Source organism: Medicago sativa, chromosome 1 (assembly GCF_051527215.1).
Source record: "Medicago sativa cultivar Bolivia chromosome 1, Bolivia_mono, whole genome shotgun sequence".
NCBI lineage: Eukaryota > Viridiplantae > Streptophyta > Magnoliopsida > Fabales > Fabaceae > Medicago > Medicago sativa.
Window position 1 is genome coordinate 52,791,597 of NC_140749.1, and position 117,832 is coordinate 52,909,428.

General features: G+C 34.7%; 10 protein-coding genes, 2 long non-coding RNA genes, 1 other non-coding gene and 1 pseudogene across 15 annotated transcripts; 6 read left to right on the forward strand and 8 right to left on the reverse strand.

Annotated features, from left to right (window-relative positions):
• Nucleotides 1-5,544: 5,544 nt before the first annotated feature.
• Nucleotides 5,545-8,400, reverse strand: LOC146955294 (uncharacterized). Its single transcript, XM_085720996.1, has 3 exons — nt 7,450-8,400; nt 6,063-6,142; nt 5,545-5,980 (listed from the first exon to the last, which is right to left on the reverse strand). The coding sequence occupies exons 1-3, from the start codon at nt 8,308-8,310 to the stop codon at nt 5,887-5,889; spliced, it is 1,035 nt and encodes a 344-aa protein (XP_085577122.1). The 5' UTR covers nt 8,311-8,400; the 3' UTR covers nt 5,545-5,886.
• A 6,217-nt stretch (nt 8,401-14,617) lies between these two features.
• LOC146955295 (E3 ubiquitin-protein ligase SINAT2-like) lies at nt 14,618-18,826 on the forward strand. The gene is made up of 4 exons (XM_085721000.1): nt 14,618-14,749; nt 15,656-15,962; nt 17,513-17,899; nt 18,286-18,826. Exons 2-4 carry the CDS (start codon nt 15,741-15,743, stop codon nt 18,604-18,606), a joined length of 930 nt encoding a protein of 309 aa, XP_085577126.1. The 5' UTR covers nt 14,618-14,749; nt 15,656-15,740; the 3' UTR covers nt 18,607-18,826.
• Nucleotides 18,827-21,439: 2,613 nt separating this feature from the next.
• Nucleotides 21,440-26,391, forward strand: LOC146955296 (protein CYTOSOLIC ABA RECEPTOR KINASE 4-like). Its single transcript, XM_085721005.1, has 8 exons — nt 21,440-21,593; nt 22,047-22,182; nt 23,723-23,982; nt 24,149-24,275; nt 24,368-24,641; nt 25,325-25,457; nt 25,565-25,651; nt 26,021-26,391. The coding sequence occupies exons 2-8, from the start codon at nt 22,077-22,079 to the stop codon at nt 26,144-26,146; spliced, it is 1,113 nt and encodes a 370-aa protein (XP_085577131.1). The 5' UTR covers nt 21,440-21,593; nt 22,047-22,076; the 3' UTR covers nt 26,147-26,391.
• Nucleotides 26,392-28,362: 1,971 nt separating this feature from the next.
• Nucleotides 28,363-32,346, reverse strand: LOC146955297 (uncharacterized). The gene is made up of 3 exons (XR_015016573.1): nt 31,887-32,346; nt 30,008-30,136; nt 28,363-28,615 (listed from the first exon to the last, which is right to left on the reverse strand). It is a non-coding gene; the product is annotated as an uncharacterized LOC146955297 (long non-coding RNA).
• Nucleotides 32,347-32,430: 84 nt separating this feature from the next.
• Nucleotides 32,431-35,933, forward strand: LOC146955298 (uncharacterized). 2 transcript variants are annotated; one of them, XM_085721012.1, is made up of 9 exons: nt 32,431-32,832; nt 32,922-33,113; nt 33,200-33,751; nt 34,281-34,493; nt 34,584-34,781; nt 34,901-35,041; nt 35,318-35,434; nt 35,508-35,674; nt 35,870-35,933. In XM_085721012.1, exons 1-8 carry the CDS (start codon nt 32,431-32,433, stop codon nt 35,649-35,651), a joined length of 1,959 nt encoding a protein of 652 aa, XP_085577138.1. In that variant the 3' UTR covers nt 35,652-35,674; nt 35,870-35,933. The 2 variants fall into 2 exon arrangements, with proteins under 2 accessions (XP_085577138.1, XP_085577134.1); XM_085721008.1 differs by lacking the exon at nt 35,870-35,933 and having other exon boundaries at nt 35,508-35,855.
• Nucleotides 35,934-37,133: 1,200 nt separating this feature from the next.
• Nucleotides 37,134-38,199, reverse strand: LOC146955299 (uncharacterized). Its single transcript, XR_015016574.1, has 2 exons — nt 38,056-38,199; nt 37,134-37,551 (listed from the first exon to the last, which is right to left on the reverse strand). It is a non-coding gene; the product is annotated as an uncharacterized LOC146955299 (long non-coding RNA).
• A 2,601-nt stretch (nt 38,200-40,800) lies between these two features.
• On the forward strand, nt 40,801-42,848 carry LOC146955300 (uncharacterized). Its single transcript, XM_085721023.1, has 6 exons — nt 40,801-41,331; nt 41,428-41,729; nt 41,828-41,948; nt 42,033-42,209; nt 42,301-42,369; nt 42,470-42,848. The coding sequence occupies exons 2-6, from the start codon at nt 41,707-41,709 to the stop codon at nt 42,668-42,670; spliced, it is 591 nt and encodes a 196-aa protein (XP_085577149.1). The 5' UTR covers nt 40,801-41,331; nt 41,428-41,706; the 3' UTR covers nt 42,671-42,848.
• A 6,058-nt stretch (nt 42,849-48,906) lies between these two features.
• On the forward strand, nt 48,907-56,281 carry LOC146955301 (uncharacterized). The gene is made up of 8 exons (XM_085721068.1): nt 48,907-49,199; nt 49,856-50,224; nt 50,310-50,569; nt 51,766-51,907; nt 52,019-52,390; nt 52,518-52,649; nt 53,426-53,554; nt 53,669-56,281. The coding sequence occupies exons 1-8, from the start codon at nt 49,119-49,121 to the stop codon at nt 55,910-55,912; spliced, it is 3,729 nt and encodes a 1,242-aa protein (XP_085577194.1). The 5' UTR covers nt 48,907-49,118; the 3' UTR covers nt 55,913-56,281.
• Nucleotides 56,282-58,106: 1,825 nt separating this feature from the next.
• On the reverse strand, nt 58,107-61,068 carry LOC146955302 (uncharacterized). Of its 2 annotated transcripts, none has more exons than XM_085721031.1 (2): nt 60,949-61,068; nt 58,107-59,375 (listed from the first exon to the last, which is right to left on the reverse strand). In XM_085721031.1, the coding sequence occupies exon 2, from the start codon at nt 59,359-59,361 to the stop codon at nt 58,402-58,404; it is 960 nt and encodes a 319-aa protein (XP_085577157.1). In that variant the 5' UTR covers nt 59,362-59,375; nt 60,949-61,068; the 3' UTR covers nt 58,107-58,401. The 2 variants fall into 2 exon arrangements, with proteins under 2 accessions (XP_085577157.1, XP_085577152.1); XM_085721026.1 differs by lacking the exon at nt 60,949-61,068 and adding an exon at nt 59,913-60,251.
• A 785-nt stretch (nt 61,069-61,853) lies between these two features.
• On the reverse strand, nt 61,854-62,474 carry LOC146955303 (uncharacterized). The gene has a single exon (XM_085748149.1). The coding sequence runs from the start codon at nt 62,472-62,474 to the stop codon at nt 61,854-61,856; it is 621 nt and encodes a 206-aa protein (XP_085604275.1).
• Nucleotides 62,475-72,441: 9,967 nt separating this feature from the next.
• Nucleotides 72,442-72,548, forward strand: LOC146955304 (small nucleolar RNA R71). The gene has a single exon (XR_015025155.1). It is a non-coding gene; the product is annotated as a small nucleolar RNA R71 (small nucleolar RNA).
• A 5,454-nt stretch (nt 72,549-78,002) lies between these two features.
• On the reverse strand, nt 78,003-80,041 carry LOC146955305 (uncharacterized). The gene is made up of 2 exons (XM_085708525.1): nt 79,932-80,041; nt 78,003-78,751 (listed from the first exon to the last, which is right to left on the reverse strand). Exon 2 carries the CDS (start codon nt 78,744-78,746, stop codon nt 78,168-78,170), a length of 579 nt encoding a protein of 192 aa, XP_085564651.1. The 5' UTR covers nt 78,747-78,751; nt 79,932-80,041; the 3' UTR covers nt 78,003-78,167.
• Nucleotides 80,042-107,929: 27,888 nt separating this feature from the next.
• On the reverse strand, nt 107,930-108,661 carry LOC146955306 (secreted RxLR effector protein 161 pseudogene; annotated as a pseudogene).
• A 2,249-nt stretch (nt 108,662-110,910) lies between these two features.
• Nucleotides 110,911-112,746, reverse strand: LOC146955307 (uncharacterized). The gene has a single exon (XM_085748159.1). It carries the CDS (start codon nt 112,744-112,746, stop codon nt 110,911-110,913), a length of 1,836 nt encoding a protein of 611 aa, XP_085604285.1.
• Nucleotides 112,747-117,832: the final 5,086 nt, after the last annotated feature.

The following is a 117,832-nucleotide window of genomic DNA, read 5'->3' on the forward strand; positions in this document are numbered from 1 at the left end:
TTTGTTTATGTTTTTGTAGGATAATAAGAGGGGAGCAGTTGAGTAAAAGTTAGTAAATGAGGCGCATGACTTAAATGTCTCGGATGCATCAATTCCATATCCACCAGGTGCCTCCGCCTAAGCAACATTGAAACATGTGAGCTTTGCTACCCCTTTTGTGTTGCTTTATTTGAATCATTGAGGACAATGCCTAGTCTAAGCATGAGGGTAAAATTATCTTGTGTCTTTAAGTATCTTATGTTTTAATTGTCTTGTTTTTTGAATTCCTCTTGTTTGAATTTCTGTTTGTGTCAAGCTGAAAAGTGATGTAGCAACTTTTTAGTAGTGTATTGAAAAGAAAAAAAAAATAAAGGCTTAGTTTTATGATGAATTTGTGCATGTAAACAAAACTTTTTGCTTTAAGTGTTTCACTGAACCCACATTAGTTTTATTGTGAACCCCTCTCTTTTAGAGATTCAAAAAGTCGCAGACTTTGAATAAGTGTGTATATTGGCATTTTAAGGAACCATAAGAACTTTAGCAGTAACCATAACTTTAAAATTTCACAAAAAAAAAAAAAGTAGTATAGGTTAGTGTGGGAAACAAAAAAAATCGTAAAAGGTGTAAAAAGAAGAAAAAGAAAAAAAGAGGGGGGGGGGGGGGGGGGGTAAGGGATCAGAGCACAAGGAAAATAATAAATAGGATCGCTGTGAAATATAGTGTAGGTGGTCCTAAAAATAAAGAGAAAGTGATAATAGTGTCTTTCTTTAATAAAAAGTGACTGAGTTTTCCCATGAAAAATAAACACCAAGTTCCCAAAAAAAACTTTCACCTAGGTTATATGAAATGATTGTGAAATTTTACTCGTATGTTTACTATCAAGGTTAGGATTTTTTCTTATAATGTTATTTACACAGGAGCAATAAAAAGATGGATTACACACACACTCACATGAAATAGTTGTTGGGTTGAAAAGTACAGGTGTTGTGATAAGTGTACCCTGAGAACAAAGTCTTTGAAAAAAAAAATTTGTACATATTAAAATTATGATGTTGATTTTCTTTGCCTTTTGCTGGAGGACAGACAAAGATTCAAGCATGGGGAATTTTGATAAGTTGTAATTTATGGTGTTTTTAGCATTTAAATGAAATTCAATAAAAATTAGTTTGTTTTAGTCTTGTTTTAGAGTTATTGTACTACAAAATACTAGTTTCATTTTCAGAACCAAATAATGAAAAAAATGAAGAATTTTCAAATGCTGAAAAAAAAAAAGTACGACCGTGCACCCAAGGAGCACGACTGTACGTCCTGTTTGAAGAAAAACCAGGCAAAATCTCGAAAGTTGAGCACGGTTTGTCTGCCTATCTAGCACAACTGCGCGCCCTTCCCAGTCTGCAGAATTTCAATAGTTTTTAAGGCAAGAAAGATTGTGCACCACACAAGCACGACCGTGCGGTTATGCATTTAGAAAAAATGTCAGAAACTCAGAATTTTCTAATTATTGGCTTGTACCTTGAATTTAATGAATTGCTCGAGGTTTTAGGCTATAAATAGACCTCATTTATGACGAAAAAGACATTTTGAAATGCTTGTAAACTTACTCTATATTGGAATCAAAGTTTTACATTGTTCTAAGCTTATTGTTCTTATTTTTTATGCATTTTACATTTCTTGCTCTTTACTTTTCTGCATTTTATTTTCCAGCACTTTACATTTCTAGTTGTTTATTTTCATGCCTTTATATTCCATGTCTTTATATTTTAATCTCTTATCTACTATGATCATAAGTGGGTAGACTTTTCTAGTTTTGGGATTGTTGGACTAATCTAATGGTCGAATCCTATTCAACCCAAGTCTAGAATCTATTTTATTTAAATTCTTTTTCTAATCTAATCTCATCATTTTTAAGTTTGATAACAAATATCAAACGAATCACCGAAATGTGAAGTTTGATATTGTTATTTATCATATCTCAAATATCAAGTGAAGGACAAAAATGTGAAGTTTGATATTGGATTAAATATGATTAGACAAGATAAATAAAATATGAGAATAGTTTTGTGAGTCTTGGGATGAAAAGGTTGCACTTAAGAGGTCTCAATGATAATCAACCATGAGAATAAGTTTGATTATTATTGAGATACATTTATGTATTGTGAAAGGAAGCATAAAATATCAAAGAACACCTTATCCTTTGAATTGAATTTAACATAAAATAGAGAGGGAATATTTATGATTTAGCATTATGATGAAAACAACAATCCCATGACACATTTTAAATCTGAATTTTAAACTAAACAAATATACTCACAAAAACTTATTCATTTTCAGCTAATCAAAACTGAGAATTAGATTGGTAATCACATAAACTTCATGTGGATAGATAGTTTACTACTCTATAGAACCGTATAGTTGCGAATTCGTATCAATAATTGCGCCAACAAGGATGAATCCATAGACACAAATGATAATAATAGCATTCCAAAGACAGAAAGTTGCCAATTCTCAACCTACTATAAGCAAAGTTGTGCATGAAGATCTTACCGTGTGGTCCAGAAAATGTTGGAGGCTAAGGTTGTTGGTAATGAATTCGCACCTTACATGATGAAGAGTAGAGGAAAAATATTAATTATAGAAGTGCCAATCAAATACAACGCCCACTGCGCCATTTCTCATCATTCCAAAAGATGTCGGTTTTTCTAGCTTTTTCTTTAGTGTTTCTCTTTCTTTTTTGTTTTTTTTTTATTATTTTCCTTTCTTTTATTTATCTTTTTCTTTTTTTTCTCTTTTTTATTTTATTATTTTTTGGGTAAAAAGGTTTGGTCCCGTTATTTTTTTCGTTTTGTTGTTAATATATTATGAGTATGCATGCCGTTGATTCTTGATTTATAAAAATGTCAACCTTGTTGGAATGTCTATCAAACATTTCAATGTATGTTTATATTGTCACCTTAGGTAACAAAAAAAATGTAAAATTTGGTGTTAATTATAAAGAAAAAAATCTATTAAATCTCCATGATAAAATATCATACGCCTATATATATAAAAACCAAAAGAAATGAATTTGAAGTCTGTTATCATTGTGAAAACCACTCCAAGTAACAGACTTGTTGCCAACATTTTTTAAACGTGGGATTGAAAAGGGAGAGAGAAAATTTACGTTAGAAGCAACAGATTTAGCGATACACTTTCTAGGCAAAGGCTCGCATCTTATCAAGTTCAATTTCCAAACACTGTAATTCATGTACTAAGACAACAAATCAGAAGATTTTGTCCCAGGAATGAACACATTACACATATGCTGCTTTCGTAGCAAAGAAGATGTTGCTCAGTTTGATTATGTTTTGGGGAAGATGTGAAATCATTAAAGGTGAAAAATATAGTAATGGTAACAGTTAGGCTTAATTGATCATTTGGTCTTTTAACTTATTTCTTTGTTTTGAATTGGTCCGATAACTATTAAACTTTTTAGTTTGGTCCCTTACTTCGCTTCCATCTATCGATTTTGTTCTATTTCGTTAATTTTAGGCTTAATTAATGATGGGGTCTTTAAGTTATTTGTTGGTTACATTTTAGTCTCATAAGTTATTAATGTTACAATTTGGTTCCTTTTCCGTCAACCAAATAGATTCCCACCGTCGAAACCGTTAAGCCAATGTTTTAAGGTGGATACATGTTGCAAGTTGTCACGTTACTGTTCACATGTGCCTATTTAACGTTTTAGCAAAAGACTGATAGTGAGGATTTATTTGGCTAACAGATACTAACTTAAGGGACCAAATTGTAACGTTAATAACTTATGAGACAAAAATGTAACCAACAAATAACTTAAGGGACCAAATCATTATTTAAGCCTTAATTTTAACTCATATGTCTGAAGTGGACCAATATTATAGGTGATGATCATAAACCTCGTTAATTTATTTAATTTTAATATTTTGATCATTTTCTAAAAAACGAGATCATAGAATAAAGGAGGTCCATCAAATCTAGCAATGTATCACCACCATCTAATTTATCTTACATTTCTTCATCTTCTTCCCTAATATCTTCATAGAATCTTCATCAACCTTCATCGAATTCATTAAAAAAACAAAAAAAACAAATAAAAAAAATCATAGTTTCAACTTCAAACATTCATCCAGAAATAAACCACGTAATCAAACTTTTAAACCCAAAATTAACCCAGAACTCATAATTAAATCTTTTTAATTAAGCCAAAATGAATTAAACTTTCACCACCATCGCATGAAGATTTGGTGAAACCCAGAAATGTGTATTCTCAACATCATCTTGCTCATAAACCACATAATCAAACCTTTAAACCCAAAGTTAAACCAAAAATCTCTCTCCTTTTAAACCTATGACTTTTCAAATGATTTGGTGATTGAACAAAAGTGAGTGAATCGAAGGATTTGGATTGAAGAAGAATCGAACAAAAGCGTGTTTATAGGCATGGAGGATTTGAGTGTTTCTGGGCATTAAAGTTATGTTTTTGATTGCATATTGTTTCTGGGCATTAAAACGATTATTACCCAGAATTTCTTTAGAAAAATTATAATAAAAAATATCACATTTTTTCTCGTTTTTTGTGTGTATAGAAATTGAAGGAGTTACGTTACTTTGATGAAAGATTGAAAATTAAAGCTGAATTTAAAAACATGTGAGTTAGAATGAAAATGGGTTGAATTAAACATGTTTAGAAATTTGAGTCCGAAACAAGCAAAAACAACACCTAATATTTGAATTTCTTTTTCAGGGTTTTTTTAATGAAGATTGGTGAGAAAAACATAATTTGAGTTTTAAATTTTTTATTTTCTGAGTTGAGTTTTTAATTTTTCTGATGAAAATGATATAAAGATGAAGAAGAATACACGAGAAGAAGATGAAAAAATAATTATGTGTTAGTCGTTCACAGTTACATGCAATCAAATGGCTTAATTTATATCAGAATTATTAGACATTAAAAAACTAACGTAAAGGACCATTAAAGAATATCACATGAGATAAGATATAACGAAACAATTGTGTATAAGCAAGTGAGAGTGGTCCTCACCTCGCAAGCAGTTTTGAAAGTTGTCTTACGTCCAACTACGCTTTGTAAGTGTTTATAAGTGGGACAATCTTCAACTCACAAGTCAGTTTTAAGGAGTTGTGTTAAGCCCAAACACATTGATTTTGTGGAATTATGTTCGGATCACAATTTTTAGGATGATATCATAATCTCCTCTAGTCGACCTACTATCAAGTTTCCGCTATCGAACCGCCCACCGTTAATATCCATGCACCAATAATACGGGACTTTAGGGGCATGCCAAAGAGTCACATCGAAAGATGGCCTGAATAACTGGGAGGCAACTCACCACCCAAGCAGGTTTGGTGAAATTGGGTTAGACCAAACCACAATTTCTAAGATAAGATCATCATAATGTTGGGATGACCCTATCAAGGACAGTAGCAACCTTACTCCTAACAAGTTTAATATATCAGGATGCCCTATTTCTTCAATAAATATAAAGACGGCCAGTAAAAATATCCATAATCTGAAAATCCATTTTTAATAACTTTATAAAGACAGGTGCAGTTCATTGCAAATTGAAATTTCAACTGTTTTCAATTGTATAACACGAGTTAATTCTGTAACCAAGGAACACTTAGAAAGACAAAGATGACACTTAAAAAGACAAAGATGACAAATCAAATCTTAAATTAGACGTACAACGAGCAAGGATCATCCATGGTAATAAACAAGATAGAGTTTCTGAAACCAGAAATAAGTAGCAGCAGAAATCATTGCAAAAGACACTTCGTCTTTCACAATAAGATGATCCAATGCCAATCCAATGATCTAACCATATAAAAAGAAAACAAAAATCGAATTCTACAACACATACTTTCAATGAAATCTCACATTCCAAAACCAAACACAGATCGAATCCTCTGGAATATGAGATCCCTCCACCCCCTCTCTGTATTCTCCACCACAGTCGCATTCCCGAATCTGCATTTGAACACAACAAGTTCAATAACTCAATTCTCCGACACAAAATTATCCATCAAAACCAAAATAATTAAACACTTACCTGTCTTCCTCAGGCACATCAGTGTGTGTTAGCTTCACAACCGTAACTCCAGATTCAGGCTCCTCAAACACAATTCTCACCTACAAAATTCACAGCCATTCAGAAACAAATATTCAAATCACGTTCCGAAAAAGGTTTTGAACAAAAGTATACAGCCACAGCTAAGCTCGCAACATCATAGTTTTTTATATTTCTACGACTGCGATTGAGACCAGAATTCTAAATTACCTAATGCTTACAATCAAATGCAGCTGATGCAGCTTCAATTGCAATTATATTGGTTTTACCGAAAAAGTTAAACACTGATTTAGACTGCATTGTCCGTATTTAACCACAAATATCCGCAATATTACAACGCCGTTTGGATACAACCTAATTAAGAGCTTATATCATTGGCTTTAAAAAACAAAACCAAACTATTGTAAAAATTATATATTATTGGCTTAATTGCAATTTTGGTTCCCCTATTTTCATCATTTTGCATAATTAGTCCCCTTATTTTAAAATTTAACAGTTTGAGTCCTCTATTTTAAAATTTAACAATGGCTAATGTTAACTTGTGCCCTCAAGGCACATGTTAAGATACTCATTATAGAAATACACATATCAAAAGGCGTGCATTCAACTTCTTAAAAGTTGTTATATTGTGTTTTCCAATGTAAAATTGTTCTATTTAGGTTGCTTAACATGTGCCCTAAGGGCACAAGTTAACAAGACCCTTTAACAATTTGGATCCCTCCTCTATCAAATATTTGATCTAAAATGCATAATTGGCTCCCCAATTTTAAAATTTGACAGTTTGGGTTTGATCTAAAATATGGTGATATGACATGTTTTAAACGATGTTTTTAAGGGAATTTTTGTACAGTTTCATCGATGTTAATCATTTTCCATCGTCATATCATAAATCACATCATTTAGATTATATCACATCACCAATTTTTAGTTCAAAAATAGGACAAATGACCAAAACTTTTAGATTTTAAAATACGGCGACCAAATCTGCAAAATAATGAAAATAGGGGGTTCAAAATTGAAAATTAAGCCTAAATTATTTTGATAAGCTATCCATCCTAAAAGTTTATAGAAATAAGTTGAAAACCAATTATTAACATGTCATCAACTATTTTACTAGTTCACTCGGTCAGTCTCAAGAGTGTTTATGCCTAATATACAAGTGTCACACAAGTGTTTATGCCTAGTCCATATACTCGAATAAGTCAATTCAAACAGAAAACACAAACAAACAAGTATTTATGCCTAGTCCATAAACTCGAATAAGTCAATCCAAACAGGCCCTATATACCGCAACACAACCGTAATCTAAAACCTTGCAAAATAGAAAAACCCTTAATTCAAACATAAACAAAAATCAAACAACACTAACCATTGATTGCATTCCATCAGGCCAACTTCCAAATCTCCATCTCTGAACAATCAACTTCCCTTCTTCCAACTCCAAATTCGTCCCTGTAACAGACCCATCAAAAATACTAAACTCACCCCCAACCTCTTTACTAATCCTAGCATTACTCTGCGTAAAACCCTTCCATCTATTCTCATCCATCATAATCTCAAACAAATCCTTCGCCCTACAATTAAACTTCTCATTCAAACTAATCACTTTACACCCTTTCTTCCCCTTCTCCTTCGCAACCGGAACAACTTCCTCCTCCTTTTTCTTCTCCACCGCAACCGAATTCTTCGGCAAAACCTTCTTACTCTCAAGATCATCCTTAACAGGCCCCCCTTTCGACATACTCTCAACCCAAATCCTAACCTTCTCCAAAATCAACCCTTTCCCTTTCAAATTCATCACATCCCTCAAACTATTCGCAATTTTTCCTTCTTCTTTAACACTAACCCTAATTTCAGGATCTTCATCAGCATTCTCATCAGAGATATACGGAATTTCAACACTTCCCTTAACCTTCTGCAAAACCTTTCCTTCAGAGTCACGCGATTCACCTTCCCAGGTAAGGTTAACGCTGATTTCGTAACCAGGGATGATTTTACCTTTCCGGACATTAACGTAGGCTTCGCCGGAAAGCTTTTCGACTTTTTTGACAGTGATTTGAAGATTATTTTCGTGGTCATCGATGATTTTGAGATTGGTGAAGAGATTGTTGAAGAAGGTTTTAGACCATTCTAAACAATTGGTTTCGGACCAGTGCCAGTTGTGGACGTTTGTTCCGTCTGGTCTGTCTTCTACGATCCAACGTTTGTCTCCTTCGCCGTATTTTGCCATGAAATTGGGTTTGGTAGCGAATTTTAAGGAAACAAAAACAAACGGTGGTGGTTGTTTGAGGTTAATTGCTATGATGATAATGTTGGGTTTGGGATTGAGATTTGAGTTTGGTGTGTTATATAGGAATGTGGTGTTTGGAAGAGTCTAGAGAATGAAGAAAAGAAACCCTGGTTTGGTTTCAGCTCCAACAAGTGAGGCGGAGGAAGGATCTAGAAGCTGGCTAAACTTGGATTAGATTTTGTTTAGGGTCTAAAATAAATTTATAGTAAGTATAGGGTGCTTGAATCATAAAATAGTGTAAATTACATTTGCAATCTCATAACTTAATTTTAGATAACAATTTAGAATTTAGATATATCTTTCTTGACGAGACCTACATCACTCTTTGAGGGTAATTTACATTTAATGATAAGTAGGATTCGATTCTAATATGAACGAGATAAAGAAGTTTGATATTCTTAAGATGAAAATGGTAAATTACCCTCAATTCATTGAAAGATAACATAGAAAAAAATCATCTTGATTTCACTCGAATTTTGCCTTTTTGGTTGATTTGCATTTTCAAGTTTGAAATCTAATATTGTTAGTGGAAACAAAAATGAAAGACCATACATTTGAATTTTTTTAGCATTGTATATTGAAATATTGATAGGTTATAAGAAAAGAAAAAAAATCATAAATTTGAAGATTAAATTAAAAGCGCAAAATTTTATACACAAGTAAATCAAAGAGCAAAAATACAATGAATAAAAGTACCAAATCATGGCCTTAAATTAAATTAAGAGACACACAATTACATATTATTTTGTCGATCTCTAGTTATAAATACTGATTCTATTTTTTATAGAGAATAAACACTCATTCTTTTAAATTACTAGATATATTTATCTATTATTGTTAGTGAAATATATTCCTAAAATATGTTTTAAGGGTATACCCTTAAAATATATCCACCTTTTTATTGTATTTCAATGAATACATATTTGATCATATAATCTAATTTAATTTTTTTTATAATATTTATATTATTTGTTTTATTTAAATTTTACTCAAGTTTCAATATTTATTTTATATGTTTTTAAAATTTGAATTGAATCTGCAGAGTTAATTTGAGATGCAGTTTTGCTGGCCCTAGTTTTTTAGTGAGAGAAATTTCACTTTCTCTCTAAGTTTTCTTCCTCCTTCATTCATCGAAGATGAGTGGTTTTAGGTCATTTTTTGACTCAGAATCATCTTTCTACATCTTTTTTCTTCTTTCTTTCAATCTAAATAAGTGGTTTTCACATATATCAAGTTTTTCCTTTTGTTTTTATTTAATTCGTCGTCTAAGTGCGGCGTTGTGTTGTTCGTCGTCTTGTGTGGCGTATGATTTTATGTCTTGTTGCGGTGTTCGTTTAGTTCATATTGAAAGATCGACTTTAGTCAATTACAAATTCAATCGATGATTTGGCCGTTAACGTTGCAGATCTGGAAGCATGGGTATTTCGGTGACTTAGATTTTATCATATTATTTGTCGGGATTTTGTCGTTGTATGCTATTAACTTGGGTGTTGTAAGTTTGTTAATAGATTCATCCTTTACGTTTTTAGTAATGTTTGTATCTGATGTACTCTATAAATTTGAATTAATGAATATCGTTTTGTTTTTGTAAAAAAATTGAATTGAAAAAAGTTGTATAAAAAATAAATCAACTAAAATTGCTAGTTAGTTTTCAATTTTTTTTATAGTTATGGTGTAGATTTGAATTTGAAAAAAGAATGTAGTTGTTATGGATAAATTTGTAAAAAAAAAGTTGGACTGAAAAATGGTTAGGTCCGTTCCATTCCATTCCATTTCGTTCATTTAAATTCCGCTCTCTTCCATCAATCTAAACAAAGCCTTAGAGTTACCTTTATAAAACCATAGCGACTTATCAACGATAAAAAAGTTGCATTTCTTACCATTTTTAAAACATAACTTTAGTAAAATTGCTACTTTGTGTTTGGTAAATAAACAAGATAACATATGCGCGCAACTAAAAAAACTAATTCTTCAAGCTAGATAGAACCACAATGGATGTACAAACTCCCCTATAAATAAACTTAAAATAATTTTGTAATTTTAGAAAAATTTAAAAATGGATGATTTATTTGTCGAATGTATTGTACTCGATAATAATTTCATAACATAATATTAACTTCAACTTTGTTGCGGCCGTACACCACCTTTTGTTCCCTCCTTCAATCTAAAATGGGGTTGTTAAGCAGTTGATGGGGTAGAGCTTTGGTCATGCATTACTATGTTACTCACACACAACCAGGGTGCGATTTCCTTTGTGTTATTGTGTTGGTGTGTTCGTCGATCTGTTTTTGAGGTAAACGAAAGTTGTTGGCTTCACTATGTTAATGGAATGGTGTCGTTCGTTCTTCGTTCATATGTTTCTGGTTTATGTTTTATCTGGGTTCGTTACTTTGTTATTTTATTGCTTTTGTTGATCTTGTTCTGATTGATTGGGCTAAATTTATCGTAGGTTTTCGGTGGGCTTCGTTGTGCCTTTGTCGTGCTTCAGGTGCAATTGTTTTGGAGAAGGATCATTGTCTTTAGTCAGAACATCGTCGTTCGATGGTGTGGTGTTTGCGGGGGTTACCATTTTGGTTTTGTTTGGCTATGGGGGGGGTTGTTTTGGTCGTGATTGTCGTGGCGAGGTATGGCGTTTGTGATTGTTAGAGGATTTGACATTTTAAGGTGGTGACGGAGTTTGAGTGAAATGAATTTTGTCGGGAAGATTGTCATGTATCGATTTATAGTCGGATGAGGTGCAACCGTTGCAAGTGCTTTCAGTTTTTGTCTCTTTGTTTTGGCTTTTGTCAATGGCATGATGTATGATGTTAGGCTTTTGTTTGGTTTCAGGGTGGTTGTTGGGAGGTCTCGTGTTGGAATTTGAAAGTTTGTTTTGTATGGAATGGGTGGTGACATATTGGATATATTCGATACTTATTATATTCTAGATTCAAGAAATATAAATATTGAAACTTTAAAAGAGTGACACAATCTATGCCTTAATTTCAAAATAGTTTCAAGGACAAAGATGTAATTATACACATTATAGTTATCATAGAAATATTTTGTCAGATCATGTAAGTTTTTCTTCACTTGGGTGGCAGCGACGTATTGCTAGATGTTTATCGTTGGTCCTCGTGAGCTTAGCTCAGTTGGTAGGGACAATGCATAATATATGCAATGTCTGGAGTTCGAACTCGGGACACCACAAAAAAAATGCTTATCGTTGTTTATAATATTATATATATATGATTTAACATTATTATCAATATTACTAGAACTTACATAGTCACACACATGACAAAGCCATCAAGCTAGCTTATAGCTAATTAGACCATCCTATAAGCTTTGGTAACAAGCTTCTCTCACTAGTTTATACATTTTTTTTGAGATGCTATTTTCACTAGCTTTTAAGCTTGTAGCTTATAGCTTTTCACATTTTCTTCCATTTATAACTTCGTGTGCAGGTTACACGGTTCGTGGTGCCTACCAGCTTCTCACATCTCGAGATGCCCCTCAGGGTGAATAGGTGGCAAATTTGATTTGGCATAAACAAGTTCCTTTGAAGGTGTCCATTTTTGCTTGGTGGTTATTGCGAAATTGGTTGCCTACAAGGTCAAATCTTCTGGATCGCGGTATTATCTCTGACGTTGATGCGGGTTGTGTAGCAGGGTGTGCACACATGGAGATATCTCAACATTTATTCTTATCTTGTGATTTTTACGGTTTGTTATGGCATGCGGTGCGGTCTTGGCTTGGTGTGTCGAGACCAGATCCTTTCAGTATCTCATACCACTTGTATTAGTTTACTCACTTCGCGAGCGGTTCGAGCGCAAAGTGTTCTTTCATGCAGCTTGTTTGGTTACTTTGCGCCTGAACTATATGGAATGATCGTAACTATAGATTGTTTACTAATGTCGAAAGTTCCATAGATAAGTTGTTAGATAAAGTAAAACACTATTCTTCATGGTGGCTGAAGGCTAGTAACACAAACTTTGTTTTTGGCTTTACTTCGTGGTGGTCAAGCCCTTTGTTATGTTTGGTCATTGGCTAACTGTTGTGTAACATTGTTTGAATGTTTCTCGAGGAGTTTCATAGGCACACCTTGTGCTTCAGAGATTTCCTAATTTTGTTTATATATACCATTTTTGTATATTAAAAAAAAATTGTTATTAATAAAAACTACCCACTAATGAGAAAAAAACTTCCCACGTTTTTTTTTACAAAAAAGTAACTTCCCACATTATGTTGCTTTCTATTGATTTTTTTTTTTTATTGTTTCAATTGGTTGAAATATTGTTCTTAGATTTGATTTTTTTTTATACGGGCTTTCTTTTTTTATTTATTTTGTTCTTTGAACATATTTACAAATTTAAATAAAAAGAGATAATTATATTTAGAAAAAATATATATATATAATAAAAGAAGTCAAACAAAATTTATTAACGATAATCTCAATTAAATCATATATCACATTTATCATTTTAAAGATAAAAAAATACTTTTAAATACATTCAAATTATTAAGATAATATATTAGTTAAAAAAAATTATAAATATAATTTTAAATTTCTCAGACATTTTAAATTTCTCAAACATTTCAAAAGCTAATTGTACCAACCCCTTTAATTTCAATCAGCTAGTTTTTTTAGTTATAGACTTTCGGCTATAATTTTACCAAATACACCATGGATGAGAGAAATTAATAACAAATATTTGATATTGAAATTGTTTGAAAATAAATATTTTATTTATATTGGATTTAAATAAAATCAAATAAATAATTTTGAAATTGTTTGAAAAAAAAGATATATTTTAAATTCAAATAAAATCAAAGATATGCTTTTGAAATTGTTTCAAATGATATATTTTGGATTTAAATAAAATCAAATATATGTTTTTGAAATTGTTTCAAAAGATATATATTTTATTTAAAAATAGTTAAGAGGTGCACATACGTGAGTCTATAAATAGAACTTACAGGACGTTGAATATCATATCGCTTTTCAGAAACTCTAGTTTCTCTAAAGCTCTGATTGACTTGGCTTGCACTGATCACTTTAGAAGGTCCGTTCGTGTGGATTAAAGCATCACTACTTTGTTTTGCTCGTGATCGAATGTGTTTTCACAACAAAGATTTTGCAATTCAAAAGGTAACATTCCTATCACTAATTCATGACAAATCCGTATTAATCCAGGATGAGAAATAAATTTTAATTATCCACTACGTTTTATATATCAATTTCCCTTCACTTAAAACCTTAACTTTTTTTGTCTCCTCTCTCTAGGTTCTATTTTTGTGTGATGAAAATGCTTTTAAAAGTCTAATATTTATATGAAAAACACACTTGATTTGAATCATACTACATTATGATTCAAATCATCTAAAATATCAACATCATTCAAATCACCTCGGACTCGATTCGAATCAACCCTATAGAAACAAAAAACACATTAATTTTAAAGCACAATCCGCTATAAATTATTTGGGTGTCAATATTATAGATTCGGAGTCCCGAGTATCTCACTCTTTTTGATTATATAATATTTGTAGGTTTTTTGTCGTTTATGCCAAAGCGACGTATCATTTGTGAAAGTGGAAATAGTAACTAAAGTGACAAATTTCATATATTTATTATCTTAACAATAGTATATTGAGTAAACCACCAATTTGGTGCATGTCTTTGGAAGTCAATCTCAAATTAGTCCATAACTTTATTAATATCATTTTAAAATAGTCCTTGTATTTGTCAGAAGTTTCTCAATTAGATTTATGTCTCTATGTTTTTGTAACACGACAAGACACTTAATTGAGAAACTTTTGACAAAGAAATAGATTATTTTCAAATATTATCAAAAGTTTCTCAATTAAATCTCTCTCTATGTTTTTGTCGCATGACGAGAGACTTAATTAAAAAACTTTTGACAAAGACAAGTTTTTTGAAATATTAATAGAGATATCGACTAATTTGAAAGTGATTTACAAAGACAAAGATCAATTTAGTGGTTTACTCGTAGAGTTATTTAAATTAAATTGATGAGATAATAATATTTCAAGAATTGTTAAATTGAGTATTGATTACAGAGAAAGTTGTAGGTGGCAATGGCATATGGAAGTAGTATCACTGGTCCATCCACCCTTGTTAGTTAGGAATGTGTACTTACGTAACGACAGACAAAACCAAAATATTTTACTAATTTTCCCCAAACTAAATTAAATTGCTGTCAGAAATTATTAATTAATAAATAAATTATTAACAACAAAAAACAGGGCACAATACAAGGAACGAAAACAAATCCTGCGATTTCGAAACAACGTTAGAAGAAAAATAGAAGAACAAGACAACCATGTTTCTCAGCATTCACACATAATCAACCACCGACACCTTAAGAATCTCGTGGTACAATTTTTCATCGTTTTTTGCTCCATTTTAAATAATTTTTTGTTTTTTTTTTAAGTTTTTGGGTATTTTTTTATTGTGATTAAAAAATGTATAAGTTGTTTTTGATTAAAAAAAAATGTGGGTTTGTTAGTTTATTTAATAAAGTTTGATTTTTTAAAATTGGGTTGCAATTTATTTTACATCTTGTGAATTTGTTTTGGATGCTAGTTTTGAGGTTTGTGTTCATTTTGCATGTGATGTTATGTGTTTAGTTTTTGTTGCATTGTTGCTGTTGAAGGAATTTAATGTTGTTTTGCTTGTGATGAATTGTTGGATGGATGATTTTGTTTTTGATGTTAAAATTTGAAGATTTGATTATGTTGGTTGATTGAATTTATGAGTTGTTGTTATGATCTTTGTAACATAAGATTTTCCGTGATTTCCAATATTTTTCTTGAAATTGGGGATTTAGAGTAGGAGGTGTTTCTGGGATGAAATTGTTGTTCAATGTGGTGGTTTTTTGTTATGAGTTGTGACTGTGTTGTTCTTCATCCTTAAATCGAAGTACTTCAAAAATTTTGGATGTTAATTTTCACATTTTCGTTATAGTTTTGAAGTATGAAGAACATCTTTTGGTAAAAAAAAAAAAACATTTTATTCTTGTTTCCTGACAAACATGTAGTCAAACAGATTGAATGCTAATACATTAATATTTGATGCGTATTGTGTAATTTGTCCTTGTTTTGGTAGTGAGCGATTCAGTTTACGGAGTGCATTTTAGAGAGCTATGTTGTGTGATGTTGTTGTTATAAATATTTTCTTTTATTGAGTTCATGAACTTTGAATAAATGAAGGATAATGTTTTAAAAGAGTATCATTTTTCTGAGTATGTTTTTCAGCATTGACCTCTTTATTTCGTTACAGATGTGCGGTGCTTGTAGAAAGATATGAAAGCAGAAATCTGAGTCAAAGTCATTGAGAAAGTATTTCTATAGATCTGAATTTTTCAATGGATCTAGGAGGCAGTTCCTTCAAAGAAGTTCTTGAACCACACCTGATATTTTCAGATTTTGAGACAGCTAAGTCTAAATCTGAGGCTAATTCCAATAGTTCATTCACAAAATCAAGGACTTGTTTGGATGGAAAGAATGGAAATCATTCAAAGAATGGTGTGTATGACCTACTTGAGTGCCCTGTTTGCAAGAATTTGATGTATCCCCCAATTCATCAGGTTCGTACTTGTAATTTCGTTTCAATTTGAAATTCACTTTTATTTCCTTCAACTTGAAATTTAGTAGCATGTGTTTTTGTGTGTTTGGTAGCACATTCAAAAAGCTTATATTTTATACTCCATGATTTAAACATAAAAAAATATATGGTCCTGTTTGGGTAAACATCTTGATTAAGTGCTTATCATATAAGTGGTTAGGTAATGTATAAACTATTTCTATTTCAAAAGATAAAACAAAGTCGTACGATTTTCATGTAAGTTATAAGCTATCATCGAGAGCTTATGGAAATAAGCTGAAAACAACATACAACTATGTCATGATTTGTTTTCAAAAGCTCTCCGAAACAGCGACACAGGTGCTTACACCAATAGATAAGTTCAAATAAGTCAATCTAAGAACGCCTATAAGCATACATAAAGTGGCACTGATAATCTCTATTTCCATGTTCATTCATGTAGCGTGATTTCTTTTCCACATAGCACTTTTATTGCTTATTCCTCTACTACAAAGTCTGCACAATTCACCCCGTGCCAACGAGTATTAGACTTCAATTCTATACCCTAATGAATTGCTGAACTGTAAATAAATAGCTTTTCTATTTATCTTGAATGAGAGGGATGGATTGAGAAATGTAGGGAGTGTAACTAACAAATTCAGCGGCTTCAATCCTTGGGACCAATGTCTATTAAATTTATTTTTAAAGGTTGTAATCATGATAGGTTTTTGCCTTTGAGAAATTTGTCATGAACCTTCTCTTGATGTATACTGCTACATCAATTAATATTTTTGGTTATATCAAGCAATAACAAGCAGATGAGAAGTTTGGTATATAATTTGTCGATATTTTTCTAATGTAATTTTCACTATGATATCATGCACATCCTGTGAACGAAAGGCCGGGAATAAATGAAATGTGCGTACACTGATCCTACAAACGATGGTGATCGTATCTTTGTATAATGTTTGAAGTGGGGCTCATGGGTTGTGCTTTAACTGGCCTGATCCCAGCCCCCAAACATTATGAGGCCAAAATTTTGGGCCTGGTCATAGTAAGACTTAGGCAAAGCAGGCCCTATCATATTCTGGTCTGCTGTGGTTTTCGTTGGCCTTTGTTGGGTGGGGCCAAACAGAAGCTTGCTAATGAGTAGTCTCCAACCTAGGAAGCATGAGAAATAATAGTAATTACCTTGGGCCTGGTCCTTTCAAATGTTTTCATGGGCCGGATGGTCTCATTGCTGCCCCAATCCCAGCCTGAAAAACACCAGGCCTAACATTTGGCTCAATCCTGATCGAATTTTCAGCTGAAACTTGGCCTTACCTGCCCAAATAGCTCTAATTGCCGAGTTTTTGTGACCGTCAGGGTCATGAGCTCCCTTAAATGTTAGCTAATTTTTTGTGTACTGTCTGTATAACTATTTAGTTAGTTGATCACAGTTCATGTGGTTATTTTCATTTAAGTGAATCCCTAATACTTATTTTAATAGATGTTCATTTCTGATATTCGTCTAAATTTAATGTTTTTCCTTGATAACTGAATTATTTGTTCCAGTGCCCAAATGGCCACACATTATGTTCAAATTGTAAGATTACGGTGCATAACCGTTGCCCAACATGTCACCGTGATCTTGGGAATATAAGGTGTTTGGCTTTGGAGAAAGTGGCGGAATCAATGGAGCTTCCTTGCAGATATCAGAATCTAGGTTGTCATGATATATTCCCATACCACTCTAAGCTAAAGCATGAGCAAAATTGTCGATTTCGTCCATACAGTTGCCCCTATGCTGGATCAGAGTGCTCTATGATGTGTGATATTCAAGCTCTTATGAACCATCTCAAGGATGATCACAAGGTCGACGTACATGATGGATTCACCTTTAACCATCGTTATGTCAAATCAAATCCACATGAAGTTGAAAATGCCACATGGATGCTAACTGTAAGTTGTTTTTTACAGATTCAACAGATGGTTTATTTTACTCTATAACTTGATGTATCATTTCTCCTAGATTTGTATCAGCAAAATTGTTATAGGCTTACTTTTTGAAATGTAACATTTTCATATCATATTTTGAAGAGTCTGTATTTGCAGATTTGTTAACATCAGGTTTCAAACTTAGCATAGTTACACATCTAATAACTTTATATGAATCTAGTTGATTTGTTAAATTGTACTCTATACAAAATTATTGGAGGTGTGACTATGCTAAGTTTATGATTAATCTATTAAATGATTTCAATTGCAGAGTGTAATGTTTTCTCTCCCTTGATTTACTTTGAAACAGTTGAAAACATGTCATCATTCTAATCTACATATCTTTGCAGGTTTTCAATTGTTTTGGAAAGCATTTTTGCTTGCACTTTGAGGCGTTTCTACTTGGCACAGCTCCAGTTTACATGGCGTTTTTACGATTTTTGGGTGATGAGAAAGAAGCAAAGAAATTTAGGTATAGCTTAGAAGTTGGTGCAAATAGCCGCAAACTTATATGGCAAGGAATTCCAAGGAGCATTCGCGAGAGTCATAGAAAAGTTCGTGACAGCCAAGATGGACTCATCATTCAGAGAAACCTAGCTCTTTATTTTTCCGGTGGTGATAAACAACAATTAAAGTTGAGGGTCACTGGTCGTATATGGAAAGAAGAATGAAAATATGTAATTATTTTAGGGATGTCACACGATGATTCTGTATTCTGAAACATTTTAAAGATTTTGGTCTCTGCAGAGAATGAAGCTTTTATTTGTCTTCATAGACTCTCATAGACATTAGAGGTAACATTCAAGCTGGGCTTGAGCTTTATGTTCTTTTGTTTTTTTATTTATTAAAATGGCATTAATACTAATAAATGCTGTGCTTTTGAATGTGAAATATCTGCCATTTTGACTGCTATCTTTTTATTTTACTTGTTTAAAAATATTCAAAAAATAGGAAATGGAATTAAAGAGTATGAAAAATAAATAATATAGTAAAACAATAAAAAGTATAAAAATAAAAAATAGAAAATTCTATATTTTTGTTTATTTATTCTTTTATTTATCTCTTTACAAGTTTCCATGTCTAAATGTTAGAGAAAAAAGACGGAAAAATATAATGAAAGCTAGTGCTAAATTAACTTGAGAAATGCTCTTCTCCCAACAAAAATTGCTCGCTCCCAACCAAACTTCTAAAAATACCATGCGTGAGTTAACCCACACATGTGTTATACCCAATGTAAGTTAACTCACGCTGCGTGAGTTAACTCACATTGGTGTTATACCCCGAGCGAGTTAACTCACGCTAGTTTTAAAACTTAAACCAATGTAATTTTTCTACTCCACGGAAGCAAGCAACTATTATTGAGGATCTTCATTCTTTTCTTTTAGTTACAAACTCTCTTTTCTAATTACAAACAAAGTTTTCTTTCTCTCACAATCACATAGGAAGTTGTATAAATAATCTAGGATTGAATTAGTGTAAAAGGCTACGCATCAAAGTTACTTATAGCTTTATCAACATGCATCAAATTAGATTCTGTTAACAAATTAGATTGTGTTAACAAAAGGCTATGCATCAAAGGCTAACTACCCGCTGCAACCAAATTAGCGTGGAGTAGAAAAAATTACATTAAGTTTTAAAAATAGCGTGAGTTAATTCACGCGGAATATAACATCTGCGTGAGTTAACTCACGTTTTACTTTTTGATGGAAAGAAAATTAACCCTTAACTCTACGATTGGAAGTAACTCCATTAAAAGTGATTAGTCAGATTTCTTGTGAATATTAGTCAACAATAAAATAAAGTCAGTGAATTCTTCATATACCAATGTCATATTTAAAAAAAGAAAAAAGAAAGTTTGATCAGAGTTCAAACCAACAAAACTTCTCAGTTTTATTTTAGAGAAATGATATTTGTACAACTATTTTGTGACAACTTTTAGACAAATTTCTCTCTCATACTCACATTATATTCTTACTCTCTCTCTTCCTTTTTCTCTCTCCATTGTTTTTGACCAATGAGAAAAGAGAAAATGAAAGTTGTCAAAAAGGTTGTACAAAATAGTTGTTCAAATATCATTGCTCTTTATTTTAATTGGTTAAACCATGATTTAAAATAGAGAAATGCTAACGAATGTTCTTCGGGCATTCTTTAAAGACTTTAGATAGTAAATTTTTTATGGAAACTTGTATATTCAATGCATCAGAAATAAGACCCATGATCGGGCATTAGACTTTTTCAATGAATATTTTCTTACTTTAGAATCCTTAAAGAGCGTCCTTAGGGCATTCGTTAGTAAGGCCCATTAAAATAAGATGACAAATAAATAAATAAAAATATAAAAATATTAGTAAGTAAAGTATAAAAATAGAAACATAAGTCCTAGCTCAACTGGCAAAATGCCGAAATTGTTAGGCCAGACGCCATGATCGGGGTTCAAACCTCGGTACCTCCACTTGTGTGTGTGAGTTTATAAAGGCTTTGCCATTTCATCTATCTACCAAAAAAAAAGAAAGTAACAATGGTTTGCTTAACGGTAACCACGATGTAAACTGGTTTATTCAATTTCAATTAGACTATGGTTAAAATGGTGATAAACCAAGCCATAAGCCGATGAAGATATAATCAAGTGACTGAATTCAAGTGATTAATGACCTTAGGGTGAATCATTCAGGAGAACTTGAGTTCGATTCTTGGTGGAAACAATTTTTTGTCCGACTTTACTTACCTACTGGTCGAAACTCCGAATTACTAAGACTCTTTTCTCCTATGAACCGGATGATTAACACACAAAATGTTGATGATTCAAATTAAATTATTTCTCCTTTAACTAAGCATATCATATTTTTATGGGAGCTTCTATGGGACATTCGTAAATTGAAATATACCGGTGTATTTGATTAATAAATAGCTATTCATATTTTTATGAATTAAATAACTATTTGTCAATTTTTGTATTTTGGAAGGATCATTTCGTAAGAAAAAAAATGTCATTTCATTGTTTACAAGAATCATACTAATTTATTTTAACATTTTATTGGAAAAAATGAGTAATAAAATCATACTAAATTTGATTTCGTTGACATTTTCGATAGATAAGATTTAGTTATAATAATTTTAAATGATAGAAAATGATTTAAAAATAAAATTCACTTTACTACAAATTTAAAGATGAAATATACCTATACATGTCGAATTATCAAATGTATCTTAGAAATTGTCTATTTTTAATTATCTATTCACCATTCCTCTAAGAAAAATAATTATCTATCGACCTTTTTTTTTTATAGAAATTATTGACTGACCATTGTCGTAGTGCATGCAAGTAGGTATCCAAATTAATTTGACAAAACAAATCATAGACATTGAAACACATGAAAATAGTAACATGCGAAGTACGTGCATCGTGGTGGCACGTACACAACACTATGTTTTTAAGATAATTAAAAAACAACCGACTTTCCCGGGAAAGACATAAACATAGTTCCCTTTCTCCAAAACGTGCTTAATTTGATTTGGAAAATAACGTTAGAAGAAGAAGAACACATTAATTTTAATTTGTTCTTCTTCTTCCTCCTCCTCCTTGAATTCATTTAATTTAATTCTTCTCTTCATATATATTAATTGTTGCATTCAAATTTCTGTCTTTCTTCAGAAACAGGTAATCACAATGTCTAATTTCGTTTATGTTTTCTTTTTCTATATTTTTTTCTTTCTTGTCATGTTTTGTTCTACGTTGCTTGTGTTTTTTGTTTACAATACCATAAAAAAATCCATAATGATGTAATGTCTCCATCTTTTACATTTTTCTAGAAACAAATTAAACGATAAAAATGAAATTAGGGACCTCTCGGTTGTAGTTACGCTACGAACATTTATATTGTGGGAAATGCGGAGGATGCAACTGCAATTGCGATTGTGAAGACTTCTAAAACCTCTATTTTGTTTCGGCAATTGCGGTTGCAGACCCCAATTTATTACTATCATGTTACCATTTCCAAAATATAAATTATTGGTGGCTATCATCTATAATATATGGTAAAAAAAATATTCGAATCTTGCAACATTTTCAGGTCATTAATTGGATATTGTTTACTCTTAATGGCTTGTTTAGACTAGTGATTCTACCATAAAACCTGGAGCTATGTTGTGCTGTGGAGGTGCAGATGAGGATTTAACCACTTTAGCTGCAAATCATTACAGTTCAGCAGCTATAGGGAGTAACGCATATGGTGGTCGTGGTGGTGGAGGTATTTAACATATCCCTTTCATAATTTGCATGCTTCATTTTCTTTCAAATTTTTCACATTTTGTACCATTATTTTATTGCTCTTTCTCTACTTAACTCTGTTTTGATGCAGTATAATTAATGTTATAAGTTATATCTAACAAGATAAAATAAAGTTAAACCATAGTCACATGATTCACAATTCGGGTTGGTATGCGGTAGGGTTCACAGTACATGACATGTGAAGAATACGGTACGTATGGGGTATAGAACATTGGGACGCATCGGTTCATAGTACCAGTACTACCTAATTAAGTATAATAAGCCATTGATAAATTCTGAAGAAAAAGATCTTGTTTACCCAATGTAAGTTTTTCCAACTGCCCAACACCGTCTCCGGTACTTAAAATCTCTTTGTATTCAAGAGATTTTCACTAAGCTTCAAAGAGATTTTCTCTAAGCTTCAAAGAGATTTTCCTCTATCTTTTGCCTCCTATTTAACCTCTTATTCCTCTTTCTTTGATCTTCACTTGGATCACCAGTTCGTCGGTTTCGAGGAATTATAGGGGTATATGTGTGCGGTTTCGCAAAAATACCACAAATCGGTACGCAAGTAGCAATTTGCAGTTCACAGCATGTCAAGAGAATTTTTAATTCTTTTTTGAAGGATCATGTCAAGAGAATTATGTGACTATGAGTTAAACTATTTTCATATAAGCTGTTTTCATAAGTTATTCTAAAGAGTTTATCAAATTAAGTTGAACATAGCCTATGGACATGTCATAGGCTATTTCAATAAGCTCTCTCAGGCAGTCTCACAAGTGATTATGATACTAGCAAGCTCAAAAAGTCAATCCTGAAAATATTTAGCTTATACTAGCTATCTATCCATGCAATGGACAGTTTGATGATTGACACATGATAACAAGTTTTGCTTGTTGAGAGCATTGATTTGCATTACCTTGTTTGAGAAACAAAAAAGCATATGAGACGACTGAAAACAAGGATAAATTCTAATTTAAGTTCTAAATCTACTGGAAAATAGAAAGAGTTAAAATATATAATTGGAGTTTTATATTCTGCATAATTTCCTCTGAAATTCCACTTCAACAGAATTAGATACGCGTTACTATGTAATTAAAAAATTTCTCTTTATTTGCATAGCTCTTATTTGTATTTTCTGATAATGTCTGACAAACTGATCAGTAATTTGGCACAATTTATCTCAAAACAAAGTGACAAACTATAGTTTTCTAATACTATCTTAACTATATAATTTGTATTACCTGAGGGAACATAGGTATAATAAAGGTTTTAAAACGCAGTCGCGATCTTTGATATTATAGATAATAATCGCAATCAAATGCCTGATATGACTGCGGGAACATACTAGGATAATTGCAGTCAACCGCAGCCGCATTATGACTGCGGTACTTCAAAAATCTTGATGTTCACAGCCTAAATATCAGTTGTGAACCTTTTTCTGATGCAGCTCTATAAGTAACTTTAGTATCCCTATTCCCTAGATAGGAGAAGAGACTTACAGTAATTTTTGAACGCAGGCGGTGATAGAGGAGAGCCAAGGAGCAATATTATCAAGAGTGGTGGTCCGCAGAAAGCATTAGAAATTGAGTCAACCGAAATTAAGTTGAGCGAGTTAAAGCGGTTAACAGATAACTTTGGTACAAAAGCACTTATTGGAGAAGGTTCCAATGGGAGGGTTTTCCGCGCAAAGTTGAGTACTGGGGAGGAAGCTGCCATTAAGAAGCTGGATACTGGTTCTTCGCCGGATCCTGACTCCGATTCCGATTTTGAAGCGCAGGTATAAATATAAATATAAATATATATATATATATATATATATATATATATATATATATTTTATTTTTATTTTTTTATATTTGAGATTGATAATTCATTGAGGAAATATTTTGACTTGTTGGATTGTCACTATCTGAATCATATGTCACTATGGAACCATCATACAGTTAGCAATTGTTTCAAGACTGAAGAATGAACACTTTGTGGGGTTAATGGGATATTGTCTTGAGGCAAATAACAGAATTTTGGTTTACCAATATGCAAGTCTTGGTTCTTTGCATGACACATTGCATGGTAAGCCTTACAATATAACTAACTTCTATATATTAAGGAAATAGTTCGCGTGCGTTAATATGTTGAACACTACTAAGCTTTTGATGTTCCAGGAAGAAAAGGAGTTCAAGGGGCTGAACCTGGTATAATTTTAAGTTGGAACCAAAGAGTAAAAGTTGCATTTGGTGCAGCAAAAGGACTTGAGTTTCTTCATGAGAAAGTTCAACCTTCAATAGTTCATAGAGATGTTAGATCCACCAATGTTTTGCTGTTCAATGATTATGAGGCTAAGATTGCAGATTTCAACTTGACAAATCAGTCTTCTGACTCGGCAGCTCGACTACATTCAACAAGAGTCTTGGGAACATTTGGCTATCATGCTCCAGAGTATATATGCTTGAACTCTACCTCACTCTTAGTTTGATGAAACCTAGTTATGCTTAGGATTTGGATCGCCTTTGTCAAAAAAATGTCCCAGTGGATGCAGTCATGCAATCTCGGCCATCCAATTGAGAACAGACAACTCACATTTCAACTTCTATAATCAACTTTGAAGTTTAATTTCAAAATGTAAGTTGTCTCATCGAGATCGGGTGGCCAAGATTAATTGATGTCAACTTCCGCATTTTCAACTATGGCAGATCATGGAAAATTTAACAATTTCAATAAAACTAAACCAGTATTGTCAATCGTAGATTGCACAAAATAGTGGTTCGTTCAAATTCCTCTATGCAATAGTTCTATAGCCGATACTTGACAATATTTTGTCGTAAATAATGTATCGCAGAATAGTAGCGATTGATTGAAATTCCGCTACGCGATGCCACCACTATCTAACGTCAGTGAACTAAACATGGCAATATTCGAATTGCAATGAATGATAATATTGTATTTTTGTATCTAGACCAAGTATAATAATGAGTAAATGTGCACACCTTCAGAAAATTTGAGCTTCTTAGCTTATCTTTGGATTCCTTTCCTAATTAAGAAAATTTCATGTTTTGTAAGTTGAAAATAGTTTAATTTTTTCTAAATGATCATATATATATATATATTTTTTTCATTTTTAGGTATGCTATGACAGGGCAAATAACCCAAAAAAGTGATGTTTATAGTTTTGGAGTTGTCCTTTTAGAACTCTTGACAGGAAGAAAGCCAGTGGACCATACAATGCCTAAAGGACAACAAAGTCTTGTAACTTGGGTATGCCCTTTCAAACATTCTCACATGGTTTTATTGTCTTTTGGATCATTTTTTCATTATTGTATACTCTTTGTTTTTTCTAATATGATTTCTGACCATTACTTTAGGCCACTCCAAGATTAAGTGAAGACAAAGTGAAACAATGTGTGGATCCTAAACTAAACAATGACTATCCGCCAAAAGCGATTGCTAAGGTTCGTTTCTTTGTTTATCTCTTAGTTTGATCTTCGATGAGAGTGTTCCTGAAAGAACTTATGAAAATAGTTTACGACATGTTTAAAAGTTGTTTTCATCTTATTTCAATACGATCATTTTTCTCTAAAACCGGGAGGTTAAAACAATTCTCTGAAACCGGGATGTTAAAATAAAAAAATGTTCATTTCAATAAACTTCTAAAATAACATCCGAAAACAAGTTATAACTTACATAATAACTTTTTCTAGATATAAGTGTTTATATGATAAATACTAATTTAATAAGTGCTTAATGAATCTTTTTATCTGATCGCACCGAATATATCTAAAATATCATTGTTGTAATCGGTGTTCGATGTGGATATGCAGTTGGCAGCAGTTGCAGCACTTTGTGTTCAGTATGAAGCTGATTTCAGGCCAAACATGACGATTGTTGTCAAAGCTCTCCAGCCACTTCTCAATTCGAAACCGGCTGGACCTGACTCTCATGCTTGACATTCTGACCATAACCTATTTGAGAATGAAGGGTTAATCAAGTTTTAGGGCGATTAATTAGTAACACAGTGAAGTTGTTCTTAATTTTGTTGTTCTAGATATTGTACTAAGCCAAGTTGATTCAGGCTTCTTGATATCCTGTGTAACCGGAAAAATATTGTGTGTATAATGCATGAACTAGCTAGACCATAATTTGTCTATATAAATAAAAATCAAAGGGGTTTATAATTTGTCTATAAGAAAAAGAACATATGTTATGACTTATGAGTAATGAGAGTGGCTCAATTTGTCGGTACCATATTTTGAGGAAGGGGTTTATTGTAGCTATCACCGAATTCAGCATGCTCCTAACCTTTCAAATGACTTGTCAAAATGTGGTTGAATTTGTAATTTCAAAGATCACCTATAGTCGAAATGACCAATGGTTTGTTCAGTTGTTTTGGGGTGGTTTTTAAGGGGTTTTTCTTCGAGCCGATGTTTATATGGCAACCGATTTCCCCTTGTATTTTTTTTCCCACCCGAGCTTATTAGTGCATCTTGCACAGGCTTGTTGGTTAATAATATTTTGCCGATTCAAAAAAAAACCTATAGTCAAAATGAGCGAACATCAGCAACAACTTTTTTTTTCCGACGATGAATGCATGCAATATTAAAGATCGTGGATCTTTCATTATTCTTGATCATTGGTCATATGTGGATCAATTCAGTTTGGCTATTAGGATTAAGAGTTTGGGTTGCTAATGTACTTTTGCCTTCTAAAACTTCTATATATTGATGATAACATTTATTTAGCTTTCAAACTATGGATGGAAAATGTCCATACACATATTGAGTTAGATTATACGTTCATTATTTTAACTTATTTTTAAACTAACTACATCATGTTGAGAGAGGGAGGGGGAGAGAGAGAGAGAGAGAGAGAGAGAGAGAGAGAGAGAGAGAGAGAGAGAGAGAGAGAGAGAGAGAGAGAGAGTTATCCTAGCCTCCTAGGGCAACCGCGCAAGAACTCCTATTCGTCGGCGGTGAGGAACTACGGTGGGGAAGGGATCCAGTCAGGGTGACAAAAATTGGGGGGAGGCAGGGGATATGGGAGATTGGTTTGTGGTTAGGTTAAGAAGGTGGAAAGTGAGTCGGCCGGAGGACAGAAGACAAGACATATCAAGAGTTTCATCACAACAAGGCGGGATTGGATATCCTATGAACACATAGGATATCCTGAAGCACAAACTAAGGTTTTGGTAGGGTGTTGAATCCTGAAGCACAACCTTAGGGGGGGATATGGGAGATTGGTTTGTGGTTAGGTTAAAAGGGTGGAAAGCGAGTTGGTCGAAGGACAAAAGACATGACATGTCAAGAGTTTCATCACGACAAGGAGGGATTGGGTATCGTACAAATACGGTGGAGCAGAAAGGACGGTTAGATTATGGTTTTGGTAGGGTTTTGAATCCTGAAGCACAACATAGTGTTCTGGATAATGGTAGCAAGTGCACACTGCAAACTGCAGTTGTTGTTAGCCGTCAAGCACCATCGATTTCCAAGGATGGTGGCATCGCGGTTTCAGAGCAAAAGGGGAAATAACCAATGAGGTTGATTTCGTTTTATTTTACAAACGTACTGGAATTAATTCCATATTTATACTTGAGAAAAGACTTTGAGGTTTACGACATCTTATCAGTTGTGTATATGGCATGGAAGAGGAATTCACAAGAGCACGTGTATGGTTTTGTTCTATTTTCTAATGGGTGATTTTCTAGCGGGTGGTTTGGTCAATCACTACAAGAAAATTTGCATTTTGCTACTTTTAAAATAACTGATTGCGACTGTTAGAAGGATCGCAAATGTACATTTGCGACTGTTCCCCAACAGGCGCCAAAGTTGGGGTCGCAACTATCATTTGCGACCCTTCCTAGAACAGTCGCTTTAACTGCCGCAAAAGGTGCTGTGACAGTTCTCAACAGTCGCAAATGAAGAGCTTTCAAATGGTTTTGAAGGGACCTGCGACAGTTCCGAACTGTCGCAAATGTCAAATTTAAAATTTTGAACTTAATAATCTGCGACTGTTTGAACAGTCGCAAATGTTTTTTTTTTTTTTAAAAAGTCGCAAATATTTATTTATTTTTGAAATTGATATGGCCTGATTTAAATTTTTTTCTCTCTAGACTTTGAAGACAATCTACAATAAATATATTAGTAAAGACTTAAAATGCAAAAATATACATAGTAAATCTCATTCATAAAATGAGTAAGAAGTTTGATCCATACATCAACTTAACTAAAACAAAAGATAAAGTACCTAGTTCAAACATTCAAAAAACCGAAACACTAGTGACTAAATATTCAAAACAACTGTACCAAAATTAGAAGTCCATAAAATATCTAAATATTCCCTAGTGATGTTGCTTCAATGATCCTCAGGGCGGTTAGCCTCAGATGAATGTCTACATCTCTTGTTGTTTCTAAATTTGTTGGCTGAAAAGAAGAAAAATAAATAAGACAGTGAATAGTAAATCGCATGAAGCACACGTAGGGCACCAAAAAAATATTACTATGCAGAAAGCGTCATAAATATGATTCAGCAATATATGAGTCACTACAATAATACTGAGAACAGACAAAGAAATAGGCCAAAACATAGAGAAAATTCAGAATGATTGCAACTATCTATTTGGTCATCACAATCTTCTTGACTAATGACATTATTCACAGCTTAATCATTTTTCCTTTGGCTTAGATCCAAGAGGGAAACCATTCTTCTTAAAACATGTTAAAACATGTCAAAGTAAAAGATCTTAGCTAGCAATGATGGATTATTGATTAAAGCTGAATACTTGATTGTGGAAGGGGCATAATTGATTAAACAAGCTATATGTGACTCGAAGGGAAATTATACTAAAAAAAAAAAAATGCAAGCCAACAGTTGCCAGAGAAGCTGCTGTATATAAGTCAGGATAACAATGGCAACTTGAAGCTCAGACTGAAGATAAGCTTGAACTTCATGTTAGATATAACTGTACTAACTTGAATGAGTGAAAACCTAACTTAATTGATACTAATAACTCAACTGGCTATCACAAGATGATTACATAAGGATAACAAAACATAGTAAAGATAAGATAAAGCTGTGATCTAGGATCTTATTCAAGATAGAAAATCTCAACCTAAACTAACTTATTGATAACAGATAATATCCTCACATTCCCTTCTTTAAACTGGTTACACACAGATGCAAGGGAGCCAGTAAAGATCAGAGAAGAATCACATTAATGACTGAAAGCAACTCACAAAGAAATAACATAGTGACAACAGCTAATCAGAGGACTCATAGATGCAAACAAACAATCGACAGTTCAGCTTCCAAATGGAATGATTACGTAACTGGGGACAATGACAACTGCAATAAGAGAGGCTTTAACTTCAAGGACACTTCAGGTTCATGGAACAACAATGACATCTTAGAGGCAGCCCAAAAATTTATTTATTTATAAGCTTTCAAATGAAATCCTTAAATCTCTTATAATATAATGCAGCCCAAAAATCTCTTATATTCACTTAAAGATAGTCATGTCAAAACAATACAAATATTCATGAAAAGTGATTCACACAACCAACTAAAAAAGTAAAGTGTACTTAGAAGCAGTGTGTTTACAGTATGTAGTTTGGAAAATCACAGCTAGGTGTCATTATATTTTAGAACAAGTTTATACAACCATCACAAAAAGCACCAAACAGAAGCAAATCGATAAGACATAATCTATATCCCCATTTTACAACACAATGAAAAACAGTTTCATCAATAACATATCAAAAAAATGTGCAAACTAACAGTCGAAGATCAAAAAACATGAGGGAAAAAAGACTTACATAAACAGCAGCAGACTTAAAAAACCAATAGCGCGCAGAACAGAGAGCGACACAAAAGGAAGTAAGCACAAACAGAGCAGATGACAAAGCGACACAATATGCACGTAACAGATCAGACCTGTTGTGAATCTGTTGTAAGCATTTTGTTAGTAGAGTTAACATGTTGATAAATAACACCAATAAAATAGAAAATAGCAGACATTTAACTCATATAATCAATAGCCTCAAATAAATCAATCACGTTAACGATGTTTGCAATGTCATTAGATAGTCTGACATACAATTACCAACGACTTTGAATCTGGTGACATTAACACCTCAAATAAAGTAAACAATAGCAATAAATAGCAGCCACACACACACACTCACTTGCAAACCTAACCTAGTGCCATCTGAATGTGACATGCCTCCTAACCTAGTGCTCACGAATAAATTAAGTGTTATTCAAAGTATTTATGTCTTCCCTATACTCACTTCACAACTCACATGTCACAATCATTTTAATGCAGAAATAAGTAAAAATAACTATATATTCATATCCTCTAAAAATATTGATACTTCTTCATCTCATAACTTGATCCAAACAGGTCTATTTCATATTTGATTGGTTTAAGATACTTAAGATACTATTCATGGATTCAAAATTATTGCTTCTTCATATATCTCATTAGTTTGAGGTTAGATCACCATTAACAAAACAAATTTATTGAAATCTTAACCTTCATCATTCCGGTCTTCAAGAACTTTGAAAGCAATGTTTCAATTGTTGGTTAAGTACATTATCACCGAATCCAATATCAAAAAGAAAAGAAAAAGATATCAATGCATAAACAAACAAAACAAATAAGAGTTTAAAAGCATATACTGTTTGTTCAAAATGATTGAAAAATAGGACATCATTGTTTCATGAGGTAGTGCAATGCAGATAGCAGAAAACCAGAGCTTTAAAGATACCAGAACAAAAATATTGATCCACAGATCGGTCAATGTACATCATTTCAATTTATGGATATTTTTTTCACATAAATTTCCATATAACCACACAAGGAACAAGCAAATTTTTTATCAAATAACTCTAAAAGAATTGTCTCGTCTTATCATAAAAAATATCTCAGCATATTAAAATATTCAAATTATTTAATTTTGTTGTATTCAAATTCAATGTTCAGACAAAATCACATTGAAATAAATACAGGGAGAAGAATGGAATAAAAAACAAAAACACTTAATAATAGGAAATTTATTAAGTTAGGAACGTAGCAAACAAAATATCTAAAATATAAGCTACAGGATATGATCAAAAAGGTTCACCAGATATACGTAAACCAAATTTGACATTATCAGGGCACTAGTTTTCTATTGCATTCTAAGCAATCGATAAGCAAGTCAATCCGAAGCAACAATCACAATAGAATTGACATTATAATAGACATACATGTTTTCTGCATTTCTTAATCCAAGTTGGGTCATGATTAAATACAACCAGAAAGTATGATCCGGCAAATAACATCGTTCCATCTACTGCTAGAAATTTTATAATATAAAAGAAATAACAAATTTCCCACTACTATCTTAAAATCCATAACCACAGGCTCAAATTCTTATCCCTTTCTTACCAAATAACACATTCCCCTCTATGTCTTAAGAACCATGTATGTTTTATTCAAATTATCATTATTATTAACTAGATTAAGAGCATTACATATTCAATAGCATGGAAAATCACTCAGAAAACAAAAATAATCAACATAATAACAAAAATAATCACTGAAATCAACAAAAAAAACTAAGAATTCTTTAAAAAAAAAATTATCCAGAAGATTGGGTGGTGAACGATTGAGAGTGAGATAGACATAGAGAACAAAGATTGAGTGATCACCTTTTGAGCACCGTTTGAGTTCCGATTGAGTGAGTGAGTGAGAAGATTCTGAGATTGAGCTTTGAGTTCCGTTTGAGCGCCGTTTGAGTGAGTTGAACACCGATTGGACCGATTCAGAGCTAGGTTAGGTTTTGGATCTGAATCGAGAGCAAGTGTGTGAGCTAGGTTGGGAGTGCGAGAGCGAGTGTTCGAGTGTGAGAAGGCATAAGGATTGAGAGGAAGCAGCACTGAGAGGAACTAGAGTGAGTTGGTGAACGAGTGAGGAAGTTAAACGAGGAACTGGAGTGAAGTTTGTGAATCGAAATTCAAGGAGTGAAGATTGTGAAGTTTGAGAGTGAGATGGAGATTTGGGGGTTTTGGGGGAAAGTGAGAAAGCGGGGAATGAAAATTTGGGTAGAGCGTAAATGAAATCACAAAGTGAGGCAAATTTGTCTTGGGAATGAGCAATTTTTGTTGGGTAAAGAGCAGAATTCATCTTTATCTTTATATATTGTAAATCTATGATCTGTGTCAATTTAAAAAAATAAAAAAAAAGAAAGAAACGATGGGAAAGGGGAAAAGAAGGAGCAAAACCATGGGAAAGGCGAAAAGAAGGAGCAAAACCGCCGCCGCCGTCGTAGATCAGTCTCTGCCGCAACATCAAAAAGTTCCCTCGAAAACGGTCGAAATCTCTGGCGACGTCTCCGATTGCCCCATTTACCAACAGCTTATGAAACTAGGGTTTTATTTGAAGAGAGAAAAAGTTGATGATTGTCTTGGCCAACTAGGGGATTCGATAAATGGCTTGGATGACCTCAAAAAGGCTGAAATGTGTTTCGAGAAGTTTCTGTTTTCCAATCTCAATTCTTGTGGTAGTGGTATACTTCCTAGCTATAGCTATAACCATAATGATTTAATGCTCCCAACTACATCGAGAACTACTCTCGATGGTCCCTTCATATTGCAGGTTTCAATTTCGATCCCGTTCCGTTCCATTCAGTTAATTGATTGTTTCAATTCTGTTGTTGAATTTGCGGAACCCAAATGCATTGGCAGGTCGATGAATTTATGAGTATCTATGCTCCTCCAAGGGATACTATACCTCCTCCAAGGTTTGCTATACCTCCTCCACGGGTTGGTAGGATGTTGATGTTGTCAATGACCGATGGTGTTAATAAAGTCTATGGAATAGAGACCTACCACAGGCCTATTCAAGACATTCAACCTTCTGCGCCTCTTGGATTAAAGGTTTCTTCCATGTCACAAGACATCATCCTTTTCATCTGAATACATACATACATACATATATAATTTTTATTATTTGCTTCTTGTAGATCAAATTCTCTAATGTAAGCGTGTCCAAAGGAATTTTCAAGCTGCTTCCTGAAAATATTGTAGTATTGGGAGGAGGATTAGTTGATGTTGATGATGACAGCACTCATACTGTCCAAGCTGGTAATAAGGATGGAGTACCTCCTGTGTCCAAGCCCTACCCATTTAGTTTTGACACTCATAATTTCCTAGCAAGCAAAGGTTTTACTTGTAACTTACGGAATACAGAAGCTAATAAGGATCGAGTACTACCTCCTCCTCTGTCCAAGCCCTACCCATTTAGTTTTGACACTCGTAATTTCCTAGCAAGCAAAGGTTTTACTTGTAACTTACGGAATACAGAAGCTAATAAGGATGGAGTACTACCTCCTGTGTCCAGGCCCTACTGCAGCAAAACAAGTGGACTGGTTGTTTGTTTCGGTGAACTGTTGATAGATTACATGGCTATTCACGAACCGTCTGGTTGCTTTTCCTGGATAGATCTTGGTGGTGCTATTGCAAACGTGGCAGTTGGCATCTCTAAGTTGGGGGGTTCATCTGCATTTATGAGCAAGGTGTACATCTATGTCTTGTTACTATCTACAGGACTTCTATGTTTGATTTGTTCAAATCTTCATATATTTAAGAAATTTGAAATTGATTACACTTTTCTGAATGGCATGTGTGTGTGTGTGAGTGTGTGTGTGTGTGTGTGTGTGTGTGTGTGTGTGTGTGTGTGTGTGTGTGTGTTTCAAGGTAAACAAATAAACTCACTGAAAAGTGAGCCTGGGAATGTAATGGTTAAAGTTCATGCATTTTGAGGAATATCTTTTACCCGTATTTTCTATTTTTCATTCCCATCAAATAGAAACCACTTTAAAACCTAACCAACCATAACTTCCCATTTCCACCACATTCTACCTTTTTCCCTTTTCTTATTGTTAAATTAAATTAGTTTAAAAGATTTTCCTACAGATATCATGTATTTACTTGTAGATTGTACCTAGGAATAATACTTCTTGCAGTAGTATTCTGAATTTTAGGGATGTGAATCTATGTTGGCTGAGAAAATGATAGCTTAACTCATTATCATCTGCGTTTTAGGTTGGAGCAGATGAATCTGGGTATACGTTGGTTGATATTTTAAAGGAGAATAATGTTGATACATCTGGCATGCTGGTTGATTCTAATGCCAGCACCACATTGTATTATGTTTTACTTAGAGCTGATGGGGAGCGCAAGTGCTTGTCTTTCAGAAATCCTAATGCTAATATGCTTCTGTATGAGTCAGAGCTTGATCGTAAACTCATCGAGAAGGTGCCTTTAATTTCCATCTCTGTTTATAAAATGTGGCCATAAAGACCGATGGTTTAAGTCTGTATAATTTTAATTTAATACTGACTGCAGGCTAAAATATTCCATTATGGTTCCATCGGTTTGATTGATGAGCAATGCAAGGCGTCTTATCTTGCTGCCTTGAGTTTTGCTAAAACCTGTGATTGCATTCTCTCGTATGATCCGAAATTGAGATTGGAACTATGGCCATCAGCCGAGGCTGCTCGAAAGGGTATAATGAGCATATGGAATCTAGCCGATGTCATAAAGGTAAATTTTATTTGTCTAGTTTTTCACTTTTATGCAATACACTTTATAAATGCCATTGCACGTCATTCTACATTCTTTCTCTGAGTCTATCTGAAGTGTTATTTTCTTATGTATTGCAGATCAGCAAAGATGATATCACTCATTTGATTGATGCTGGTGATCCTTGTGATGCTGATGATGTAATAAAAAAGCTTTTTCACCCTGCTCTCAAGCTTCTAATTGTTACCAGTGGGTCGGAGGGTTGTAGATATTACACCAACGTAAGCTTGCCAAAGTCATTTAACTCATATTTTAATTGTCTGAATAGGTTTTATAATCCATCGTTTCATTATTTTCTTTGCTCTTTATTCGGATGAGTGGAATAAAATGTTGGCTGTGACTTGTCGAATGTAAATTAACAATTTCGACACTCAATGACGAATGGCAACTTGTAAAACATAAGCAAGGTTTGCTTCGAGGTTTAATATTTCACAGTACTATCTTGTCATGTGAGTGACCAGCATTCAGCTAATAGTGATTACTAAATTTTTGTGCAGGATTTTAAGGGCAAAGTTAGATGTTTAAATGTTGAACCTGTTGACACAACTGGTGCTGGTGATGCATTTGTTAGTGGGATTCTCTACTACATAGCTTCTGACCCAAGTATTTTCAAGGTAATTCAGATATCTTTACACATTCTAGTTGTTGATTTAGAAAAAAGTTGTGAGTGTTTATTTTGTGTGGCAGGATGAGAAACGTCTCCGGAAGGCGTTATATTTCGCCAGTGTATGTGGCGCGATCATGGTGACCAGGAGAGGGGCAATTTGTGCATTACCTACAAAAGATGATGTCCTGCAATATCAGATGAAACAGGAACATCAGCTGTTATAACATGTAATATATGTTGACAAAGAGTGAGTGATTAACCTTCTGACTTGGTTTTGATGGCACTAATTTGTGAAGTCCTGTACTGCAACATTCAGGCTAGAACAGATCAGTATGTTGAGTTGGATTTCCTTTTGATTATGCCAGCAGCCGCGCATATGTTTTGATCTTGTTATTTTAAACTCATAATTATTGTGTTATCTTCTTCCATTTTGACTCTTAAGATTTCAATACGTTGATGCTTGAAGAACCAATCCGCGTGTAATTAAAAGTAAAATAACTTTCTAAGGGTTCTAATCCGTCAATGCTTGAAGAACAACCACACATTATTGCGTTATTCAAAAAAATTCTTGTGGAATAATTCCTAATCAGCAGCAAACTCATCTTATGGTTGGGAAGAATATTGACAAACTAGTCTTGGAATTTAGAGAAGATCCCAAAATACTTTCACACCACAATTAACCTTCAAAACTCTATGGCTGTAGAAATAGATGATGCCACTTAAGGCGAGTAAGTGGAGTCTCTGTCGTTCGAACCATAGCTCCTACATATATTATAAATTGTCTCTACTAACTGATAGAAAATGACTTTCTATCTTTACAAACTTGATTTAGACATTCATTGACACATAAAATGAATTCATTGATTCCAATGTTTTAAATAATTTTTTCAGCGTATGATTTGATTTTAGAATCCAAAGTGGTAATTCACCCATCAAATAGATACAATTTTCCACATAAAAGTTAAGTTAAGTCAATTAGAAATGATCATGTTTGACTCATATAATCGTGAACTAACTATACCTGCACATTATAAATTTAATGAGCCTTCCCCTGTTCTTGCATTCTCTTCTCTTCAAGGTACTAAAGTGGGCTTGCTTCACCTTGAGCAATGGCGTAGCCAAGACCTAAGACATTGGTTAGGGTGCAAATTTTTTAAATTCAATTAATAATTTTTTTAGAACTTAAATTCATAATAATGATAATATATATAAATAACCTTCCTTATCTCTTCCTTCAACACATATTCTCTAATTAATCCGTCAATTCTTCTAATTTATCACAATCCAAACAGCCATATGTCTTAGCACTGATCACGGGTAAAAAAAAACTCTCATTTCCCCTGGTTCTTCTTATCATTCACTCTTTAACCTCAAAGTTTTCCATGATCTTTAAAAGGCCAAGAGAATCACTACTTCATTGCTAAATAATAAGAAAAATTAAAAAGCAACCAAGGCTACTCGTGTCCATAAAAAGAAAAGTACTACGTCACAAAAATTTACTGAACAAATTGCAAACAATTACTCTACAAAAAAAAATTGATTAACATCATTAACAATTACTTTGGTGGTACTATTATTGGTATTTCACATTAGTAATTTGTGTCTAAATCCATTCAAAAAAAAAAAAGTAATTTGTGTCTAAACACAATTGTTAATCATTTCCAAGATAGAGTCTTCAATTTTAAAAATGATCCTTCAATACAACATTGACAAGAGAAACCCTTTTCTAAAACAGTGATCTTAAGCAATAGTAACAAATAATGGATCTTAAGTCCCAACAATAAAGTTAAAATGTAAAAAGACCAGCAATACCACACTAACAATTTCGGCTGCATTTATGTTCCAACTAAAGATCACCACTACCACACTTCAGTTAGTGCATTCAACAACAATTTAAGAGGGCAAAATACATAAGTTTAAGAGGGCATTTCCTCACAATGAACTTCATCAAGGTAAAATTTCGATCCAAAAGAAATATGAATAATTATAAACAATCCAACTTGGTCAAGGTTTAACTTTTAAGTTCAGATATTGAAACTAAAATTTGCTTGACTGCTTTATCAAACCCAGCATTGTGCTGCACTGGAATTTCAGTCTTCACCTCTTCAATTTCAGCTTTCAAATCTTCAATACACAAAATCATTCAATGAGACATTTTTGGTAGTGTCAAAAACATTCAATCCGCAAACTGTCAAATTGCAAGCAAAAAATAGACGACATTTCTAACCATTCAACAACAACACTTATATTTCGGCAGTGTCATTTCAATCTGCAAACTATCACATTGCAGTCTAACTAACTATAATCAACATTAACAAACATATTTCTAACAAATTTCGTCATTAACAATCCAAAAAAACAAAACAAAAAAATCATTGAGACATTTTATCAAACACCTAGAGTTCATATTTCAATCAACTTAAAATCAAACAATTTCAAATACCTAAAACTACCACATTTCACTCAAAACAACATCTAAAATACATTTTCTATCTTAATTCATCACTAACAATCACCAAAACTAACATGCAAGGCAAATTTATAAAAACCTAGAAATGTTAAATTTCTTACGAAATTCTAAAATTTCAACCAAAAAAATTGGAATGGAGTAGGATGATCATCACTTACTTGATATTGTGAGAGAAATTGGCTTTGAATGGCGCAAAAATGGTGAAAATCGCACTTGGAGGAAAAAATTTCGTGTTTTGAGAAGTTGGAAAAATGAAGGTTTGTGTGTTCTGTTTTGCTGACATAACACTTAAGTCACGTCGCTGAGGGAACAATGGGCGTGCCTTTTAATTCATTTAACAAAGAAAACTTGCGACGGTTGACCCAAACAGTCGCAACAACCGTTGCAAATGTGAATTTTGAGGCAGTTACAAGGTAGGGGTCGCAGATGAAGTGTCGCAAAATCAACATGGTTTCTTCGTTGTTCTTCGTTGTTTGGGAAATGAGAATGTGGCGTTTGTCTTAACTACGTGATTGGTTTCTTTGGTATGTTTTTTTTTTTTTTTTTTTTACAAATTTAAGAAAGTCTCCAAATGATGTAAAGTATGATATAGGTGCATGGATTTGTATGTATGGAGTCTTGGTGCATGCATGGAATTCGAATTTTTTTAAACTTAGTGTGTCGATGTGTGGTCATTTTATTCAGATGGATAGTAACACTTTGGACAAGGAAAGACACGATTTTGCACTTATTCTTATGTCTAGGAGGTGGTGAATACAGTAGCTAATCTTTTTTTTTGAAAGAACAATAGCTAATCTTTTAATTGATGGTAAAACGTATGATATTAAATTGGTGGAGGAATGTGGGATGTGCTCCGGGGATGATTTTTTTTAAGGAGTCTGAGTCGCAATATGTTAATTTTGAACATAATGTCAAACATGGGTTGCATGGGGATCCTTGTGATGTTGAGGAGGTGGTTAATGAGCTTAAGAATGATTGGGTAGCGAATAGGGAAATGGAAAAGAAAAAGAAGTTGAACAACCATATGCACCTTTGGCTGATTTCGAAGAGAGATAGTTAGTGTTTCCTAGAATACTTTAAGACTTTGTTTGGGAGTTTGTAGGGGAGTGGAATGAAAGTCTTTGGAGGATTGGAAATAGAGAAAAATGGTAAAATCCTTCACATTTTTGAAAAAGTAATTATTTAGAGAACGATAAATTAATGCTTACGATTAATATATTTTTAATTTTAAGAATATTATAACTACATATATTAAAAAAAAATTAGAATTCATGTATACCCTTCAAAACCTCCCCAAAACCCTCATCTGATACAATTTTTTAGTTCCTCAAAATTAGGAGGATTTTGTATTATGAAGAAAAATGAACCCGAAAGGTCGTCTCCTTTTAATGTCATTCATTTCTTCCACTTTCTCCTTCCTTTTTTTCTAAACCCCTCCCATCCATTCTCCTCCAAACTCGCAAACAAAGCCCAAGTATTTCGGGTTTGACTAAGTGCAAATATACACTGTCCAAGTTATAGTATAAAAAGATATTGATACCACAGGGTCTAGGACGATGTAGCTTCCTATAGTTTTCCAGTAATAAACTTGTTTGCAATGACATAAAATAAATCATAAGTGTCACAAAAATAAAATAAAGATAACCGTTTAGGAAAACAGATAAAAAGACTTAGAAAACAATTATTTGACCTTCCTGGACGATCTGCATCGGTATATCATCATACTTCTTCTAGTAATGTATTTTCATACTTTGTCATACTCCTTTTCCATGTTGTAGCTACTTGGATCTCCGGTGCAACTCTTCATCATGTTCCACAGAACATCCATAACAACTATTACTAATTCAAAATGATTAAATAACACTAAAAATTATATAAAACCATAAATTTCTAAATAGTCACTTATAAGATGCAATCAGTCAATATATCATAGATTATAGAGGACAAGTATAATGTAATAACATACCAAATTACCAGTTATCACACTCCCAAAACTCATCCTTAAGGGTCTGTTTGTTTTGGGTGAAACTAGTAGGAAAGATTGAAGAAGGATAGAAAGTAGTAGGATTGACATTCTTTCCTTTGTTTGGAACCACATCAAAATGGGGGAGGAAAGGTACTGTTGACTGGGCCCCATACAAAATATGTTTCTGCGCTCTTGAGGATGGAAAGCATGGTGATTGCACTATTTTAAGTAAAATTACATAAAAACCCACAAAGCAAATGCTTTACAACTTCACATTAAAATATTCTAAATTAAAATTAAAATATAACTAATGAAAGTAAATCTTTCCGGTTTTTTTTTAATCGTACCGTTATGTATTTTTTTACTATTAATTAAATTATAAACTTTAAATTAGTTATTATATATAAATCACCTTCTTATAGGGATATCTTAGTCATTTTATTAAATATATATCTTTCTTTCCTTTCACTTTCTTTTCACTTTCACTCATTCCAAACAACTAAAACAATCATCTCACTTTCCATTCATTTTCCTCATATTTTCTTTCCTCTAACAATCTTTCCTCTTACAATCTTTCCTCTCACTTTCTTTGGTGATCCAAACACACCCTAAGGGATGCTGCTAAAACATTAATACGAAACGGTTCCTAATTTCTAGCCCTCAAAGTAGTTTTGTATTTGGTCTCAAGAGAAATACTAACAACACACATTTTAACACACATTTTTCAACATACTCATTTGATTAGTTAAAATTGACATAGATCCTACAAAATCATATGAGTCCCATATAAATTTAGTAGATTCAAATAAATTTTAATCAATTAAATAAAATATGTTGAAAAGTGCGTCTTCTTAACATTTCTCCTCGTCTCGAAGTACTCTTTCTGCCACAATAGGGACATTTTTGTGCTTTCCTCCAAAACGAATCTTACTTACTTAAAATCAAAGGTAGTCTGATTGGAGTTAATCCCTAACCCTAATTGCAGCAAGGGCCCACTCTATGTTTAATCCTTTTAGCCTAAACCATGTTTTGGCGCCTTGCAATATTGCCCTAATCACCCAACTACATGTATTAAATGATCTGGCTTTGGCGCCCACCAAGTATTTGCAAGCCCCATGGTTCATTAATTATTATTGCCATTTTGGTATCTCAATGTGATAAGCTTATGTGATAGGCTGACATGTGCAACTACCTAATTAATGAGCAGACTTAGTGTAGAAGGTTGTGTGCTCAATGTGTTTTTGTCCAACCCTGGACTCGCCCTCCAAGTATTTGGTAGACTATACTCCAGCATTCTACAGACATCATTTAATGCGTTGTTGTTATGTGTTGAGCAATTCCTTCTGGCGCATCCACTATAAATACAAGCCCCCATTTGTTGCATTTGGTCATTATCTCTAAGAACTAAGAGTTCATAACAGTCATAAGAAAAGTTTGTCTTTGCAAATTAAAGTCATGGCATCCAAAGGTTTGTTTTTGCAATCTCATATATTAACTGTTTTCATGTTTTTCTTTTAAGAATTATTTTGTGCCCTGTATATTAACAATTTTCTTGGTATCTCAGGAAAAGCTCCAAAGCTCACTAAGTTTGCATACATTGTTGGTGGAAGAATTGAGTTCCAGATCCATGGTAGGATGATTAATCTTTGGACCACTCCTGACCGTTTCAACGCAGCTGAGGTTGGAAGTATGCATATGATTTTGCTGGAGTATAGTCTACCAACAATAGGTGGCAAGAACATGTGAGCTTGAGTCTGACGCTGGGTGGTTCTATCGTGCGTGCACCAAATGTGCTTCCAGAGTTACTGTCATTAATGGTCAGATTTACTATGATAAGTGCAGCATGCCTCGAACTGCTGTGCCAAGGCAAAATACACTTGAAAATAGAAAATAGTTTGTGTTTCTACATAGTTGTTTGCTTTAAGGTTAAAAATTCACTGTGGCTGCGTGTTCCTTATTACCAGGTTTAAGGTTCATGTTCAAGTCATCGATAACACTGGATCAACTACTTTCGTTTTATTTGATCGCATTGTTGCACAGAAGTTGGGAAGGTCTGCACAAGACTTGGTTGATGCCATTGCTGAGGTGTTTTTTTTTCTCCACAACTTTGTCCTGCCAATTAATATCCTTAATTTCTACTCACTATTTTATGCTTTATTGTGTCTGCAGAACAATGTTGGCAGCAGTTATCCTGAAGAGCTGAATCTGTTTGTTGACAAGAGGATGTTGTTTAAGGTTGAGGTGAATGATTCAAATCTGTATCGCAACTGGTGTTGTTATACTGTCAAGAAAATGACTGCTGATGATGAAATCATTACGCGATTCATTTCGCATCATGGAATTAACGTAAGCTCTCAACTAGCCTAAACTACATATCATATATTTGTATAACAAAATCTGCTGTTTGTCTAATTAAATAAAGTTTTGTGTATCTCAGCCTGGAAATGACGAGGAAGAGGCAGAATATGTTCAAGCTGTTTCTCAGCTAGCAGATAACCAGACATTGGTAAAATTATATGTTTTTTAATTTCTGCCTTTTGTCTTAGTATGTAACGTTACTGCATAAATCAATCACGCTATATCCTAACGAAATTGAAATTCAATAGGATGTTAGCGAAGGTGCTGGGTCAAACAACAAGGACGAAAATATGGTTGTCGAACCGGTTATGACTCCAACTAGCAAGAGTTTGGGAAAGAGAGGTGTTGATTGTGTCGAATCATTGGATGACATTGTCCTCGGTGAAGGTGACGCATCAACCACAAAGGAACCAAGGATTGTGCCTGTCAATTTTGAAGACGTTGATTGATTGTTGCGGAAGATCTACGTTGTCTGCAATGGTTGCTATTTTGTTTCTCCGTTTTAAGTTTGAATTCAATCAAGTTCAATGAACATTAAGTTTCTGTTATGTTGTTTTTGTACTAAACATGCCTTATACGGTGTGTAATTTTGTCAGTTTTAATTCAGCTATCTTATCACTTTCCTTACGGATTTTGCACTATATTACTATCTCTTTTGAATTATATTATGGATTTAGCTATTATATTGTTTGGTTTAAGCTTTGTGATCTGCTTTAATTTTGATATCCATAACTCCTTTTACGTGGTTATGTTCAAAAAACAACTGTTAAGTTGTGAGTTTTTTTTAAAGCTAAGGCATATTTTGAATAGCGCTTGCAACTAAATATCGAGTATGTCTTCACGTTAATGTATAGCAGCACAAAGCTATTACTCATTAAGTTGGAAGGTTATAGCTACCTTCAGAAACTCAATAAGCTATTACTCCTTAAGATCTCCATAAATCAGATGACCTTATAAGTATTCTTAATAGTGTGTTTCTTAATAGTTTCATTATGATAAAAGGCAATAAGCTATTACTCATTAAGTTGGAAGGTAATAGCTACCTTATAAGTTTAGTATCAATTTTATCATTGATTTGTCCATGAACTGAGTTTAGTATTTAATTGTATCTAAGGCATCGAATGAATTTATTACACTCAAGTATCATCTAAGTGATGAACATCCATAAGTACCAATTTAATGGTTAGCATCCTGTCTGTAGTTTTGATCAATGATGCCATCCTATAATGATATATTTTTGCAAAAACATGTTTTAGTTGATAGCTATTGAAATGTATCAAAAATCTTTGGCAGACCCGCGCGATAGCGCGGGTCAAGAGTCTAGTTAACTCACAGTCACAATGTCGTCACTATTGCTTCTGAGTTCTGAGTACACAAAATGATTTCATTCTCGTTTGTCGTATTTGCAATTTTGTGGCAATAAATGTTATGACGGAAATAGAAGGACAATGTTAGCAAAACAACAATGAAACGACTTTCATGTAATTTAGTTTAGAAGAAACTGTCCCAACGCCTTTTGATTTTTTTATAAAGAAATTGTTTGAATTTTGATTTTTATTGGAAGGATTATAATCATTTATGTATCTTCTCTAAAAAAAAAATCATTTATGTATCTTGTATGTTTTTGAATCATTTATGTTACTTTTAGACAAAATAATGTTTTTGGTTAATATTACGAAAACATAGCTCCATTTTTTATATATATTATTTAAAAATTAAAATAAGTGTTCCTTCAAAAATAAAAAGGTGAAATTTTATAATTATTTGTAATAAACTAAAAAAAATCAAAATAAATAAATAGATTTTGTGTGTGTATATATATAGTCAAGACCCGTTGATACCATGTGTAAGTCATTTGACTTATATCTCCGTGAGCTTAACTCGGTTGGTAAAAGGATATCAAAATTCAAATCTCGATGAAAGTGATGATGCTTCTGGATCGACTCTGAGCATTATTTTTGCAAAATCAGAAAACAACCAAAGAAGTAGGTGGATAAAAGAGAAATCAAGAGACGAATTGGAATTTATAATTGAAGTTTTGATTAATAACAATAGCAAATGTCCATACATGGTCATGATAGAAATGTAAAAGGGTATCAATTATCAAAAAGTGAAATTGAAAATTAAGAAATTTATATATTACTTTGGAATCGTAAAATTGATGATCGTCAATGTCCATACACAAACCATATGATTTACTAATTTTAATGGTCGAGATTTGGTGTAATTCAAAAGAGAAATGATATTTGTACAACCACTTTTTGACAACTTTAGACAACTTTCTCTCTCATACTCACATTATATTCTTACCCTCTCTCTTCCTTTTTTTCTCTCCATTGTTTTTGACCAATGAAAAGAGAGAGAAAAATGAGGTTGTCATAGAAGTTGTTAGCAAATGGTTGTTCAAATATCATTGCTCAATTCAAAATGACTTACATCTGATGTCAACGGACCCTGACTTATACTTGTGTGTGTGTGTGTGTGAGAGAGAGAGAGAGAGAGAGAGAGAGAGAGAGAGAGAGAGAGAGAGAGAGAGAGAGAGAGAGAGAGAGAGAGAGAGAGAGAGAGAGAGATTAACACTCTAGTTATAAAGAGTTTTCACTATTTTTTTTTCCTTTCTAATTTACATATATGACTAATAACAATGCTCTAATTTACCTATAGTAAAAATTTGGAGAAATTATGTAATGTTATTCCAATGTTTTTTTTATTCACAAAACAAATGTATTTCGGCTTATATGGATTGAGAGGAAGATAAGAAGATACCAGTAGAGGCGGAACCAGACTTTCGATACCGGTGTGGCAAAACTTTGAAGAAAGTATATATATTAATAAAGCTAACTTGTGACAAAATAAATACAACAACAAAATGGTTTAGAAGTGTTCATTTTACCAATTTGTCACTGGTTTGATTCCAAGCAACCATTTTTATATTCATGATTTGTTTTTTTTTATTCCTTCACTTTATAATATTATATTTACTATCAATATTACTTACACATGAATAGGAGGTCAACGTGCTAGGAAGCCAAAAGTGTCAAAAGTAAATGATATAAAAGCATGTTGATTTTAAAGAAAAAATGTCAAAAACAACGGAAGCAGAGGCTGTTGAACCCAAGACGCACTGCCGGGTTATGAAGCATTTACCACTAAACCAAGTAACTAATCATGATAATCTTCCAACATACTCCCTCCGTTTCAAAATGAGTGTCGCTTTAGCCAAAAAAATTTGTTTCAAAATGAGTGTCGCTTTCAGTTTCCAATGCAATAATAACTTTTTCTTTTCAATTGTACCCTCTAATTAATACTCTGCACACAACTTCCAAAGTATTACTTTTAAAACTAACCAATAGTTAATAAGGATAATTTGGTAAAGGAAAATGCTATTTATCTAGAAAAATAGCATCAAGAATTTTTCAAGACACATGTGGCAAGTTTTAATTGCATGATTTATTTGTCCACTTCCTATTTTTTAGTCACACCTCCTTGAATTGTGGCAAATAGTGCATTGTAATTGGCTACTCTTTATTCTTGAAGAATTCTTGATGTTTTTTTTCTTGATAAATAGCATTGCTCTTTGGTAAAATAACCATTCTCTTTCTTTTAATCATTGCATTTCTTAATATGTGTGTAAACACCTAAAACGACACTCATTTTGAAACGGAAGGAGTATATTATATATAATGCATTAGTTAAGACTAGTATATTTAAAAAAATTGGGTAATAATCCGGTGGGTCCGCCCCTGGATACCAGTCTCTGTGCAATACTATGTAGTGCTCCAATTGCTCGAATAGTATTCACAATTCAGATTATATAGTTCGAATATAGTTTTTACTCATTCAGATTATATAATTCAAAGTACTTAGTAGAGCAATGGAGTTAGAGAAAAATCTGGCAACAACGATCATCAAACATTGTCATGATCAGTCGTAATTACCTTGGAAGCATTGTCTTGAGATTCCAACAAATCAAACCATATCTTTACAACACAAGTGACGTTGTCTTCCTTCTCAGACATTTACTTATGATCCCTTGTGAGGTTGTGTTCGTTCTTAGACATCATATAAGAAAATACAATATAGTATGTCAACTTAGCATGAATAATACTGATAAACTAAAGCAACAATATATAATATTTGTTGGTTTTATAGGTGGAATCTATCAGCAGTAAAGTTGGAAAAGTGTTAAGCAATCTAATGGAATATGGCTGGGCCCAACAAATATCTTTGATAGTGATGGACGAATTGGCAAGTGCACCAAATCGTAACAAGTAATAAAGTACTAAGTTATCGTCTCCATAAGGATTGTCGTTCAACTTAACAATTAGCAGAATTGATTAGAAGTAAGTAGAATGAAAAAGATGAAAGTGGTTGCAGGGTTTTACTTGTCTTCCCCAATGCAAGATTATGTTGGTTTGATCCAGATGCGTAACAACGATTATGTTGTAGAGTTTTATTTTTATGTCGCCGCAATTCAACTAGTTACAATTGCGGCGTTCCTTTAAGATGAGTCAAAACCCTAAACTCATACTTAGATTTGATTAAAAGAATTTAATTGAGAAACTAAGCAATTTACTAATGTCATGGTCGGAGGGAAGTATGGTTGTCAATCCTATAATCCACCTAAAGAGCACATTCATCATTGGTTTGAAAAAGCATTAGAGAACGAACATATACAAATCAAATCTGACACTTAATCATAAACTGAATAAAAAAACTTTATTAATTGAATAAAAAAAGAAGCGGTTCATCGTGGATCCCTAATTAAGAGAGGTTTAGTTGCACATGGATTAGAGAGAACAATAGGAAGATGTAGATCCTCTGCCTTGAAACTCTGGTGCTTGACCCCTGCCTTGTACCGCTATCTTTCTGAATGAATAAAGAAGAAGAAGAAGAGGGATATGGAATCGACACAAGGAGAATTAAGCAAGCAGGAAAAATTGAAACATGCAGGATAAACCGATGTGAAACACATTGTAAAAATAAACCGATGTGAAACACGATAAAAAAGAATGAAAAATCACTATACGGTCAAACCTCTCAAACCCTAAAAGAGGAAGACGGTGCGCAAGGACTCGACACACGTACGTACACTCAAAACCAAAAAGAAAACCAATTTTTATATTATATATAGTAATCAAATAAATGGGTTAATATACCTTTTAAAAAATAAATAAATGTTTTATTATATATACTTCTTTTGAAAAGGGATTAATACATATTTTGTTGATTGTTAAAAAACGGATATAATAAAAAGGTAAGTAATAAATATAAAAAATCATATGAATTTTGATTTGACCTACAGTAATATATATATTTTTTTTATTATTTCAAGAAAAAAATATTTTTTTTGTTTTGTTTTGCATTTGACCACATAGTTTATTTGAATTTGTGAATATAGTTTTTTTTTTTTTTAAAGAATGATTGTTTAGTATTAGTATATGTGCATTAACCTGAATAATAATATACTATCAAATTGCATTGAACCCTTTCTTTTTAATAACTTTGAACCTTTTCTTTAACTATTTACCGGCGTTTGGTGATATATTCTTGCTTTTCTATGCAAATTCAACGTGATTTTAAAAAGTTAGTATTCCTAACTTCACTTCAAATGCGAATTGTTGCCGTAATTTTAGCCTAACGTAAAATTTCCACCGTCAAAGCAAACATACGATCTTCATTCAAATACCTACTGTTTCCAAGTTTCTTAGTACTTGAGCTAACCAAAATTTGATTTTATCACGCAACATATACTTGCACTACATTACTTTATTATTAACCATAGTATTTAATCTCTAATTATTTATTTTGACATAATATTTTTTTTTCCAAATATCACAATGGCTAGAATTCACCTTTAAAGTGAATAAACGAGAAATATGAAATTCAAATTTCAACCCACACATATCGTAATGTCTTTATCAAGAGAACTACTCATGTAAAAAAAAGCTACTCACATGGACTATTTTGACACAATAACTGTACAAATGTATTTAAATTCATCACCAACATAAAATCCTGTACGCATTATCTAATCAAATTTTACCATATAAAATATTTATGACCATATTTTGAAAATTAACTTAACAAATGTCATCATTATCCAGTCAAACAAATAGTGTCATCATAGTGGAATTCTTTTACACAATTAGTACCTAACAATAACAATAACAAATATACAAAGCAAAGGAAGTAAAAAAAAAAAAAAATCAAATCTATAAAGCATCCCTAAAAAAAAAATAAAAAAAAATCTATAAAGTAAAAAACCATTAAACATTAACAAAAATTAAATTTTTAAGGTTGATTCAATTTTGATAATCCAACAATGTTAAAACATTTTAAAACAAATTTTATTATCCATTGTGGTTTTGACTTAACTTAAGTGAAGAATTTACGTAAATAAACTATGAAACTTACGCACATAAATGGAAAACATGAACTCGAAATCCAATCACGATTTCAGTCGATATTTTTATTAATTGAGCTGAAACCTGCGCGCAATTTTCACAATTTGCGCGCAATTTTGACACAAACTTTTTTTTTTTTGAAATTTTTTTTGACACAAACTTTAATAATCAAAATATTGATTTTCACCTAAGCTTTTTTATATAAATTTTCACCTCGAGTCTTTCTCTCTCTAAAGCTATACAACATATATATATGTACATGTGAATGTGTACATGATGACATGACATAACGCACACAAACACGCAGTCTCACATGACACCAAATCTCATCTTCATCTCAATCGACCACACCACCCTTCTCTTTTTCTCTCTCTAAATCTCTCTCCCAATTCTCGATCTGTGATTCATTCTTCTTCTTCAATTACCGATTCACATCAATTCAAATTCAATCTGGAATGAAACCATTTTTGCATCAAAATTGAATTGCAAAATGCCAGGATTACCCCAATTCAGTAATGGATTTTGGTCTAAGAATCGTGATGATGTTGTTGGATATAATCAGCTTCACAAAGTATAAATTCTCGATCCAATTTTTGTGTTAAAATTGATTTTTTATTAGTTTGTAGATTTATTTATTTGATTTTATTATCTGGGTTGGTGTTAGATCGTTATTTTGTATTGGTTTTTGTGTTGCCAATGATTGGTTCTTGTTGAATTTTGGATCTAGCAGTGGTAGAAAATTGATTGATTGATTATTCTTTTGTTTGAATACAATAATCTTTGATTGTTTGATAATTGGTTGTTCAGTTTACTTTCCTGTGTTCAAATCAGTGGCTGATTATGCTATATAACAGTAATTTGATGTTAATTACCATTGAGTATTTATAAAAGTTACCATTGAGTATGAATGGTAATTACTAATGTTTACCATTGTTATTTTTTCAATTGTAAAGCATTGGCTAGTTTTTTGTTTTTGAAAACTCGGTATCCGGCCAGAATAGATGACTGACTAATCCATCCCAATGTCTACTAGAGGGGGCCTATTTAATGACGGGGCATAACTCTGTATGGACTGACATTGGCTATTAAAATAACTAACAGACATTGGCTGGAGCAGATGATTGTTTGAGGATGTGCTGTGTTTGTTAGCATTTATTTATGTGGAGATGAATTTGCAATTCGTAATGTCCTTAACTGTTGTCTTTTTTGTGTATTTTTGTCATGTAGTTCTGGAGTGAGCTGTCGCCACAAGCTCGGCAGGAACTCTTGAGGATAGACAAGCAAATGCTTTTTGAGCAAGCGCGGAAAAATATGTACTGCTCTAGATGCAATGGATTGCTTCTTGAAGGATTTTTGCAAATTGTTATGTATGGAAAATCTTTGCAGCCAGAAGGAGCAGGTGTTCAGTTTCCTTGTGGAAGACCCGGGGGTTTCAAAAATCAAAATAACGGTGGATCGTCCACTTCCAATGGGGTCCGGAATGAAATTCAGGATCCATCAGTTCATCCTTGGGGAGGTTTGACGACAACGCGTGAGGGTTCATTGACACTTATGGACTGCTACTTGTATTCAAAGTCTCTGAAAGGACTGCAAATTGTAAGTGTGGCGTATGTGTATTGGGTTCTCGTGATGCAACCCTTTTCTTTTCCCTGTCTTGTAGCTTAACTTTTTATCGTACCAGGTATTTGATGGCGCACGTGCTAGGGAGCGGGAAAGGGAACTGCTTTATCCCGATGCCTGTGGTGGAGGAGGCCGTGGCTGGATAAGCCAAGGAATAGTGAGTTATGGTAGAGGACATGGAACAAGGGAAACCTGTGCCCTGCATACTGCCAGACTTTCATGTGATACATTGGTGGATTTTTGGTCCGCACTGGGTGAGGAGACAAGACAATCTCTTCTAAGGATGAAGGAAGAAGATTTTATTGAGAGACTCATGTACAGGTGAGCTATTTATTTGAACATTCCCCATACTGTGTTAACCTTCGATAATGCAGGGCCGTAGCAGCCACTCAGGCTCCACTTGATTATAAAAATTAGTAGTAAGAGTAGTATCAAGTATTTTATTAACTATTTTACTTTATTGCCTTGAGTATATTTTCCTTAGGTGCAACATGCAATGGTAATTGACTACTTGTAGTTGACCTTTTATTTGGTTCATTACATTGAATGCATTTTGGAAAAGGACGAAAACACATTTCAGGCATGAATGCATGGTGATTGCCACATATGTCCATTTTACAATGTTAAAATAATTGAACATTTATTTAACACAATAATGTCCATTCCTCTTGTGAGTTACCCCGTGGACTAAGGAATATGGCCAAGGTATTCATTTTGGTCACGTAAGCTAGCTTTAGGGGTTGCACTAGGCCATGCTTATTATCAATTCATATATGGTATTGGAGTTTAATCTGGACCTAATATTGTGTCACTTGTAGACTTTCAACCCCACAACTCTAGACATCCAATCTTTTAAGGGTGTGTTAATATCTTATATTCAATAGGTATATGGCCAAAGTACTTATATATAATATATCTTTAGAAAGCCTTTGAGGTTAAGTTAAGACTTAGGCCCAATCCATTTTCAATTGAGAATATTTGTCAAAACCCAACATAGCTCTAGCATGCATAATTTATGTTACCTTTTTCTATTAAAACTTTTTCTTGTATAAGTTAAAAAAATGATATTATAGCCGTACTTTGTTATTTTCTTTTGGCATGTCAGTACTTGTTTATTTTGTATTCTTGGCTAGCATTTTCTCTCTGGAATTATATAACCTTTTAGCAAATACACATATATTAAGTGAGGTTTTATGTTCTTTGGCAATTTAAAAATTTTCGACATTATGCTTGGTTGCTAGCTTGTTCCACTCCCAAAGGGAACTTGTTGCCTTCTATTATTTTGAGAGTATTGATATAGAAGAATGATTTTCTTTGGTTCTTAAGCAAATTCTTTTCCTGAAGTTTATTTTCAAGCTATTTTGACTATATGAGATTTTCATTTAATTTCTAGCATGATATAGTTTATGCTGTTGAAACTAAATGATGCCATCCTTGATGGTTGTATTTGTGTATTGTGTATATATACTAAATTGTATGTTTTAGATTTTACTAAAAGTTTACCTTTTATATATCAGGTTTGATAGCAAGAGGTTTTGCAGAGATTGTAGAAGAAATGTTATACGAGAATTCAAGGAACTAAAAGAATTGAAGCGTATGCGTAGAGAACCTCGTTGCACCAGCTGGTTTTGTGTTGCTGATACTGCCTTTCAGTATGAGGTGTGACTCACATTTCTATGCTGTTAAATCTGTTATGATTTCATTGGTAGAGTCTTTAGTAACATTGTATGAAATAGTTGGAACTAAATTAGATATTGTTCCTACCTTCAGGTATCTGATGACTCGATTCAAGCTGATTGGCGCCAAACATTTGCTGATACTGTGGGATTGTATCATCACTTTGAGTGGGCTGTGGGGACAAATGAAGGAAAATCAGACATTTTGGAATTTGAAAATGTTGGAACAAATGGTTGTGTCCAAGTCAGTGGTCTAGATCTTGGTGGTTTGAGTGCATGCTTCATTACCCTCCGAGCTTGGAAATTAGATGGCCGGTGTACTGAATTTTGTGTTAAAGCTCATGCATTAAAGGGTCAAGAATGCGTACATTGCAGGCTAATTGTAGGGGATGGTTATGTTACAATCACAAAAGGAGAAAGTATAAAAAGATTCTTTGAGCATGCTGAAGAGGCGGAAGAAGAAGAGGTACTTCAAGTTTCTCATTAAGGAAATTAGATTCCCTTCTAATGTCCAAAGTTCATGGAATTTTTAAATCATTTACGAGGAATGTTGTCTAAGTTTCATCAGTTAATTATACAATGCTTGCTTCTAGGATGATGATTTGATGGACAAAGACGGGAATGAGCTTGATGGAGAATGCACCCGTCCGCAAAAGCATGCGAAGAGCCCTGAACTTGCTCGAGAATTTCTTCTAGATGCTGCTACAGTTATATTCAAAGAGCAGGTATGCTTTGCTTCATTGCTATTTTGTGCTTAATATTTTATTTTTCTTTTCCACCTTTTATTAATATTTACATTATCTTCTGAATTTTTTGGTTTGACTGTCAATGATTATCAAAGTTAAAGGATATATGGTAATCCTTACGAAACAGTATAATTGGTGTGGTGAGGGGTAAAAATGAATACGACAAATGAATGGAATTTTATATTGCTACGTTTACGAGTATTATTCAATTTTGGCTTTAGGATGGCATTAGGTGTGTTGAACTTCATATTGAATTCTAGTTTATTTAACTTTATACTGAGAAAAAGATTAGTGCATCCACAGGCTTTGTTTTTAACTTCACACACACACACACACACACACACACACACACAGTGATTTCACCAATTCCTTGGTTTGAGATAAAGGCGAGGCGGCTATCCTCAATCCATTTGCATTAATTAACAAATTATGACATATAACTTTATTTATACTTGAATGAAAAAGAAACTTCTTTAGCATGACCAACAATAATTTATTTGGAGATAAAATCTGGTAAAGCCCCAGCATCATGATTTTAAACAAATTTTCCATTTGATTTGAAATAAAGGTGTAGATTAGTTAATGACAATGAGAGAATACATGCTAGGCTAAAACATAATTTGTTGGATCTTGAGTTCAAGATCTGGAACCCAAAGCAAATATAATTTATGACTGTTTAGTTTATTTTGCACTGGCCATGGTTGTTGTGTGTGCAGACATCTTGTTTAAAAATCTAACTATGTTGATCTTTTCAGGTAGAAAAAGCTTTCAGAGAGGGAACAGCACGTCAAAATGCGCACAGCATATTCGTTTGTCTTGCTCTAAAACTGCTGGAGGAAAGAGTTCATGTAGCATGCAAAGAGATCATCACATTAGAAAAGCAGGTCTTAATTATTATTCTTTTATTAGGAACACACTTTAGTTATAAAACTAAGATCTTGCTTCCATCTGTCTTGTTATTATACTTCCTAAATGCTAAATATATGATATTTTTGCAGACCAAACTTCTTGAGGAAGAAGAAAAGGAAAAACGTGAAGAAGAAGAGCGCAAAGAGAGGAAAAGAGCAAAAGAAAGGGAGAAAAAGCTTAGAAGAAAGGAAAGACTAAAAGGAAAGGATAAAAATAAAGAAGGAAAGTTTTCTGAGTCAAATGATGTTCCTAGCTCTCCTGAAGCCGTAAAGGAAGAACTGTCTGCACCCGCTGATGCAGAGCAAAATAACGCCCTTACATGCAAGAATTCAGTTGTTGCAACAGATGAGCCTAATTTATCAAATGGCGATTATCATGACATCCAAGATGAAGAGTTCTCAAGTGAATGTAGTACTCTCAGAGCGCAAGACTGTGCTTATGATGACTATGATGGAGATATTGCATATGAACATGACAGGAATGGTACTAACAAAGTTGAACAACCAAAGTTTTATCGTCAAAGACTTAGATATAGGAAAGAGTTTCAAGTCGATATGTCTTCAAAGTGGTCTGACAGGTACCATAATGCAGTTGTTTCAGAAAATGGAGGAGGGATGGTAGGAAGATCTGAGCCAAGACACTATGGAGATAATTTCGGAACATCTTCCAGAGGAATCAGTGGATTGAACAGACAATCAAAAGTAAATGTTCCAAAAATCAATGGTCGAAATGTTGGTCATAATTGCAATGAGAAGTTCTATAGTTCCAACTACCGGATGAGTGAAAAATATGATTTCCATTCTTGCAGTTGTAGCCCAAACAGTAGAGTGACCAGAGGTAGTCGGGAGATGAAAGCCGTCAGTAAGTCTGAAACTGCAGTCGATACATCTAGGCAGTTTTACCGTGGTAGTAAGTATAATCAGGTAGACATGCATGAGAGTAGTGGAAGACCCAAAGGCAGAGTCTTCTCAGGCAACTATTCAAGTAGGGATATGCTTCAATCAAAGAAAGTTTGGGAGCCTACAGAATCACTCAATAAATATGCTCGTAGTAATTCAGACTCCGATGTTACGTTGAGGTCCACAGGTCAAGTATCTCAGTTTGATCCGGTCAGGTCGCCTGTTGATGAAGTTGATGATTCAGGTGAAATTGACAACAATGATAGTGATTTGAAGAGAAATGGAATGACCGAAGGCTGTCAGAATGATCTTGATGCAGAAGCTGAAGGATCTTGCAGCTCCACAGAAATTGGATCTGAGGAACCTGAAATAAGTGTGACGAGGCGATCTGCCATGAATAATTCTGATCACAGTCAAGGTAGCATTTCTAGTTCTGATAACTGCTCGTCATGTCTAAGCGAGGGCGATAATAATACAACCTCTTCAAACCGTGAAAATACAGAATTCTCAAATTCAGATTCAGAAGATGCTAGCCAAAAATACGAAGTAAGAGATAGTTCAACCTGCGTTGACAAGGGCGTGTCTGACTGTTGTGAACCTGAGATCGAGAAAACTCATATTGCAAATGGTGAGGGTCTGTCAAGCAGGTCGCTATCTGTTCCATCCTTGGATGTAGTAGAAAGTGAAGCGTTTGTGAATCCTGTATTAGAAACTGCCCAAAATTTTGAAAATGGTTTTTCTTCCCCCAATGTTTGTTCTCAACCTGAAAGCATGCTTCCTCCAATGCCAAACCGAAACATACAATTTCCTGTGTTTCAGACTCCTTCGACGATGGGTTACTACCATCAAAATCCAGTTTCATGGCCAACCGCTCCCGCAAATGGTTTGATGCCCTTTGTACACCCAAATAACTATTTATATGCTGGCCCTCTTGGATATAACTTAAATGAGGACCCGCGCTTCTGCTTGCAGTATGGTGCCTTACAACAACCAACACCTCAATTTAACCATGCAGCGATTCCAGTTTATCATCCAGTTGCCAGAGGTAAGGGCTTAAATGGAGAAGAACCGACTCAAATTTCTATGCCAGCATCCATGCAAGATCATTTCAATGAATCCATTGCAGAAAGGGTTGTTCCAGTTGCAGCTAATTCCAGAAAAGCAGGACTGAATGGGGAAGACCGACTCAGTAATTCTGCCAAGTCACAAGAGAGTAACGGTGGTTTTTCCTTATTTCATTTTGGTGGGCCTGTAGCCTTTTCAAATGAACGCAAAACAGCTACTGCATCTTCAGACAATGTTGGAGATTTTAACTCGAAAAGTTTGCATGATCAAGTCGAAAAAGATCATGGTTGCAATAAGAAAGAGACTGCTTTCATAGAGGAGTACAATTTGTTTGCGGCAAGTAATACCTTAAGGTTCACAATTTTCTAAAAGAAAGGCGACTGTTGTGGAGTTCAGTCCCCATTCTTCATGTGGCACTAGAGGTTTGAGGTATCTTGTAATTTGATAAACAATAAGCTTCTTTCAGCAATTTTTAATTTTGATTCTATAGATTTATTAGTTGATTGTTACTCAATTTATCTCTTTGTTTTGATGTAGAAAAAGATTGTGAGTGTATTTTGAAGGTTTTCTTTTTTCTTTGTGAGATTACAATTATAAGTCTAAGAGAGGCATTTGTTCGTGCCAATTTTTTTTTCTTTGTCATGTTACAAACCAAAGCTGCTTCATTGTGGAAACTATATGGGAGATTTTGAATGAACATTATCAATGTGATTAAATTGCTATGTTTGCTTGACTCTACTTGTGGTTTTTCCCAACCTATGTGCTAATTTGATTAGAAATTACATGCTGTCATTTCTAATGTGAATATCTCACTTTAACCTTATAATTTCGACCTAGAAGAGACACAGTTCTAGTTTTTGCATTTTGTCTTGCAGAAATTGTAGGTTTCATATAGTGTCCACTCACCTTCCTTGAAAATAGGAAGGCGTTTTGGTATATGGTTCTGGAGGTGCATCACCTTAATAATGACCCGTTACGATCCTACTTTGTCCATATTGGATGAAGTGCGTGCTGGGGTTTGTCTGCAGACTGCAAACCACTCATCCCACACGCTCAATCTGAGTCCTTACAGATAGATTATGCGGCAACTATGTGCTGGGATGCGAGAAAATGCCCCATCGCTGTTGTTCCAAATGATTGGTGAACAACTCATTGAGGCACAATCCTATAGTAGTATGCTTATAAAATAACAACCGTTTCCCTTGTCTTGGTAGGGCAACAACATATATGAAATGACTCACCAAAACCATAACTTCACTTTGATTGAGAAGCACATTTGCATTGAGTCACATGTTTGGCGACAGAGAGTATGGAAAACAAAGCTTCCCATTGATAGAAATTCAAAATTTGGGGCGCGTTTGATTTGCTAAAAAATGAAGGACATGACAAAACAATTTCAGTTGTACAATGTTTTATTTATAAAATTGTTTTGGGACATTACAAACTGGTGGCAAGGGACAAGACAAAAACTGAAATTCTTGTCCGTCAGTAAATCACGACACAACTTTTTGTCCAACATACAAGTTGTCTAAAATACCAAAATAGTCTTTTATCCATAAAATTTGTATAATACTAAAAATTATTCAATATCATAAAAGGTTGTTCTGTATTGTTCTATTTTTGTGTTGTGTTGTTATGTCTTATACTGTTTAGCATATCAAACACCATGTTTAGCCCATCAAACACCCATGTGCCAACTAATGCTTTTAAAGTTTTGTGTAAGCATAATAGAATTGGGATTTGTATATACTGATTAACCCAACCACGTTTTGTTGCACGTCACTTTCAAATAGTGTGGCTATGAGTACGAGGTTTTGGTGCACGTCACTTTCAAATGGTGTCACTGTGAGTATGATTCCCTGGTAACATCATTTACACATCACAATTTAATTCCCATAACAAAGAAAAGTACATTTTAGGCAGAACAAAAAAGTGGATGATTTTGGACCCATAACAAAAGTAGATGACTAGATTTAAACTTCAACATTTTTCCAGAATTGTTCTTCACTTCTCTTACCACTCTTAGTTTATTTCTCTCTCCTTCCCTCTCTCTTGTATCCTTTTATTACATAACAAGATGTGCACCAATCTGCTTTTTGAAAATTTATAGGGATTAATTTGCAAAGTTTGAAAATAAATAAGGATTAATGTGTAATTTTAGAACATATAGGAATCAATTTGCGTAATTTAAAATATTTTCAGGAACAATTTGAGATTGACGTTTTATAAAATTTTGAATGTAAATACAGCTTTTTATCAAAATATATTGTATAAAATCTCTTCATTTTTAAATTCTCCAAATTTATCATTCAAATCATATAATTTACATTGAAGAATTGACATTATCCTCTTAAATTACATTACCTCATAAAATTTCATAATCAAATACTCTTTTAGGTATAAGGTTTCATGGATATCCCTGCAATGCAAGGACCAGGGTAACTCCCCTGTGTTGTGAAACCATGCTACCATTATGGCATTATCAACATCTAAAGCAAATTTGTTTATTTTGCATTATGAATTTAAACAATTTAAGGTATATTATAGACGAGAGACGATGGCATTTGTGAACCACTACATACATTTAAATTACCAGTTCAAGTAGCAAGATAGTGCTAAAAACACACAAGAAAAATAGTTGTAGAGGAAAGCAAAATATAATATAAAGACGAGGTTATAGACACTATACAATCCCAAAGTTCCAAAATAAAGCTACTAGAAAACCATGTACTATTAAGTTTCCAGCTACAGAAGTTTAGAAGGTCATTCCCCCCAATCTCCTTCAGTCAGCAACCAACTTAACCACCTTCAAAAAACAATCTTCTACACCCTGAATAACTTTAGTTCATTCAACTTGGTCAAGGTTTAAGCCCTGATGCAAAATATACAACTTGCCTTACCGCCTTATCATAGCCGGCTTTGTACTGTAATGAAATTTTACCCTTTAATTCTTCAATTTCAGCCTTCAATTTATTAACAGTAACATTTCGAGCATCTTCGTTTACGAGTAATTTTACTTTATTCTTCGAAATGTCATCCATCAAGTCTTTTTCCCTTGCTACCATTCGATTCTTTTCCAGGCTTGAATATTCCAAAGTTTTCTTCAATTTGTTCAGTTCATCTTTCAGACTAGTCATCTCAACCATATTCTTCTCATATTCAGACAATTTGTTTTTCAATTCAGTAATCTCTCCAACATAATTCTTCTCATTTTCAGTCAACGTCTTTTTCAATTCAGCAATCTCTTCAACATAAGCCTTGTTTTCCTTTACCTTATCACCTAACTTTTGCGCCATGACACAAAGATGGAAGGTTGTTCGAACAGAATTTGTTAGGCTAGTTTGGAGTACTCTTTCTAATTCCATCTCCTTAACTTTTTCAGAAAACTTTTCCTTACTGAAATGCTTATCAATAAGGTCTCCAAATGGGAAATTTTCATCACAGACTGATGTGGCATTACCATCACCACTGCTTTTGATCTCAGTGAAAAACGATGTCCACATTTTATCCACCCCTTCAGAAGAACTAGGCGGGCTGCTTCTAGGAATTAGCACAGGAGGTGAATTGGAAACCTCCAGTCGAGGCCGTTTTACTTCAACACTTATGAGGGGTGTGGCCGGGGAATTATTGGATTGAGCTTCTTGTGGAGAGTTACTTATCAGATCAGCCACCCTCTTACATTTTATGAGGGGTGTGACCGCGGAATTATTGGATAGAGCTTCCTGTGGCTGTGGAGAGTTACTTATAAGACCAACCACCGTCTTACTTTGTCCGTGAAATTCACGTAACTCTTTCCCAGACACTTCTTTGACCAACATTGTGGATGTTCTTCCTGAAAAATCAAATGGAAAACCAGGTTAGAAGTTGTAAGCGAAAGAGAGAAAATTAATGAAGGAATTTTCGAAGAAACTACTCAAACACTGCCATAGGACCTCTCCATCCTCCTCCAACTTAATATGTTGTATTGCTAATGAGGGGGAACTTGGACTCAACCAGAAGAATTAAGTTGTAACTCGAGGCAAATTCGTAACTAGCTCAGATGCTAAAGAATTTAGTTATAAAATAAGAGAAAACAATATAGATGACTTTGAATTGAAAGCAAAGTTCCTTTTTGACTGAACTCCTCATGATTCAATTGACATATAGAGCATAAAAGAATGACAGGCACCAAAGTGCTTTTGAATTAAGTTCATCAACAACTTATTAAGGATTTAAACCGATTGACAATGATCAACGAAAAACCAAAACCACGCACGACACAACATTTAACCGATAAATCATATTTAAGAATACTGTTGTGAATGTTATTGTGTTTAGATCAAACATATTAAATAAGGATCAGAACCAAAAGTATGTTAGATTTATGAACCTGGAAAGAGAAGGGAAAGAAAATTCTTTCGCGGTATGGTTAGGTTAGATGTCAATAACCGCAAGAGAAAGCGTTGCTTGTTTGGCTCATACCGCATCCTTCGACTTTTCTAGAGACCATGTTTTTTTTAATGAATGTTTCTTACCTTGGGATGTTTATCATAAAAAACAAGTAAACCAAAATACAACTATCAATTGAATATAAAGAAAACAAGAAAGGTAAGAATAACTTAAAGGAAACAAATTTGACGAAAACAATTTGGCACACCCACGAGAAGTTTTGAAAACATGGTTCTTTACTCAAAATGATCCATTTCATTTAACGTAACCACTTCCACACCTCATTTCAGAAACACACGAAACAACAATAACATCAATAATAACAAATAAGACTCATCTATTCATCTAGCTTTTGACATGTTTGATTGGGATTTTTTTGAGAAAAAATCTATATTTTTAAACAAAAAATCAATCTTATTATTTTAATAGTGTTTGTTTCAAATTTTTAAAAATCATTTTGTTAAATAAATTATTTTAACCTTAAAATGAAAAACTATTCCTAGAATCCTAGTAGCTTTTTAAAAATTTATTTTATTTTCTTCTCAAAACAATGAACTCAAATGCATGAGCTTCAAATTTTTAGACAAAGATTTTTATTACAGTAACCAAAAGGAAATTAACTTCAATTTTTTTTTTTAAAAAAAATCTTTAAATTTTATTAAAACAAAATCACATTTTGAAGCCATAACAAAGAGACCCTTAATCATAAACCAGTAAATTGTTTAATGGAACATGCATGAAAGTCTTATTCTTAGTCTAATGTCCCAATTCATAAAGAACAAATTTTAATCTACCCATGCTAAAATCAAACTAACACAGAGGTAGAAATTGTATTACATGAAATCAACACAACACCACATTGAGGTTTCATAAGAGAATAAATGCATATTATTAACTCAACAAGAAGCACATGCAAAATTTTAGAACATGTTTATTCCAACGTCAAAAGTAGAAAAAAAATATATGAGAAAACTCACCAAACTTAAGGGAGAAGATGGTTTTGAAGACAAGAACAATGGTGAAGCCTCTTTAGTCTTTGCACAAAATGTGTTTCTCTTTCTTTCTCGGAGTTTGCAGTGAAAAGTTGGAGCCTTGTATGTAGTAGGCAGCGTACTATACTATAGTACTATAGGTGACGTTTTACCCTTTTTACCCTCAATAACTACGAGGGTAATTAATTACCTACTACCTTTATTTATTTTTAGAATGTACTGAGGTTTCTAAAAATGATTTGTGTTATTTTCACATTAAAATTTGAGAATAAATTTGTTGCTAAACATAGTTCAAATACAACATAAAAAGAAGTTTCTTAAGTGTTACGTATCATCCACTAACTTAACTATCTAATAGCTACCTACTACTTCATCCTTCTTAAATTAGATGCCCTTTTTTATAATTTTTTTTTCCAAATTATTTGTTCCTTTGAGATACCTAATTTGAAACGGAGGGAAATAAACGGTGGGTGGCCTCATAGTGAAAACCCACCGTTAGGGAAATAAACGGTGGGTGGATGCCCTTATTTATTTCCTACCTGACTTTGAGACACCTTTGAGATACCCACCGTTATTTGTCCCACTTATAAGCACATTATCATGTCATATTCTATTGGGCTTGGTTCATGGACATAAACGGTGGGTGGCCTGATAGTGAAAACCTGATAGCAGGTGACAGGGGCGGAGCCAGGATTTAAACATCGGGGGGACCAAGTTTAAAAGGTATACTTTAGTAAAGACAAATAAATTCTCAAATGCACTACATATTTAAAGAAAAAAAAACTACATTCAAAGTTAATATTGTCAAATATATATATATATATATATATATATATATATATATATATATATATATATATATATATATATATATATATATAAACTATCCATTACATCTGAAGTTGTAATCGTCGTGGTTTCATGAAGTCAAAATCATCAATTATCATATCTGATGTGAATTTTGCAGCAACCTCATCTTCAATATAAACAATCATGTAATCTTTGAGAAAATCATCTTTCATGTTGTTGCACAACCTTGTTTTTATAAGTTTCAAAGCGGAAAATGCACGTTTTGTTGTTTTTGTTGACACAGGAAGAGTCAAAACAAGTCGGAGCACTCTATCAATCAATGGAAATGAAAGTGATCTCCATGTCTCAACAAGACTACAAATGTCACCAGCATTAAATGACTTGAATGCATCATTGGGATTTAAAGATCTGCTCAACATAAGAAGCTCAGTTGATTGCTCATTGAATCTACAATTCAACTCATTTAGTTCAAAATCTATGATGGGATTAAATATGTCTACATGATAATGATGTTCAACTGTCACATAGTCCTGTTGACGACGAGACCAAATTAAATCAGAAAAAGAAGAACTCATATCAGGAATTGGAATGAGACCGATGTTGCAAAAAGCTATGACTTTTTCTAGAAGAGAATCCCAACTAGAGTTTCTGAGATTTTGAATTAGTGCTTTTGTGCTAGAGATTAAACTAGCAAGTATCATATATTACTAGTATAATTTTTTTTTGGGGGGGGGGGGACCACCGTTCTACATGCTATGTTATTTACCCTATCCTACATAATATATTACTATATATTACTAGTATTAAAAAAAAATTGCAAAACGTGGGGGGACCACGGCCACCCTTGGCCCCCATGGTCCCTCCGCCACTGGCAGGTGACCCGATGAATCTTGAAGATGCTCTGATACTATCTTAGAAATCGTGGTTGGGCCTAACACAATGATCGGAGGAAAATATGGAAATTAAATGTCATTAAGAGAGAAAGGCATTTTGTTTGGCTTCTCAAACATGATCGATTAAATACTAATTACAACAAAAGCAAAATGGGGTTTGGCCAACCTTTGTGCTCTTTTTGTGGTATCCTTGAAGAAACAAGTTTACGTGCTTTAAGAGATTGCTCTCTTGTTTATGCATGTGTGGTTGAATATGGTTTCTATTGATAGAAGATAACAATTCTTCATGTGTGATTTGCAAAATTGGATTAATTTCAATTCGTGCCACGATGTGAACTGGAGGAATGGTTGTGCTTAGAGCGACTTCTAGGCAACGGTGTGCCATTGTTTATGGACGTGGAGAAACAAGAAGCAGCATGAAAATAATTTTACTAGGCCAATTAACCGAGGTCAAGATGTGTTGAAGATTGCTTTTGATTATTTTCAAGTCAGGTTGGTTAGTATTTCAACCTTGCGAAATGCTCGTGTTGAGCAATATTTGTTCGCAGCCTCCGCCAGAAAATTGAGCGAAGTTGAATACGTATGGTGATGGCTGACGTGCCGGGTGTGGAGGTGTTATTACGGATGGAGAATGGCCTGGTGGTTTATGAATGTAGTGCTTTTGTTGCTGAACTTTGGGGAGTGCTTGAAGGGTTTAGCTCTTTTGAACTGGATGTTGATTCTCTAGTGGTGACTAAGGTTTTGGAGTTAGGAAGGACAAACATCTTAATAGGTTGCTCTCTAGTGAAGAAAATCCGTTAGTTTTTTTTTTTTTTTTTGAGAGAGAAAGAATATCCGTTAGTTGTTGTCTAAATTTAGCTTAATCAAAATATACAATTAATAAAATCTCTTTATTTTTTTAATTCTCCAAATTTATGATTCAAACAATGTAATTTACACTGAAGAATACGCGTTACCTTATAAAATTCTTCAAATCACTATACAAGGGACATGGGTAGCTCCCCTGTGTTGTGAAATAATCGATGTAAAATTTTTTTACCACCAACAAAACATGCAAGTAAATAAATGGTATATTCTGTACAACAACTATTGTTAATTACACGATTTATACTCACAAATTGTAACTGCATTCTTTTATTTATTGTTTTAGCAAGGGTTGAATATGTTTTTATTCGATAAATAAATATACCAACTTTTCGTTTTAGTCCTTTTAAAATTTTCCTTCAACTTATTTATTTTTTTGACTAAAAAAAATTGAAGAATACTCATTACCTATTAAAAAATTTCTTCAACTTTTAGTCTTTCCTGGGTTTTCCTCCTTGTGTTTTTCCTTGCAGGGTGCGGTGGCTGTGGTGGTTCTTTTCGGGGGTGCCTTTTCGGTGTCTCTTTGTTTTCCTTGTTGTTTTGTTTTGTTTTGTTTTGTTTAGGTGGTGCTTCTGGGGTTCTCCTCCCTCCCCGCTTGTGGGGTTAGAGGTTTTACCCTAGTGGAGTGTGTTGGGTGTCCTTGGACGACCTTTTGGTGTATTTGTACAGTTGCTCTTCTTATATATATATATATATATATATATATATATATATATATATATTTTGCCATTCAAAAAAAAAAAAAAAAAGACTAAAACGAAAAGTTGACGTATTTGTAAGGACCAAAAACATATTTAACCATTTTATTAATGATCACATGATAAATGCTTTTAAATTCTCTTTGCGTTTATAATGTTAAGGATCACAAAATTAAAGCCATAGAAGTTCAAAAAGGGTACAGCGACATAAGTTTAAGGTCATTCATTACCTTGTAACATCCTTCATCCAGGTAAACATTCTATCCAAACTAAAGTTGGATAATTTTAAATCATCCAACTTAGTCAAGGTTTAAGGTTATGTACTGAAGCTAAAAACTGTTTGACTGCCTCATTAAAGCCAGCATTGTGCTGCTTTGACATTTCATCTTTTAATTCTTCTGCTTTAGCCTTCAACTGTTTGTTTTCTTCCTTCAACTCTTCATTTTCTGCATTCAACTTGTTAACAATATCTTCGAACTTTCGCTTCATTTCCCCTACATTATTCTCAGATTCAGACAACTTATTTTTCAATTTAGTATTCTCTTCAACATGGTCCCTGCAGCTCTTTTTCAAATCACCAACCTTTTGCTCCATCCAACGAGCAACCGAGACCAATCGAATGAGTGCTGCTTGGAAAATACCGCAGCACTTTTCTAATCCCCACTGCTCATATACTTCACGATTATTTTCTGTAATGAAATGCTTATCGATAAAGACTCCAAATGGAAAATTGTCATCCCAGATTGCTGTGCCGTTGCCATTCTCAGCCGGTGTAGCCTTCCTCTTCCTACTGCTACGTTTTCCACGTGGTGTCTCGCGATCCATTCTCTTTGAAATAGTAACATTATAAAAGATGAGTTAAGGAAAACGTCAAATAAACAGGAGTTTGTTGAAGTTGCATAGATTGAACAGCAACCCAATAACCCACTCAAAACCTATGAAACATTTAACTAATTGTACATATATCGGACAGAAATACATTAGGAATTTTAGAAAAAAGAAAAGGGATTGAATAATGCTTTGAACAGAACAAACAAAGTTTTTGTTTACTAAGCAGATGTTAATAAAATTAGTAATTCCTTATAACTTACAAGCTCACAAGCTCACATCAGCTTATCCAGAGAATATTTTGTAGAGAATGTATTTTTTCATTTTAGTCCCTCTAATTTTTTTTTTAGATTTTTAGTCTTTCAAAAGTTTTTCATCACCACTTTTACTCCCTATTTTTTAGTCAACTCATGTCTAGTCTTCATATTTTTCAATACATTTTTTCAGAAATGGATAGAATATTATGACAATCATTCTTAAAAAATAGAATTTTTTAACAAAACATGAATTAAATATAATTTTTTTTTAAAATATTTTTGGTGCTTAAAAATTCATATTTAATTCATGTTTTGTTAAAAAGTTCTAATTATTTTTTTGGAGTGATTGTCATAATATTCTACACATTTCTACAAAATTTCATTAAAAAATATGAAGGTTAAACACGATTTGACTAAAAATTAGGGACCAAAAATAATGATGGAAAATTTGAGGGACTAAAAATCTAACAAAAAATGGTCCCTTTAGCCACCGTTTTAAGAACAACTAAAACTGAACAACAACCTTTTCAAAAAAGATTAAAAAAAAAAAAATCAAAAACTTGAGAAATTTAGCAAAAAGAAATAAACGGGTCCTAAAACTTGAGCAATATAGCAAAAAATAACCCTAATTTAAAGAATAAAAAATAAATGGAAAAATGATTCCCTAAAAAAATAAATGGAAAATGATAAATGCAAAACAAAAACAAAAATGTAACAATATGGCATCATCATACACTAATTTAAAGGTTTACAAATTTTACTCTTAAGTTTAAGAACATGACGAATCATGAAATTTAGACAATACAGAAGAAAAGAAAGGTAATAGCCACACGAATAAACAATGAAAAAATGGTAACGGCAAGCAAGAATAATTCGTACAGATGAAAATATAAGACCTTGAAGTGATGATAAACAATAGAATGGAGAGTTGAAATGCAAATGAAAATGAAAGAAACTTACTGAGGAAGGTGATGTATATATGCAAGTGAAGCGACTCCTCAAATGCTTATGCAAATAATGAATACAAGGTTTATATCTATCTACTCGTAACTAACAATGCTATAATCCAACGGTTCTAAATTGAAAATATCCAATGATATAAATCCAAACTCTGTTTACTTGTGTAAAAAAATAAATGTACTTTATCACCTTCACACGTATTAAGAAATGTAATTAGTTTTATAAGAATTGGAAAAAGAGAAAGTAATAAATAGTATATGATATGATTGGAAAACATTAATGCTTCATTGATAAGTGATAAGTACTCCATCCGGTTACTATTATAAGCAAATTTTGACTTTTTAGGTTCATTCAGTAAATGATGTATGTGGTCTATATTGTAGACCACATACATCATTTATTAAATGAATCTAAAAAGTAGAAATTTGCTTATAATAGTGACCGGAAGGAGTATATAATTAACATATATTTTTTCAAAGTCACATATTGTAAATTACAAAGGAAATTATATTAGCAATGCTAAATAGTGCGAAAATGCCACAATGAATTTTCACGAACATACGTGTAAAGGCTACGCCCACGTGCAACTTTTGGTTTTAATTGATTAAATATAAAAAAAAAATACTATGAGAAATACATTCCGTGTTATCTCCTAGTCCTAGTTTGACGGTTTCGATTTCTTCTACAATATCAAAACTTCTTCTTTCGATCTTTCGTTTGATATTTGTGATTATGAATTAACAACTATCAACCCTCGCCTTTCGGTTTATTGATTTAATACTTGTTAATTCATTATAAAAACGGAGAAATAGATTAGAAAATAGATTTACATAAAATTAGGGTTCGAGACTTGGTTTGATAGGGATTAGGTCATTAGACTCATCCAACAATCCCAAGACAAGAAGAGTCTACTAACTCATGTTTATTGTAGACATAGAAGAGAAGAAGAAGAAGAAGAAGAAGAAGAAGAAGAAGAAGAAGAAGAAGATAAAATAAGATAAAGGTTGAACTTTTATTCAAAGAAAACAATTCACTTATTATTTGCAAGAACAAGAGATGATTGAATATGTTTGCTAGCTACTCTTTTTATAGTCTACAACTACTTAAGCTCCAAGAAATACATCAATAGAATGTTCCACAAGAAACCACGGACTTTAGGTCAGAAGTAAACTAAATAGCAACTTGTCAAAGAAGCAAAAGGCTGTCTGGAGTGGTGGCACAGCCGTGTGGCTGGAGGCACGGGCCGTGCCAAGCTCTCTGGTGGCTTTTTGGCTTTGAATTGTTGGAGGCACACGTGCTGTGTCTTCAAGGCACGGGCTGTGTCTGTATTTTTGCACATAATCTTCATATTTTTGCCTCGAATCAGCTCCAAATCACCTTTCTTTTGCTCCAAGACGCAATCTTTTGAATATTTGTTCCTGAAATTAAATAACTTGCAATTGAAGAAAAATATTTCTAAAAAGAAAATAAAATCTAAATAAAACGGACTCAAATAATATATAAAAAACACTAATTTATAACTCATCAAACTCCCCCACACTTGAATCTTTGCTTGTCCTCAAGCAAAAGACATAAACATTAGCAGCACAAACAAAATTTAACATATGACAATACAATCAAAAACTCTTGTGTCCTCCAAGGCTTTGTCTCAAGCGTATACTAATCACAGCTTCAAGCATTTCTCCTGAACCTATTCAACCCAACAACAAGTCTTAAGTGAGTGTGTGTGTGTAGTCCAACTTTTTCTTGCTCCTGTGTAAGAGATATTATGAGGAAACGAGTTTTAACCTTAACACTAAACCAACCGAGAAAAGTTCTTTTTTTTTCATTTCATATAAAGAAGGTGGGAATTCTTTGGTCATTTGACATTTATTTATTCGGGGATTGGGACAGATGCTAGTAAAGAGGTTACTTTTGATACACCATTGCCTCTGTTCTACGGGTTTAATATAAGGTGACCATCCATGTTTTGAAGTTTTGAACAATTATTTGCTTTATTCATTCACTTTATTTATTTATTTATTTATATTAGATGTCTTTTTTGCCCTTTTTATTCCCCACACAAACTTATATTACTTTCAGTTTTGAAAAATTTTTAAGGGTCAATTTACCACTAAAGTTAGAACGTGCTCCTTAAAATACCTACCTACACACTTGCTCAAAGACTGCAGATTTGTGCTTTTCTCGAAGAGAATTTTCACAATAAAACATGATGTGGGTATAGCAAGAACACTCAAAACACAAGAGATTACTTTCATGTACAAGAAACAACCATTTCGGAAGAGACTTAACAAAAATTTTATGTCATAATTCACAATAAAAACAAGCAGCTTTACATGCCTTTCGCAACAAAACAAAACAAAAAATTAAAATTCAAGGGAGTTTGGAAACACTACGACACTTGACTAAACAAGACACGACACTTTATTGGCTCCCCCCACACTTGGGTGAAACATTGTCCTCAATGATTTAAAAAGAAATAAAAAAATAGCAAGAAATAAAAGGAAAAGGAAAAGGGGAAGGTCACAATTTATTGGGGACCCCGTGGAGGATCCTGGAGGTTGAGGTGCTGCATCATTCTCAAGAGCATGCATTTATTTTCTTCATGCATACGATTGCCTCTTTGGACATCACCGCGTAACCCTGAAATTTCAGCATCTTGTCTTTGTTGCTCGGTGCTCATCCTTTGGATTTCATTTTGAATCCATGTCCACCGGTCATTGTCATATTGTCCACCGGCTTCATGGTCATGGTGCACCGGATCATCATGCAAGTGAGCATCTACCTCATCCTCATCATTACCATCATCACCATCATCTTGTACTTGTGGGTTAGTACCAACATAAAGCAAATTTTCCGCCACCCCTAGATCGATCCTAGTTGGGTTAGGCAGAATAAACAGACATAGAGCTTTAGAGAGTCTAAGCTCATATTGGTACATGTGAGATGGGCCATAAGGCATCACAATGAGCATACAGGTGAGGGTATCTAAATTTAGCCTATTGTTTCCCTCAATCTTATTCATCCCATTCTCCTCACCCACTCCCATCTTCCTAGCAATAAAGGTGATGATTCCACCTACCACTATTTCACTTTTCTCATCCGGTTTCTTTTTAGCAACGGAAACAAGATAATCAAGCAAATAATAGCATGTGTTCACAGGTTGGTTATTCAACATAGCCCACAACATAAACAGTTCATCGATCATAGTTGTCCCCACTTCTTTCCTACCCCAGATGGTGCAAGCCATAACCCTTTGAATATGCCTAAGCACATGGTTGTGGATATTACAAGCCTTATTGGAATGGGAATTATATTGTGCTAAATCGGTGATACTCTTCCAAAAGGCAACAGGGTCATAGTCGGCCGGTTTTAAAGATTCATCCCAAGAGTCATGAATATACCCCGCATTCATGAAGCCTAAGTCTAAACAAAAAGCTTCCAAAGACATCTCTTAATCAACATTTAAAAGCCTGAATGAGACTCTATGGTTGGGGTTATCCGTCTTCGACTTATCCTTAGTAAAGGAAAGAGAGCTCAAGAAATCATAAGTGAAGTTTTCAAATCCCCGCATAGGCCTCTACATCTCGACTAAACCTAGGTTATTCAGCAGCCTAATCACATAGTCTCTAATTCCTAGTGTGTTCATGGTACCAATATCAGGATACCTACAAGCAGAGATAGGTCTAGAGATAAGAGATTTATACCTATCGCATTGTTCATCATCTTTGAATGATATGTCGTGATTTCGGACTGCTGCTTTCTTCCTCCCTGCACCACTTCTTAAGCTCTCAATCTCCTTTCCTTTCCTTTTTGAAGCCATTGACCTAGTTTAACTTGGGTTGGTTTTGGTGAAGGTTAGGTTTTGGTAAGGTTTTATGTGGGAAATGTGGTTTTAGTGATGGGTTTGGGTTTTAAGTAAGAAGTTTAAGTGTTGTGGTGATGATTTATGAAGAAATTGAGGTTTTTGGGTTAGGTCTTTAGGGTACATAAATTTGTGGATTTGTGGGTTGTGATGGATGATAGTTGTTTTTGATGGGTGGTTTGTGTTTGGGGTGAAGTTTAAAGTTGATTTGGTTTAGAAATTGTGTGATTTGGTGAAGTTTGGAGAAAGTTATGGAGGTTTGAAGGTTTAGGTTATGGAGGATTAGAGAGAGAAGTTGAAAGATGAAAGAAGTTATGTTGTGTGAATGAGGAAGAAGAAGAAAATTTTTTGAGGTATAAAGGAGGGAGTATCGCGCACGGCCGTGCCACCACAGGCACGGGCCATGCGCAGGCTTCTGGAAAATGAGGGTTTTTGGGAGGTTTGGACAGGCAAGGCCTTGCCACCACAGGCACTGGCCGTGCCAAGCTTTCTGGTATGTGGCTCAATTTTTTTTTCCTTTTTTCGTATCATGTTTGGACAAATACCTGCAAAACAAATTAAAATAACACAAAACAAACAAATAAAAGCAATAAAACTCGTGGGTTGCCTCCCACGAAGCGCTCGTTTAAAGTCATTAGCTTGACAGTTAGAAACACCTTCAAGGAGGATCAAAGAGATCATATTGTGTAGATGACGCTAGGAAATGTTCTTTCACACTATGATCATTAATCATTCAACAAGAATAATCAAAAAGGTCCTTATAAAGTGTCCATTTCAAATCCTACTCTCTCATCACTCACTTGAAAAACAATCCTACCACCCTTAACATCTATGATAGCTCTGACAGAAGCGAGGAAACGTCTTCCTAGAAGGATAGGGACTTTAGGGTCCTCCTCAATGTCTACTACCAAAAAAATCAGTCGGGATATATATCCCTCTTACTTTAACGGGGATGTCCTCAATAAATCCGACGGGGTGGATGGTGGTGCGATCAGCTAATTTCAGGGTCACCTCGGTAGGTTTCAACTCTCCTATTCTCATCCTCTTAAAGAGGGACGAAGGTAACAAACTAATACTAGTCCTTAGGTCGCACATGAATTTCTCAACGGTTTCACTCCCAATCACACAAGGGATGGAAAAACTACCTGGATCTCCAAGCTTTGGAGGCGATTTCTTTAAGACATTACTACATTCCTTTGTTAAGGCTATCGTCGCATTACCCTCTATTGTTTTTTTTTCTTTAACAAGATATCTTTTAAAATTTTTGCATAGAGGTGCATGCGAGACAGAGCTTCAGCAAAAGGAATATTGATGTAAATCTTTTTTAACATGTCAATAAATTTTTCAAATTGTGCCTCCAAGCTAGGCTTAACAAGCCTTTGGGGAAAAGGAACTTTGGACTTATACGGTGGTGAATCAAGATATTTCTCACTTTCTCCTAAGGCTTTCTCACTCTTTGGTTTGTCACTCTCTTCACCCTTGATAGTTGTGGTTTTCACAACGAGGTCCTCTAACTGTTTACCGTCCCTAAGGGTAATAGCATTTATATGGGCTTTGGGGTTGGCTTCGTTTGACCTGGAAAGACTCCCGGGGTATGAGAGGAAGCAGCCACCTGTTGGGCTACTTGAGAGATTTGAGTTTCAAGCATATTGGTATGAGTAGAAATGGAGTCTACCTTGGATGTGAGTTTGGCAAGAGAGTCATTCAGAAATCCAGTTTGATTCTTTCGCTCTTGGAGCTGCTTGGATTGATTCATAACATAACTTTCCATTAAAAGTTCCAAGCTAGATTTCTGAGGGACTCTCTGGTTGTTTGCATAACCAGGTGGTGCTGTTTGTCCGTAGGAATTCTGAGGAGTTTTATAAAAAATTTGATTTTGCCTCATTCGTTGGTTGTATTGAGCATAATTCATTTGCTCAACACCTTCAACAACACTACCTAGTTGTCAATCAACGCCAAAATGGCCAAATACACCACATACTTCACAAGGAGGTAAAACAGGAGCAGGTGTGACAACACTAATATTCATTTTGTCAAATTTTTGTGTGAGTGCGTCAACCTTAGTAGCTTGATGATCAAGGGAAGAAATTTCATACATATCTGCCTCTTTTTTAGAGGGTGAAGAAGCAGTGATGGCTCTCTCATTAGTCCACTAATAGTGGTTTTGGGCCATGTCCTCGATCAAGGCATATGCTGCTGTATAGTTCTTGTTCATTAAAGCTCCGCCTGCAGCTGCATCAACAGTCATTTTTGTGGTATATGAAAGACCATTGTAAAAAGTGTGAACAATAAGCCACTTCTCTAGACCATGATGGGGACAAAGTCTAAGCATTTCTTTGAAATGCTCCCACACGTCGTAAAAAGATTCCCCATCTTTCTGAGTGAATCGTGTGATTTGATCTCTCAGTTTAGCAGTTTTTGAAGGGGGGAAGAATCGTGCAAGGAACACTTCCCTCATTTGGTCCCATGAAGTGATAGAACAAACTTCCAATGAATGAAACCAAGCACTGGCTCTATCCCTTAAGGAAAAAGGAAAGAGGTGCAGCCTTACGACCTCTTGGTTTGCCTTCAAGGTTCCACTGAGTCTTAAAAAAGTTGAAATATGCAGATTCGGATCCTCAGTGGGTGATCCGGAAAACTGGTTTTGCTGCACTAAGTTAAGGAGTGCAAGTTTAATTTCAAAATTGTTACCCTCAACCGTTGGGTACACAATAATAGCATGTGGCTCTTCCGTAGAAGGGGTTGCATACTCTTTGAGAGTGTGTTCCTCAGCCACAGCGTTATTATTTCGTGCTTTTCTCTTTCTTTTATGCAAGAACCTTTCGATCTCGGGAACGAATTCACCAAGACTTTTGCTTATTCACATAAAAGAATAAGAACCCAAGAATTTAATGGTAAAAGAAAGAAAGAAAGAAGAAGAAGAAGAAGAAAAAGAAAAAGAAAAATTCTAACCACAACTAAAAAATTTAATCAAACTGCCTAACTCCCCGGCAACGTAACGGCGCCAAAAACTTGCTGGGGTAAATCCGCAAGTGCACGGTTTTCTGATGTAGTAGTAAAAGAGTATCGTTCCGACAGGGAGTTATGAATTTTAATCAAATTTCTATGAATGATTAGAAGAGAGTTTAAGTTGTAAAGTTGGGATTTTTATTGTTTGAAAGAAAATATAATAATAAAAAGCGTCTTGGGATTATTGGTTCGTCATGGTGACAAATCCTTCACAATCCAAACCCTAAACCTAGAACTTTATGTTGGACCTATTTTTTAAAGACAAGTTTCTCTTTAGCCTATCACATCTCCTTTCGGTCTCAGTGAGTGTGTTTCTCTAGCAACCACACCTATTCTCATGGTTGATTGCTATTGAAATCCTTGAAGTACGAAACTTTATTGTCTCAAGGTTTGCTAGACTATTCTCATGTTTCACAATCCTTGTCTAATTTCACTTGTTTCAATATCAAAACTTCATCTTTCGATCCTTCGCTTGATATTTGTGATTATGAATTAACAACTATCAACCCTCGCCTTTCGGTTTATTGATTTAATACTTGTTAATTCATTATAAAAATGGTGAAATAGATTAGAAAATAGATTTACATAAAATTAGGGTTCGAGGCTTGGTTTCATAGGGATTAGGTCATTAGACTCATCCAACAATCCCAAGACAAGAAGAGTCTACTCACTCATGTTTAATGTAGATATAGAAGAGAAGAAGAAGAAGAAGAAGAAGAAGAAGAAGAAGAAGAAGAAGAAGAAGAAGAAGAAGAAGAAGAAGAAGAAGAAGAAGAAGAAGAAGAAGAAGAACATAAAATAAGATAAAGGTTGAACTTTTATTCAAAGAAAACAATTGTCACTTATTATTTCCAAGAACAAGAAATGATTGAATATGTTTGCTAGCTACTCTATTTATAATCTACAACTACTTAAGACCCAAGAAATACATCAATAGAATGTTCCATAAGAAACCACAGGCTTTAGGTCAGAGGTAAACTAAATAAGCAGCTTGTCGAAGAAGCAAAAGCAGCAAAAGGCTGTCTGGAGTGGTGGCACGGCCATGTGGCTGGAGGCATGGGCCGTGCCAAGCTCTCTGGTGGCCTTTTGGCTTTGAATTGTTGGAGGCACGGGCTGTGTCTGTATTTTTGCACAAAATCTTCATATTTTGGGCCCGAATCAGCTCCAAATCACATTTGTTTTGCTCCAAGACGCAATCTTTTGAATATTTGTTCATGAAATTAAATAACTTGCAATTGACGTAAAATAGTTCTAAAAAGGAAATAAAATCAAATAAAATCTAAATAAAATGGACTCAAATAATATATAAGAAAACACTAATTTATGACTCATCACCCAGCGAGTTGCTCAGTGACAGTAACCCTAGATTTTGGCGTTCCGAGCTTTTTGGGTCGTTCTCGGACACCCCTAAGTGATTCTTTTGATGTATTTAACAGTTGTCATGCTTTCTAAACCTTTAGAAACATCAATTGAGTTAGATTGAACTTGATTTTGTGAAATCGTATCTTTACTTTTTGGAAATGGTTCAAGAACACGAATTTTCTGAAAACTCGTTTTCTCAAAGTAAAAGGGTATGATTAGGATTGTCTACTGTAGTTATGATTTATAAAAATGTTTTATATGGTAATCATGAACTTTAACTTGGTTTTACTTTGAAAAGTTGAATTCTTTGGAAAAGTGACAAAACAATACAAACTTTGTGAAATTTTGGAATTTATCAGAATTGGCATATGAAACGTATGTGTATATGTTGCTGCACTGTTATCTGATATGTGTATATACTCGGTTGAGGCGTTTGAACTTGGTTACTTTGATATTGGTGGAATAATTAGAAAATGTTAGTTTTTGCAAACATAGATGAAGTTTGTCAAATTAATCCTTTATGACCGGATGGCTTACGATTTGCTTTATGTTCATAACGATATTATAGAATAAGAGTGAATTGATGTTGATTAGGTGTCTATTACGTTGAATGTTAAGATGTGGATGATTGTCTATTTTTGGTGCAAAGTATGATTTTGAACCTTGTTGATTTTTGAGTTGGATTGTTATTGACGTTGATGATAATGATGATGAATTGTGTTGTTGAATTATTACATGCAAAATGACGACGATATTGATGAATGCATGTATGAAAATGAAGACGAAAATGATGACGATTTTATTGTTGAACATGTGCATTGGTCGAGTCATATGTTCATGCATCATAAGTGTTAAGTAGGATGTTATATCTAATGAAGACGATTAGGATGTTTACATCCAATGAAGACGATTATGATGTTTACATCCGATGAAGACGATTAGGATATTTATATCCAAGGAAGACGACTCGAATACTTTGTATTCAAAATGATGACGATTATGATACATTTGTATCTGAGGTGTGTCTAGGCACATAACATACATTTGATAAATGGTTAAATGTGTCATGTTTGTTTATGAGTTTGATGAATAGTTGAATTGGTGAAATTTGGTGACTCATATACTTTGTGAAATTTGGTGAATACGTGAAACGTGGAAATGTACTTGTATTTTATTATGCTTGTATTTTTTATTATTTTTAATGAGGATTTGTCTAACATGTGCAATATTGCACATGTTAAGGTAACCAAGAGTAGTAACTTTTCATTGAAAACCAACAAATATTTATTCAAAAGCTACATATTTATTGTAAAAAACACAAGTTCCAAGTCAAAGTTGCTACTTTAAACTTCTTATCATGTGAAAATTTGCACATGCTAGAAAAACCCTTTTAATGATGTTGAGGTATTGCAAATGTTTTAATTAAATGTTGTTTAATCATTGAAATTAATGATGTCGTTTACTTCAATTGATTATACTTTAATTATGAATTGTGAACTAACCCCCAGTGGTCGTTTGGTTGAACGCCTACCTTATTCATATGGATGGGTAGACGGTGTGCATGAATAATTTGTTTGCTTGGTGAGTTGCTGGAGGTTAGCTTGGAGCTACCTCGTCTTCTGCTTTTTCGGAGTCTAGTGTGTGGGCTCTGATTAAGGTGTGTGTCTGTTTGGTGTCTTATGACTATTTGATGTTTTATTACTCGGTTGTTGAGTTGAGATTTTATATTTGGTGATGTAATATGATTATAAGACATGGCTACTTGGAGATGTTTTATTAGATGTCGATGTGATGATATTATTATTTCCGCTGCGATGTTTGAGAAAATTATTTATGCATGTTGAACTTATGGAAAAAGTATCATATAGATCCTTGTATGATTTATATTATTTGTGTAATTTATCGCTTTAAGGGTTTAGGGTTATTTATGCATGTTGAACTTATGGAAAAAGTAGCATCTAGATCCTTGTATGATTTATATTATTTGCGTAATTTATCGCTTTAAGGGTTTAGGGTGTTCCAAAGTCTATCTCCTCACTCTAAGTCTCTAGAGTATGTTTTATTTCTTTTGTAATTTGTCTTTAGTTACCATGAGTAACTAAACCCTATTAGAGTAGACTTCTAAGCTGAATCTCTATTTTATTTGTTGGATCTATTTAATTTAAGTCTTTCTATTCAGTTATTTTATGAGTCTTGATTAATTTTACTATGCAAATGTTAATGATTTCACCTGAAGTGAGGCAACCCTGTGATAATTGTTATTAGGGAAGTGGCATACCTAATGTTCGGTGAAAACCTACCCGAAACAAGAAGTAACTAAGATAACAGTGTTAATTAACCACCCGAATTAAGGAACGTGTAATAACAACAGTTAATGAACCTAGGAACTAGGATAATAATTTTACTCTTCTTACATCCTTGGTAAGGTAGACGAGATACGAATGCCCGCTTGTAGAACTACCGAGAGGGAGAGTATGTTGATATACTTATGAGATTCATAGACGATGAAACCTTTAGGACCATTGAGAATTTAGGAACTCTAATTTAAATTTGTGTTTCAATTACCTCTGAGAGAGTAAGAACCCCACGTTAATCTACGTGTGAAGGTGCATCCACCTATATGATTGACGACCCTAAGCATTGACCCGCGTAGAAACTCCGGTGTAAGGTTGCAACTCGACAGCTGGAGGGAAATAAAATCATACGAACTCATCACTTAAATGGAAAACAATTAACCAATCGGTAAATAAGCTTAACTATTATATAATTCCAGCAAATGAATAGAGGGGATTCGAAGAATCATAACCACCGCTAATATTCTGCAATCAAAATCAGGTTACTTCTAAACTCTCGCTCTAAGCAAACATATCAAATTGTAGAAGCTCCCCTTTTTATCTTTTATTTTATTGTTTATTTTTTTTAAAATGTAACGCGAATTATCTCGTTGAAACGACAATCCATGTGGATACGATACTCTACTTACACTTTATTATTTGATAAACGATTTAATACACTTGTCTAAATCCAACAATCACCCCAATTTCTTGTGTTTTTCTCACCTTCAAATATATCTTTAACATAAACCATTTTATCATCAACTCACCTTTTAACTAGAATCAATGCACTCAAAATCAAATTTTTCGACATCATTCAATAGTCATTAGAGGAATAACATATAAGTGAGATCAACTAAAGATAAGCACTGCCAGACTAAACCTTTCGTGATGAGATTCATATTAGCTGCCATACACCTAACAATTTCAGCTGCACTCGTTGCCACGCTTCAATTAGTGCATTCAATATAAGTTTGGTGCCACTACTTCCTCCGTTTTTAAATATAAGCAAAATTTACTTTTTAGGTTCATTCATTTAATATACCTAAAAAGTAAATTTTGCTTATATTTAGAAACGAGGGGAGTATATGCTTAACATAAAAATTTAAATCTAAGATAAATAATTGTAGAAGAAAGCAAGCGTTGGAAAACATATGATATACTACATAAACTAAAGATGAGTTTATAGATACGATATATAATCCCGTCTAAAAGGATCACAAAATTAAATCCATAGAAGTTCATTCATTACCTTGTAACATCCTTCATCTAGGTAAACATTCTATCCGAAGTAAAGATGAATAATAATACATCATCCAACTTGGTCATGGTTTAAGGTTAGGTATTGAAGTTAAAAATTGGATGACTGCCTTATTATAGCCAGCATTTTCATCCTTTAAGTCTTCTACTTTAGCCTTCAACTCTTCGTTTTCTGCCTTCAACTTATAAACAATACCTTCTTCTCTGTGCAATTTTGCTAAGGTCTTGGAGATTTCATTCTTCAAGTCTTCTTCTTTTTCCATTAATCCACTCTTTTCCAAGATTAATTCTTCTAACTTTCTCTTCAATTCCCCTATGTTATTCTCAGATTCAGACAACTTATTTTTCAATTTAGTATTCTCTTCAACGTGGTCCCTGCAGCTGTTTTTCAAATCACCAACCTTTAGCTCCATCCAACGAGCAATTGAGTCCAATTGAATGGGTGCTGCTTGCGAAATACGGAAGCACTTTTCTAATCCCCACTCCTCGTATTTTTCACGATCCTTTTCTGTAATGAAATGCTTATCGATGAAGACTCCAAATGGAAAATTCTCATCCCAGATTGATGTGCCGTTGTCTTTCTCAGCCGGTGTAGCCTTCCTCTTCCTACTGCTACATTTTCCACGTGGTGTCTCGAGATCCATTCTTTCTGAAATAGTAACATTACAAAAGATGAATTAAGGAAATCCTCAAATAAACAGAAGTTTCTTGAAGTTGTATAGCTTGAACAGCAACCCAATAAACCACTCAAAACCTATGAAAAATTTGACTAATTGTACGTACATCAGACTCAATACATTAATACTCCATACTCTTTCCGGTCCTATTTATAAGATAAACTTGAGTCAACAAAAGCTAATGTATCTAGTTAAAAATTCAATCCAAATACATCAACTTTTGTTGACACAACTTTCTCTTATAAATATGACCGGAGTAATTTTAGAATAATTCAATCCAAATAGATCAACTTTTGTTGACACAACTTTCTCTTATAAATATGACCGGAGTAATTTTAGAAAAAAGAGAAGCTATTGAATGTACCAAAGTACGTCATGTCGAATAATGCTTCCAATCGAACCGTAAATGCTACATAACTCAAAACAAACTAAGTTTTTGTTTACTAAGCAAATGTTAATAAAAATTTTAACACAAAAAATATAAAAATTCATATTTAATTTATGTTTTATTAATTTTTTTCTCTTAGAAATTGCCATAATATTCTACCTATTTATGGAAAATTTCATTAAAAAATATGAAAATTAGACATAAGTTGACTAAAAGGTATGGACTAATTTCATAGATGAAATTTTTTGGAGGAACCAAAAGATTAGAATATTGTAAGGACACTAAAATCAAATGTTGGTATATTTAAAGGAAACATTTACTTATTTAACCCAAATTTATATTATAAAAAGATAGAAACGTTGTTTAAAGAAAATTCTACAACCCTAAAAAACCCCTCTCCAATACAATGAAAAGATAGATTCTTTTTTAAATCGGTAGTAACACAGAATAGCACTATGGCCACCGTTTCAGGAACCACTATAACTCAACAATAGCCTCTTTGACAAAAATAAAATAAAATAAAAAACACTAATTTTAATGGGTCGTAAAATTTGAGCAAACCAAATGGGAAATGGTAAATGCAAAACAAAAACGTAACAATATGACATCATACACTAATTTAAAGGTTTGAAAATTTTACTTTTAAGTTCAAGAACATGATGAGTCATGAATTTAAGAAATACAGAAAGAAAAGAAACGAAATAGCCACAATGAAAAATGGTAACAGCAAGCAAGAATAATTCGTACAGGTGAAAATACAAGACCTTGAAGTGATGAACGATAGAATGGAGAGTTGAAGTGCAAATAAAAATGAAAGAAACTTGCTGGGGAAGGGGATGTTATATATGCAAGTGAAACGACTCCTCAAATACTGACGCAAATAATGAACACAAGGTTTATGTCTACTCGAAATTTAAAATGCTAATCCAACGGTTCTAAATTGAAAATATCCAAAGTATGCTTGGATAAAAAAATAAATGTATTTTATCACTTTCACACATATTAAGAAATGTAATTAATTTTATAAGAATTGAAAAAAGAGAAAGATTGGAAAAAGATAAAGTAATAAATAGTAAATGGTATGATAAACAAACATTAATATTTCATTGGTAAGGGATAAGAATATAATTGACACATATTTTTCCAAAGTCACATATAATAAACTACAAAGGAAGTAGTATATAACATTTATCATTTGCCCGTAACTTAAAAAAAAAGGTAATCGAGTAAAATAGTCTGATATTGTTCACCTATCCTAGGGAAGTAACTAATCACAAGATAGACTAATAAAATTGGAAGAGGGGGTTATATTTTTATTTTTGACGAAAGAAGAGGTGTACATTTGAAGGGAAAGAAACACTAATACTCCCTCCAATCATTATTATAAAAAGAAAAGAAAAAAAAAAGGTTAAATGATGTTTACCCTCTTATCATTTGAGCGAGTTTTAGTTTAACTGTAAATTATTTTATTTTTTTTGAAGATTTTCCCTTGTAATATGAAGATTTTTTGGTTTTAAACTATCGGAACATCTGACTATGCATTTAAGCTTATGTGGCGCACTAAGTCAACATTTTTTATTATGTGCCATTCTTAGTGGGTATTATTAATTTTTTTTAGCTTTACTTTAATTCCACTTGCCTTTTTTATTATTAAATAAATTGAAAAAGATTATATACAATAAATTAAAAAAATTATACAAAAATAAAAGCAAAACAATTTTTTTCCCTTTTCTTTCCTTCATCATCTATATTAAATGAATTACTTGTCTCCATTGAATCCACTTGGTATTGCCCACACGAGAATTCAATTGGTTTTGGTACAAATCAATTGATTTTATGTTCTTGGTTCCCTCTTCTCACGAGAAGGCCGTTCGCGGCACTGACAACCTATTTGCCTGTGATTTTGGCAAACGGGGGACTAGTTCTGATTATTACAAGCGAGATCGAATTAGAAATCTCAAGACCGTTGTGCAAAGGTTTTTTATAGGAAAAAGTTTGAAAAAAGGCCACGAAATGCACTCAGGTTGCTTAGAGAGCAAGACGAGTTTGAATGAAAAAGCTTGAGTTTGCAAGTAAAAAACTTAAAATAATGCAAGATAAAAGTAACGTAAACTCGAGGAAAAGGTAAAATGCATTGCATTAAAATAAAAGGGGTGATATACAAATCAGTTTACATATATATTCTGTATAACGCCGGTAGTTTGAGTGTTGTAGAATTCTGTATATGATTTGCGACCCACTTTCCGGCTTGGAAACTACTATTTATACTAAAAAATTTGATGGCGAACCACTAAGCCCATGATCAGCACTTCCTCCATCTTGGACAACTACTTGTCCCACGTTTTCCACTAAAAGGAAACCGTCTCCTTGCTTGAAATCGTGCTTTCCCGCCTTTTGCTTGTTTTCGACGCGAAACACCTTTTCAGCCTTTGCTTTGTCGAGATTCTAACCATACGCTCTAGGCTTGATGCTTTGTCGAAGCTTTTCAATTTACATGCATTCGATTCCTACAAAGTTAAAGGTCTAAAAATGTTGACCATATTAAATGAGCCTGTCAAATTTACAAGCTAACAAATGACCCCAAAAATGCCATTTTCGACGACACAACTCTTGTCAATCAAGGAGAAAATTGGCATTTTTAAAGTACTTTTCTTGTCCGACAGTGTTTCCCTTCTTAATGGTCGACGCCATTCTATTGTCTTGGTGGGTCATCTTTGCAGTTGAAAAGTTAGTGGTGTACCTTGGTAAAACACCTACCAACTGTCAACCAATGATCATATCCACCAAGATAGACACGTGGCACCATCTGCACACTTCCGCTACTGAAAGGTTATTTGGTTCTTTTCGTGCTCCCATTTTCACAACCCGTTTTTCTTGACCCTTTCTCTTAGCAACAGTAATTTGTCAATCACCGTTTTTCACCATCTCTGAACCTTCTACCGCTCTTTGAGCAAATTTTCAAATTCGAAAATGACTTCTGCTGAAGAACAATCAAACTGATTGGCTATTACCCTCATTTGGTAGCACGCCAATTTGGATTAAGCCAGTTCAAACCGGCAGCTATTGCCACATTTTGCGAGACCATTTATGAAAACTTCCACAAGATGTCGGAAGCTCTGTACCAACAACACCTTAGTGTTTGTAATGGTCTAGCCCCGATTATGGAGCCTATTTCCTTTCAGATCTCTCTTGAGTGTACTAAAAGTTTCTCTTTATGGTGGCATTCATATTATTTTGCCCACCTCGTCGATGAACCGATGTTTCTTGCCAAGCTGGCCAATGCTTTTCCTTCTTTGCAGAGCAAGTCCAAGAAGACCAAAGGTATGCATATCAAAGAAATATAAGCTTTCCATAAATTTTTTGAAGTTGTGTATAATCCATTAAATGTCGAAAGAACAATAAAGGAGGTTGCACTGGTTTTGAGACAGAAAGTGCTTGAAAAACTTCCAAACATAAAATTTCCTTTCTGTGTGGAAGATATACAAATCAAATATAAAATGGCTTTAGCATTTCATTGCATAAGATTCCCCACACTTCCTAATGCTGACTTTACTTTTTCCTTCGAGCCAGGTTACCCTTCTTGGTTTTATTTTGGCTATGATGGCATCCAGAATTCTTTAAAATCAAAAAAACAACAGGTGACCTGGACAAAATTTTGTTTACACAACTATCCAAAAATGTTACACTATGGACTTCACCAAGTTCGCATCGAACGCTTGGATACTGATTATCTAACAGGTGATACATCAAAGAATGTTTGAATGCTAATATTTCCTTCAAACATACTTATTGTTCTAATGTTTGTATCCTTAATTTTACATCTTCACCTCGAATCAAAGCTCAAAGCAGTGTATCGACAGAAGACACAAGCTCAACTTCAAAAATTCAAACAAGACAAGTAAGTTTTGTATTTTACCTGTCGGAATGCAACTCACCGAAGCTCTAAACGGTTTTGCTTTTGTATTTTTCCAGAGTCGAAAGAGAGCTATCGAGGCCACATCTGAAGCTACGAGTAAAATGACCAAATGACCGTCCAAATCTAATAACCAAAGGATCTCAAAATCTAACAAAGGCAGGGTGCCTCTTCTGATTCCGACAAGAAAGTTCCCAATCCTGAAACTGCAAAAAATGTTCCTGTTAAAGGACCGAAAAGTGCTAACTCTTGCCCTGACAGTGATAAGGTAATCATTGTACTATCCTTCCTTATTTCCGAATTTGAACATATGATGTTCTCCATTAACTTGCATTTTAATTCCATCACATAGGACACTGCATCTACTGCTTGAGAACATGTTGGGCTCAAACCAAAAACTTCCCATCTTTCTTCTTCTTTGAACCCTGTTGTTGAGGAGGCAGAGATTGATAGTCCGGTACAAGAAAGTGATGAGTCCGAACCAAAGACAGATGTTTCCCCTAAAGGGCAAGAGAAAATTCATCCAGGGACAGAGCCACATCAGCAAGTTATTGAAAACTTGCCCCCTGCACCTCAAATCTCAACTTTGCCTACAACTGCTTCCAGCGCTAGCAATGCTAACGGAGACACCGATGAAGCTGAAGATGACGAAATTCATCCAAACCAAAGTGAAAAGGACAGGGCTTCCCCCATGAAGGATGTCGACTGGTTTGAAAAGAATTCGAGCCACGACACTGTTATGGTCGAAGGGGATCACTTTCCTTTAATGGATCAGCTTCCCAAAGAAATTGAAGCAGAGAAGTCTCCTTCTGGTGAGGAGATTGAGGATAGCGATAATTCTCTTCCAGAATCTCACACAAAAACCACTCCTTTTACCAATCTCCCAATTCCTGTGGATCAAGAAACATTTACTGACCTTAGGAAAAGGGATTCAATGGCCTCTTTGAGGTTGGTTTATGAAAACAAAAGCTCCATTCTGGCTTCCCCTCAAGGTACTCCTCCTTCTGCGAGTAATAATCCCTCGACCAATACTCATGACCAAATCCTTAAAAAATTACTGAATGTAGATCTTGTTCAATCCCTTCAACAAGATGATTCTTCTTACTTTGAAGTTAAAGGTTTGATTGAATCCTTTAACAATTCTTCAGAGACTGTAAGTAACAAAGAGCTACTTCGTTTCTTGCTTGGGTTTGGTCCTTTGATGGATACCCTCGCACGGGACTTCAACAAGAAAAAAGAGATTACCACTGATGCCAATAAGCAGGATCTCCTTCAACAAAAAGAGCTAAAACAAGGAGAGTCCCTGAGAACCGAGGCCTATTCTCTCGATGTTCAAGCCCAAAAAGAAAAATATAAGCTGGAAGATTTAGAAATTAGCATCCCTTTGTGGGAAGATGATCTCAAAAAGCTGCAGGCAAGAATTGATGTAGGAAAGAAGAGGTAAGCTGAAATTAATGGGTCAAGCTTGATTTCAATTTCAACTCAGCAATAGGCAGAAGCAGAAACTACTCTTCAACACTTTGAGAAAGCAACTGCAATTGAAGCTTCCACTGCCACATTGCTGGCCTTTGAAGTTCTGGTTGATTCAAGGTTGCAAGAAGTTGTAACAGCTTATGAAGCCATGAAGCAAAACATTAAGTTTTGATGTCAACTATTTATTGCTTTATTTCCTTTTGTTTGGCTTTGTTAAGACATTTTGAATCCTAAAACTTATCCATTTTAGCATCTCGACAATATTTCTTTTCTTGCCTAATTTACTTTCTTGTGTTACTTCAGCTTTCACATAATAGGTTTTACATCTTTCGATACATGGCTTTTATTTTGTACAAAATGGCAAAAAAATAACAAATAATTTCCAACTGAGAAGATCGACCTGGAAATCAACCTCTCTTGCCCCCACAATTTTTTGTCGATTTGACCCAAAACTAAAAGGACATGGATAAGAATTACCCATTTTAATTTCTGTCAAGAAACTTTTATTTCTTTCTGGTAACAAGTACCCACGTTTGCCATTTGGTTTTCACTTCAGGAACTATATTGATTCCTTCTCAAAGATAAAATCGATTTCGTGGCCAATCAACCATTCTTCCTTAAATTTTTACTTAAGTATTTCGACAATATCTTTGATTCGATGGTCCATTAACCATCTCTTATCACTTAAGGCTTTCTCGATCTTATCTCAGCTAAATAAACCGTGATCATGTTCCAAACATTTTGCTCAGATATGATGATTTCTTTTACCTTTTTGTATACTGCTCTACCGTTCTTTACTCCAAACGACATTACTATCCATCTACATCTTTCCTCGTTGAACTGAGGCTCTGGCGCAGTCTCCTCGACGTGTTCTTCATCTTTAGTGATGTCCACCATTTGACATTCTGCAACCTCTGTTTCTATTTCCACTTTTGCTTCGACAGACAAGTTCTCGACAACATCGATAATTGATTCGACCATATTGCAGCCTGCAATGTCAGTGTACATCATACTCGCATCTTTCAAGGGATCAGAGTCTACTTGCATTTGAGGCTTTTGCTTGTTTCCAAATTTCAGTCTGCCTTCATTTAGACCCTTATGAACCAAATCCCTGAAAAGAGAACATCGAGAGGTGTTGTCCCAAGAAATTATGATACTTACAAAAACCTCTTTTCTGACGTTGTTCTAGTAGTGGTATTTTTACATCCTTAGGTGCTACCACTTTACCATCAGCAACTAAGAGATCATAAATCTCGTCGCATTTGGTTACGTCGAATGTATATGTCTTGGGGACACATCTTTCATTGCTTGTTTCGACATGATTATTCTCATCAGAGGGCCTTAACGATATAGACGTATAAGGGGGCCCTAGTTTCAACTCAGCAATATCAACCTCCTTTATTTCGACATCTCCAAAAGCTATGTCAAATTCTTGGTTGCTTTCTTCTGATGCGACAAAAGCAACATTTTCTTTCCTGAAATGTTTCTGAGTTCTGGCTTTTCCAGCCTTTAGTCTTTCGACATGTCGAACTCTATCGGCCAATTCAGCCATGTCTCTCAAGTGTTGAGTTTCTAATATCTTCCGAATGGAATAATCTTGGCCACCAGCGACCATTTCGACTAACTCAAGTTCAGGCACTTAAGTGAAACATCTTGCCTTTAACAATCTGAATCTATTGAGGTAATCATCAATGAATTCAGTGGAACTTCTCTTAACACTCGCCAATTCCTTTAGAATAATCTTAGATTGGCCATGTAGACTTGTTCATGGAATAACCTTTCCAATTCAGTCTAATGTTGGATCGAATGCGGTGCAAGAGTGGTAAACCATGTGAAGGCATTCTTTGTTAGAGAATTGGAGAAAAACTTCAACCTCAAATTCTCATCATTTTCTAGGTCTCCTACCTCCGTCAAATATCTTGCGATATGTTCGACAGTGGACTCACTTGTATCCCCTAAAAATTTAGTGAACTTAGGAATTTTATAACTCCTTGGAGTTCAGATTGTAATACCAATTCCGACAAAGGAGAAACAAAGTTTGGCCTATGCAGGCCAATATTTAAACCATTTTGAGCCATTATATTTTCGACCAAATTGGTTATATTGTTATGTACTCCTATATTTTGTTGTTGGACATTCCGAACAACTTCATCGACATTATCATTTCGATCTATCAAGATCACTTCAGGTTGACCCTGTATTACTGGTTCGACCTGTTGAGGCTGAGGTACATGTTGTTGCCTCTGAATCATTTGTTCAACTAACCGCAACGGTTGTTGATTTTGTATTTGTGTAACCGGTTGGTAAACCAGTTGTGGGGGTGCAAAGAAATCTGTTATTCTCCCCATTTGTGTGGTTAAGGCTTGGTAACTCCGGTTTGTGTCCCTTATCAAAGGATTAAACACGATACCAATTTATTATGTTAACAAATTAAGCATTTCGTGGTTACTCTCATCCATTTGTTGTCTTAACAAATTCATCGAATCTGTTGTCAACGGTGGTAGAGTATCCCGACCAAAAATGCTAGAACTTGAGGGACTATGTACGTTGTCCATTGTGAACGGATTTGCTTAGTCTGCAAAAACGAAAGCACTATTATGTACATTTGCCATCATTGAAGTTGGCATACCATACGGTTGTTCCCTTTAAATGTTCTGTACATTTACATTTCGATCATCAAGTTTAGGCATGTTTGAAGAAGCACTAGTACTTGGCATGCTGGTAGTCGAAGGAACACCAGCGGTGAATGGGGGTATAACGGTTCCCATTTTTGGTCGTGTCATTTGAGTGGACGTAGAAACAGTTGAAGGAGCAGTTACTCCCATTTTCGTCGAGCCTGACATAGCCATGGTTGCCCCCACAGGGGTTGACACATTTAAATCTCCCAAAGGAGAGGTCGCTTGTAAAGGTTGTGCTTGTGAAGATGATTGTGAAGAGGATGAATTGGCACGAGCCATAGATTTACCACTTCTCAATGGCATACACAAACAATCTTGGTGTCTTTAGCAATAAAGTTACCCGGAAATAGTAACAAAATCTTAAAAACGGATCTCTTCAAAGAGATTGTTTTTTGAAAAAGTTTTTGAAAACGGTTTTTGATTTTGAAAAAGTTTTTGAAAATCAATTGCACAAACTGGGGGGCTAGTTCTAATTATTACAAGCGAGATCGAACTAGAAATCTCAAGACCGTTGTGCAAAGGTTTTTTATAGGAAAAGGTATGAAAAAAGGCCACGAAATGCACTCAGGTTGCTTAGAGAGCAGGACAGGTTTGAATGAAAAGGCACTGTCTCTCAACAGGTTTGAGTTTGCAAGTAAAAAGCTTAAAATAAAGCAAGATAAAAGTAATTTTACGCACGTATACTCAAGGAAAAGGTAAAATACATTGCATTAAAATAAAAGGGGTGGTCCACAAATCAATTTACATACATTATGTATAACTCATTTCCCTAGACGCCGGTAGTTTGAGTGTTGTAGAATTCTGTATATGATTTGCGACCCACTTTCCAGCTTGGAAACTTCTATTTATACTAAAAAACTAGATGGCGAACCACTAAGCCCATGATCAGCACTTCCTCCATCTTGGACAACTACTTGTCCCACGTTTTGCACTAAAAGAAAAATGTCTCCTTGCTTGAAATCGTGTTTTCCCGCCTTTTGCTTGTTTTCAACGCGAAACACCCTTTCAGCCTTGCTTTGTCGAGATTCTGACCATACGCTCTAGGCTTGATGCTTTGTCGAAGCTCTTCAATTTACATGCGAAAGCTCTTCGATTCCTGCAAAATTAAAGGTCAAACAAATGTTGACCATATTAAATGAGTATGTCAAATTTATAGGCTAACACAACCATGGCTTTTATGTGCCCATGGCCATGTGTGGCCGATACACTAATTCCAAAGCAAGTAGATTAGCCACAATAACAACAACAACAACAACGTTCATTTACCCATCCACTAACATCTTCGAATTTAGCAATCATGACATAACCTCTACCACAACCTGCAATTTGAGGTGATTCTTTATGCATTACGATTATGCAATCTGCATATGCCAAAGGTGTTGAATTTTGTCAACGTAATCTCTTTGGAAGACTTGTTTTAAGTAAGGGTGATAAGCGATACACAACGAAGGACCTAACAACAAAGCTTATGAAACAATGGAAGATTTTTGGCCAGTGGAAGATGCTTTCTCTCGGCAAGGGATACTATGAGTTTTCTTTTGCATCTTTAGCGGATTTACATGCAATCTGGGCGTTGGGTACAATCAATTTGAAGCCAGGGGTTTTACGCCTGTTTGAGTGGTCTAAGGATTTCAATGCGACCACCCAACGACAAACACATGCACATGTATGGATACAACTGTTAGAATTGCCATAGGAATATTGGATGGAAAGAACCTTGTGTGTGTAAGAGTTAACTTAAAATCAGGTTCAGAAATCAGGAGCAACGTGCCACGATCAGGAACAACGTGCCACGATGGATTGAAAGCAGATCCTGATGCAAGCACTGGAAAAATCGTGCCAAGATGGAATCGTAACGTGGCACGATGGTACGCTGAAGGAAATAAAGAAAACGTATTTTCAGTGCAGATTTGTTCCAAATTTTAAGCAAAACTTTTACTATAAATATAGGCCTTGTATCAGACTATTTTAAGAGAGATAGAGGGGCTGAAACAAGGGTTTACAAAGGCAACAACAAAACTAGGGTTTGTATAGAGTTTGTCTCTTGGCAACAAAACTAGGGTTTGTGGGTTGATTCACCTTGGGAAATGTTTTATCTTGGTTTTCGGGTGTCAAACATTGATTACGTTTGAACCTTTTAAACCGGTGATATCTTATTTTTTCTTGGGAAGGGAAAAAGTAAGGAAAACCCTTGAGAATCGAGGTCCGGGAGTTGTTTTCGCTACGGGAAGGTGTTAGGCACCCATAACGACTATAGTAACCTATAGGAACCGTCTTTAATTTCTACGCGCGCGCTTTATTTTTAAATGCTATTTTGAAATGATATTTACACCTAAGAGTTACTAAATGAAGAATTGGAGGGAGAAGAATGTGTTTGAATTTTTATTTTAGTTGAATTGAAGGAATTTTGTTCCTTGCCTACGTACCCGATTAAGGGATCAAATCCACCGTAGTTCTCTTCCAAAAAATGTTTTTGTTTTTGTTGGTTGATTTTAAGTTTGAAAAATTGGATTTTGAAGAATGAGAGAGAGAGGCCTCAAGGGCATGAGACTTATGAAATTGTGAGGTTGGATTAGTCATTTTGCAAAAGAAGTCAAAGTTTGATTATTTTTCATTGAAGTTTGATTAAGAAAATAAAAGGAAAATTCAATGGGGTTTTGACCCCAAGGTTTATTATGAAAAATATTTGAGTGAAGTTTGTTCAAGTTTTTTGGGAAAATGATTTTTCTAAGTATAAAGCCTAACCATTCATCTAAACATACAATCCTAAACATACATCTAAACATGCATATTCTAGCTATTTATCTAAAGTGAGGTGTGTGCATGTGTCGGTGCTTGTGTCGGTGTACATCATTAGAGTCCATTGTCCTTTACATCATACCCTAGATACATTCTATGGCCTCTTTGCCAAGAAAATTAAATTGCATGGAAGTAAAATATTACAAAAATCCTAAGTATTACATTCTAAGTCTTGGCAAAATTTAAAGTGCAAGAAATAAAACTAAGGCCAAAGGATGAAATATGCTTATGAAACATGAAACAAAAAGGGTTAGTAGAACCAATGATATAGAAACAAAATGACAAATGCATAGTAAAACAAATATAACTTGCAAGTAAAGTAAACTAACAACTTTAGTAACAAAAAAAGTGACAAAGGGACTTGAAATTCAATATACTTCTAAAGCAAGTTTGAGACCTAAATTCTCACAATATTGGAAGTTTTAGGTGACTTATTTCAAGGAAAGGAATATGAGAATCAAGGAAGATCGACATGCCAAAGATTATAAGATTTTCAAGTCCTTTATGCACTTTATTTCACAAGAGCATTTCACATTATTTACAACACAAAGTCCACAAAAATCTAACTCAAAACAGCAAGCACATGCCACATTTAAAGGGAAATTCACTTAAAAAAACACATGTCCATGGCCACAATTATGCACCAAAATTCAAGGATAAAACACACCACAAAATTCGCAAGAAACTTAACAAAAAGTGCACAAACGCGAACACATATATTTTGGAGCAAGTGTCAACATATAATTGCATTCAAAAACAAGTATCAAGTGCCAAAAATTGATCACAACAAACTTCACGAAACTTTAGAAATTTTTATCGAGACTTGAACAAAAATTAACACATGGAACTAAAATATTTTTCACATATTGTGATCAATTTTTGACATGCAAGATATATTAAAAATTATCAAGAAAACATAAAAAGACTACTAAAATTTTTGTGGAATTTTTAGGCATGAAAACAACACACAGAGGGGGTGCAAAAACACTATGGGGGTACGCAAACAGTACAGCAGAAAACAACAAGAAAGCCAGCAATTGGGCTTGCAGCCCAAAACGTATTGGGCTAGGGTTCATGGGTCTTGGAATGGGTCGGATTATGGGTTAAAGGAATGGGCATGGCATAAGACTTGGTCTGAAGCGAAAAGGAGGCTTCACGTTAAAACACATGTTCTCTTCTCTCTCAAAAAGCCTGGCCGAAAGGCCTTCTTCTCCAACAACTTTCCGGCGGCGGTTGGCCGGCCAGGGGTGGCGGCGCCGCCGCCTGGACTTCTCTTTTCTCTCTAACAGTTCCTTTCTCACTCTAGAATCGTTCCTCTCCCTTCTCATCCTCAAAACTGATCGTCCCTAACCTTTGCTCTGATTCAACAATTTCCATTATTTCACACATCCAATTTCATGCTGGTTTCACTAAAAGCCTCGGATTTCAAAGAAAATGGACACAAGAAGGTGAATCTGAGATTAAAGACAACAAAAACGAAGAACAAGTAATTTACCTGCTGAAATATGCGTTCAGCTCGAGTTTCTCTTTCTTTGTTACAGGTTTAGATCTTTCCTCGTTTCGTCCATTCCGATTTGCTCATTGCTCGCGTTTGTGTCCTTGTTCAATCTGGATTCGGCTTGACTCACTGATCTCGTCTTGTTCGATTCCTTTAATTTCGGTTCTGTTTTCTTGTTCCCTCCTTTCTTCCTCACGTGATTCAGGATTTGTCCAGAACGGTGCTGATTCCTCTTCGCGCCTCAACCTTGATCCGAATTCGACATTGTTGTGCTCGATTGCTCTTCTGTTCGATGCGTTGCTGTGTGATTCGGAATTGGTGTCGACGATTTGCGATGTGGTGAAACTGTGGCAGGACGAATCTGCTGTTGTGCGATTGAACCAGCTTTGCAATTGAATTTGGAAGTTGAATCCGTGATGCGAAAAAGAATTGGAGGAGATGAATCGATTGTGGAGCTTGTTGTGAATTCCGGGGATTGTGATTGCGCGTGTTCGATCAAAAAGTTGCTCTTGAATGTGGTGGATTGAAATCGGTCATGGTGTGTAGTTGAACATGGTGTGGAATTGATGAGTTTTGATTGGTGGAAAAAGGTAGTTAAGGTGGTTTTGGTGGTGGAGGAAAGTTGTTATGGTGGTTGAAGGTGGTGGTTAGGGTGGTTTGTGGTGGTTAGAGTTTGTTAGAGGAGAGAGAAAGTGGAAAAAAGTTAGTTAGATGGGAGGGAAAATTGAGAGAGAAAATAATTAGGAATGTTGTGATTTTTTGTGGAGTTTTGTGAAAATGATTGAATGTGTTGCAAATTGACCTTGACTTTGACTTATATAGGTGATGTGGTAAGCTTTGGACCAATGACTGGCTGCCACATGGCACTGGACTTGTAACAAACTCTTATGGACCAATAGCATTTGGACACATGGCACTTGGACTCTAACAAACTTAAAAAGGGATTAAAATGTAAATAACAAAAGTGCGAGGACTAAAATGAAAACTAAAACTAAAATTGAATTGAAAAAGTAAATTGAAAATTAACGTAAAACGAGACGATTAACAACAACAAAGCAGATTAAAACGAATCAGAAATATTATGTGAAATGACCAAAACGCCCCTAGGGACTAAAATGACTCGAAACGACTCAAATGCAATTTTAAAATGATTTTTCTAACAAGGGATTAAAGCAAGAGTTTATACAAGCGAATTAAAAGACTCAGAGACAATTTTTAGAATTTAAACAGGGTTTTAACACATGAAAAGACTAAAACGCCCCTAGGGGCAAAATTGACTCAAAATGACTTCAAATGCAATTTAAAAATGGATTTTGACATGAGATTGAAACAAGGATTTATACAAACCAATTTAAAAGACTCAAACAATTTTCAAGGATTAAAATGAGTTGAATGCAGGAAATGACTAAAATACCCTTTTTCATGAATTTTGCAAATGATATTGAAATAAAATGCAGAGAAAGATGCAATTGATCAGAGACATATCAAATGACTTATAATGCAAGAAAAGAAGAATTGAACAAGTATTTTTAGGTCCAAAATTAGGGTATAACAGCTGCCCCTATTTAAGTTTCTTTGTCCGGAGGGTCAAGAGACGAAGTCTTTGAGTTGACGGGACGAAGATACTTAAATATTAACATTTGCACTGCTTTTGGACATAAAAATACGTTTTCAGATTTTCAAAAATATGAATGCCATGCAATATTTTGATTATGAATGCACGACAAACGACTGGAGTCTATGGAACATGTCATGTCACTGGGGATTCAGGTGGACATTGACAGGGTAGACAAACCAGGGGATAGAGACAAGGTACAAGCTGTTCTTTGGATCGAACTTGACACTTGACCGGGGAATACAAAACAAGAGATAGGTGCAAGCTGTTCTTGGGATCGAACTTGGCACTTGACCGGAAACATAGACATATAGGCAGATACAAGCTGTTCTTTGGATCGAACTTGACACTTGATTGAAAATACAAACAGATAGGCAGACACAAACTGTTCTTTGGATCGAACTGGCTGTTTGGCTGGAGATATAGACAAAAAGGGTAGATACAAACTGTTCTTTGGATCGAACTTGCCGCTGGATCATCCCCACATCATGTAGGAGGGTGCAAACTGTTCTTTTAGATCGAACTTGCCGTTTGACCGATAACAGAGCATAAGCTGGGTACAAACTGTTCTCTTAGATCGAACTTGCCGTTTGACCGATAACAAAGCATAAGCTGGGTACAAATTGTTCTCCTAGATCGAACTTGCCGTTTGACCGATAACAAAGCATAAGCTGGGTACAAACTGTTCTTTTAGATCGAACTTGCCGTTTGTCCGGAAGTATGGGTATATAAGCAGGTACAAGTGGTTCTTTTGGATCGAACCTGGCACTTGACCAGTAACGAGATACAAATTGAGAGTTTGGTTTAACAAGATACCAATTGAGGGTAAATTGTCATGGACCTGATTTGAAAATAGACATGACCATTTTTGTTGGCCCAAGAGTAAATTGAGAGTAAATTGACATTGATTTGAATTGAATTGAAAGTTGAAATTGACATTGACATTGACATTGGCTTGGAAATTGAAATTGACATTGACATTGACATTGACATTGGCATTGGATATTGGATATTGACATTGGATATTGACATAGACATTGACATTGACATTGACATCGACATTGACATTGACATTGACATTGACATTGGCATTGGATATTGACATTGACATTGAAATTTGGCATTGACATTGACATTGACATTGGATATTGACATTTGACATTGACATTGACATTGGATATTGACATTTGACATTGACATTGACATTGGATATTGACATTTGACATTGAAATTGACATTGAATTTGACAGCTGACAGTTGGATATGCAACATGTATGCATGGTATAGCAAGATTATTGGATGTATGAGCACATAAAATGCATGATTATGCATGTATGAATGCTTGAAATGCATGATTGGTTGGCAATTTGGCAGAGAAGTTTCACAAAGGCAGACAAGACATTGGAAGATTGGGCACGTAGTGGCTCGTGCTGCAACATATTCACAGGGGAAAACCTCTTTGGAGAGACCGTCGTTGAGAGACGTATCAAAACCATGGTTGAGGGCAATTAAAACTTGTAGGGAAGGGACCCTTGGTAGGTTCTTGGATACAGGTCGCCGTTGCTAGGCGTGTCAGTGTTGGGTAATCATTGGATGTTCGCATCTGTGGTCAATACTTTTTCAACATTCCTTTCATTTTTCATTTTCAAACCCCATTTTTCCCTGAACCGCCCTTTCGGGTTTTCGATTCACCGGGGAGTAACTTCTTTTCATTGCCCCATTTTTGCCTGATTTGCCTTCACAGGTTGTCAATCAGCGGGGTGCTCATTTTTGCCTAAGCCGCCCTTTCGGGTTTTCAACTTAGCGAGCTTTTTATTTTCATTTTTCATTTTTCCATTTTCATTCTGTTTTTCATTCTTGCCATTGACCACAGATCATCCTGGGGAGTAACCTGCTTGTAACGTGTATTGAAATAGACATTGACATTCATTCATTCATGCATGTTTCATTGAAATGTACCCTGTTGCTCAGGTTTGCTTTCAAAATAGACATAAAAAGATTTTTCAATTTTCAAAAATGTTTGTTTCAGACATTAACATCATCAAAATAGAAAGAAAATGTTTTATATACAGCATTGAAAGTAGAAAGAAAAATAGAGTTTCAAACAATAGAAAGGCTCAAATTGATGTAGGAGAGTGAAAATCAGCCAAAGGCATGACTTCACGGATTTACAGAGCTTGGAAAATGGTAATTTTATTGGTTGGTGATACATTGAACACGATGACCGCTACATTTCATAGAAATTTTGAATTCACAAGTACAGAAGCCTCTGATGAAGACGATCATTGACAGTTATAGATGCCCCAAGGGGTGATGGTGATTTGCCAGGTATAGTTACTTGTCTTTTATTAACCTCATTTTTGCATGAACCGCCCTTTCGGGTTTTTGGCTCATCGAGGCGCTCATTCTTGCCTGAGTTGCGTACAATCTCAGCGAGCTTTTTCATATTCATTTTTTTTGTCCCTAACTTTTGCCTGGATCGCCCTTTCGGGTTTTCGATCCACCGGGAAGCGCATTTTTGCCTAGGCCGCCCTTTCGGGTTTTCGACCTACCACGCTGTTCTTTTCTTTTTAGACAGAGTATTTCTTGACTATATCGGCATTAACAGGATTTGGGAGTTCAACACCATCCATGTGTGTAAGAATCAAAGCACCACCAGCGAAAGCCTTCTTGACAACATAAGGTCCTTCGTAGTTAGGTGTCCACTTGCCCCTTGGGTCGGGTTGCTGACTTATCCTTCTTTTCAATACAAGTTCGCCTTCCTTGAATTCTCGAGGTCGGACTTTCTTGTCAAAAGCATTCTTCATTCGCACTTGATACAACTGTCCATGAGCCATAGCATCCATACGTTTCTCTTCAATCGAATTCAATTGATCGTACCGACTTTGACACCATTCAGCCTCAGTTAATTTTGCTTCCATGATCACTCGAAGAGATGGAATCTCCACTTCCAGAGGGAGAACTGCTTCCATACCATACACAAGAGAGAAAGGAGTTGCCCCGGTTGAACTACGCACTGTAGTACGGTAACCATGCAAGGCAAAAGGTAGCATCTCATGCCAGTCTTTGTAAGTAGTGACCATCTTCTGAACAATCTTCTTGATGTTCTTGTTAGCGGCATCAACTGCACCATTCATCTGAGGTCTATAAGGAGAAGAGTTGTGATGTTCAATTTTGAATTCTTCACATAAAGCTTGCATCATGCTATTGTTCAGATTGGAACCATTGTCAGTGATGATCTTGTTGGGAACACCATATCGACAAATGATGTTATTCTTGATAAACTTGACAACCACTTGCTTGGTCACATTTGCATAGGAAGCAGCTTCAACCCATTTGGTGAAATAGTCAATTGCCACTAGGATGAAACGATGTCCGTTGGAAGCTTTTGGCTCAATTCTCCCGATCATGTCAATGCCCCACATAGAGAAAGGCCATGGGGAAGATATAACATTGAGAGCGTGTGGAGGCACATGAATCTTGTCAGCATAAATTTGACACTTGTGGCATCTTTTAGCATGTTTGTGGCAGTCACGCTCCATGGTTATCCAATAATAGCCGGCTCTTAACAGTTTCCTTGACATGGCATGGCCCGAAGCGTGGGTCCCAAAAGTACCATCATGTACATCATGCATCAACTTCTCAGCTTCTTGTCTGTCAACACATCTCAACAAGACCATGTCATAGTTCCTTTTGTATAGGATTTCTCCGTCCAGAAGGAATTTGCTAGCCCATCGTCTCAAAGTCTTTTTATCCCTGTTGGAAGCACCAGGTGGATATTCATGATTCTGCAAGAATTGCTTGATGTTGTAATACCAAGGCTTTTTATCATTCACATCTTCGTCAGCTTGATCTGGCATATTTTCAATGGTAAACACATGAGCGGGTCTATCAAGACGCTGCACTTTGATTACGGGCACATCATTCCAGTGATTGACACGAAACATGGAAGACAGAGTAGCAAGAGCGTCAGCCATTTGATTTTCATCCCGAGGGATGTGGTGCAGCTCAACCTTGGTGAAGTACGTCAACAGACGTCTTGCATAGTCACGGTAAGGGATCAGCTTCTCATGATGAGTCTCCCATTCGCCCTTTATCTGATTAATGACAAGTGCAGAATCTCCATAGATGTCAAGGTGTTTGATTCTCAGGTCAAGGGCTTCTTCGATGCCCAAGATGCATGCTTCATATTCAGCTATGTTGTTTGTGCATTCAAAAGTTATCCGAGCGGTGAAAGGAATGTGGTGCCCCTGCGGAGTTACAATGATGGCTCCAATTCCTTTACCATAAGCATTAACAGCACCATCAAACACCAATCCCCATTTGCTATTGGGATCTGGCCCTTCATTGATCAGTGGCTCTTCACAGTCTTTCGCTTTCAAATACATGATCTCTTCATCAGGGAAATCAAACTTAATTGGCTGGTAATCATCAAGAGGTTGACAAGCAAGATGCTCAGCAAGGACACTTCCTTTGATTGCTTTCTGAGCTTTGTACACAATATCATATTCAGACAACAACATTTGCCAACGTGCAATCTTCCCAGTAACAGCAGGCTTTTCAAAGATGTACTTGATTGGATCCATTCGGGATATCAACCAAGTTGTATGATTCACCATGTAATGACGCAGGCGTTTGGCAGCCCAAGCTAAAGCACAACAGGTCTTTTCAAGCATTGTATACCGAGTCTCGCAGTCGGTGAACTTCTTGCTCAGATAGTAGATAGCATGCTCTTTCTTACCAGTCTCATCTTGTTGACCGAGAACACAGCCCACTGAATCATCCAACACTGACAGATACATAATCAAAGGCCTTCCTTCTACTGGCGGGACAAGGATAGGTGGTTCCGACAGGTATTCTTTGATGCTATCAAAAGCTTCCTGGCATTCATCATTCCATACAACAGGCTGATTCTTTCTGAGCAGTTTGAAAATTGGTCCACAAGTAGTAGTCATGTGAGATATAAATCTTGAAATATAGTTCAGACGTCCGAGGAAACCTCTGACTTGCTTTTCAGTTTGAGGGGCCGGCATCTCTCTGATGGCTCGGACTTTGTCAGGGTCAACTTCAATGCCTCTTTGGCTGACAATGAAGCCTAGCAACTTCCCAGATCGTACACCGAAGGTACACTTGTTAGGATTCAACCGCAGCTTGTATTTTCTTAATCTTTCAAACATCTTTTTCAAATACACAACATGCTGCTCTTCATCACTTGACTTCACAATCATATCATCAACATATACTTCAATCTCTTTGTGAATCATATCATGAAACAGAGTTGTCATACCTCTCTGATAGGTAGCACCAGCATTTATCAAGCCAAACGGCATCACTTTATAACAGAACGTTCCGCACGGAGTGATGAAGGACGTCTTTTCTCTATCTTCAGGAGACATTCGTATTTGATTATAACCAGAGAAGCCATCCATGAAGGAGAAGATATTGGATTGAGCAGTACTGTCAACAAGCACATCAATATGAGGCAATGGGAAGTTATCTTTTGGACTGGGTTTGTTCAGATCTCTGTAATCAACACACATTCGAACTTTCCCATCTTTCTTTGGCACTGGTACAATGTTGGCAATCCACTCCGGATACTCAGCTGTCATGAGGAAACCCGCATCAATTTGTTTTTGCACTTCAGCCTTGATCTTAAGAGCCATGTCTGGACGAGACCTTCTCAATTTCTGTTTGACAGGAGGACATTCAGGTCTTGTCGATATCCGATGTTCCACAATCTTGGGATCTAGACCCGACATATCTTCATAGGACCATGCAAAGACATCTGGATAATCACGGAGGAGCTGAATAATCTTCCTTTTCACTTCTGGCTCAAGTGCGGCACCGATCTTGATCTCTCGCTTGTTCTCTTCAGTACCCAGGTTGATAAGCTCAATCTCTTCCTGGTGAGGCTGAATGGCTCTTCTTTCTTGTTCAAGCAGTCGAGTGATCTCATACGGTATCTCTTCATCATCTTCATCCTCATCTTCAGCTTCATATACAGGGAATTCAAAATTTGGAGGAACCATAGGGTCACTGTGTTCAACGGGTTTATTATGGTTCAATCTGCATAATATGATTGGGATGATTTTAGAAAAAGTTTTTCATGCAGATTTTTGAAATTAATAAGAAAAATACAGATGTTTTGGTTTTTTCTGGCATTACCATTATTTCCAAGAAAAAGGCACTAAAAAGTAAAAAACAAAGAGTCGCGGAAAAGACGACAACTTTTATTAATAACGACAATGCCGAAACAAACATGCCCTTACAATGATATCACTTTCGCCTTGGGCAGAGCGAAAGGATTGTTATTTTGAAAACAAAGAAAACATGAGCAACAAAACACATTACATGGAAGCATGCATGACTAAAGGAACATCAATGGCTTCCCAATTTCTCACAGTGCCTTCTGGTATAACAAATGTAGGCACATGACTACTTCCAGCAGCATCTTCAGCAATAGCATTGATGTACCCAGCACTGTAGAAAGTTCCCTTTGAAACAGCAGATGTCGGGGAGAATCCAAGGCCCTCTTTACGCTTGTTTTCCAAAATCTGAATTACTTTGCCCCAGCCAGCAGCTTGCCCTGCTTGAACAGCCTTCTGGGCATCTTTCAGTGAAGCCATGCTAGTACCAGCCCTCCGGGGTTCTGCACCCTCAACGGTCAAGCCTTGAAATGACGTCCCTTCAGCGGACCCTGCTTCAACACAAGAGAAAGATGATACCTGGCTAACCAGATATGCTTCTTCACCATGCACAGTGACAATCTTACCATGATGATACCTGGCTAACCAGATATGCTTCTTCACCATGCACAGTGACAATCTTACCATTCCTCATGAACTTGAGCTTCTGATGCAAAGTGGAAGTGACTGCTCCAGCGTCGTGGATCCACGGTCTTCCGAGGAGACAACTGTAGGAAGCATTGATATCCATGACTTGGAAAGTAATCTGAAATGTCTCAGGACCAATGGTAATTGGCAGGTCTACTTCCCCAAGAACATCTTTGCGGGATCCATCGAAAGCCTTAACCAGATAGCTGCTACCCCTCAGGGAAATTCCATGATGGCTCAATTGCCTTAGTGTGGACTCAGGCATTACATTCAACGATGATCCAGTGTCCACCAAAACGTTGGATATCATATCAGATCCACAATGTACTGAGATATGTAGAGCCAAGTTGTGATACTTCCCTGCTTCGGGGAGTTCATCATCACCGAATCCCAAACTGTTGCAAGCAGTGATATTACCCACTATTCCATTGAATTGCTCCACAGAGACTTCGTGATCAACGTAAGCTTGCTCAAGTATCTTCATTAACACTTTCCTATGAGCCTCTGAGCTCATGAGCAGAGACAAGATGGATATCTTTGATGGGGTTTGTAGCAGTTGGTCAACAATCTTATAGTCACTTTTCTTGATAAGCCTCAGGATTTCGTCCAGATTGGACTCTTCAATAGATTGGCCTGCTGGGCCGGTGTTCTTATCAACAGGAGGAGCAACCGGTGGAGTTACTGTGGCAATGGGCGTCACCACCTTCTTTTGAAACAAGGGTGGACGGACTTTTCCGCTTCTCAGAGCTGTAATTTCACTAGCAACATTATCAACTGTAGCTGGGGATACCAGAGGCACTTCCACTCCATTCTCGACCATGGTTGCATTGTACTTATAGGGAATTGCTTTGGTAGAGGTATAAGATACCGGACCAGGTAACCTGATCACCAAAGGCTCAACATTCTTCATCTGAGATACACTTTCGACAGGAGAGTCATGGAACACTGGTACAATCACACATACATCACTGGTAATCAAGTGCTTGTCATCCATCAGACTCTGGATATCATTTTGCACCACACAACAGCCCATAGGATTCTGCAGACATTCTGAACAAGAATCATGATCATGTTTGAACAGAGAAGCCTGGCATAGCTTGACATGTAATGGCACCAAGGGAGTAACGACATTGCGGACATCCAATATGGGCTCTTCCTGAGGAACAGGGATTCCTTCGAAGGCCTCGATCATGTTAACAGCAGCATGGTTTGGAAGCGGGTTGTCAAGAGCATGAGGAACACTATTCTCAAAAGTCAACCGTCCCTTTTCTATCAGGTCTTTCACAATATATTTCAGAGCAAAGCAACCCTCAACATCGTGGCCTTGAGCACCCTGATGGAATTCACATGTCAGATCCTGTCGGAACCTGGGAGGCAATGGATTAGGCGGAGGCTTGCCTGGTCTGGTGACGCAGTGTCCCTTAGCAAGTAGAGTTGGGAGCAGCTCACCATACCGCATTGGTATTGTTGGAAAAGAAGGTTTGGGTCGGGGACCCTGTTGTTGCTGCCGTTGCTGTTGAGCAGGAGGCTGTTGCTGTACTTGCTGAGCAATGGCATTGACGGGCACTGGTGGTTGACCCGGTGGTAGAGGATATTGCTGGTAGAATGGTGGGAAGAAAGGATGCTGAGAGTACTGCATGTAATGATAAGGCATAGGTAATTGTGTAGCTGCTGCAGATGGGTTACCAGACACCATCCCTACATCAGATTCTTTCTTCTTATGATGACCATTACCATACTTCTTTGGTGCACTGGTTGAAGATTCACCTTTCTCAAGAACAATAATACCATCTCGGACGGCCTCCTCTAGACGAGTTCCCATTGTGACCATATCAGAGAAGTTGTTTGGGGCAGAGACTATCATTCTCTCCTTATATTCCTTCTTCAGAGTCTTCAGGAATGTCTGTGTTAACTCTTCCTCATCAAGTCGAGGAGAAACACGGGCAGCTGCTGAAGGAAAATCGAATTGAAGAATGGAGTAGAAGCAGCGGAAAATTTTTGATTTTCATTCCTTGGATCATTACGAAATTCAAACATGAATCAGTGATTCGATTGTTACCTTGAACTGTGGAATCTGAAAGCTGGAACTGGAAACTGGAATCTCGATCACAGCCAAGCAAGCAGCAAAGCCTCTAGCAAGTCCACACGAACAGTGCTCCTCCAAAACTCGGTGCTAGCCAATGAATTGGAAGTGCAGAGAAGAAAGGGGTTGCTTCAAAACGTGTAACCAAAAACTTCAGCACCAGAGTTCTATTTATAGAACTTCTAGTGTGCTCTGCAAGTCATAAGTCACTATTGGGCTTCAGTAAGCCCAACAACGAGTTTAGTAATTTTGCCAACTAATTAGCGTTATTTACTAAACGCACCCCTTATATAAGTCATACTTATATATTTCTCTTTTGATTGTTCTTTGTGTGTGACCCTATAGGTTCTAGTCACGTTGGCAATAATATTAAATCTAATATTTAATATTATAAACAATGAGCGGTATCTAGCAACACATCATTGCTACCCAAGTGACAAGAATGTCAAGTGATCTGACGAAACCTTTCCATGATAATACTCATGTGTACACTTACTCCTTTGTCTCGATATCTTTATTGATCCCAAGGCATAGATATTGTCACCCTTGTATAGATCAATGTTTATATTCCTTGATTCCGAAATATACTGAATAACGAATAAGTCAAATATCTTATATTGACTTAGTTCGGCATGGCCATGCAGTTTTACAGTCATATTTCATCAAGAGGCCTAAAGATATATCTCCCGTTTATGAGGAGGGACAAATCCCATCTAGGACACTCATGTCCCTCAGCATGCTTCATCAAGTACCCATCAACCAACGTTATGGTTATCCTTTTACAGACAACGTTAGAATGGCAACAAAGCACTTGAGTTCACATCTAGGGATCATAGTGGTTTCAGGTCTAAGAGCGATATACACTATTATCATTGTGAGTATATCTTATGACAATTGCATAACTTACTATGTATTATTCTCACGGTGGGTCAATCCAATATAAATATTACTCCTAATATTTATATCTATGTGAAGACTTGATAACTCTTTATCCATGATCTGTGAGATGTGTGAAGTAGCAATAATTGTCGCAAGAAAGGGGGGGTTTGAATTGTGACCCTTTTTAAATTTATTCCTGAAACTTTAAATGAAGTTTATATACTCAAGAATGTTCTTGGTTAAGAAATTAGTTCAAAACAAATAATCTTTGATATGAGAATAATATGAAGAATGATTATATAAGCGGAATGAGAAAAATGAAGTTTTAATTTGATTTAACTTTAGCGAAGTAAGTTAACCGATTTGACTGAAGTATTATGGAAGTAGTTATATAAATGATAAAGTGATAATTTAATAAGGACCAGAGAACTCTGGATTTAATGAGGTTGTGATTAATTTGGACTAGATTATCTTTAATTAGTAAAACGATATTAAAGATTAGTTATTAGGACCAGAGCACTCTGGATTATAAAGTAAAATAAATGACAAGAGTAAGGAAGAGAGAATAACACAGGAAAGTTATCCTGGTTCACCAAACCCGGCTACTTCCAGTCCCCACACACCTCGTGTGAGATTATCCACTATAGTATACAGTTGGCAGAAACTTCTAACCAACACTATAAGGTCTTGATCACACCAGATCAGTCCGTAACCCTGTATTATCAACCTCAGCAGGCTTCTTACAATTCTTTGCACTAGCAAAAGAAAGGTTGAATTTTTCTATCTCAAACTATTAAGCCCAATAGACTTGAGAACTAATATCACGCTTTGTATGGTGATTGGTTTTGTGTTGATCTTGATATTTCAACACATGAAACTTTTACAAACACAAACTCAAAAGGATAATGATACAAATAAATCTAGTGAGAGCTTATGGAGTTTGCTTATGTTTGTAGAAGAGCTTGATTGAGAGAATGATTGAGAGATTGATTGCTTTTGAGAGATAAATGCTTTTGTAGTTCAAACTCTTTCCTTTAGCCTTCAATGACCTCTTCTATTTATAGAGCACGAATAGCCTTTGAGGACAGGTCACAAAAGAGCTGTTTGAAACCATTTCAAACTGAAAAATGCGCTCCAAAAGTTGCTTGGGGAACAAGTGTGCAAGCTGTCTTCAGAGAACGTTCTCAAGAACGTTTTTTTCAGTGATCAACCAAAACTTGGGCATGAAGCAACACGTTTTTGCAAGGTGTCTATGAGCTGTTAGCCTTCTTTCAGAAACTTGGAGGCCACTTGAGATGATGTATGCTTGATGTCATTGTGTGATGTCATAGAGTGACTCCTTTGATGATGTCATGTGAAAATATCTTTTGAAGAACTTTTCCTTAATGGACCTTTTTCCATTCTTTTCTTAATGGGTCGAAAATCTCATGGGGCCTAATCAGATTTTATTCCTTTGTAGTCTTGTGGTCCATGTGCACATATTTGACAATGATTGTATTAATTTATTTTGCCATTAAAAAGCTTTAAAAGAGTCTTTATCCTTAAGATCTTTTATTCCCTTCTTTAGTGAGACAAAGAGAATTAATTTCCATTGATGCAGTCATTGAATGTGTACAAAAGTTCCAATTTGTCTATTTGCTTGCTCTTGATATTTCGATGGAAATACTTGTGTTTATTTTGCGAGGCAAGAACGTTCTTAGGATCATTCTCATGAAACATGCTCACAAAATTCATTAGTAGATAACAAGATAAAATTTGTTTGTTATCTTTAAAACATCAAAAGAGGATTTTGCTTTCAACAATCTCTCCCTTTTTGATGATAACAAACTTTTTTAAAAATTTAATCTTGAAAGGAATAAAAAACTAATAATTTTGATGAAATGTCTTTAATGATTTTATCAATTTTCTCCCCCTCAATTTCAGCATCCAATAATCATATAAAAGAAATTGAGAATGCATATAATTTTTATGAACCAACATATTTTTCATTCATTTGCAAAAGTTCATACAAATAACAGGTTCATCAAAATAGACATAATAACATAAAAGCATAGTACTGGATAATTTTTGCAGCATAGCAAGCATGCAATAGACAACAACATAATAGTTTTGCAGCACTTATAGGCATGCATATACCAAAATATAACAAGAAAATATAAATATAGATAAGCAGTAAAAAATGCAGCAAAAGATGATCCAGAGATGTTTGTTTCAATTCTTTTCCCCTTAAACTATCTCCCCCTTTGTTTCATCAAAAAGTAGCAGGTGCCAGTCATTCCTTAGGAGTAGGAGATGAGTCATCAGATGAGGAGTCATCAGAAGGAGCAGGAATGAAGTACTGTGGTGGTGGAAAAGGCAATTCGGCAGGTGGAGGAACACAATAACGTGTGCTCAAGGTGTTTGAGATCCAACCTCTTTGAGTTTGATTTTCCATCTTGTTATACACATGATGACTTAAACATGCTTGCTGTCCTTCAAGAAGCCTACGCAAATATTTTTTGATTTTGCTCAAATCCTTCTCAATTCTAGACCGTTTAGGAGGTCTTTCATTAGTAGCAGCAGCGTGAGTGGAAGTGGATGGAGCAGCCTTTGATGGATTTGAAGGCATGGTAGGACAGTTGGATTGCAAAGTGGTAAAAGATTCTAAGGGATTTGAACCATCAAATTGAGGCAGAGAATTGAAGAATTTGCTGATTGAATTTGAATTGAATAATGGAGAGAAATCAGCTTGAGGTGGAGATGTAAAAAGTTGACTTGTGTTGGAGACTTTTGTAGGTGGAGGAAGATTTGATTTGAAACTTTGAAGAATCTGGGTGGCTTGAATGTCATTGAAAATAGCAGTTTGATTTCCAAAGTCTTCTAAGAGATCTTGATGTTCCTCTAAAACAGGAGATCGTTGCTGAGAACGATTTGGAGAGTGTTCAGCAGAACGATTTTGAGGAGGAATTGGAGGATTTTTAGGAGGATTTTGAGGAGGATTCTGAGGAGGATCTTGAGGAGGATCCTGAGGAGAATCTGATTCAGAATCAGAGACATAATCCTCATCTTGATCTCTTTTCCTTTTAGAGGGAGTCAGAGTATGTTCAGCTTCAGACTTCATATGGCTGACATTTTTGGCTCGAAACTTTGAAATAATCCATTCAGATTCTTCACCATCCAAATCAATTCCAGTTTCTCTAAAAAGCCTGGTAAGAATCATGCCATAAGGAAGACCACGTCGTGGGTCGTTGTCTTTAATAGCAGAGATCATATGATGTAGAATCACATGAGGCAGGTTCAATCTTACTTCATAGAACATACAGTAAATGATCAAGAGATCGTTCTTGGTGATTTTCCCATGGTTACCCTTCCTAGGAATGAGACTGTGCTGACTTAAAAGGTTTAACATTTTGGGAATATAATGTAGGTTAGCAGAGACAAAAACATTGTTTGGGTTCTTAAAGATGTAGCTAAACACATCAGTTAGGTTAACTTTTAAATCTAAATCCCAATTATCTCCATAAACACAGAATCCATCAGAGGGAAGGTTTAGGTATTCAGCAATGAGGTCAGGCGTGAGAGAAATTTGTTTACCTTTGATGGTCGAGATGATTAAGCTTTTCTCAGAATAAGCTGTGGCTTGGCAATAGAAAGCTTGGACCACCTTCTTGTATGTCTTCTCTCGAATTTGAAGGAAGTGTGTCCATCCCATCTTATCAGTGAAAGCTTTGAGAAGAATTTCTTCTTTGGCCAGGTCTTCAAAATCCACATAGCGTCCTATTGCTATGGGTCGTGGTGCCCATTTCTCATAAAATTCCTTTTCTTTGTCAGGTTCCAGAAGAGGGATTTGTTTTGGAGAGGGATCCTTTTCTTCAGATGTGAGAGGACCTTTCCCTTTTTCCTTGCGAGTTAGTGGCGGTTTTGGTGGAGATTTTTTAGGAAGAGGAGGTTCTTTTGATTTGGAAATTTTTGATTTAAGAGGTGATTTTTTCGGTGGGTCAGAAGCAGGTTTTTTAGGTTTAGATTTTTTGGTTTCCTTTGGAGCAGCGACTGGTGTAGGTTGAGCAACCTTAGGAACAACTTCTTCTTCTTCATCTGAGTCAGGAATCTCGTGAATGACTTTGTCTCCTTCACCACTTTGAGTTTTCCTTAACCCAATATTAGCAATCAATCTTTGTGATCTTCTTCTGTTCACAGATTGAGAGGACATGGCTTTCTTAGTTTTAGGTTTAGGTTTTGTTTTGACAGGAGAAGGTTTTTCTGGAGTTTCCTCTTTCTCTTCATCTTCTTTGTCAGAACCTTCTTCTTCACAAGAAGCTTTCCTCTTCTTTTCAATCGAAGCTTCTTCTTCTTTGTTGACAGAAGTTTCTTTAGTAGAAACTTCCCCTTCTTCTTGACAGATCATTACGAGTGGATCAATGTTCATTACTTCTTCACAAGAGTCTCTTGATTTTGTGGGAGAGGGTGGAAGAGAAGCATGCATCTGAGAGAGAGAAGGCGAGAGAGAGAGTTCAGGTGAGTGATTAGAGGAGAGGTGAGGTGATGATGGTGGTGTGTGATTAAGATCTGGTGGGGTTTTGGATGAGGAAGATGATTGTTCATTTCCTTTCTTTGCTAACCCTTTTGTTCTAGCCATTTTTGATAAGGTTTGATGAGTTTTGATGGAAGATAGAAGGTTGTTTTTATAAGCAGGAGTGTTTAGTGAAAAGAGAAGTGAAGTGTGGAGTCTGTGAGAGAGAGAGCGTACGAGAAAGAGAGAGAGAGAGAGATAACTAGAGGAAAAAGTTTTTGATTAGACAAATGGTGGTTTAAGAGACAAAGTGGTAGTTTCCATAAAAAGTTATGAGTGTATTTCATTAAATGTGATGGAAATGGCATCTAATGAGTTGTATAATATTTTACATAAGTAGAGATAATTTGAATTTTAAAAGACAAATAAAAGATGTTCATAGCTAATCCACACGTGAGGAGCAAGTTAAGGATAAAGGACAGAATGTTCTTGAGAACGTTCTTTATCTTAAATTTTTTGGATTTTGAATAATATGTAATTTTTCTTTGATAAAATTAAATCTATCTTCTACCAAAGGTTTTGTAAAAATATCAGCCAGTTGATTTTCTGTATTAACAAAAATTAATTCCACATCCTTTTTATTGACATGATCCCTAATAAAATGATGTTTTATTTCAATGTGTTTTGATCTTGAATGCTGAATGGGATTTTTTGATAAATTTATTGCACTTGTATTATCGCAAAATATGGGAATGTTTGTGTACCTTATTGAAAAATCTTCTAGTTGATTTTTAATCCATAACACCTGGGAGCAACAATTTGCTGCTGACACATATTCTGCTTCAGTGGTTGATAGAGCAATAGTATTTTGCTTTCTACATGCCCAACTGATTAATGCATTTCCAAGAAACTGACAGGTGCCACTTGTACTTTTTCTTTCTATTTTGTCTCCAGCGTAGTCAGCATCACAGTAAGCTGTTAAATCAAAACAAGATCCTTTGCTATACCAAAGACCAAGATCAGTAGTACCGACTAGATATCTGAAAATTCTTTTTACTGCAGTTAAATGAGATTCTTTTGGAGAAGTTTGAAAACGTGCACATAAACCTACTGCAAAAACAATATCTGGTCTACTGGCAGTTAAGTACAGCAGAGATCCAATCATTCCTCTGTATTCCTTTTCAGAGACACTTTTTCCTTCTTCATCTTTATCAAGACTAGAAGAAGGATGCATCGGAGTTACCATAATTTTTGCTTCATTCATTTTATATTTTTTGAGAAGATCTTTAATATATTTTTCTTGACAAATAAAAATCCCTTTAATTTCTTGTTTTATTTGTAAACCAAGAAAAAATCTTAATTCTCCCATCATACTCATTTCAAATTCACTTTGCATGAGTCCAGAGAATTCCTCACACATTTTTTCATTTGTGGATCCAAAAATAATGTCATCAACATAAATTTGTACAATGAGAAAATCTGAGTTATCATCTTTTCTAAAAAGTGTTGTATCAATTTTTCCTCTAGAAAAATTATTTTTGATAAGGAATGTACTTAATCTTTCATACCATGCACGTGGAGCTTGTTTTAACCCATATAATGCTTTTGTTAATTTGAACACATGATTAGGTTTATCAATGTTTTCAAAACCAGGAGGTTGATGCACATATACTTCTTCATTTAAGAATCCATTTAAAAAAGCACTTTTAACATCCATTTGAAAAAGTTTAATATTTTTATGAGATGCATATGCAAGAAGAATACGTATTGCTTCTAACCTGGCTACCGGAGCAAATGTTTCATCATAGTCAATACCTTCTTGTTGATTGTAGCCTTGTGCGACTAATCTGGCTTTATTTCTGATAACTTTTCCTTCTTCATCTAGTTTATTTCTAAAAACCCATCTTGTTCCAATTATAGAATGTCCTTGTGGTTTAGAAACAAGATTCCATACCTCATTTTTCTCAAATTGAGAAAGTTCTTCTTTCATGGCTTTTACCCATGATTCTTCACATATAGCTTCTTGAATATTTTTTGGTTCAATATGTGAAATCATTGCCATATTGTTGTCATTATCTTTGAAGGATAGTCTTGTCCTAATTCCATCAAATGTGTTACCAATAATTTGTTCAGGAGGATGGTCACCGACAATTCTCCAACTTTTTGGAGGAGTTTGAGAGGAGGATGCTTGATCTGTATTGCTTATAATTTCTTGATTCTTTGGTATTTCCTCATCATCTTCTTTGTTAGTAACTAGATCATCAAACTCATCAAAAATAACATGCATGCTTATTTCCATAGTTTGATTTCTTAGATTATAAATTCTATATCCTTTAGAATTTGTTGCATATCCTAAGAAAATTCCTTTGTCTGATTTTGAATCAAATTTTCCTAAGTTTTCTTTATCATTTAAAATATAGCAAAAACAGCCAAAGATGTGAAAATAAGAAATGTTTGGTTTTCTGTTTTTCCAGAGTTCATATGGGGTTTTGTTGAGAATTTTTCTAATTGAAACTCTATTTATGATATAGCAAGAAGTGTTGATGGCTTCAGCCCAAAAATATTTTTCAACATTTGATTCATTAATCATTGTTCTTGCCATTTCTTGTAGAGTTCGATTTTTTCTTTCAACAACTCCATTTTGTTGAGGAGTTCTTGCACATGAGAAGTTATGTGAAATTCCCTTGTTATCAAAAAAAGTTTTGAATGATAAGTTTTCAAATTCTCCTCCATGATCACTTCTCACAGAGATGATATTTGATTCTTTTTCATTTTGAACAAGGTTACAAAATTTTACAAATGCTTCAAAAGCTTCATCTTTATGTTTTAAAAACAAAACCCATGTATATCTGGAATAGTCATCGACTATAACAAAACCATATTGTTTTCCAGCAAGACTTGCAGTTCTAACAGGTCCAAATAAATCTATGTGAAGAAGCTCAAGAGGTCTTTTTGTAGAAACGATGTTGTTTGATTTAAAGCTACTTTTAACTTGTTTTCCTCTAGCACATGCTTCACATATTTTATCTTTCTCAAAATTAATTTTTGGAAGACCTCTTACTAAGTCTAGTTGTGAGATTTTTGAAATTGTTTTCATGCTAACATGTCCAGCTCTTTTGTGCCAAATCCATTTATCTTTATCAATGGACATAAAGCAAGATTCAGCTGGAATGTCGTCTAGAAATAAAACGTAAAGATTTTTCATTCGAGAGCCAGTGAAGAGAATATTTCCTGTGGTTACTTGTTTGACTTCACATATGTTAGGTTTAAAAATAACTTCAAATCCACTATCACAATTGACTTATGCTTAGGAGATTGTGTTTTAAACCATCAACATATTGAACATCTTCTATTTTAGCAGAGTTATTCTTACCAATAGTACCTTTACCTTTGATTTGACCTTTGTCATTGTTTCCAAAGGTTACCAATCCTCCCTCCTTTTTTATGAAGGAGATGAAACATTGTTTGTCGCCGGTCATATGTCTAGAACAGCCACTGTCCAAAAACCATGGCTTTCTCTTTGAGTTTTGATAGAATACCTGCATTTCGATTTGATGGTATCTTAGGTCCCCATGATTTTGTGGGTCCTTTATGGTTAGTTTTCATAAGCTCAAGATTTTTAATCTTGAGAAAACAGTTAATTTCTAAGTGACCACTTCTTTTACAGTATGAGCAGAAAGATCGTTCTTTGTTCTGAGAAGAATGTTTTGGTTTTGTTAAGTAAGAATATTCTGGTCTAGCTTTTGCCAGCCTCTTTTTATGAAAGCAAAAAGACTCAACGTGTCCATCTTTGTCGCAGAAGGAGCATTTTAGTTTGTCTTTTTCTGGTATGAAAAAGTTTTCGTAGATCTTTTGATTTTTTGTAATATCAAAACCTATACCATTATGATCAGCCATTCCTTTTTGGGATCCCATGATTTTTTGAAATGTTTCTGTTGATTTTATAAAATGGGTGAGATCATTTCTCAAATGTCTTACTTCATTTTTTAAAGCAACATTTTCATTAGGATTTTTGTCAAATTCCTTTAATTTTTCAGTTGCTTGAAAATATGAGTCTTGTAATCGTTGAATAGTTTTCTTTTGATCATTGTTCAAAGTTTTAAGTTTTTCTTTTTCTTCTTTTAAATCATCGATTTCTTTTTGTAGAGAATAGCATTTATTAGTTAAAAAATTTGAATCAAAAAGTAAACTATCAATGGTGTTTTCTAATTCAGTATTTAAAGGTGGTTTGTCGAAAAGAATTACCTCTTCATTGTCTGTGTTAGCCATTAGACATATGTTTGCTTCTTCTGCTTCTTCTGCTTGTGTTTCTTCAAGAGTGTCCCATGTAATTAGTGCAGACTTCTTGTAAGGAGATTTTTGATTCTTTTTGTTTTGTGGACATTCATTTTTATAGTGTCCTTTGTTGTTGCATCCATAGCAAGTTACTTGACTTTTATCGACTTCCTTTTTTGAGTTGTCTCTTCTGTTTGGGAAGTATCTTTTTATCTGATCTCTTCTTCTTATCATTCTTTGAACTTTCTTTGTGATAAGTGCTAATTCATCCTCTGCTTCTTCCTGAACCATTTGTTCTTCTTCTGTTTCTTTTTCCTCAACTTGAGAGGATGATTCATCTGAAATGTTTTCAGATGCTTTAAGGGCAATCATTTTTCCCTTTTTATTTGGTTTATCTTCTTGAAGTAAAACTTCATGAGCTCTTAATGTTCCAATGAGATCTTCTAAAGCTAAGACATTTAAGTCTTTGGCTTGAGTGATTGCTGTAACCATTGGTCTCCATGAAGTTGGAAGACATCTTAATATTTTTCTGATTCTATCATGAGGGGAATATATTTTTCCCAATGACCTTAACTCATTCACTATAGAAGTGAATCTGGAATACATTTCATCAATGTTTTCCTCTTCATTCATTTCGAAAATTTTGAATTTTCTTACGCCAATATTTATCCTTGTTTCTTTTACATGGCTTGTTCCTTCATGATGTATTTTTAAAGTATCCCAAATACTTTTTGCTGTATTGCATTCATATATTCTTTCACTTTCTTCCATGGTTAGTGAACATTGTAAAAAGAGTTGAGCTTTTGAATTTAGGAGTACCCTCTTTTTATCTGTGTCAGTCCATGATGCCTCAGGTTTGATAGTTACTACTGATGTGACTGCATCAGTGGTTTGTGGTACGAAGTTACCTTCAGTGATAACTTTCCACATGTCCACATCTTGAGACTTTAGGAATAATTCCATCTTCCCTTTCCAGAAGTAATAGTTCTTTCCATTGAATAGTGGAGGTTTTGTACATGAAAGACCTTCTGGTATGTAAGACATTGCTTCTTCTTGAATCTTTTACTCTAACACGTGTTAAGTGTTTCTTTTAGAGACCGGGCTCTGATGCCAATTGAAGTAGCAATAATTGTCGCAAGAAAGGGGGGGTTTGAATTGTGACCCTTTTTAAATTTATTCCTGAAACTTTAAATGAAGTTTATATACTCAAGAATGTTCTTGGTTAAGAAATTAGTTCAAAACAAATAATCTTTGATATGAGAATAATATGAAGAATGATTATATAAGCGGAATGAGAAAAATGAAGTTTTAATTTGATTTAACTTTAGTGAAGTAAGTTAACCGATTTGACTGAAGTATTATGGAAGTAGTTATATAAATGATAAAGTTATAATTTAATAAGGACCAGAGAACTCTGGATTTAATGAGGTTGTGATTAATTTGGACTAGATTATCTTTAATTAGTAAAACGATATTAAAGATTAGTTATTAGGACCAGAGCACTCTGGATTATAAAGTAAAATAAATGACAAGAGTAAGGAAGAGAGAATAACACAGGAAAGTTATCCTGGTTCACCAAACCCGGCTACTTCCAGTCCCCACACACCTCGTGTGAGATTATCCACTATAGTATACAGTTGGCAGAAACTTCTAACCAACACTATAAGGTCTTGATCACACCAGATCAGTCCGTAACCCTGTATTATCAACCTCAGCAGGCTTCTTACAATTCTTTGCACTAGCAAAAGAAAGGTTGAATTTTTCTATCTCAAACTATTAAGCCCAATAGACTTGAGAACTAATATCACGCTTTGTATGGTGATTGGTTTTGTGTTGATCTTGATATTTCAACACATGAAACTTTTACAAACACAAACTCAAAAGGATAATGATACAAATAAATCTAGTGAGAGCTTATGGAGTTTGCTTATGTTTGTAGAAGAGCTTGATTGAGAGAATGATTGAGAGATTGATTGCTTTTGAGAGATAAATGCTTTTGTAGTTCAAACTCTTGCCTTTAGCCTTCAATGACCTCTTCTATTTATAGAGCACGAATAGCCTTTGAGGACAGGTCACAAAAGAGCTGTTTGAAATCATTTCAAACTGAAAAATGCGCTCCAAAAGTTGCTTGGGGAACAAGTGTGCAAGCTGTCTTCAGAGAACGTTCTCAAGAACGTTTTTTTCAGTGATCAACCAAAACTTGGGCATGAAGCAACACGTTTTTGCAAGGTGTCTATGAGCTGTTAGCCTTCTTTCAGAAACTTGGAGGCCACTTGAGATGATGTATGCTTGATGTCATTGTGTGATGTCATAGAGTGACTCCTTTGATGATGTCATGTGAAAATATCTTTTGAAGAACTTTTCCTTAATGGACCTTTTTCCATTCTTTTCTTAATGGGTCAAAAATCTCATGGGGCCTAATCAGATTTTATTCCTTTGTAGTCTTGTGGTCCATGTGCACATATTTGACAATGATTGTATTAATTTATTTTGCCTTTAAAAAGCTTTAAAAGAGTCTTTATCCTTAAGATCTTTTATTCCCTTCTTTAGTGAGACAAAGAGAATTAATTTCCATTGATGCAGTCATTGAATGTGTACAAAAGTTCCAATTTGTCTATTCGCTTGCTCTTGATATTTCGATGGAAATACTTGTGTTTATTTTGCGAGGCAAGAACGTTCTTAGGATCATTCTCATGAAACATGCTCACAAAATTCATTAGTAGATAACAAGATAAAATTTGTTTGTTATCTTTAAAACATCAAAAGAGGATTTTGCTTTCAACAATGTGATCATCAGTCTACCCACATAATAGTCTCTATGCTTTAATGATATCCCACTTCTCAAAAAAGCTTGACTACGGATTCTTTTAGAATAGTTTCCTTATGTTTAACGGGGTCTCACAATTAAGTTATACTTAATGTTCCATTAAACGGACTAACTATTCTAGGGACTTTATTATTTTGAAACAAAACAAAATCAATAAAGAAACGCCTTATAATTTATATTTTCACAATATATATATATATATATATATATATATTTATATCAATATCATGATACAAAGCCAAACCCAATCAATATAGATTGGCTTTTAGGGCTTACTCCAACAATCTCCCACTAGCACTAAAAGCCAATCAAATATTAACTCAATATCTATTGGTCAAGTGTTAGCATCAAGCACACTATGGAAAAGATACTCTACTAGCAGATAAGGAACTCTTTCCTATGTTGGTAGGTCATACTTCTTTAAATTTCCACTTTCGATCTTCTATCGAAAAGAAATTGAAGTGTCAAAGTGTACATTTGGATTATTGGTGAGATCAAGTATTCATTGCTCGCAAGATTAAACCAATTTCACCTCAGATGGGATCAATGGAATCCGCAACGCAAGAGACACATGGTTTCGCTCAGTTATGAGCTAAACAATCCAAATCATATATATTTGACATCTGTAATAGAAACAACAACTATTTGAAGCTTGTACTTTTACAAATTTCATAGTTGATATCCAAGCATAGCATTTATTCCAAATTGCGATTTGGATATACTGTACACCGATATTAAAGTCAGCATCATTGTAACTTTACAATGTTCCTTTAATCCGTGTTCAAGAAACAATCCTTAGTCCTTTAAGACATCCATGGATATTCTTGAAAGTATTCTAGTGTCGAACACTACAATCAATTTTGGTACATATTGAAAATAATTTTCTAACCATGTCTCATATGTGTAGATAAATTGTTTTGGTGACTAGTATGTCATCCACATACTCCACCAAACTAATATCAATGCTCCCACTATTCTCCTTGTGTGCACAAAATTTTTATTAATCAAAGTTTTTCATAAAACGTCACTAATAAAACAAATAATTCAACTTCAAGAAGCTTGCTCCAATTCATACATGAATTTTGTAATATATATACCTTTCTAGCATCCTTTGGATTAACGAAACCCTACATATATGTCAAATACATATACAAGGTCATTCTAATTAAAGAATGCAACATCGTTGTCCATCTCCTAGAATTTGCATTATACTATAATGACAAGTGGGATCGTTAGATTTAAGCATTATGATGATGTAATAGTTTCGTCATGATTTGCATCACGAGTTGCATGAAACCTTCTACAATCAATCACATCTTAAATGTATTCATAATACCATCCATGTCAGCTTTCTACAAGAAAACTCACATTCATCTCATGAGTCATACTCATTTGGATGATTTAACCAATATCCATATATGGTTTGTGTACATGGATTCTTTATAAGATCCCATGACATTTAGCCATTTCTCAAAGTTCAGGCCATTTACGACCTTCTAGTAAGTATGGGGCTCATCTACCATGAAAATCATAACACCTTGTTGAGCCATGACAAAATCATGTTACTCATTGTAGTGATATGACATATCAAACTCATCTAGATCTTGTGCTACTCGAACTGGTGATTTAACAACAACCCTTTGTTGAATTAGTTCATGTTCCATTCTTAAAGATACATGTATTTTGTGGTATTTGACTTAATTCAAGTTCTACAACACTCCCACTGGCTCCTGCAGAGACATACTCCTTTAATAGGAATACTCCAGATCTAGAGACAAACGACTATTGTCATGAAAGGTGATGTATAATCAATATCCCTTAGTTTCCTTAGGGTACCTCCACAAATGTACATTCATTTAATTTGTAGTTTAGTTTATCTAATAAACCATATAACCTCAAATTATCATAAAGTCAAAAACTAGGTACTCTTACCTCCATATCTAATATGGTGTCTTTATGATTACTCTATTGGAACTTGTAGTGGGTGAAGAATAACTGTAATTTAATTTAACATCAAGAGTCAATGAGTTATAACCAAACTATTTTAGATCGATTCATGTCAAACATGAAGCGATATAAATAATAATTATACTCATTAATCAAGCATTTACCATCACGACTTACTCATATGGTCTTTATACTTTTCAAACCTATTTCTTTTACTTCATTGTTAAACTCTTCGAACAATTTCAAAGATTTCTTGAATTGTGTCAAATACACTTTTCTCATATACTATTAATTAGTAATGTTAGATGAAGTAAGAGAAATAAAATATCCAGCAAATATATTTAGTGCTCCATATACATCTCATATGTATATCAACTCAAATAGATTATGTGTCCTTTTCACCTTTACCGGTATACTAATCTATTTTGAAAGGTGGAACTCACATCCTTCAAATGATATAAAACCAAATGAGTCCAATAGTCCATATCCATGGATTTTGGAAATGTGAATCACACTTGTTTGTACTAAACAGTGATGCCAATGATATACAAAAGGTTCAAATCTCATTTGATCCTTTTCTCATATGTTATAGACTAGCTTATCAAGATCATGGAACTCAAATCCATTACTTGATCAGCACATTGTATAGAAAACATTATTAGGACAATAGGACAATATTTGTCTATCATTCAACTACATAATCCTTCTCTTGTCAATACAAGATTTATGATTTAATGTTTCTATTTTATATGGAATTTAATAACAATTATTTGGTTCCATATCAAGTTAAGTTTAAGTCCAAGCATAAGCTCTTATAGTCAATGAAACAATTTGTTCCATTCCAGACGTAGGTGAACTTCACTTATAGTTAATGTTCTGCTTCTTTAAAACTCTCTATATTTCAACAAATATGAGATTAATCATCAAGTATCATATACTTATGATGAAGAAGTAGAAATTTAACTTTCTATAACTATATGGGTAAATAAGAAGTCTTACTTCTTTCTTATATTTTGACCCTTTCAAAACTACGAGCAATTTTTGTTTTTCAACTTTTGAAATAATTGCTTCCCCTTTTTGCAACCGTGTTTAACCTTTCAAAGGTAGAAAAACAGAATTTGAATTTTATTCTTATCCATGTACATCTACTTGATAGGCTTAAACTATTCATCTTATAACATTGAGGTTGAATGATCATATCATTCTCCATCGTCGTTACCACTATGAGATATCCTATATCTACTCATTTGACCCAATGCTTCTAATAAGCGTTGTTTTTCAAATATATACATAGAAAGTTGCTAGGAAATAACTGCTCGAGAATATACAGTTTTTCTCATTCTTAAGAACAATTCT

What these genes read in the sequence shown, in the direction of transcription:
- LOC146955294 (XM_085720996.1), bottom strand. Translation starts at nt 8,310, where the DNA reads ATGGCAAAATACGGCGAAGGAGACAAACGTTGGATCGTAGAAGACAGA. An exon ending in CTGATGGAATGCAATCAATG is followed by an intron (nt 6,143 to 7,449) that starts GTTAGTGTTGTT and finishes TGAATTTTGTAG; the next exon opens with GTGAGAATTGTGTTTGAGGA. An exon ending in GATGTGCCTGAGGAAGACAG is followed by an intron (nt 5,981 to 6,062) that starts GTAAGTGTTTAA and finishes GTTCAAATGCAG; the next exon opens with ATTCGGGAATGCGACTGTGG.
- LOC146955295 (XM_085721000.1), top strand. Translation starts at nt 15,741, where the DNA reads ATGGATCTAGGAGGCAGTTCCTTCAAAGAAGTTCTTGAACCACACCTG. An exon ending in TGTATCCCCCAATTCATCAG is followed by an intron (nt 15,963 to 17,512) that starts GTTCGTACTTGT and finishes TATTTGTTCCAG; the next exon opens with TGCCCAAATGGCCACACATT. An exon ending in ATGCCACATGGATGCTAACT is followed by an intron (nt 17,900 to 18,285) that starts GTAAGTTGTTTT and finishes ATATCTTTGCAG; the next exon opens with GTTTTCAATTGTTTTGGAAA.
- LOC146955296 (XM_085721005.1), top strand. Translation starts at nt 22,077, where the DNA reads ATGTTGTGCTGTGGAGGTGCAGATGAGGATTTAACCACTTTAGCTGCA. An exon ending in ATTCCGATTTTGAAGCGCAG is followed by an intron (nt 23,983 to 24,148) that starts GTATAAATATAA and finishes ACCATCATACAG; the next exon opens with TTAGCAATTGTTTCAAGACT. An exon ending in TTTGCATGACACATTGCATG is followed by an intron (nt 24,276 to 24,367) that starts GTAAGCCTTACA and finishes TTGATGTTCCAG; the next exon opens with GAAGAAAAGGAGTTCAAGGG.
- LOC146955298 (XM_085721012.1), top strand. Translation starts at nt 32,431, where the DNA reads ATGGGAAAGGGGAAAAGAAGGAGCAAAACCATGGGAAAGGCGAAAAGA. An exon ending in ATCGTAAACTCATCGAGAAG is followed by an intron (nt 34,494 to 34,583) that starts GTGCCTTTAATT and finishes TACTGACTGCAG; the next exon opens with GCTAAAATATTCCATTATGG. An exon ending in CTGACCCAAGTATTTTCAAG is followed by an intron (nt 35,435 to 35,507) that starts GTAATTCAGATA and finishes TTTGTGTGGCAG; the next exon opens with GATGAGAAACGTCTCCGGAA.
- LOC146955300 (XM_085721023.1), top strand. Translation starts at nt 41,707, where the DNA reads ATGCCTCGAACTGCTGTGCCAAG. An exon ending in CCTCGAACTGCTGTGCCAAG is followed by an intron (nt 41,730 to 41,827) that starts GCAAAATACACT and finishes CCTTATTACCAG; the next exon opens with GTTTAAGGTTCATGTTCAAG. An exon ending in TTTCGCATCATGGAATTAAC is followed by an intron (nt 42,210 to 42,300) that starts GTAAGCTCTCAA and finishes TGTGTATCTCAG; the next exon opens with CCTGGAAATGACGAGGAAGA.
- LOC146955301 (XM_085721068.1), top strand. Translation starts at nt 49,119, where the DNA reads ATGCCAGGATTACCCCAATTCAGTAATGGATTTTGGTCTAAGAATCGT. An exon ending in CTCTGAAAGGACTGCAAATT is followed by an intron (nt 50,225 to 50,309) that starts GTAAGTGTGGCG and finishes TTATCGTACCAG; the next exon opens with GTATTTGATGGCGCACGTGC. An exon ending in TCATCACATTAGAAAAGCAG is followed by an intron (nt 53,555 to 53,668) that starts GTCTTAATTATT and finishes ATATTTTTGCAG; the next exon opens with ACCAAACTTCTTGAGGAAGA.
- LOC146955302 (XM_085721026.1), bottom strand. Translation starts at nt 60,009, where the DNA reads ATGCGGTATGAGCCAAACAAGCAACGCTTTCTCTTGCGGTTATTGACA. An exon ending in TCTTTCCCTTCTCTTTCCAG is followed by an intron (nt 59,376 to 59,912) that starts GTTCATAAATCT and finishes TTGATTTTTCAG; the next exon opens with GAAGAACATCCACAATGTTG.
- LOC146955303 (XM_085748149.1), bottom strand. Translation starts at nt 62,474, where the DNA reads ATGATACTTGCTAGTTTAATCTCTAGCACAAAAGCACTAATTCAAAAT.
- LOC146955305 (XM_085708525.1), bottom strand. Translation starts at nt 78,746, where the DNA reads ATGGATCTCGAGACACCACGTGGAAAATGTAGCAGTAGGAAGAGGAAG.
- LOC146955307 (XM_085748159.1), bottom strand. Translation starts at nt 112,746, where the DNA reads ATGTCTTACATACCAGAAGGTCTTTCATGTACAAAACCTCCACTATTC.